Genomic DNA, 129,190 nt, shown 5'->3' on the forward strand with positions numbered 1-129,190 from the left:
TCAGTGGTCATTATCCCACAGAGCAACACAGAATTCAAGAATGGGGATCAAAGGCTTTGCAGTCTGACCCCTAAACACCCCTCCCCCGCATTTACCATACCACCTGGGTAGGTGGGAATGACCAGAAACCGAAAACTCACTAACAAAATTCACACTGAAGTTATTCCAGTCAAAAGCATTTGTCATAAAGCCTCCACTGTAATACATAACATAGGGCAAAACACCAGAAAAATACAGGATGTTAATATTAAACTCTGCCCTGATGGGAATGTTAATAATGAATTTTTCTGCAATACAATAATAAAACAACTCCAGATTTCCATATCCACATCTGGGCTCAGGTGTAAGGGACTGCAATATTGGCCAATATCGTTGATGCCATGTGATTATATTTGGCTGCAACGTGAGAAACGGTACATGAAGAAGAAGAAGAAGATGAAGAAGAGGAGGAAGAGGGGCTGCGAGCACTTTCTCCTCCTCATCCCTCTCTCCTGCCTGTTGTGTGTCCTCGAGCCGGAGAGGAAGATCTCGCCGATCCGGACAGGGAGCAGGCAGGAGAGAAGCCCCTCCCCTCAGATCATCAACACAAGGCGATGGTCCTTTCTTAACTTCATTGTTGCAGAAGAAGCGACGCCCCGCTTCGCCTCGGCCGAGGATCAAACACCCCCTCTGATCAGCTCGACCCCCAGTTCTGTTCTCATGGAAATCAGAGCCTGCCTCCCGGCCACACTTTCTGCTCAGATGCAAAGTTGAAGTGCATTCCCAGCCGGGACGGCAGATGATAATGATGTCTTGAAGGGAGCTGATCGTATCGTTTATTCCCTTTTCCGTGTTTCTGTTTTCGCCCGCGCACTTTTCTTGCCAACATGCTGGATTTGGCGCAGCGCATTGTTCTCTGCGCGCTGCTCGGCTCCGTTTACGCGTCGTGTCCTCCGCGCTGCGAGTGCTCGGAGGCGGCTCACACCGTGAAGTGCGTCTCGAGAGACCTGCGGAGTGTCCCGACCGGCATCCCCGGATACACCAGGAATCTGTTTATAACTGGGAACCAGATCAGTCGGATCGGCCCGGAGTCTTTTAAAGGGCTGGAGAATGTGACCAACCTTTCTCTGAGCAATAACAGGTAAGACTCTCCTGGGACTTACTGACATTATTGTCAATGTGATGCAAACTAATAATTCCCTTTCAGATAGTCTGAAGAACAGTTTGTCTCAAAAGTAAAGTACTGTTTTGTCATCAGTTGGTTAGCTAAGCAGATTTCAGGATTTTGGTCATGTGAATCTGGGTCATTGCAGGCTATCAAGGTTAATTCCGATGACAACCAATTTCAGTTTTATTTTAGTTTGGATCCAAATGTTCCTGCCTCACTTTCGTTTGCTCTTATTTGTGATTTGAAAGTAAAAAATGATCTGGATGGATCTCCTCAAATACAGAATCTCGGAGGTGGAATCCAACTCCTTTGCCGGACTCCGCAACCTTCGCTCTCTGGACCTGAGCAACAACCAGCTGGCGGTCATCCACCCGGAGGCCTTCACCGTGCAGAACCAGTCCCTGCGGGAGCTCAACCTGAGCCGAGCCCTCTACAACCACTCCTCGGTGATGGACTTGGCCAGCTCTCTCCGTTGGAGCTCCCTGGGGACCCTGAGGGGACTGGACCTCTCCGACAACGGTCTCATCTATTTACCCTCGCGCATCTTCTCCCACCTGACCAGCCTGCAGCGGCTCCAGCTTTCAAACAACTCCCTGGTGTCTATCCACAACTCCACCCTCTCAGGCTTGGAGCGCCTGGAGGAGCTCGACCTGACCCTCAACGCCCTCAAGACGGTGTCAGAGGAGGGCCTGCAAGAGCTGGACTCGCTACCGGACACTACACTTCTTCTTCTTGGGGAGAACCCGTTCACGTGCAAGTGTGGAATCGAGCCTTTTGCTCTGTGGCTCAACAGGTCACAGGGACGCATCAGAGACGCCGAGGACCTCATGTGCGCCTTCCCGGTCAGCATGAGGAACACGTCCATGCTCGCCGTGGGCACGTTGACTCTGGGGTGCCACCAGAGGAACGCAGGGGCCGACATTGCCTTGCAGACCTCTTACGTCTTCCTGGGCATAGTCCTGGGCTTCGTTGGCCTCATCTTCCTTTTCGTACTTTATCTCAACCGCAAGGGCATCAAGAAGCGGATCTACGACATGCGTGACGCCTGCAGGGAGGTGTGGGAGGGCTACCACTACCGCTTTGAGATCGACTCCGGCCCCAGGTTATCACAGGTCTCATCGAGCGGTGACATGTGAGCGGACAATCACCTCTGGGGTGTTTTCTAATGAAGCCGATTCTTTTCTAATGCATTTATCAGTAGAAAAAGTGTAAAAATTGTACAGATTTGTCTGTAAATATATACATATGATAGAGATAATTGTCATTCTGCCTTTGTTGATAAAAGCATGCACTGCCCATCTTACTTCATTGCGTAACTATTACTGCTCTTTTCATACAGAATCCCAATACAGTATCTCAGATTTGTGTGTTCTCTGGAGTCAAGCGGACTTGAATGTTGTAAAGTTCACTATATTCTTGCCGGCTCACAGCCAAGTGCCTAAAGTCAGTTAGGTATTATTTCATAATCAGTAGATGTCTGAGATGAACTCGCATTCCACACGGCACATTCGTTGTCCTGCTTCAGATCTTCTCAATATTTAGCTCACGAAGAAGCAACAAAATGCTGCAATAAAGTCCCGACACTACACAAACAAACCTCTGGGAATTGAAAGCACAATCACTCATTCATCTTTGAACCATTTCAAGCCCTTTGGTCCCTCCGTCAGTCAGCCCCCGGGGTGCCACAGAGGAATTAAGCCCCCAAAGCCTTTTTTTAAAGCCCTCCTAAATTCACCACTCTACTCCTCTTTGGCTGTCGGATTGGAAGGGGGGGGGGGGGGGGGACAATTCAGAGCAGACCAGCGGAAATCTCAAAGCCCCCTCTCTTTTTTTTCTTCCTGAAATGTTGCTTTGTTTCAACTCCTTGAGTTTTATTGTCAAAATGATGAGAACCAGTCGCGGGCTGAGGCCGCTGAAAGCAATCTCCCTCCCTCCTTAAAGACAACAGCCGCTCCGGAGGCTCTTTGAAGGAAAAGTCTGGCACTCCACGTTTTTCTGCTTAGGGGATTTTTTTTTTCTTCCAATGATAAGATACAGATGATTCTAAAACACCAGCTACATTGTTTCATTCAGCAGTTCGCTGTGACCAGTTGAGAGTTGACCCTTGTGGAAAAGAAAGAAAGAATACGCTTTTATCCCAAAGGTTTTTCTGCACCTTTTATCCCTTTACAATTGGATTTGTGCAAAGACAATTGTCTTTTTTTAGTGGAGGATGTTTTCGAAGAGCAATTCCTAAAAGGTCCCACGAGGAACTTTTTGCGGGGTTGATTTTGGCGCATCATACCACCAGACTACAGAGCTGCTGTAAGACTCCTCACTACACCCTCAGGACTTAATACTTTTGACCATATGACTTCATTGTCAGAATCCGACCTGGTGTTAACTATAATAACTGTTCAGAAATAGCCACTCTTCTCGCCGATGGTTTGTTTGCTTACGGAGCTCATATACAGGGATCAAAATGTCATAAACGGTTTTAAAAAAAAAACTTGTAGTATGTTAAAATAACTCTGAAATCCAGAGGTGTATCTCAGATACTGTTTTTCCTCAGTCAAGTCCCCAGCCTCACATTTCACATGCACGTTTAAATTGAATTAAATCATAACCTGCATGTATGCACACAGACAGAGAGTGGGGGGGGGGGGGTGTAGGTGGCAACCTGCCATTCCTTAAAGTGTTTATTGCCCAAATTGCTAGCTCTCTGCGTATGTGGAATGAGGGAGCGAAGGCCTGGAGTTAACACAAACAACCCATCATTGTTCGTAGCCGAAGTAGCATCTTCACTCCTATCAAGATGTTTGCCGAGCTCCTCTGATAGCGATCCAGACATGTTTATAACGGAGAGCCATTTTACTGCATGTGTTATGACAAAAATAAAGCTTTAAAGAAGTCACGATGTCTGTATGCTCATTTGGCGCAAATGCAATCTTGTGTGTCTTGAAAGAGCAGAAAAATGAATGCACTCATAACGTCGGGGAGACTGTAGATATCATTTCACCGAGCTGCAGAACCACATTAAGCGGGGCATTTACTCGCTGAGGGGAAAACAATTGAGGCTCGTACGCCGACACAAAGGCTGGCTCGGACGGCGAGACGTCTGAAATAAGCTTTGTTTTCCAGCGCAGAAAGATGCCTTGTGATACTCATCCTCTTTCTGTCTTCACAGACGCCCATTATGCCGCCGCGTAATAGGATTCACTCACGATGACAAAGTCGGGCTCTCTGATCCGGCCATTGTTAAAGTGTCATCATTCTTAATAACTGCCCGTGAAAGAAAATCTCAGGAGAAGTTTTCATCTGCCATTACACAATGTGTCACAACCCGGGCACCACGCCGGCCACGGGTTATTGGTGTCAGTTAGCGTAACGGAGAGAGGAAAGATTATCCGCCGCGTGTCATTACTTCCGTTTTCACTCATTAAAGTGTGGATTAGGAGCCGTGCCTTTTTTGTCTTTTTATGAGTCTGCCTGTTTGAAAAATATATGGTGTGTTTGCCATAGGCTGTGCAAGATTGCCTCAGCAGGAATGCGATGAAAACGAGAGGAACCCTACAAATACAGCCAGACGTTCTCCATTACTCCCGGTGCAAAAGAGAAGCTTGTTAAAAAACTGAAGAAATTGCTCCAATTACAGAGTTCTCCCAGGCTGTACACTGTATCTTTGATTAAAAGATCACATTTTTATCTCAGCTTTGCTTGCCATGTCTTGTATTCCCACAAGCCATTTGTTAGACCACTGAGGAAGCAGTTTATAAAACTTTTAACAACTTTATGTCGCAGTATGTACAGCATGTGGTTCTGGCTGTTTGAAAAGGCAAAATACATACTTGAAGTATTTCTTTTCACTTTTTGAGAGAGTTCCTCTGGAGCACAGCAGGCCTCCCTATTTTATACGCCTCCTGTCTCCGGGAACATCTTGGCGCCATTACATGGGTTTAATGGCCATGATAGGGAATATGCCTTAAAAGTGAACACCACATCTGTGAGGAATTGAACATGTTAAAAAGAGACCACAACAGTCAGCAGCATGACGACAGAGACAAAGTGGCATCTACCCCCCTCCACTGGCATGGTATGACAAACACAGCTGTCTCTCTCTCAGCCATGGACACATGTCATCATTTACATTTGCCATCACCGAGTACTACACAGTCATCTGATACATTCTGCTTAACATTTGGTTTACCCCCCTTTTAATAACCGAAGCATGCACAGGATAGTGAAACATAGTCCAGTATCCCGTATCTTCCTTTTCCTTCTTTAACAATGAACTTATTTGAGATCAATGAATCCATTCGAACAGTTTCCTGTAGGCTGCCTATACATCATGTCAAAATGGTATGGTCAGTAAAGGTGGCGACCAAACCGCAGAAGTGGTTCCAGCGGGGAAGTAGCCATTGTTCTGCTGTTCTGCTTGATCAATGTTACTGCTTGCGCTCGGCCCCGCTCACCATTAAAGCCCACTGGCCCCCATTTATCATTTTCATAAAGGCTGGAGCTGACAGGCACTTAAGCACATGTATCACACACAGTACATGCACACACTTGTACATGAATTAAAGTATCTATACTCAGAATCTTAGTTACATTGCAAATTAAAATATATTTTGCTGAGAAACCAGAAACTTTGTTGTACTAACTAGGTCCAAATTCTAATGACCAAAAAGTGAATTCAACAATTCAAGAAGATAAAGTACAATATCTGTGTGAGCGAGCACTAAAAATAACTAACTAATGTCCCTTCACTTCAAACAGATCCACAGACATCCGACCATCCGCAGGGCCAGTATTTTGGGTCGGGTCGCTGGTCAGTCCAACCTGTGATTTCAGCACTCAGTACGTCATTGGGTCACACCACACGTTACCTAATGTTGTGATTCAAATCACTAGGCTGAAATACTGTGAGGGATGGGGTTACAGGAGGACTACTCATTGCTATAAGTTTTGACAGTCTGGCCATTTTCCTTCACCACAACTGTCTGGGGGCCATGACAAAAAGAGACAACTAATGCTAGCAAGCAGCTAAGACAACACTGAGTGTGCAGAAGATGTGATGACTCAGCAGGTGAAATAACACATTGTGTCTTTGTGAAAATCAGAGCTGACATTAGCAAAGTCAGCTAACTGGCTTCCGCTTCCTGAGTGGAAGCTAGTTAGCTCAGGTTGCTAGCTTCAGGTAGAAAGAGGAATGGGCTCCACACGGTGGGATGGGTTTAGTGTAATAAAGGACAATATATTCAATTGCTAACAGTCAACAGTCTAAACAACACCATGTGGGCTTGTTAAAAATGGAGAAAGAACATTAGAATCAGAGTTTGGTTATTCATTATTATGATGTGGTCCAAGAAACAAGTCAACTATCGAGAAAAGTGCTTTAAAGGAGAACTTCGGCCATTTTAAACCAATATCCCTGTTGATCGAGGTTAACCGAGTGCTTTCATTAGGAAAAATAAAGAGAATACTTGGCACAATATTTACCGAGTATCAGAACGGCAGCTAAAGCGAACCTATGGGGGCAGACATAACCGAAAGTGAAACTTGTCTGCCCCCATAGGTTCGCTTTAGCGGCTGTCCTGATATCTGGTCAATATTGGGCAAAAAATTCACATAATTTTTCCTACTTACAGCACTCGGTAACCTCGATCAACAGGGATATGAGTTAAAAATGGCCGAAGTTCTCCTTTAAGGCATGTCTTGCCACTCGGCAGTCATCTTGGCAACATCCCTGGGTAGTCATTTCATCTAAATGAATGGGGAGAGTACCAGAACTTCACTTTCAATGGTCACCCGATCATAAAAATTGTATGCATAGAATCACAGGTTATATGTGATGGAAAGGAAAGAAAAAAAACACTTCTAAATTTTGTTGACCTGCCCCAAAATAAATGTTTTTCTTTCTACAGGTTATCCTTCTACTAAGCATGTGCACAGTTTCACGCCACCACTTTCTTTTACAGCTCAATCCAGAGTGCTGTGATGTGCTGCTGTCCGCTCATCTCACCAGAACATTTAATGTCTACTGTTTGAATTAGCTCACTTTCCCAGGTAATCCTGTGCCTTAGCGTGATATCCTCCTCATCCATGCCTATTGGATGTCCACAGCCACACTTAATTGGTTCAATCAGTTCAAACAATTGCCCATTTGGGGTATATGTTTCCTGTTTTCAGCGCCATGATAAAGAAGATGATAGGCTTTTTGGGGGAAGGGGCAGGACATGTTACACACAACCTTCATCTCAGAGGTTACAGTCTTTTTCAGTCAAAATGCTTTGTTAGTGGTTTGTCTCCTCTCTAATAATGTCAATGGCTAGAGCAGCCTTGACAGCACAGCCCCAATAACCTTCCTGTCAAAAGTGTATTGAAGGAAAGTGAAATAAGAAATGTAACCGTGTGAAACACCAACTAACTGAGCTATGTACTGCACTGAAGACAGTCAGAATTAATGCCAAACATCATGGTGTTATAAACATGGATGTGTGGTGCATCAGTAGCCCTTTTTACACAGCGTCTCCGCATTATCTCCGGAGCGGTGGTTCGCCAATTCTCCGCCGATGGTGATTCACACAGAGCGAAGCATCTCCGCCGATCCGCCGCGTAATTCACACAGAAAGTCGGCACTGCGGCTCCTAAAGAGGCGTGATGGTACACGTCATGTTGATGACGCCGGTGTTTCCCAGGTGTTCCCCCTGTCAGTCTAAACCTAGACAGTTTATAATCATATGGATGCTGTTATAATGTGTAGTGATTGAGATCCCCACCCACCAAACATCCTGGAAAGTGACAAAGTTACGTTTTTCTCGCTAAATTACATAATTACATAATCACCATCAGTAAACAGGACGCTGTCTGACTCTGTCACTCGCGGGGACGGAGGGCGTTTTCTGGGGGAAAGTTCCCTGAAGTCTCGGTCTGGAGGGCTGACGGTCGCGGTGATTTATTTTCATCACAAACACTTCATGAGTTAAAGTTTTTGCCGGTGACAGATGCTGTTTTTCGGGCAGAAATGTGAGGAAGAGTCGGTAGGACAGGTGGGAGGGCAGACGCTTCTCCACGTACAGCTGTGGTATTTTTTTTCCTCATATAAGTTGCCAAAGACAGTTACAGTTACTACGTTACTTTTGTTCGGTCCTGTAACGTTGCTTTGTGGGACATTTCTCTGTATTTAGTTGAGCGAAGGACCTGTGCAGTTATCAGACTAGTCAGACCGACACGCCCTCGCTCTGCGCCTCCGGCTTATCCGTTCACACTTGGGCGGTTCACCAATAACGCGGCCCTGATACTAACTCCAGAGGCGGATCAGCGCCGGAGCGAACTTTCCCCCCTCTCCGCATCTGAAACTTTCACACTGAGGAGGGTGCGGAGAATTGGCGCAGGATCCCTGCATGCAAATGGCAGTATGAAAGAGGCTAGTGACTATGAATTGAGCAAAACAATTCGAATCTGCAAAGTGCTTCATAATTTCCAAGTCTTTATCACACTGAAGAAGTTGACTGCACATCTGCTCACAACACCAGCCCTAAAATGACTACGGGAGTCCACCCATGACAGTGTCACTCTGCCACAGGAAATACCCACCAAGAGGGACGTTTCCACAAATGTCCTAAATCATTTTTATCTTCCTTTGAAAAATAGAGACATCTGCATTAAAGCTGCAGTATCATTATAGTTGAAACTTTGCTGTGACAAAAAGTGAGGCGAAGCTAAATTTCAATTCGACTTTAATAAAAGCCACAATACAAATGGACTTGCTTTGCGTTTAATTGCATAATCTATCAGTTCCACTTGGGAAAACACACCACAGAGTTTGTACAACATGTATATGTTCACATGTCATAATGGGATTCTTTATGCTCTTGAAATTTAAACAAAAACCTCTTGGTGCACAACCGCAGTGGATCCCCAGACTCGCTGAAAATGAGAAACAAATGCTCTGAACAAAGTCCTGCCTAGTATGAAAGACAGGCTCATGTAGGCCCTCCACCGCAACAATGCAGCTTTCCTCTGAAGTCTGCATGACCATGTCTCCATTGATCTTGAATTGACTACAACTGTAAACGGAGCAACGGCACAGCTCTGCCAGGGTTTATAGTCCCCCGCCTACACCCCCACGACTTCCCCTCCTCTGGGCCTCAGAGCCGAGAGTGTCCTGAAGCCTTGTTGTTGGCTCTGCTGTTCTCCAGCTGGCCACGAATCAGTCTGTAGATCCATGTGGCTTGTCTGAAGTTTTGTTTTGTTGTTGCTGTGGTTGTTTATAGGAGGATGAGGTTGGGGAATTTTCAATTAGAGAGACATATTTTCTTGTGCCTCAACTTGCCCAATTCTCTCAAACACTGAATGAGTCCGTGTAGCTGAGGCTCACATTTTGTCTGAAACGTAAAGAAAAGGTAAGACTTCTCTGCTTTTCACTGTCTCAATGGGAAGAAGGTTGGATGAAGATAAATGATTCACTGCTGTTCATTAAAGAGTCTCTGCTCTGGTCGTCTCAGAGAAAAGGAATAAGGCCCGTGTAGCTGGTTGATTATAAATGGCCTTGACCCGTTTTGAAGAAAGGAGGAGATACTCACAACTCCTGTGCTACTTCATCATCTACTTCATGCATCAATGACTTGGGTTGGAATTGAGCCGAGAGCTGGGCAAATACGATGGCCAACTGGAAAGTGGAGTCATTTGAAAACCCTTGGGATCAAACCCCCCTCAAGTGGACCCACAGTGGTTCATGTACAAAGACAACAACAATTTATTGCAGGCAGTGGATATTCTTCCATTTTTTAGAGAACACAGGGAACAACCCAATCACCAGAGTGACTGTATAATTCTGCAAACCATTGATAGGTTAAATTTCTTCATCTCCAATGATACATTGGTACATCTTATATGGATATGTAAAGCTTTGAATTTATTTAAAATGTCTATACATTTCAATTTCATGTTGTGACAACGTTGCGGTCAAAGTCTCATTAGGTCTTATCCCAAAAACCATTTGGTTAGGGTCAGGAAAACTTGGCTTAAAATAATGAACTAAAATACCTGTCCTGTTTGTTTTGGGTTTTTTTTTTTTTTCAGTTTTTTAATTTTATTTAACCATTTCTGCAAAAACGTGTCTATAAAGGGTCTTAACATCCTTTTAAAAGTATCCAGTTTCATTACCCTAAAGACAACTGCAAAATCTAAAGACGTCTCGTTAAATATCTGGTTTTGTTGCCACAAATTTGCCTACTGTAAGTCCCAGTTTCTTGTTAAATTTATTACGCTTTGTTGCCCCAGAGATGGCAGCAAAATAAATTCACTAAAGTCACAAAAATTACAGTTGAAGCACTCCCAAACAGTGGTCACTGGCTGATCTGGACATAATATGATCTATCTTGTAGAAATGTTGATATGACACAAATGAAATGTACAAATTTAATATATGGTGGTTTGCTAGATATTTACAATGCCAACATTATGTTCTTGCAACTGGGCTGCAGCTAATTACCAAGCAATAGTATTTTAACATGTTTCGGAGTTACTGTTTTGTCTTTCTGCCCAACAAATCAAACTTTCTTTTTCAGTCTCACCCCACGCATCAACCTTGTTTCTAGCTGCAGAGGGCAAATGTTAACAGCAAAAAGTCCCAATAAACTTACTGTGAGTTACCTGCCTAGACCCAAACCATAGATAATCACTTGGCAGTAGCTTTCAAATTTAGTGAAGCAACTAAACAACCAAATATTTTTCTCAGGAGATGGTGGAGACAAAAACAGAGCAAAAAGCAAGTGTATACTGGATTATTTTTACATATTAGGATGCCATAAACACTACTGCAAATTAATTCTAATATTGCTTCATTCGGATGTGTAAACATTCAACATGCTCACCACATTGCTGTTACAGGAGACAATTCTTTCTTTCTTTATTCATTTATTTTGGCCTGCACTTTGGTAGACATGGTTCCTATGCAACGAAGGTTTACAGCTTGAATTAAAAAAAATACTTTACCTCCAGAAAATGTGGTCTAGATAAAGTGTTGTAGTGATGACCTAAAGCTGTGTTCCTAGATCTCGGAATGATGACCAATACAACAATGAGACCGAAGTTGCACTGGAACGAGCTTCAGGACACTGTTTGTTGTAAACCAATGTGTGCAGAATGCAGCCTGTCAGATGATGAATCCTCGAGCTGCTGGTGGAATGTGTTAGGTGTGAACTCTCCATAGGTAGTTTGACCTCTCGCCTTCCTGGAGGGAGGAGACTTAAGCTCATTATTATTACCTTCATTATTTCAAATGCTGGACCAGATGCCGGAGCGGGAGGGGGCCCAGCGCGCCCAACGGGGACCTGAGGAACCTGATTGGTCGGAGAGAGAAGAGCGGTTTGGAGGCCAAAGGGTAGATTCTTCCGGAGATGAGACACCATCTGCTGACTGTCTTTCTCTGACTTTACATCATCTTGCTACATATAGGACTTTGAGGAGATGACCATTTCGCTCATTTCGGATGATGACACTGTCTTACACTTATATCCCATCATCTAGTCCCCCCAAACAAAATGTTAGTATAACAGTCTGGGAATCTGACAATGTTATTTTTCTTTTGTAAATAAATTGCTTTCAGTTAAACTGTTTATGAAACCTTGATCCCTCCTAATTCCAAGGTGAAGTCCAGCAGAGCATCCTTCCTTTGAGAGCTACTTTTTCGGACTGAGGTACCTTTATGACAGCTATTTTGCTGGCACAGCATATATGTAGCAGCTAGCAACTCCTTTAGAAGCTAATGCTAGAACAAAGCACACCCACAGCAGTAAGCATAAGCCTAACTAGCTGGCCAGTTATCATTTTTCAGACTGAGGTACGTTTATGGAGACTATATTGCTGGTACATGATATTTGTGGCAGCTAACTTGAACACAAAGCCCACCAACAGCAATGAGCATTAGCCTAACTTCCTGGCCAATTAGTGGACTTTTTTGGACTGAGGTACATACATTAGAGTTATTCTGCTGGTACACGCTTTATATAGCCGCTTAAGGAGTGTGTTAACGTCTACATACAGCGTGTACCAGCATATTAACTCTAACTATAGCAAAAAGCACACCAACAGCAGTCAGCATTAGCCTCACTGCAGGGCCAGTGAGCCTTTTATCGACTAAGGTACACTTGTGACGTGAACAAAGCACTCAGCCCCTGAGCCAAAGAACAGAGCCGTGGCGTCAGCAACAAACTCCATTCATGGCGAACAAACAAGGCACTGGTCATTTCCAACTGAGGTACATTTGGCATTGGCTAGTTCTCTCGTGGAAAATAAAACAGCTAAGAGAACGTGTGAACATAGCAAAGTAGCTGCTCACACACGTATCCCAGCTGGCCAGCAAGGCCACAGCACAGTCTGTCGGTGAAGTCAGCCGGGGCATGTTCGTATGTTTTGGGGGAGTGGCTTTGCAGTGAGGTCTGAAGAGAGGGGGTGATATATATATTTTTTTGGTCGGATACTTTCAAAATTTAGCCTGCTCTTACAAGATTTTCCAGCCTTACCAACTCTAGGTTTTAAAGAAAAAAAATGGCTTTGATGTTTTGTTCACAGCTTGCTTCCACTGCCCAAAAAGACAAGAAAGACCAAACATCGACTCTAATTGATCTTACTGGCAAGCCAAAACCTGATTCCTCCTCCATCAATACACTTGTAGTAATTTTATGTCCAGTTGAAATGAATGGGCTCAGGACCGCAGACAGGGTAGGGCAGTCAGAGACTATTGAGAGGTGAACAAACACATCATTAGATTTGGTCTTTCCACATGATACGCTGCCAAGAATTAAAATGTAAAATACATAAACTTTTGTTTAAAACATAAAAAAAAATATGAAATAACTTTACATACAGAGTTTAAATAAAAAACAGCATTTTAGAGATGTCAACAAAAGTTAGCATGCTAACCTGCTAGCCCTGGCTCGTCCTGTAACACGAGAGGCGAAAGTCTGATAGTATAGCCCTGAAAGTCTCAGCTGGGAGACGGAAAATGAAATCTTAAACAACAAAATAAACAAAACAAAAAGTCAAGAAAGGAGATATTTTACACCCATTAAACAGAAAAATACAAGTGTACACCATCTGTCTTTTACCAAGCTAAGACATAAGCTAAGGCTTAATTTCCTCTTTAACTCACTGTAAAACTCAACAAAACAGTCTTAGTTTGTCTTTCCACATCACCTCCTCTTTGTTCAAAAATTAATCTTTGATTCACGAGTGAGATGTGAATATATTCCAGGCAGCTTTCGGCAGATGTTTTGTCTTCCGTTGTGAGTACGCTCCTGTTAGCTAATAGGGCCACTCGGCTCAACGGCTAACAGTAGCTAGTCACTACAGCAAAGAGTATACTGAGCAGCGGTTAGCGGTTATGCTATGACTTTTGAGTCTTACAGAAAGTGTGGTCATATACACTCAACTTCCACTTGATCTAACAAGTCGAGTGGAGCCCGGCAACCTTGAGTTTGGAATATTTTATCTCAGATCTGTAACTGTATAGTAAAGAACTGTAGGCTTGTTGTGCACAGCAAGCTAAAATGGAGAGAAAAGGCTGTGTTTTTAGATTCAGGTGGCAAAGGTGACTGTGTTACTGACCCATCTCATGAATGCCCCCACACTCTGCATAGCTCTGCACATAAATTAGATGACAATGGTGTTTGCCTTCTCCTCCATCATACCTCTGTGCTGGTCCCTGCACAAACAGCTACACATTTATCTTAGCATGCAGAAAGCTCATGAGCAGAGTGGAACCTGACACGGGGTGACCTTTGCACCGAGCCCGGTCCCACTAAAGGCCACGCTCAAATGAGCGCTTCTTCCACTCGTCTGCAGATCGAACAGGGCAATTCCTTTGTTAAAGCAGCACAGATCAACATCATTAAGGCAGAACATGTGCACTTATGAGACATGATGCAGGCAGATTTTGAATTCAAATGAGAGAGATCATCCTCAAGGAGAAAAGCGGCGCCTGCTTTGATGAATAGATCCCGTTGTGATTTATGTCACCCTTGCATGTTTCGCGTAAGCTGTTTGAAAGCCTGCCTGTGTCATCACGAGCATTGTGGCCGATTCCGACGGAGAACTTTCGCTCGCTTTGACTTCTTGCTCATATGAATGTTGATAAGAGTAATGGAAAGAATTTAGAAAGGAGGAAACTGTTCCTAAAAAAAAATCCTCTGCGCTATTTCCTTTGACAGGAAATTGTGTCTTTGATCTAAGCCACCACACTCATCTGGTCATCGCATGCGAGGTGTCACTCCTTCCTACGACGGAGAGGAGGAAATTTGCTATTGCCGCTCTGGCACAAACACCCAAGTGTCTGAGAAATGAAAAATAAGATGGTAAATTTGAATAAATCTGGGTTTAAGAAGTTTAGCTGATGAGGGCATATGCAATAAGGGGAAAGTGGGACAGAGTGACGGATTCATTTGTCGTCCTTTTGTCTGCACTCGCATCCTGCTTCTGCTGGCACCAGGGGAGTGCCATTAATGAACACTATTGACCAAGCACAGTCTGAGACGAAGATTCACACCTGCCAGACTACCAGGGAGTGTGTCCTTAGTGTGCGTGTGTCACCTACACTGATAATGTAAGAGGTCGTTTTCACATTGAGCGTCCCACACGGTCCCAGATCAGTCAAACAGATGGAGGAGGCTGATGATATCACACAAATATGACATCATACATTTGGCTGATCGTTTCTCACAGTTGCATCTCTTATGATATAGATTGTGGTATTGGTATACGTGATTTAAACCCTGCAAGAAGGAGGTGGAAGCCTGATGATCTTGATGTGTTGTTTGTCACAGTTAGGGTCGACTGCATCATTACCGCAGCGTGCCGCCTGGGTCTATTCAGCGTCAGGGGGTATAGGAGGCGTCATTAATAATATTAACAAGGCCATCAGAACTAACATGATCTTTCTCAAGGGCAGGCTGGACGCAGGGAGGAGAAATCTCAGCGTAGCAAACTGTTTTGTACATGTGTAAGAAGCTCTTTCTAGCGAGAGGAAGCTACAGCTATTTGAGAGCGCAGTGCAGAGAAAGGTGGCAGAAGAGAAGAAAATCAACCCTTCTCTCCCAGTCACCCTGAAACCACAGCAGCACACACCTGAAGGCAACCACTTCATTAAGCACTGATTGGATGCAGGCTGCAATAAATGCAACCTCTCTGCCACACACACAGTTGCAGAGCAAGTAGCTTCAGGGCAGTTGGACTACTGTTGCTTTGACGGGGCTGCATACAGAAAAATGGCTTGTGGAGTTCATTTGGGGTATGTTTTTGCTGCTTTTCCAAGTATGTGTTGAGTTACTGCTGGCTGTCCCATTTCTTCTGACCTTGATGGTTTGTCTTCTGTGCAGGATCTTGCTGATTTGCTTAGTTCAAGCAGAGCATGTACACTGTCTGTGGGCTGAACAAGGTGAGCAGAGCACAAAGGTGTCGATGTCCCTTTAGCAACGCGATACATGAGCTGTGCGTTAATGGCCTTGTTTCTCTTGCAGCTCAAAGCTCTTGGAGACAAAACGGCAATGCATATGTTGGCTTTTCACAACAGCAGAGTGAACAAGGAAGACTTGCTAGCAACTATCCCCAGAATCAACTCAGACTGGCCTCAGCCCAGAGCAGGAGCTTCAACACAGAGCCAGCAGCTAGCAGCAGCAGTAGTCGGTTTAGCCAGGTATACTCCAGTGGCAGCGATGCAAACCCTTATTCACAACCAGCTCAACGTGGCCACTCTTCAGTCAGGTTAGTTCAGAGCAGCTCGCTGTCAAAACCTAACTGGCGACCAGCTAAGTCTAATCATGCAAATGCACAAACTGTACCAAAGAACTCTTTTGGCCTCTCTACCTCTATTGCTAGTGGAAGTTCTGTGAGTAAGTATAACAAACAGAATGACTTTACTAATGTCAGCAAGAAAAGGACATGGCCAGTTCAGCAGGGTACAGCACATGTTAGCAAGTATGTGTCCAGTAGTTCTGCAGCTGTGAAGGCTCCCAGTGCAGCCGCTTCTTTAGCCAGTTACGGGCCAAGAAGCTATGCTCCTGTCAAGTCCTCAAGCCGGTTCAGTGTGGGTGCTCCAGCCCTGCAGATGCAGACATCAGCCACTGCCCGTGCCAGAAAAGTGTCTTCTCATCGTAGCTCTAAAGCATTTAAACCTTCTCGTTTCTCACCACCTCAGAATGAGAGGAGAGTAAATGACCCCAGCCAGACTGGGGTTGGAAATCGATACCAAAGCAAACTATTTCAGCCGACTGGAGGAAATGCCCAAGGAAGCCAGTCCCTTCCAGCGTCCGAGAAACAAAATGCTCTTAACTTTCAGCCACGCAGCTACACCTCCACTAAGCTCCCTGCCTCTGAGGGCAGCGGAACAGGAACTTCTGGTCAGCGCTTCGCCCCAACTAGAACCTACAACATCCCTGACCGCTTTGGTGGCTTCGCTATCAGACGGCTGAAAGAACCTGCTGACCAGAAGGTGAGCGTCAGGAAGCCACAGCAGTCCTACACTACCTCATGGCAGAGTGCATCTCTCCAACAGCAGCAGCAGGCCCACCTGGCTCCCCCACAGAAGCAGCAGGCCCATCCGACTTTCCCGCAGCAGGCCTACAAGCCACAGGTCCAGAGTGTTCACCGTGAGGGCAAGTGGAAGAGGGTCAGGCCATCTGGGACACTAGGTGAGTATCTGATTTCTTGGTGTTATTTGCCTAAGCCTGGTCTCTAATGTCTGCTTTTCCAATAGGTGCAGCAGGCGTCGCTGGATAAAGAACTTGTCTCTTGAAATAAAAGTGCATTTTTTTTTTTTTTAAATCGACTTGAGTCAATTTGTGTACACTCTGTGCTGAAGCATGTGTGCATATTGCTGTATACTTGGTGCCATCTAGTGTGCAAAAGATGTGTTGCAAAAGGTGTTGCTGTGCACTCTTGAGTCTAATTTTTAAAAGACTGATTTTTGTGGGTTTTGACCCAAGAGGCCAACACGAGGCATAACCTGGGGATGAGACTAGCTCAACTCTCGATCAAGTGTGGTTTAAAGTTCAAGCTGAACAGCAGTTTTGCATTAGGGCTTCTGAACTTGATTGCTTTGCTTTCTCAACATGTTGCACATTGACATTTAAAGTCCATGTTTTGGGGAAAACAAATGCAGACTCTTGATCAGATACTGGGTGGTGAGCTTTAAAACGTACAGCAGAGTGACTTGACCCATAAGAACCTGGATAATTTCTCCAAGGAAAATTATGGGGGCCATAAAACGGACTAAATGGACCACATTTCTGACTTTTTTTTTTTTTTTTTTTTTTTTTTTTTTTTCTCAACACTCCCTAGTGTCAAAGATCTGTTGGGTGTTAATAGTTAGTTCATTCCTCATTTGAAAATCATCAGTTTTTTTTGGTTTTGATAACCAAGCTTTGTCTTATTTGCATCTCCACAATAACTTTACCTCTTAGGTTTGACAACAAAATTGATTTATTTCACAATACAAACACTTACAAATTGAATAAAAAGCCTGCCTCTTCATATTGGAGGTCTTAATACATTACTGCAGCTGTAGAAAACCCAGCAACAAACTTGTAAACACAAAATGTAATGCCAAAACTTTTGTATTCTCAGGACCATGTTTGAACCATTATCAACATGTGTGGCAGTTAAGCCTAGGCCAATGGAAAGATTTGAAACTTTCTTTCCTCAGTGAAGCAAAGATGCACATCGCATTTCTCACAAAGGGTGGTTGCATTGATCTTTGCAACAGCCACACTTTTCGCATTTCACAGGCCAGTGTGCAACCTGGTCCAAGCGAACATCTTGAACTGTTTCAGTGGCTTGTGGACACCAAGTAATTTACAGTCTTGGTGGTAGTTCAGCCATGCGTTAACAAGGTCTAGCATTATGGTTTGCCAGAATAGGTAGAGGTACCCCTCCCATGAATGTGTTGTACTCCTTCACAATGTATGGCCTGTTGACTTCCACAAATGCTTTTGTCTGATTTGCTCCAGCATTGAGCTTTGTCTTGAGGTTCAATAGCACAGTAGGATGAGATCAGGGTAACAGATCTGTTGTCATACTACTTGACAATGGCCATGCATTCTTCTTTCTCCACCCCTGACATCAACAGATCCTCTGCCTCTTTTGGCAAGACTTTTCTCATTTTCAAGCTGACAACCAGCCACGCAATTGCTGCGGAGTGTTCCTACAAAGTAGATCTGACGCTGAAGAAGCTTGAGCACCAGTGGTGCTGAAGAAAACAAGTTGTCTGCAAATACTTTGGTTTGATTAAACCAAAACTACAATCTTTGTGTGGGAGAGTTTCACACAGCTTGACCACAATGACCACCTTCATAGACTGCAAAATCACAGAGGATTCCAGAGGAAGTGCAGTGGGGCTTGCCCGTGACATATTTCTTTATTAGGCTGAGTCCCTCTGAAAGTGACCATTTGCTCCTCAATAGAGTTGTGCTCCTCTGGGCATTGTTTGTGAAACATCTCAAGCCACGGACGGATCTTCCAGCACTCCACCTCTTCTTGCCTGTTTGATCATTATCATTGAAGTGCAAAGATGCCAGCAGGTTCTGAAAACGGTTGCGTGACATGTTGTCAGCCACCATGGCACACCTTGTGTCATCAATTTCCCAGCACTTGGCAAAGACCCATGCACAGGTAGAAGCCAATCAATATTTCCAGTTCCTTAACAGTGGTATTAACATTGCTGTGATTTGCAGATTTGTGTACACTGTACAAATTAGTTTGCTTCTTCAGTAACTCAAGCATTTCCACTATGATGAACTTCTTAAAATACTCCAGGGGAATATGAACATGGTCTAGGGGTGTGGCACTCTCTCCTTTGAATGAGTACTCAGGGGCTTCAAAAGCTTTCTTTCTCCAAGAAAACTGTTTTGTGTCCTGGGTAGTTGTATTTTGGGTCCAGGGTTTATTTTGCTGTCAGGGTTTGGTTGAGGTACTTCATCTAAATCACCTGATTCACTGCAGTCTGAATCACTAGACTCACTTGACTCGTCATTCTCCATGTCTTTGTTGCTGGGAGTGTAATCAGGGTCTTCAAGGTCTTCAACTGAGCTACTCTCACATCCCTCAAAGTCACTGTCGTCTCCTGTGATAACTGCCCATGCATCCTGAACACTGTATCACTTCTTATCCATACTGCAGATTAAATTAAATTACAATTTCCAATTTTTATTTTTAATTTTTCTTGTTTATGTTTATTCAATTTTCTAATAATATAGGGTAGAAAAAAAGTAGAAAAAGATATAGGGTCTGTATTATTTACTGATTGGTAAAAAATGGTTTCCTTATATATTTTATTAATAATTGGATTCATATAATGTGATTTTTGTTCACATTTGTTTTAATATGCTTTGAATTGAACAATATAAAATATATTAACTAAATATCATTGAATAGTGAGTCAGTCAACTGAGTCAACTGAGCAGATCATAATATTTTTTTCTTAGTGTGACATGTGTCACAATGGGTTTTCCATGACAATTTTAAGATTTATTTACCTGACTTGTTTTATATCAACTTGTTCATGAAAAGTTATCACAACAGGTTAATTCTAATAAAGGACATGTTATGTTTGCATTACAGTTCTTAAATGGTTTGAATCTTACATTTGGACACCAAAAACAAGCTTTTTAAATTTAGCTAGCTCTGCCCCTAATGGTAACCTGGCACACAGACATCCTGGAAATGTTGTTATGGGAAGACTTAATCACATGACCTGTCACATGACCCACCAGGATGTTTAGTATGTGTCACTCTGGGACTTCATGAGTTAAAGTCAAGGATAAAGCTACTCATGGAATTTTCCACAACATTTAAAGGGTGTGTGACACCTGTGACACAGTGGGTTGTTATTTAAGCTGAAAACATTCCTGTTTTATTTGTATGTATTTACAGCTGTTATATATCACTTATAGGACCAAATATTGCAGTAACATGTAATTTGCCTCATTTGGGATGCCTTATATTGTGGCACATAGAGCTTTTCTACACTTATGCACGACTTACACAATTTTCTTCAAAAAAGGCCAAGATGAGTAGCGTCAAGGCTGCACCGATGGACACCTTCATGTCACTTAGACCTGAATTTACCCCCTCAAACTTGGGCTGCATTGAGGTAGATTTAATTGTTAAAAATGAGAGCTTATTTGACAAGGATTTGTCCTTTCTCCACATTTAAACGAGAAAATAGGATTTTCAGACCTCAGTGATAAATTCTGATTACATTTTTCTATCAGCTGTGTATCAGTTGTTTAGAAAACTGGCCCAGCATTAAATGTAAACATTTTCCCATACAACTGAACATATGCACATATTTAAACAGTCACACGTTAACCTGTTGTCAAATGGGACAATTTCCTGCATTTGTAATGGTTTGCTGTGGTTTACACTGCAATTTTTTTTTTTTCTTTTAATTAAAATTAGCTTTATTGACTTTGCATTACCTACAAACACATAGTACATATCGCACATGGAAGCTGCATGAGACTTCAGGCCTGCACATTTAGGAGCTGCTCAAATCTCAAACATGTCAAAATGTCCTGAGTTCTGCAAAGTTACAGATTGCTCTGGCATCTGGTTGAGAAGCTGTTTGGAGGTGTGACAGCCAGAACAAACACTGACACCTGCGAGCAACTCATGTTGCCCCAACATTAAGGACAGGTGGATATATAGATGGAGAAACTGAAACCTTTTGAATCTTGAGCGTCTTGATTTCTGCAGCTGCTGACAGCCTCTTCAGTGTGTGAGGGGGCACGCACTGACAGCTTCATCTGTCGCGGGTGAGTTAAGGATAAGGACGCTCTCCATCCTGCTGGCTGGGGCTGTCATCTAATTGACACTTTGGTTTGAGGTTTGGAAGCAGATTTGGTGCAGAAGACTCCTGCCCTGATGCTGACAACAGATAATAAAGTAATCCCAATAAATGAAGTCAGTAGCTTTCTTTTCTCTTATCACAGTCTGGCGTCACTAGAATTTTGTAGACTTAATAAATCACCTAGTTCCATCTTTTCCTGTCCTCAGTCGTCCTTCTGATCCGGGCGTGAGGGAGCATTTCTTCTGCGTCGTCATGGAAACTCTGGTCGTACTGTACGTTTCCTTACAAAGCCCCTACAGTAACGACATGTTACCACAGGAAGGTGCTGCAGGGGTGACTACAGAGTGGCTGCTTACTGGCAGGAGGACACTCAGCTCCTCATTTTACCTCTTGGTCGTGTTTGGGGTTGGACTGTAACAGCTGTTCGGGGAACATGCATATACAACGGAGTGAATTAATCATCAGATGAGGTAAAAAGATGTGCGTGTTAATGTTGCCATAAACTTTGTTATTAGCCCCAGCCACCTGTAAAAAAAAACCTCAAGGCAACAACAGAAAAAGTGTTTTAAATCCTCTGAACAATCCTATAAGATGTCAAGAATAGTTCTGAGTGCTCCTTTGTCAGTACCAGCCATCTGAGTGGAAACATCCCACAGAGTGAGTACGATGAGGAATCAGTGAATCTTGAGTGAGTGGGTCTTTTGAGGATGTTATGTATGATTTCAATTCCTGTGTCTCCTCGAGTCATCTTGACCTCAGTAAATAAAAATAAATAAAAGGGTGAGTAATCCAAGTGATGCTGAATAAGCAGGTACATCAAACAGTGTGTCGGTTAGCATACTTGTCTTCCGGTGATTTTATATAATACACTACCGTAGGTCATTTTCTTTACAAGTCACAGTGCTGTACGCACCTTTTTACCACAGGATGTGAATGGCAGCGGTTCGGCTGGTAGAGCAGATCCTCCATTCATTTCAGGGTTATTGTTGCTCTTGTATACCCATGAAGCTCAGTGAAGCTCAGCCAGCCGAGGTATTACAGTCAAATAGAAAAAAAGCAGCCGTAAGGATGAAATCAAGGCTGGACGATGGAGGAAATCCTGCATTTATTATAGTATTCTCACAGCACAGGTAGAACAGGGGAAGAGATTCTTTGTTCACGCACATCTCACTTTCTCTTCGTTTTTCTTTCTTTCCTTCTTCCCTCTCTTTGGCGTTTCCTGACCGGCTCATATGAGATAAAAACTCGCCTGACTGAGGGGCGAAGCTGGTCTTCACAAGGTCACAAGTTAGTTTCACATACAGTATGAATACCACTTTTTTTTTTTCTTTAATATAACATGAATCACAAAAATGTACTAGCAGTATCATCATTAAGAAGAGGAGGGGGAGATGATTTTTCATGACTGTAAACTCTGTTTCCATGATGATGTCCCAGCTGCCAACACACCAGCTGTTTGCAATGAGCCAGCGTTATATCTGATGTAGCCAACCAGTTTGATGAGCGCAAAACTGCACGCGTAATTACGCGTTGGCAAACTCTGGGGACCTTGACCAGGCCGTGCGCAACAAACGGCTGAGTTCTCCAGAATCACCACACAAACGTCTGAGCTTCTGTGAGCTCTGTAGCTGCTTATTAGCACGCAGGAGCCGGTGGCATCCTGGACTCAAGCCCCTTCTCTGAAACCATTTCAGTGATGAGGAAAGAAAAATCATGTCAAAAGTCTTAAGAGATAACAAAGTGATGGTTAAACAGCGGGTGTAGTTCTTTGTCCATTAACACTCGGACACATGTGGTGCAGTTAAGCTTCCTCCTTCGCTCAAGCTCATAACAACTCGAGTTCCTGTTCTTCTAAAGGGACATCGGACAATGTATTGATTTAATGCGTTTCATGAAAAATGGCCAAGTCACCATCCTTTTTCCCAAACTTTCCATGCCCAAAATCAACAAAATTGATGCTCTCCAAAAAAAAAAAAAACGTTTCCGAAACAGTACATTATTGTTAAAATATTCCAAGCATCTCTGAGGACTTTTGATACATTCAAACCAACTTATAACAGGTTTACACTGAGAAATCACTTATCATCAAATCTGTGTTTTTCAAACAGGCCATTAAGTATCTTACCATTTTTCCACCTTAAAGCGAAACTCTCGGCAAAAAGCAACCGAGGCTTTATTTGGGATTGAATATGAGTCAAACCTTCGTGTAAAAGCATAATTACGACAAAAGAGGCACTTTTAAGATTTACCGTAGTTTCGGTTTTGGGCACGTTAATTTTGAACGGGAGAGCTAGGGGCTAGGCAAAAAGTGTTGAACCCTGAGTGCGACCTGACAGGCACGCTTGAGGAGCGGTTCACCATTACTCTCCTGCCTGTCAGGTCGCACTCGGGGATCTACACTTTTTGCCTGCCATGACAGCGACGCGCAGGAGCTGCAGCAGCTAACGTGAGTAGTTCAAAAACCTTCTTTTTCATAAACTCTGTGTACACAAACAATGTTCTCAGTGCTCTTGTTCATGAGTAGAGACCCCGGTGATGCTACAAGCAAAGATTCATGTTGTGTCGAGCCTTCTTAGTGTTCTAAAAATAGTGATTTTGATGCTAGCATGTCGTGCCCCTAGCTCTCCCGTTCAAAATTAACGTTCCCCAAACCGAAACTACGGTAAATCTTAAAAGTGCCGCTTTCATCGTAATTATGCTTTTACACGAAGGTTTGACTCATATTCAATCCCAAATAAAGCCTCGGTTGCTTTTTGGCGAGAGTTTCGCTTTAAAATGAAACACGTATTGTTCACTTTTGCCCTGAGGAAACTCACAAAGTTGTTAGACAGGTTCATTTATAAAGTGAAGAGAAGAAAGAGTTGCGTTACCTGCATCATTATGGTCCGGCTCACCCTGGCCTGCCTCCAATCAGCAGTTGTTCTTCTCTTAGTAATGCAGTCGTTCAGCTCTCCAACAGGTTTTCCAGATTCTTTCAGCTTTCTAGATTTTGCAGGAGGTCAACTCGTGTCAACCTCAAGTGCACAACAACCTTCTGTCACTGAAAATTCATACAAACACATACACATGATAAGGTGATAGCTCCTGCACACTGAATTTGAGATGAGACGATCACCCGTCCGGGGCTCCTGTAGCACCTGATCATATGCAACATGGCTGCTGAAGTCCACATCATCTGGAGCCACAATTGCAAGTTCAAACTTAAATTCATCGATGTTAAAACGGTCAAAGTTGTAGTCTGTATGTGCAATATTTTGTGCAAGTATAAAATAATCAGGAGAAATATCTGCAGTCAGCACTGACAATGGAGATAAATTAATAAAGTATTCACTGAAACGAGAACATTACCTGTTCTCAAAATTAGCATTTTCTTTCATGAAACTGGGCCCTAGATGCAAACGTCTACATACGTCTTCTTGACCCAGAAGACTTTAAAGGTTTAAAATGGACTGAAACCAAAAAAAAAAAAACATCGAGCACAGAGCTGGTTAGCCCGCAAGATGTTTCCAGCGGTTACGTCTGCTTTTGCACGGAGAGATTCGATTTCTTAACAAAAAGCCTGTGTTTAAACCGGGGGCCTGAGGTTTGACATATGTCTGAGAAATTTCTAACAAAAGATGCATCATGGGAAATGTAGGATCCAGTGTTTTTCAAGCTTGGAGGACACCAGGGACTAAAGTCAGGAGGAAATTTGAGCTTCTGCAGACACTGCCTCCTCCATGAAGCTGTGACGTCCGCGGCTTCGTCATCTCCACGGTGCTCTGATTGCGGTAGCACCTTAAGGCACCTTGTCGAGCGTCACATCCCATCACATGGCACGCAATAATAGAACCCTACAGATAATCACTGTACTTTGCAGTTCTCACCAGATGAGGGCAGCATATCTTCAGAGTAGAAAGAGGAGCCAGCTCAAGTATGAGATGACACACATACGTAAAGTATATTGGCTACAAATCAAAGACCACACCTATGTAGATAAAAACACAATGTGATAAAAAAAACTACACTCTACTGATGCTGAGTTGATAAACACACAGAAACCTCTAAAGTCATCATAACTGGGATCTAATAGTGTGCTTAGTCAATATGGTGCATATGGATGGTTGCGGCTTTAAATACTTTGTGCTGTGATTTGAGACTCATCGCAGCGATCGCCCACTGTGACTTATGCTGTCATCAATATCTGAGCACGTGGATATCGACAGCGCTCCAGTGAATCTGTTCCACGGTTTCCTCTGACACAACGCCGTCTGTATGTTGGAAGCGAGGCGACATGAGAGAGAGTGGAGGGATGCCAGGAGGGCCCCCTGTCAGATTTCTCAGGTGCTTTGTCGATGCAATTATAACGGATCAACGGCGTCTTTAGATTCGTGGAACATTTCTTTTTTGGCCGCGTGTGTTTACCGCTGGCTGCCGCAAGTGTTTGTCATGGCTCTTGCAAAATATCCATGACAGATGTCTTCGGGCCCCCAGCCAGCTTCAGGTGCCGGCGCGAAGGAAATGTAAAGCGCAGAATCTCGTGGTTGTTTCAGTAGCACCTGTAGCTGAGACGTCTCCACTTAGTATGGACGTGGAGTACTGGACAGATGTGGCAGGTAGGTTCCTCTAATTGTTCTCGGATGCGGCCGCAGATGGACTGGACGGTCTCTCACAGCATGCCAACAGTGTAGATTAAGAATATTCATAGGCAGGCGCACAGATGTGTCTTTGTTTTTGTTGTGTTCTTCTCTCTGTGTGCTGAACAGCAGCTTACCACTGAATCAAGCTGTCAAAGAATAAAATCAGCACTTTATGCTTTCTACCTTTTTTTTTTTGTGTGTGTGTGCGTCCACTCCTACACTCCAACAAATGTTCCCTGTTTAACAATATCCAGCTAAAACTCACAATGCACAGAGCTTCATACCCTCGTGTCTTTTCGACGCTGAGGCGAGAATCATTCTTCAGCTTCCATCTCGTACCTTGATGCGCACAACAATTGGGTACATTATATCCTGAAGTAATTCACTGAGTTGCTGCAATCTAATAATCTCCCTCATATAATTCATTTCCAAATAAAGTCTATTTTCGCCCCAAAATGAGCTGCAACACTGTGCTGTTACCAACAGATGTCCTCTAGAGAGCACAGTGGGGCAGACAGTGGAAACACCACTGTTAAGAGGACCTGTGTGTGACCTCAAAATCAATATTTGGTACGCAACAATGTGTTAAAGGACACGAAAATAATAGGCCGTAAAACTTCTCCTGTGCCTCTTAATATTCAACCCGGATCAACAACACAGGTTTTTGAAGCTCCTGCTAGAAAGCATCCAGCTGACTTTTTTGTTCTGCTTTGACATGAAATCTGTCAGTGCTACTTTTATTGTGCCCACCTAAAAATGAAGATTTAGTCACTATTTACTCACCCCCATACCAATGGTAAGACAGGGGAAGTTTTGTCATCCACAAAACATTTCTGGAGTTTCTCCTAGACAAGTGAAGTGGATGGGGACTTGTTTAAAAATGTAAAAACAAACCAAAATTCCCAACTCTTCCAATAATGACTTGTAGGGATTGTAGGTCAGGTTGGCCGGCATCCCAAAGTGTTAGTTGAGAATCAACTTTTCTTACAAATTGGACCTTTAAGTTGAAATCTTCACTGCAGCTGCTGAGCTGAAACCGTTAGCACACACTCTGAAGTGCACGAGCTCAATCCTGCGTCAAGGGTGTTAATATCATCTTGTGAAATCAATTTGGGATCGGGGCCTTCAGAGACTTGGATTACGCTGAGCTGTACAGAGTGTCACATTTTATGTTTTGTTCAGTTGTTTTTTTTTTTTTTTTTGTGCCTTTTAAAAACAAGTCGCCATCTATTTCAGCTGTTTAGAAGACTGCTGCTGCACTGTTTTGCTCCAGAAATGTTTTGTGGACTACTGATCTTTACGTGAATCTCCATTAGCATGAGGTAAGTAGCTTATGATCTTATATATTATGATTATCTAGGGCTAACTTTTCCTTTATGAACTTTACCATTCTTAATTCAGACAGACAAGCAGCATGGCTCGAGTAATTCGCCAATTAAGTCCGCACTGAAAATTCGCCAAACTAGGAGATGACATTTGGTCCGTTTATAAAAACTTGTGCTGCTACAGGCAAATGTTAGCATGCTCACATGCTAAGCTCAGATGGTGAACATGGAGAATACTATACCTGCTAAATATTGGAATTTTAACATACATTTAGCTCAAAGCACTGCTGTGACTAAATACTAGACTAACAAGTTTTCAAAATGACAAATGTTTATAGTGTTTTCTGTTGACTTACTTTCAGTTTTATCGTAGTGTTTAGCTCTTCAAGCAGCATTTTCTATATTAAAGGTCAGCTTTAAAAATGTATATTTTAATATTAGGGATAGACCAATTATTGGTCTGGCTGATTATCAGGACAGATATTTAGCATTATTTGTCTGATTGCTGATAAAATAAATTATTTGAAAATGCACTGCTTTGGCCCTGATGCAGCATCCTCTCTCTGTCTGTAGTAACCACTCTGTGGCCCTGCTCAATGTCCCGCCCACAACACTATCTGATTGGTTACAAGTCAATGAGGAAACAGCATACCCTAAATAATTTGAATAAAAGTAACTAGTAACAAAAGTTAGCAAATAAGCGTAGTAGAATGGTAGTATAAAGTAGGAGAACATGGAAATACTAAAAGTTCCTCAAAAATGTCCTCAGGTGCAGTACTATAGTAAACTGTAGTTACATTTCATTACTGGTTATTCAATGTTTTCACACTATGATTTTTTTAAATGCAAATTAATATGGGTCCAAATATTAGTTATTGTTCTCCTTGATTACTTATAAGCTGTAAAATGAAAACTGTATCTGTTGTCATCTCGTTCATGAACAGACTGACAACCTTGGCAGTGCACACAGGTTTATTTCTGCAGATTCATGTGCCTCAGTGCATTTTACAAAGTCAATGTTGTCTAAAGGAAGTGAGCACTTCACTTTGGATTACTTTTCTTTCATGTCTCTATTGTGTAAGAGATCTTGATCTCAATGAGACTTCCTGAATAAATAAAGCTTAACGAAGGAAAAACCACTTCAAGAGGCAACAGCAGCCTTTGAAAATGGAGCCGTTGCCGCATTTAGCTCGTGCTGACCGTGTTCTGTTTTTACGGATGCTATTTTGTCTCGCCATTGAGGACTAGAATGGAAATAAATATTTTAAAACTTTATAATGTTGTCTATTGGGTTAAAATTAAAATGGGTGTTTTTGTTCTTTGAATGCTGGGTTTATTTAAAGTCGCACAACTTAAAATGCAGCTTCTCTCAACATTCAGAGGTACAGGTTATCTGTATGCATCACACAGAGAGCCTGTTCACAATCCCCCCCACCTGATGTAAATATATATGTAAATATCAGCATGTGTGATCCGGGGACAAGGGCAGCCGTGCAACATCTGGGCGAGATGTGAATCAACGCACGGATGGAAAACATGGCTGCGCATCTGATAAGTGGCGTACTCCACAGAGCTGGCTGTGCGTTGTGTCTCTGCATCCATGAGTAAATATCAAAAGCATCAGTAGAACACACTGTACACTGCTTTAGACTTAATGAATCGTCTCTGTGCAGGTGAGGTGTGAGCCCGCTTAAAAAAAAAAAAAACAGGACTTTATTAACTGCTGCCTCGACTATGCGTGAGGTGGGTAATAAATAAATCCACAGCAAACGTCTTACGAAGATTTAATGTACATTTATTCTTAACACGTGGAACATATAGTATAAAGATTTCATACTGAATAAATGATATTCATTAAGCCAAAAAAAGGAAAAAAGAGGAATTTACATCAAGTTTTTAGCTACATCATCTGAAATACAAATATGCAGAATCCGCATCACTGGAAAAAAAAATAAACAAAATAAACAAAATTAAAATGGTTTCTTCATCAAGGTCTAGTTTGTCATTTATGAAGGAGCTCAAATGGAACCGCAGACATGATTTTTGTTATACTCTCTACACCCAGACCGGAGACAAACTGAAACTTGAAGTTGTGTTTGTTGGGGGAGGGGGAGGGGGAGGGGAGGGGTGGTGGCATTGGACAGCAGCTAAACACCCCCTGGAGCGCGATACGAGCAGGGTGAGGCGCCTAAGTAACGGAGAGGGTGGGCGTCAAGTAATCACATGGCGTACTTGATGCAGGGAAACTTGTAATCGTCAAAGATTAAAAATGGTGAAGAGCAACAGAAGTTGAGAAAGAGAGAGAAGTGTAATGTACAACATCATATATACACTGCAGCTTGGACTGCATCTAGAGTTGAGGACCAGTCCTAAAGAGGTGACTTTTTAATATAAGGGTCAAGTCATACAATCAAGGGACAAAGAGAAGAGGTCGGGGTGTTGTAGGTTCACCATACTTTGGGGGGAAAGCCGTTTTCTCTCTCGACATTAACTAAAACTGTTTTTAAAAACTACAGTTTGCTGCCAAGCCAGCGTATCTCAGTGTGAAACAGTATTATTACAGTATGTTTACAGTTTTTAAGGTGTACAGTACAGAAAAAAGTCCTACAATCTACTGCACAGGCCTCCCATGACAGATGTCTGTTCACAGCCAATAATGTGGTTCCTGTGGGGCTGAGTATATAGCATCCAAAGTTACAGCAATTATACCACACCACAGTCCGTGAGTCTATGAAGCCTCCAAACATGAACCATAATATTGTTTAGTCCGTGCCCTCTTCCCCCTGCCGACCCCCGAGGGAGAAAGCGAGCACACGTATCCCCCAAACTCACTGTAAACGAGACAGCAACTTTGGTTACAGTTTCTTCTTTTTTCTGGAGATTTTTTCTTTTCATTAAAAAACAAGTCCTTTCCGCAGGGCAGCGCACTCTGTCCTTTGCCTGGGTCCCAATCTGCTCTTGTTTGTCAGTATCTTTCCATTTCAGACGTTTAAAATCCACAGCTACTTCATGATATTCCTTCCTTTAGTGAGAAGCAGGGGTAGAAAGACAGTGGAATCCGAGGTGATTTTGCATAAATTAAAAAAAAAAAAGGACAGTCAGTTTTGCTCTTTTCACTCACACGCAACAGACACACACACATACAAAAAAAGGGGGGGGTGGGGTGACTGGGAACGGAAAGAGGCAGAGCTGAAACCTCCCCACGGCTGTCATGACTGGCCAATCAGAAATAGTACGTCACAGATCACTTGGGACACCAGAGAGTTCATAAGTGGAGACACTGAGATGTCCAGTAGCCGCGACTCGTACAAAGTGAACTCCGAGTGGTTTTCCTCCACCTTGGCCAGGGCATGCAGGGCCCGGGCTGCCCGCCGCATCATGTCCACACTGGTGGGCTCAAACTGAGGTGCGCCCTGCATTTGAAGCAGAGAGCTCTGGCTCTGCTGGTACTGTGTGGCAGCTAGGCTGTCCTCCAGGAAGCCCAGCAGGTTACCCACGCTGCCTTTCTGTACAGCGATAGCCCGCGCTGCTAGGCTGTCACCCTGGGCCAAGTTAGCCAACAGGACGACCGCCATTTCCCGGCAAACGGCCACCTTGCGTTCACCAACCAGACGCACCAGTGAGCCGTACAGCTTCTCCAAGCGGCTGAACGGCGGCGTTGCCAGAATGAGGTCGACGTTGTTGTCCTGGATGCTGAGCTTGCTGAGGGTCTCAAGGACCAGTCTCTGGGGGGAAAGTGAGCCGTGGGGCCCCAGCGTGGGGAAGGGGTCCAGGGCCTCTGCTGAGGGGCAGACGGCCCAGTGGAGCAGGCCATCCAGCAGCGGCAGGCATATACTCTCTGGGTAGATAGAAAGGTCCAACTGGCCTGAGATGTTCGCCAGAGTGACCAGGCAGTTCTCCCTTAACACCTCGAGGCAATCCCACCACCACTCATCTCTCTCGCAGCTCACGCCTTCATCCTCCTCTTCCTCCTTCTCGTAGGTGACGGGCGCCTGTTTGCGTTCTGGGTGCCTGTGGTGAAGCAACACAAGGCGGCCCAACAGCAGCAGGAGCCCTGGGTGTTTCGACATCTCCTGGTCGTTTCCGGGAACGAAGGAGAGGCTTCGCACGATGTTGGACACGCAGATGCAGCGCCGAGCTAACGAGTCCTGCCAGTATGACAGGGTGCTGAGTGGCGTTTCGTCCTTGCTGTGAGGCTCGTCCTCCAGGATCTTGATGTTGCGTCGGCTCTGGAGGTCAGGGTTGATGCTGAACAGGTACTTGCCGTTCTCCTTCTGCTCTTCGGCACCTCCACGAACCGCTTCCTCCGTGACCGAGCCTGGGCGGGCAGATAGTACATCATCAATGGTGGCAGTGACCGGAGCACCAATGGGAAGAGGAGGAGGCGTCTTCTCCGCTGGAGACTTCTGCGGTTCAGAAGACTGGGGCTGCTGCTGCCGAGGCTTGTTCTCCCCGTTGGACTTGGCTTTCTCCGAGTTTTCCATCACCGTCTCGGTCACCTGAACTTTCTTGCCGCTCTCAGTGGCTGTTGCTGTGCGTTTCCGTTGCTTGAGAAGGTCCATTCGGCTCTCAAAGTGGGTCTGGATATGTTCGGTAGTGTCACCACCACCAATGCTCCAGTGTATCAGGCCGCTGTCAAAGCTTTGTCGCTGCCCAAGCTTGGACGAGTGGTTCACCAGGAAGGGGTTCTTCTTCCTCACCACCTTTATGGGGAGTTTATCAAACTTGCTAGCCTGCTTGGGCTTCTCCATGTGAAGGTTGGGGTCCTGGGAGGACCCTGAGGTAGAGGTATTGGGTTCCTTGATAGAAGACTCCCTTTCCTTCTCCTCTTCCTCATCCTCTGAAGACTTGTGTTTCTGTGAGCTCTCCTCCTCTTGTTTCACCTGGACCTGCGAGGAGGTGTCAGGGTTGGCCTTTGTTTCCTCCACTTCCTCATCCTCTTCGTCGTCTTCGTCCAAGTCCATGTCCTCGCCTTCAGGCATGGGCATGTCATCATCAGAGTCCTCTGCAGCGTTGGGGTCTATGAGGGTGCGCTGGCCGGGGTCTCCTACTTCGTACTCCTTTAGGATGCCAAAGATCTCGATGAGGCAGCGTCGAAAGTACTCCACAACCAGCTCCAAGAAACCAGGCAGCTAAGGAAGAAAAGAAGAAGAAATTCACCAAAACACTCCAATAAACAACAAATTAATACACGTGTGACAAGATATGTCAGATTGTGTTAATGTAAGTTGATCAGATGTGGCTTACCTGGCACAAGTTGAAAGTAGAAATGCTATTGTCGTCATACAGTAGAATGTTAATGGTGTCCAAGGCCCAGGTGCTTTCAGCTAGTAAGCCTGACTTTAGTGACATCATCACTCTCCAAGCCTCAGGAGTGCCTAAAAAGACAACAGACAGAATATGAGCAAACCCTCATATGATCAGTTGTTACCACAGAGAATGACAAGTTACATATATACCAATCCTGATGGTACAGATGGACTAATACCTATTACTTACATCACCAATTCCATACAAAACAGATTTTATCTGTTACACAATTCAATTGCCCACAGCACAGCCAGAGGAATCAAATGGCAAATTTAGGTCAGGCAGGCAGGCGGTCATTAATTAGATATTTGGGGGTGATTAGTACTGGGGCCATTCATTTTGAGAAAAGGTCAAACAGAGCACTTTAGAACTATAGTCTATGACCGTTCTCATGAGCAGTTTTTGATTCAGCAAATTTGTTTTAAATATCTTCTCATACAACCTTTTATTTAAGTCTTAACGGCACTTTGTTCCTTGAATATGCATGTCTTTTGAAAATACAGAGCAAAGAATTAAATAAAAGTTCTGTACCAATGTCCTTCATGGTGAGTCGCCTGCGGGGCTTCAGGTGGGGTTGGGAGGCCTCCACAGAGCCAGGAGGGAAGGCCACATCTCGCCTGATCATGGGTTGCTGCACAGGGGCCTGGCCAATATGTGAGGCGGGTACCGGGGGTCCAGCTTTCTGCACCTTAATGCCCGGATGCATGTAGGGTGACTTGCTGGGTGATGTCCTGCTTTCCATGGGCCGGGGCATGGGTGCTGGGCTTGACACCTGAGGAATGTGGTTCTGGGAAGTCGGGTAGGTGGATGGCAGGGGTCTGGTCATGGGAGGTCCGGAACCACCGGGGCCAAATGGCGGCTGCCGCTGGTTGACGTGGCTAGGCCACTGCCCCTCATGGTTTATGCGCTGGTCTGACGGCATCATCTCCTCTGAGCGGTTCATGCCATGGTAGCCTGGGCCCTGGCCGGGTACAGGAGGCCCCTGTCGGTTGGGATAGTTGGGGTAGCCCATCTCATTGCGACCCTGCCACATTGGGCCCTGGGGGCCGTCAGGACCTGAAGGCATAGGGGTTGCCATCATCTGGGGAGGCATTGGGGACTGGGAGTTTGGGCCTGCAGATGTCGGTCCTCGGTCCCGGCCAAAGGGAAAAGGGAATTGGTTCTGTGGACCTGGTGGTCTGCGTTCCCCTCCAGGGTACGCATTATACTGGTTATACATGTCCTGTTGGCCCTGGGGCCCAGTGGACTGGGGTCCTGGCTGCTGTTGACCACTGTAAGGTACGTTGTACATTTCTCCCTCATGACGCTTGGCTGGTGGACCATACCCTCCATCTACAGGACGCTTGTAGTTCTGTCAGAAGATAAGTTTCAGCATCATACTCGACAAGTGGTATCGCAATACAATAATTTGAGGAAGAACCAATGATTGCATCTGTTCAACGGATCCCAGCACAGATAGGAAAGTTTACTGTTAATAGATATATGCTAAAAATCTATCTTTAATTATGGGAACTTTAAAAAGAAAGAAATCAATTTGCAGCATGAGCAGGGCAAACACCGAACAAAATGTTCTTACCGGTTGCTGCTGTGGATACATTCCTGGCTGTTGATTTGGGTATGGGCCACCAGGGGGAGCTCCTTGGCCAGGGAACTGATTGGTATAGGAGTCATGCCTGAAAAATAACAAAAGTTCACACACTACATTTCACATTTCTTCTTAACAGTAAATACACAAACAGTTGTAGTAGGAAACTCCAACGCTGAAAATCCTATTGTTTTCTAAAATTATCACACTGGCCTTAAAAACAACATCTCTTTTTTCTCCCTTTATACAGACCAATCTTTGCTGTGAATGGTACTGACCGTTGCTGTGGTGGAGGGCGGCTGGGCGAGTACATCCCTGTGTCGGCTCCAGAAGGCATCATGTTTGGCTGAGGAGCTCCTGGTCCCATGGTGCCATCAGGTCCCATGCCTGGCTCCTGTCTGTAAACCCAGCAAACACTCATCAGTTTGATTTGACTTGAATGGATATTGATGTGAACTGTGAATTTAACTAGTACAGGCCTGATCTCAGTATTTCAAAGAAGTTTTTAATAGGCAAGATTTACAGATATTTATAATTATATAAGTAGAACATCATGCTGACCACTAGAAGATTAATGCAGTATGTTTACCTTCGGTCATATCCGTAAGGGTACTGTTGCCTCTGGCCCATCTGCATGTTGGCCATAGGGCCTGGAGGGCCTCTGTTATACTGTTCTCCCATTCCACTGTTGGGGCCTGGTTGCATGAACTGCTCTCCAGCTTCAAACAGAAAAACACAGGTCGTTGTTAGTTGTAGCTCTAACGGAACTCCTACAACATCTTATTGGCTGGTTTGGCTGTTGCTTACCTTTCCTCATGCCACCAAAGGGGTCCTTGTTGGATTCGTAGGGACCCATTCGGCCCATCATCTCTGGGCCACCCATGCCGGGTTGGTAGCCCTGTGAGTTAGGAGTCATGGCGTTCCTTCTGGAAAATGCTGGGTCTCCGCCATCAGCAAAGGGGTCCTGCAGATTAACGCTACTCCTATAGGACAACAAGAGGCTTCTTAGTGAAAAAGAAAACTATTTGGTTCATAGATATTTTCAATACATTATATTTTTAGTTTCCAATATATTCACAACACTTAAATGGTTGATAATTCTTCTTGTCCTGCCTCTTCAAACTGATTTCCAAAACAGTACATTGTGTGCAATGATTGCACCTACTTTATGTTATTTTCAGGAGCATTCATACTACTGTTCAGGGCCGCAAGTAACGATTGTTTTCATTGTTGATTAATCTGCTGGTTGTTTTCTCGATTTATCACTTAGTTGTTTGGTCTATAAAATGTCAGAAAATACAAAAGGAAATGTCAATCAGTTCCCAGGTTGACATTGTCAAATTACTTGTTTTGTCCAAAACCCAAAGACATTCAGTTTAGAAAGTAAAGAAACCAGACTGATCAATCAATTGTTGCAGATCTACAACTATTCTGTACATTATATATAGTAAGTAGTTAGTAGTGGTGTCATTTTTTAAACCCCAATACAATGTTTCAACAACTGTCTTTTATACTTGCATCATAATAATACTCCTCTTTCACACTCAGTTACAAGCTGGTTGGCTGTGTGTTTATCTTAACATCATCTACCATAACATAATTTAAACATATTTTCCTGTTTGTTGTATTCCAGTTCCATTTCCTGATCCAATTTCTCGACAGGGATCAGTTTCATTTCACTGTCATGACTCCTGATATTGTTAACATCACAGAAACATGATATTGTGGCTTCTAACTTGTACCTGACGCCGGGCATAGGAGGCATTTGCGTGTGTGGGGTGGAGGCTGGGGTGGGGGGCTTCAGGTCTCCCCCCTCTGCCATCGAACTACTGGTGGACTGAGGCGTCTGGGGTCCTTGCAGGGATCCAGAACCAGCTGCAAAACAAAGATAGACAAACTGAGTACTGAGAAACGACAAGAAAGTCCTCGGGTTTGTAAAAAGCATTTTTATTTTATTCTAGAGAATTCAAAGCACATCCCCTCCTCATCCCTTCACTCCAGGAATAAAGGCGAGAGTCGATAGCTGATAGTGAAGCGGGGTAGTCTTGTGGATAGGCTGAGCACTGCTGGGGGCTTTTAGGAACACATGCTGCTTTTGGCAATCCTAAATCCCATTAAGAAATTCCTGAGCGCTGCACAGAGGAACACAGTTTGTGTCAAGCTGACTGGCTTTTGAGTGCGCAGCCAGCGAAAATGTTGAATCTTCCAGCTCATCACAGCATGCCAACCCCCCCACCTCCCATCACCCTCTTCCTCAACCACCGGCGGCTCTCGGAGTCACCAGGAAACAATGATCTAAACCCTGACTCTGAGAGATTACTGCCTGACCTGTACAGACAGCAAGATGTGTGTGTGCTTGAGAGTGAGAGAGTGATTGTTTGTGTTGTGTGTCTGTGAGTGTGTGACATAGTAGCGCTCATCCTTAACTTCAGCTCAGGACTTCTCACTATTAGCACGCCAGTCTGATGACTCACAGGTTCCCATTCATTAAAGCTGGAGTGCGCACACACACACACACACACACACACACACACAGCACCAGGGTCATTGGCAGGTCACATTTATTCACATTTTCTCACATCATCCTCTCGCCTCTCTCACTCTCACACACATACACACACATTAACCGACTCCACCACCCCCTCCTCCTCCCCTCCCGCCTCCTCCCTCTGGGCAGGGATTTCCCTCTACTAAAGATGAAGGGAGGAAAGGGGAGGGGGAGGGGGAGGATCTCGTGAGGACAGAAAAAAAAAATAGCATGGTAGAAACAGAGTCAGAGAGAGAGAGAGAGAGAGAGAGAGAGAGAAGTGCGTGATTTTTACGCACACACATACACACACGTTCAAGCCTCTTCCCCCCATTCATCATTTCTGGCTCAGCACTAATCTCCAGGGAGTGTTGCCTTGCCTCTGTAGCCCTGGGCCAGGCACCAGGCAGCGAGGACACGCCACTGACGGGGCATCGCTATCGCCAAATCACCTCCCGCCCCGCGCCTCCTCCCTCCCCCTCTTCCCATCTCTTCCTTCGTACTAACTAGAGGGCTGATGCCAGCTGACAAGCACCCTGATGTCTCCTGTAACAACACCCCGGCGCTGACTCAGTGCCCCGTGTCTGACAGCCTGGGTCTCGGCCAGACTGAAGCAACACGTGGTCGCTCCTGGTGTGGTTGGCTCCTGGCAGCTAAAGCCCTCCAAAACAAACAGCTTCTAGGCGACACGTCGTCCTGAGACCACCCCACTGCATCCCCCTTAACCTCTGACTGACTGCCAGTTTACACAGTGACTTTTCCCCCCAACATTCAGAGTTCATTGAAAGGTTTGGCATTCCAGTGGCATCACTGTTCGCGCATAAACCCAACGGGAGGCAAGTGTGAAAGGACAAGTCTTTCGTCATGTCCTGTGCAAATGTCAGGGAGTAGTCCCCCATGAGATGTCTTCGTGGAACTGTCCAGAGGATGCACTGCACTTCTGTGACTTATAGCTACACCATCGCCATTTACAACTCCTACAATATATGCCAAAATAGCAGTGATTTATGGGGGATGGCAGCCTCGTACAGGAGATGACAAACGATGGTCTGAGATCGGCTTTTAACGGTGCAATTAATAGGATACAATAAAATAAGGTGGTTTATAGGGCAGATGATGTGAGGCAAATAGAGCAAGGAGGATGTGATGAATTGCATGGCAACCACAATGTGCCTCAGGGAGAAAGTTAAAAGGAAATAAGCTTTCACTCACTGGATACGAGTGCGATTTACAGACATGACGATGGGGTGCTCACCTGGGCTGGGAGGCTGGATCTTGGGCTGATTCTTTTTGGTGTCCGTGTTGAAGAAGTCCGGGGGCGGGTCCTCGCCACGCTCGATCTTGCACTCGAAGGCGTACAAACATTGGATGTACTGTTTCTTGAGCGAACTGGCCGCGCTGCTTGACGTGCCCACGTTCAGGTTGGTGGCCAGCTCCCTCCACTTCTTGTTCTTATTCACCTGGTGGGCGACAGATAAAGGAGGAGGCTCAAAGAGCAGCACACAACAGTCTTACAGGGATTATAGTGCTGACTGTTTTAACGTGGGATATTCAAATTCAGGTGGAATCCAGGCATACCTGGGTGAGGCCGCCGATCTCTTTGACGGAAATGTAGAGTCTGAAGAGATCGAGAGGCTTGCGTCCCACTGCGGGTAGGTTGTTCATGCCCATGGCCTTCTCCTCAGCAAACGCTAGGTATCGATCTACCCACATCTTCCTCTCTGGCTCTGGGCCGAGCTCGTATAGACGAGTGATCTTCTCGTTGGTAATGGTGGATGAGCTCGACTTCTATAGGATGATGAGAAAAATCATGAGTTAGACAAAAACAAAGCTCTTATGAGCAACAATAATTTCTTGGTGTGGAGCTAGAATTTTTACCTTTTTGGATTCAGGCTTGGGCGTCCCCTCCACTTTGTTGTTCATCTTCGGTGCAGGGGCCATTTTCTCCATGCCAAACTCCGTACTGGGAGCCATTCCTGGGTGTTCAGTGGTTAAAAGAAGAAGATGAAAAATAGAACATAAACACTCTATAAGACCCTTTTAATGGACAAAACCTCCAGGCCCACAATTGTCCTTCAACTGTGTAGCTTTTACTCACCAGGGGTGTTGTTGGCCATATTTGCTCCCATTGGGTACGGCCCTGGACCTGCCTGGTTCATCATACTGTGCATGCTGTTCATGCCAGGGCCGTATGGAGAGCCTGCTCCCATCATGCCCTGGGACATGTTAGGGTAGCCAGGTGGCCTAGAAGAGAGAATTCTTGTTAACAAAGAACACTTGGGAAAAGTTTTTTATTTGAAAGTCATCTTTTTCATGCCTTTCGTTTGATCCTGTAACAAATCTAAGCTTTTTTAGTGTTTTGCATTAACTGGGTTTAGCTTATTCTGTAGGAAACATCAATTTACGTCATATGATTCTAGCAATAGCCAGGCCCACGAGTGCCTCTCAGTAGGCTGAGCTGGCATCCACGCTAGGGAGGGATGTGATTCACTGATGTCAGAGACCATCTCCTGCTCTCTTTTTCTCTCCACTTCTTCCTTTTCTCTCAGAAATAAGTGTTTGGTCTACTGCCATCTACTCGCAGCACACTCCGGCACCAAAACATACAACATACTGGCTTGCATGTGGGAAGAACCAATCATTTTTCATGGTCACACAACCGCACATATGAGCAAGGACACACGCACACACACTTCAGTCTTAAGAGTCCTAATACAATGATTCAAACAGACTCTCATCATCGGCTCTCTTACGTGTCATTGAGACAGTGATGCAGCCAGCAGCTTCAAGCACCCACCTGTTGTGTATGGAGTTTGTAGGTCCGTGGTGCATGGCGGGGCCGCCGTCCTTCCTGTTCATGCCTGGAGGGGGACACATCCCAGAGGCCACCTGAGGAGGCATGCCGGCCATGTTTGCGGCCATCGCAGGACCGTAGGGACGCGCACCCATCTGCCCGGGGCCTATCCTGCCAGGTGGGATGCCTCCATACGGAGCCCCGCTGCCCTGACCAGGCATCGGGTTCATGGTACCGCCCATGCCGGGACCACTGGGAGGGTAGTTGGCATTAGGCATCCCTGTGTAGCCAGGCTGCCTGGGGTAACCTGGAAGGGTCACAGACGGACAGATACTGTAATTCTAGCCTGCTACACCAAAACATCAGATAGGGTTTCATTCCACTAAATTGTGTTTATAAACTGTGTTTCAGGCTAAAACAGAGAAATCTGCAGAACGACTTCTACTCATCTGTCCCTGCCGAGATAAAGAGTTTCAGCAGTCCGGCTCTAAATTTACCTCTTTGCAGCCTGTTCTGACAAGCAGCCTGATGAAGCGGGCTTTATCTGGCCCTCGCTGCTCGCTGCTATGACTCATACCAGAACTTCTTCAAAGCCCACAGAAACCATCTGAGACTTCAAAGTGAAGTGATAGAATTTCATAAATATATGAAGTGAGAGGAAACTTCAAAGCCTTTTTTAAAATCTGGTCTATCTATGAAACTGTGATGGTCGCAGGGCGTCAACTGTAAACTCATTCATAATATTTTTAGAATTGGAAAAACTGCGCGATATGACTGAGCAGAGAGCACCACTCAACACTGTACTCTCCTCTCTCCTTTACCACTGTAGAGGGCCTTACACTTCTGCCATGAGGCCTCACCTTGTGGACCGTACTGCCCTCCCTGAGGCCCGTAGTTTCCCATGGAGTTGTTCTGGGGATAAGGTCCCATTCCACTATGTATCTGGCCTCCTGAAGACTGGCGTGGAGATAAGGCGGAGCCAGGCTGTCCAGGGGACCCGTAGGGGGGCATCTGAGGGTTCCGCATGTACACTGGAGAGGATGAGAGGAAAAATCATTACATTTCTTCATTTGTAAAACACAAAATATTGAATCTCTGCATGTGTACAAAAACATAGCAGTAAACAGTGTCTTTCTGCTGTTACTCTCATTCAACCTGGCAAGTAGATTACAAGCACATTCTAATTTAATGATACAGCCTGGGGGAGTGTTTAGTGGAGAAAGGAATGCATACAAATGCAAACAATCACACCTAAGAGCTGCTGAGAAAGTGGCACAGTTTTCTTTCACTGTTGGCCACTGAGCGAAGGAGAAGTTAAGTGGGTTTTTTTTTCTCACTGTGTTCTTAAAAAACCTCTAAGAACATGCATCGACACTTACCCCTGTCCTGGCCCATGGCTGACTGGTTCATGGAAGAGTGCATGATGCTGTCTGACTGGACACTGGGTGGCCGGGGAGGCATCTGATTACCTGCAGGACAGCAACACAATGCTCAGAAAGGTTCGGACCTTCAGATACCTTGTTATCTTCAGTCTTTGCATGTCCTTCAACTTTTAAAATATTAACCATCAAGTGACCGATCAAATCCATAAACAGTAATACTATGACGGTGTCCTATTGGATGCCTGTTAAACTGCACACCACTAAGAGTTGTAGGTGGCATCCTAACTGCTGTTTTCTCGGGCATCTGGGTGGTTTACTAGCATCATGTTAGGGAAGAAATGTTCCCATCTGGCAAGTCACTTCATGAATTACAAATGGGGTCTGTTTGTATCTGTGAGTGAGCAAGTGTTGAATTAAAACTCAAAATCTTTCTCCTTGTTACAGGATGTTTCACACACCATGTCACCAACTTTATATGAAAAATGTATTCAGTTTATTTTCCTGGTTAATTATTTTCAGCAGGCCTAATTGCTATAATACTACGAAAATAAAAAATGCTATATGTAAGAAAATAATTCAGTAAAGAGATACAGAAGATGTGTTTGGAAATATATTTCAGTTGCATATTGTAGTTTGGATACAGCTGTGAAATTGTCTAAAACATGCAACAAACATCTATCAGACTCTGTCATACATGAGCAAAAATCACATTAACAACACTTCTTTCCAATGGCTAAAAGTGTTCTTGTTAGTCCGTTTTTACCTGGCACAGCAGCAGGGGACAATGGGCCAGTGCGGGAGGGGGTGACACTAGCAGGTGAACCCACAGGTGATGGCGAGGGCCCACGTATGCCTGGCAGGTGGGGCGAAGTGTGCGGAGAGAAGGGCGACTGGGCAGGATTGCTCTGCTCGCCCTGACTGCTGGACACCCCTGAGGTGCTGACACCTGGGCTCAGGGCGCCCTCTGTACCAGTTGGCAGGTCATCGATGGAGCCCGAAAGGTCCTGGGACAAGAGGAGGAACGCAGGTTAATGATGGGTTGTACAGGGCAAATTAAGTAAGTCTAATCTTTTGATACATTCTGGGTTTCTATCAGTCGACTGTAAAGACTGAACTGGGAGCTCTGCCCACCATACCAATTTGTTTTACTTCTGTGGGTAAAACCATGAAATATGGAAACACAGCTGATGGCTTCTCATTCTTAATACAGGGTATATACAGAAGTTGAATTCAAAACATTTTAATACATTTTAATACCTTTTTAATACCTTCACTATTTTATATTACGAACAGGACTTCAGGCTGCAATTGTAGGGGCAACCTTTCGAACTTCAGCGTTGAGGGTTACTAATTATAAAGTACCAGACTGTCATTTTAGTAATGCAGTGTAGTAATGCTTACAATTCAAGTCAAGTACCTATTATTACTGGATACTTTGTTAGTTTTTTGCCTCAATAAAAACACTGACCTATACACAATTATTTGGTATTTAATCCTAACCCAAGAAAAAATTATTTCATTGTTATGTTTAGGAAGAGCACACACACACACACACAGCACAACACTCTTTCTTTCACTATCATTCTATCTCAATGAAGACAAAATGTCAAATGAAAATCAGAAAAGGTTTAAATAGTTTAAAAACAGAAATGTTCAATTAAAGGAGAGACAGCGAGCTTCTTAAAGTATGGTGCTATTCCCAATTTTGAATAAAAATAGGTGTGTCTCATTCGTCCAGTTTACTAATACAATGTGCTGCTGGATTAGAGTCACTGGGTCACATGACATGCAAGATATCGAAAAAACTGCAATTGTTTTGTATTAATATATTTATGCTAAGTAATTTAATGACGGGGCTCTGGGAGGTGAGCTGACCGTCCTCCTGCTGCTAACACTGGGCTAACCTCTGTAAAGTCACGGCTGGACCCGAGTGAATATCCACCGAATATCCAACCTAAAACTAACTTCACCCTGGTTTGATGTTGCAGCCTTTGAATAGGATGACGAGGATTTCAGTCACTCAACTTAAACAGTGACTTGTAGAAATGATATAAATAGCAGTAATGACAATAATAATCGATTTCAAGATAACTTAGGTTGTAGTGCTTTCACTGTGGGCAACTTAAATTCGCCATTCGCCCGTGATATTAATCCTACAAAAATCATGTCCTTTTTTTTTTGCGGCAGCGCTGAAAATCCCGCAGCAGAATGCATATAGGGGAAACACTGACACATCAGATATCCTTCCGCAACGATTGCAGGCTTTTGGTGGAGCTCTGCTTTGAATGAAGTTCCATCGTGACAAATGAATGGACGACTTGCGGAGTGACATGAAGACATGAGGTACAAAAATTGTCTTCGTCATTGTCTTTTTACAGACGTGGCAATAAGCCTCTCGGCTGTTACCAACTACTGGCCTAAACCAGTCTGAGTCCTCTAACCAGAGGTCTGAAAAATTACATTTCTCCATGACTTCGTCAATAGTAGCGAACTTTTGGAAACTTTTGGCAGCAAGCCAGCCGTGTGCTATCCAGCTGGAGCATAGACTGAGGTGCTATTATTTTTACCATGCTGCACACTGTCTGATGTCACACCATCAATACCTCTCAGGTCCTACTCGCACAAATAATTTATATAAATAAATTCACGCGATTTTTAGGAGATAGGCCTGCAATTACCACAAATGGAAAAAAAAAATACCTCGTCAGATAACGTTTACTACTCTTAAATACTTTTTAATGGCCTTAATTTTTGCTAATTTCATTTACTACCATTTAATACCTTTTACAACCCCACGGACACCCTGTAATAGTTTGTGTTTCCTAAAACCAAAGTCATTCACTTTACACTTTTCATTGTGATCATTTCATTATTGCCCTTAATTTTCACAATTAATGGATTCATTGTTTGGTCTGTAAAATCTCAAAGAATAGTAAAAAGTGATGTCTTCAAATTGCTTCCTTTTTCCAACAGTCCAAAATCCAAAGACTCTTCATATACTGTCATATGTGAAAAAGAAAAGTAGCAAACCCTAACATTTAAGATGCTGGAACCAGCAAATGTTTGACAGTTTTTAACAAGAATGAATCGATTATCAAAATGACAAGGGCAATACATTTTCTTTTGATTGACTGATTGTTTCAGCTCTACTGAAACCTGATTAAAATGTTATGTTAATGCACCTTTTCAGCAGTTTATACTGGGATGGGTTAAACAGGATTATGATGTAGTAAAAGAGAAATTAAGTGGAAAACCTGAAACAAAATATCAGTGTCTGTATGTTGGTGTGTGTGTGTGTGAGCAGGGATGTAACTAAAGCCCAGTTTGGCTCAGTCTAATATGTGAAGATTTGCTGCACCTGGGGGAATGTGAATCCAATTCAGGTGTTTTCCTGCCGCACTTGACTGAGGAGGTTTTCGGAGTCATGTCAAAGTCAAGTGAAGTCAAATCAAGTGAGTGGAAATCCAAACAGCCATTGATGTGTTACAGAAATCTTTCCCTTCAGCAAGATGTGTCTGTTATTCTCTCACAACAGCACTTCCAGCTCTATTATGGCACAAACACACATTCAGGTGAAATGACTTCTTTCTCCACCTTTTTAAAAATACTCCACATCACATCTATAATGCTGATAATGATCCATCTTGGCAAGGAGAACTCCGTTTGTGTGGCTTGCAAAGAGAGTGGGGGGGGAAAGTGGGGGGGAAAAAAATATTTGAAGCAAGTCATCTACAGAGGCAGCTGAAATAATTGGTGCTGGGCACCGGCTCTGGTGCCATGTGGTGTTGTTATTGAGCCTAGCTGGCTGTGACACAAAGACAGCCAGGCGGGCAAGAAGGTAGGAATGCAGCCGGCGATGATTATGTTTGTGGGAAGGTGAATGTTTACACACTGGCCACTCACGTGGAGCCCATGTGCTCGCTCAGAAATGCAAGCTCATCTGCCAGTCACATCGGAGGAGGGAAAAAAATGGGAGGGAGGAGGAGGAGGGAAAAAAAGCACTCATTGGAAGGTGGCCAACTATTCCCATAGAAATCTCACACTCGCAGGCTGGCTGCAGCCCCGAAGCCGGTGGTTTTGCACTTGAAACAGCGCCCGTTGCTATTTTTGGGACGTGACCTGATGGAGGAACCCCAGAGGGAGTGACAGGAGCAGAACGCTGATTCAGAATCCCCCCCCCCGAACCACCCCCACCCTATTCACTCTGCCCTCCATTTCATTCCATCTCTTCCTCTTACTTCAGCGACTGAAGACACCCAGGCCTTTCTGACCCGCACAGAAGATGTGACAACCACAAAACCATTCGAAAAGCAGCAGGAGTGCTTTATGTACGAGAACCGCACTCTTAAGACTTTCATTGGCTGATACCCAATTAATGTTCACAAATGTAAAATCAGGTCAGAACAAGGCAGAGCCACGCTGTGTGAACGACAGAGCAGGGAGACCTTAAAGAGCAGGGATCAAACAGCATGACATTCTTTGCTTAAACAACCATGGCGGGATCCTTTTTCCAGCAGCCAGCATCATCAGCTGACCTACATCCCCCCCTCTTCCCAACCAGCACCACCCCACCTCCACTCAGACATCACAAGACTGGTCATCTGACAGAGGGCTCGGTCTGAAAGCCCCGGGCCAGCCGCCAAGATGACCACCTCAGCAGCTGCCACACTCAGAGCATTAGAGATCACAACAGAGTTGTGTCCCTGCCACAGAAACCCGCCTACACCAACTCCTCCACCCAAAACCGACCCAGACTACAGGGCAAAAAGGTCAGGGGTCAGTTCTTGGAGTTACGCCCAGGAGTCACCTCTCAGCGGGAGGTCACTGTGGACAGCGGCATGGGACATACTCACTTCAGTCACAAGAAAGAAAGAGACACCAAGAAGGCATTACTAAGGCAGGATCTATCCTCTCAAAAAATACAACATTAACAGTGGGATTTGAGGTACTCTGGGGTTCCTTACGTGCATATAAACAGAATGCAGATCAGTTGGGTAAACCTCCACCTGAACTGAGAGGTTTCAATGCCAAACAGTCCCAATCCTGATTCCAACACCTGAACATTGTGTATTGTCCAATAACAACCAGCGATCCAATATCAATATTTCAGGATGTAATGGCTGAGCTTGAAATTACACAACTCACTTGTCATTCATAACTACTATTATTGACCATTTGTGCCGTAACATATGTGTTAAGCTGCATTCAGGTGCACAAGTCACTGCTAGGACGTAGCAGAGTCCCGTTTAAAGAAATTATTTGGTATTAGATGGGTACAAACACTAGCAGAAAAACTCCCTAACCCTCAGGGAATAATTAATGGATCATAATGAAAAAAGATGGCGCATTTAGGTGCTGGTGTCTACAAGTTGATGCATATCCTAATAAAGGTCTATTATTTTCCGCAACATAATTGGAGATTATGGTGGTTTAAATTTAGAGTGATACAGAGCAATCAAGTTTCATATTGGATTCGACTAGATTTAATTAAATGGGACTCTTTGGCCTCTGGTGGAGGTATGCACTCTACTTAATGCCATTCAGGATTTTCGCTGCAGCAGCACAGGTCCACAGCAAAGATTTGAAAAGGGACATGATTTGGATTGGGTTTAGGAACTTGATTGAGATTTTCTTCATTTTTCTCCCCCAGATTTTCATTGTTGTACCAGACCAGTAGAACAGAATTTCTCTGGAAAAGGACAGAGCAGCCACTGGGGTGAACAGTAAAGACTGCATCCTCAATCAACTGACAGAATAGTAAAGTGACTTTTTGTATAAATTACCTAAAATGAACTGCCTCTTGTGTTACTTAACTCTTTAAGAATGCTTTGAGAAGTCTGGCTCATTTTGCTAAATGCAATAAGGGGGCTTTGCAGAAAAAATATGATAATATTAAACCATAATACTATAGGATTAACAAAAATGTATTGAATTGTGTAGCTTTTGACCAAATCTCATCAAAATGTGTATTGCCCATAATGCAAAGGTACAAAACAATTAAATGCTAAATCTATAAAAAACATTCACATATGCAACTTCTATACTGGCACGTATGCAGCATAGAGGGCGAGCTCTTCTGTAAATATCTGACAACTGACAGCTCTGATCCCTCAGCCTGGATAGGCAGAAGCATTGCGCGCACACACACACACAGACGCGCACGGACACATGCACACACACACCTACTCCCACTCTGCAGTCATTGATTTTTCCCAGCTCAATACTGCACAGCACCAGCCTGTTCTGCTGACTGCACAAGCCGGACAGCGAGAGGAGAGGAGAGGAAGGAGGAGGAGGTGGTGGTGGTGGTGGAGGAGGCGGGGGAGGGGGAGGTCGCTGATACTGATGCTGCTGTGGCTCTGCTATTCAACACACTCATTATTAGAAGGCAAATGATGAAGAAGACATGGATGAGGCATGAGGAGGAGTTGAGGGATGGTGGGGCGTTTAAGTTTGAGTGTGGAGGGTTTGTAAGCTTTGATGAATGTTACAGCAGTATCATCCCTGTCAATAATAACAGCTGATTACGTGGAAATAATCAAGTACATGCTAGTTTCCTGTATGCAGAAAAGGGGGATATATGAGCTGTGTTGTGGATAGAAGCACAGAGCTGCAGCTCTTTCTATGGAGCTTCAAGCTCCTCTCTATGGCAGCCATTTTGTGTTTTTCCCAGCACTGCCTAACATGGAACTTCAGAGCTGAGAACTGCACAACAGTGTTCACAATGTTTGAGGCAAAAACAGAGATTTATATCAAGAGAAGTGATGAAAATACACTAATAAATCCTAGAAAATAGTACAAAAATGTATTTTAATGCAATAATTGTTATTGAATGTGGAAAATGGCAGAAAGTCTTTACTGCTCCCATTATTCCCATATTCTCCACTGCTCCTCTGAGTGTGCTGTCTCTGAGTCATCTGCTCTGCTCTCCTCTCTGCCGTCCTAATGTATTCCATTTGCAGATTACTTCACTGAATCAATCAAGCCCGACCAGAGCCATTAGTCTGCCAAGCCAGCCGATTTCTTCTTTTTCTTTTTTCCCCCCTTTTTTTAGTAGGTTATGAGAAACAGAAAGTAGGTAGCGTAGCAGCCCTGAGCTAATGAAACATATCTGGATTGTGTGACCCTGGCCACTAGTGTGTAACTGGATCTGGTGGTGGTGGTAGAGGAGGTGGGGGCAGAGTTCATCCCTCAGTCACACACTCTCCCTGACCCACTCTTCTCTGTCATTCTCAGACCTCAGGCTTTTACCGACCGCCTAGTTGGCAGGCTTCCTCGTTCTCAGGCCTCCAGATGCTAAACACAATATACAGGGAGAACAAAAAAAAAAAAGAAGAGAAAATCTCACTCACTCCAGACTTGCGCGCACACACACACACACACACTCACACATCCTCTGTGGTGAGGCGATAGCTGAGGAAGAGAGAGTAAGAAGGGGGGGGTGGAGGAGTGGTACAGGGAAAAAAATGGCTGCATCTCAAGGGCTGCCATGGTTACTGTGATCCACGTGGTTGACACATTAGAGCTGACACAGTCCCTCCCCCCTGTTGCTGCCATCCCCCCCCCCTCTCTCTCTCTCAGCGGCCTCCCTGCATGCCTGGCAGGGTCACGGTGCAGTCAGCTACTACAAAAGAAGCAGCCCGTCATTGTTACAGGAAACGCAGACGCACCAAAGCCGTGTTCCTCCCCCCCTCCACCACTGCCACCGCTTTAATTACACACTCAGCCTCCAGGCCTTTCGCACTGAGGATGCCTGGGAGACACGCACATACACAGCGTGGACAAACACTAAACAGCAGAACCTTGAACTTCTTTGCTGTCTCTCCTGAGTCCCTGATGTTTATGTTTATATGCCGGCGACCTCGTCAGTGAGAACACTCCAGCGCTGCGCATTTAGCACTCATTCAGGGGCAAAGCGAGCTTTTGATATCTGAACAGGGTCATGGGAAAAGTCATCTATTCCCTTTTAAGCTTAAGATCAAGTGAACATTTCTGAGCATATTTTCTGAAGGAGTTTCTCTTCTCTTTCTCCCAGCTCAGCCCCAGAACGTGCCGACTCGTCTGAGCCCAGAAGATTATCTTCAGACCACAATCACAGCACTTCTATCGGCACACACAGATGACAGATAGACTGCAGGCGCTCAGACTAAATAAAATGTAGCCCGTCTCCTCTATCAAACCACCTGTAACGACGCCATGCTGCAGTAGCATGAAATCACAGCAGGAAATGTTCAGGTGTTGAACAAGACGACGGACAGGTGGGTGTTGCTGATGCCTCAGCCACCTGCCCAGAGGGTCCCACCTGCATCTTAGAGTTGTGCCGAGCTACGAGGAGCTTCTGGAAGCCCATGGAAGGCTTGGAGAGAGGCAGCTCCAGCCCCAGCTCCAGGTTTGCAGGGCTGAGCTCAACCATAAGGGGGCACTCCCATCCCACTATGAGGGAAGAACTGGAGAAAGGAGGAGAAGCAAGGCCCCTGCCTCATACAGCAGCAGCAGCAGCCATTACAGGGTTTCACATACAGCACAGGCTGACATGAAACTCTCTATACACGGTTGGAGCAACCTATAGGTGCACCAGGCAACTCTCAACACTCCAATTCACACGATGATATAGACGAGAGCTGTTGAGCGGGTGGTTTAGACCAATCTGTGGATGAAATTAACATGCATCACTTCTGTTATTTAATTTATCTTACATGTAGGCAAACAACAAACAGGGATGGTGAACACGATGCTTGGAGCCTGGGAGCACCCTGCTGGGGTTAGATATCTCGTCTGGAGTATCAGTGCCACAGACACATTGTCTACTACCTCCATCTCCCCAGAGATCACCATTACACTTTATCACCAGCAGCCACGTGGGAAGGATAATAACACAGACAGAACAAGTACAAGATGAAAGAGTGAAGCAGCACAATTCAGTAGAAAAGTCTTGTACTGCTAAGGCGTAAAAAATACAGTTCATTTGACACTGATCAATACTGCTTTAACATTCCTGTGATACAGGCTTGCAGTCAAAAAAAAAGAAAAAGAAAATAAAGGCCAACTATGAATCTTAATCAATGAGTAGGGAGTTCTTTTTTAAACGCTCCACATTTGCCTAATTGAGCTTCTCTGTGGGGGTAACAAAAAAGGGGGTGTGCAAGGCACACAAACACTGCAGCAGCCTGTGTGTAGCTAACACAGAGTAGATGAAGGGAGGTGGTGGAGGGGAGGAGGAGGGTCTGATTGCTGTGAATAATGGGGAGATGGTGTGTGCGTGGGGGGCCTTTTGTAGAGATCACAATAGTAGCAGGGAGTCCCAGGGCAGTGCACAGATGCCCAAGTGAGACAGGCAGCTGCCCAGCCCGAGGTGAGGGGTGCCGGGATACGGAGGGCAAGGGGGCTGGAGGGGCCTCAGGGTGAGCTGGTTGGGGGGGGGGGGGGGGGGGCTCCAGACCCCTACAGCCAGTCTGCCTGCTCTCCAGAGCACCAATGCCCCTCCCCTCCTACTGTCACACACACACACACACACACACACACACACACACACACACACACACACACAGAGCGTGTCTAGGGGGCACTACCAAAGCAACCAGCGGTGAATTAACTGAGGGAGAGGGGGAAAAATAATACAGACGGTATTTCATATAGAGAGAGAGAGAGTTAATTTCATTGTGAGGCTGGTTTCATCCATCCAGGCTCAGCAGCTTGTTCCAGCGAGAGCAGGAGCGAGCAGAGCACAGACAGTGCTGCAGTCAGCCACAGTCTTTGTGCTGCAAAACTAGCTCAGCCCAGCAGAAATGGAGGCAGAGGGGAGGGGCATGGGAGAGTGTGTGTGTGAGTGTGAGAGTGTGTGAGTGAGCAGAGAGAGCAAAAAAGGGAGAGGGAGAGTGCTCTGCCAGTGTGTGTGTGTGTGTGTGTGTGTGTGTGTGTGTGTGTGTGTGTGCGCGCTCACAAGAGCAAAACAGAGCTTGGGGTTTTAGCAAGCAGGCTGAGAAACAATCCAGTGAGGCAAATGCAAAACAACACACTTTGTCAGCAGATTGAATTTTCTCAAGTACATTAATTAAAAATCACATAGACGAAAGAAAGGGGTGAGACAGAGAGGGAGCAGGGGAGAGAAACAGACGAGCTAGAAGGAGGGAGGGCGGGTGAGAGCAGCGCGAGTGAACGGCACCCTGGAATCTGAATAAGACATGTCTGCACAGGAAGCAAGGGCCCCAGAATAGCAACAGGAAACTGGCCCCGGACTCTGAATACTGTCAGCGTCAGAGCCTCGCAAAACAAGGCTGCGCTGCACAGCGTTATGAAAGCTGATTTACTGAGAGAAGAGAGAGAACGAGGAAGGGGAGAGTAGGAGGTGGTGGGGGAGGGCGCAGGCGAGGGAAAGAGAAAACGAGAATTTAGATAGAAAGAGGAACGGCAGAGAGTGAAATATATATTTATATATATATCTATATATTCAAAAACAGAAAGAAAGGGAAAAATGCAGCAAAAACAGAGTGTAATAGTGAAAGGCAGGGAGGGGGGTTGGGCTGGGTAGGAGAGGAGAGGAGAGGAAAAAAGTGGGCCGGCCTTGTCAGGCTGATTGCTCCAGAGCTATGTCGCAAAAACAAGCTTAGCTGCAGGAGGAGAGCAGAGCTGGGCTGGGCTGAGCGGGGAAGGAGGATTGCAGGAGGGGGACTGAGTTGATCAAGACTGGAAGATCCCTCAGTTCCAGATCAGGAGGCTCGGCACATAACATTAAAGGTCATTAAGGAGGGGGGGGGGGGGGGGGGGGGGGGCTGATGTGGGTGGTCCTTGAGCTTTGCAAATGCAGTGCATAAGACAGAATTCATTCAAGGGTGGGGTCGTAATAAGCACTGATGTAGTGATCAATTTAAAGGTGTGAAAAGTAGGACCTCCAGTTGAGCTAGAAAAGACCTCCACTGAATTAAAAAAATAAAATAATGTCAAGTCATGTATGGGTTTCATCACTTAAAAATATATACTCCTCATCTTCCATATATAATAATACAAGTAGGGATTTTAAGTCGGACTGAATAATGACACCAATTCAACCGCAGATAATAAGAAAATATACACCCCTGACGCACGTTAGAGAATGTAAAGCCCCTTGGCCCTTTCTTCAAGATAAAACCACTCCACTCCACATGAATGCTCTTATTTGGAAAGGCAAGAGCAGCAGGAAGATGAAGGGGAAAAAAAAAACAAACTCAAGCGCGAGTGTGTGACCAACATGTGACCTTCCTCTCAAGTCTGGAGCACATTCAAACACATCAGAAAAGAGGAGCATCACGACCAGTGGGCGGTCCTGAGTGGGATTAGTCCCACAGAGGAGAAAGAGTGTACAAAAGACATGGGAGAGGACAAGGAGATTTACAACAAAAAAAAAGAAGGAGCAAGGTGGGAGGGAGAGACGTTGGTGGTGGTCTGGTAGTTATTCTCATTCCCATGGGTTGACTTAGAGAGGAAGTGTCACTTCCAGGGAAAGTTACAGCACAGATCTGGCCTGCTTCACTTCTGCTGAAGTCTTGATCTTGAGCAGGTGGGCTTTTGTATTAGCAAGGAGCTTTCATAACATGAAGGGTACTAGAAAACGCTTTCCTAAATAAAGACACTGGAACCTATTCTTGCACAGAATATTTCTTCAGAACATGACTCAGAATGTCGGCACCAAATGCCTGAGTAGTTTGGAATGTGAGCAGCTATTGTGGTCAACAAAGGACGACTTTGGTGATTAAAGTTTGCGACTTAGGATGGATGATTACTAAAAAAAAGATTAAAGCAGCATATTCTTCGATATCATGAAGTTTAGCCCTTGGCATGAGTCAAGGTCAACCAACACATTTCCCATAATGCAACTGAATAGAGAGGTGAAGTCCCTACCCTTCCAGTGGACCATAATGGGACCTTATTTTAGAAACAGTATTGATAGTAGTTCATTGTGAATGAGTAATTTTTTGATCCTGTTTGAATTGCGCCATGAATTACAAATATATTTGTCAATTTAAAAGATACATTTTCAAGTTTTATGGAGTTGCAGTTAGTCATCAAATTGTTTTAAAAGACAATGAAAATACCAATTTAGAAAGACCACACTCCTAACAATTTCTGAAATGATGTTTCAACACTCACTGTATCCTTGTACAGTAGCTAGCCCACAAAACTGTATCATTATCTTTTTACATTACTGCATCTGTAAATAAGTACAGACTTGTGTGATTTTCACCTTTTTTTGTACTTTTCCTGTCCCAAGGTAACAGCCATGTTGGAGTAGGTGACATTTTGGAGACGATTTAATTCACTGAGGGGTTTTATACAAAACTAAATAGTATTTTACTATCTTAATAACAAACTGCAACTTTCATGATTTGAAAAATGTTCTTTTAAATTGAAAAACATCACTGCACAATTCAAATGGGCTAAAAAAAATAAAATTGTTGGACTCTTACACATATTTTTCTGAAATAAGGTTCCGTCAGGGAAACTAACAATAAGGGCCTTCGCCTCTCCTTTAGACCTTCCATGCTTCCCAAGTGCCCACATCTTTCAAGCTCCACACCTCCAGTTTCACCACAGACTTTATGATGCTGAAAATTTCCAGTCCCAACCTCAAACTAATGACATCACCATGATGACATGATGGTGACCGACAGAAGACACAATACAACTGTTTTCATAAGCTGTACAAAACTGTTTTTGAAGAGCAAAATCGTTAATGTGTAAAATTGGTAGGGTGCCCCTCTAATCTGCAAATATGGTGTTTCATTATCGACAATAATGTGGCGCATTTGATAAAGAAAAAAGAAAAGAAAAACTGCTCCTCTTGCCTCCTCTTACCTCTTAATTCATTTAGGAAATTACTTTATTTTTATCAGGTCACAGGAACATTTTAACTTTCCACTTTAATGCCTGTTATTCAGTACTCACTGCGAGTTGTTTTTAGATTCACATGAACTACACTGTAAAAATGCAGTGTAGTGCAGTGTTCACTGTAGACGCTAGTTCCAGGGATCCGACAGCGTGGTAAATACTCAACAGTTAAACTGTGCTAGTGTGTCCTGGAGCCAGGAACCAGCTCGACCTGCTCAGCTAGTTCCTCTATGACTGCCTGTTTGCACCCCCTCCTTCTTCCTCCACCTCTTATCCACAACCCTTTTCTCTAACTGACTGTTGCTTTCCTACCTGCGCCTTCCAGCAGGCGCTGAGCCTCCTGTACTCCTTTATTCCCACCTCAACGGCGGCCTAACAGACGCTGGGTTTTTAGCACCTGGCTCAAACAGACCCATCTGTGCTCTGGATGAGGTGATGTCTGGCTGGCTCTGTGAGAAAGCTACTAAAGTAGCTAAATGGTGCTTACCCCTCAGCCGCTGTCAGATTGGGATTCAAACATGTTCTGAGGCAGAATAAAACAAATGCGTCTGTACAAATCACTGCAGATTCTTACAAAATAAACACCTTTCACAATCAAGTTAAACCCGTTGATCTGTAATCTGTACCCAACATATTTTAAATTATAGGAAAATACTCTTTTGTTTAAAATGATACAAATTGGTTCAAGATTAGACCACACCTAATCTCAGTCAATCACTGGAACAACTGCATCTTCTGTGTGTGGTGATGCACCAATGATTGTTTATTATTTATTTGTCATTTAACAAAGTATGATACTTGATGTACTACACAGTAAAGTTGTTTTTTTTGATGCACTTTTTATTTACAAAGACAATTAGCATTCTGGTGAGCGAAAAAACTACTAATCATGGCTGGGTTTAACACTGCTAATATGGTATATGTGGTACTTTTTAAATTTTTTTTTTACAATACCTACCAATTCCCTTAAAAAAAAAAGTGTCCTTTTCTTTAACAAAAGAAAATGCATTAGTATTTCATTTAGTTTTAAAACAAAAAAGTCATATAAGAACTCTCATAAAGTCTCATAAAATAGGCTAAAATGGCCCAAACTTTTTTTTTTTTATTTACGCTGAAGAATACATAAACATGACATAAGCTATCCAATCAGACACATTTTTTAAAGCATTTCTGGAGCGTTTTTTTGACTCCATGGTGGCACAGAACTGCTGCCACACTAACAAACATAAAATTCCACATTGATCTCCAAGACACACCTGTGTGGCTTCAAATTCAGGTGCTACACTTTATGTCTCGTTGCTCTCAGAGTCTATTTTTCTGACCATTAAGAGAGGCAGAGTGATGTGGACAGTGGATTCACTATGGGCTGACTTTGGTTAGAAAACAACTGGTTTATATGGTTAATTGTCTGTCCATGTTAAAACCGTTCCAAACAGCCACTTGGAAGGCAGAGTGAAATGTCATCCATCACATGAGCTTTAAAAAAGTTGCAGAAATTATTAGACATGTCCTCTCCAACAACAGTGTTACAAATGAGTAGAGCAGCTGTGGTTTCTGAACCTCTCTGACAGTCCAACAAGCAGCTCTGATGGAGAGTACGGGCACCTTACAGCCAAAGTGGGACAGAAAATGTTAATAAATTAATCAAATAAACTATTTTGGTCCATAAAATTTCTGTCATGCCTTTATTTAGAAGCTGTGATGTTTATATTAGAAGTCAGAGTCCAAGTGTGTTTTGAACAAAAAGATGCTTCAGTCGGGCAGCTGTCTTGTTATTTTAAAACTGCATTGTTACTTTAGGGTAAGCATGTGGACAAGAATTTGATGCCAATTTTTTATGTGTGACAGTCAAATTTCACGTGGTCCCATTAAAGGTACTGGGCTGCGACACTGAGACCTACTGCTAATTCAGAGTACATTGACAGGGTAAGGCTTGCTGAAGCTTAAATAGAGAAGGATCCTCTTCAAATTGTATTTCCACAAAAAAATTTCAGGAAATCATAAACATTTTGTGCAAGTCTGGTTTTTATAAAACAACTTCATTTCCAGGTACGACAGATACCCTGGTGCATATCTACTCATAACACCTGTAGGAGTCTATTCAGCTGTTTTGACACAGGCTGTCACACTTACACTCTCATGCTCTAATCTGCACAGTGTCATGTGCACTCCACAGGGGTGCAGAGAAGGCAGACGAAGAGAAAGGGGATCAGTTCATTTCTAACTTAGCTGGATTAAAGTCTCCCACAGCCAATCACAATGCACCGATAGGGAATCCCCGAGAAGTCGGAGAGAAATAAATAAAAATAGCCCTGGCCTGCCCGGCCCAGCCCGGCCAATGGCTGAGCCCGCAGAGAGATGTATAAATAAATAAGAGAAATAAATAAAAGAGGAGGGAAACACATCCTGAGGGCATCCCCTACTGGCATAGACAGCGCTGCCTCTCATCCCTCCCTCCCCTCTCAGCATCTCCCTCTCCAACCAATCACTCACACTATTTGAAGTTATTTGCTTGCACTCCCTCAATCCACCCCCCCATCCTCCTCCACTCGCCGCCGACTCCGCTCGCTCACTTTCATTCTCTCTCATTAATGATCTCATTTCTCACTCTCCTTCCCTGAGGCCCAGAATGAGGTTAGCTCCGCAGTCTGACCTATAAACACTGCCATGGAAACTGCAACGTGTTACAGCGAGACACCTCCTTAACGGGGAAGATATTGGGGGGGGGGGGGGGGTTCTCTCACCTTTATCTTAGCCAGAGGGCTATCAGGCGCCAGATTTGCTGCACTTTCAACAATCCTTTTCCTGGCAGAAATGTTTTTATGCCCTCTCAGAATTTGGTGTCATACAACCTACACTGCTAGAACACACTTTACTCACTCTAGGCACCTGCTTGTTGTTGTGTGCTTTGTGAATATTGAAGTCAGAGGCAGCCGAAAAGGGATCTAAATTCAAAGGATGGCAGTAGGAATGCTGGAGCTGTTTTTGATATTTAAGCTCAGTTACACTCCAAGTTTCTATCATTACTGTAAATAATATTCAGATAATGGGTAAAACTGTTTTTTTTTTTTTTTTTTTAAGCATATATACCAAATAGGAAAACAGTTCGTGTTGGCTAAAGTTGGAACTTTACAGACTTTAGTATCTGAATGTCAGTAATTTAGCAGACATGTCAACAGAAAGCAGTCAACAAACCTAGGAATCTACCGGCGTCAGCAGTCCAAAGTACTGAATATTGTCCTAGTCCAGTAAAGCATGCAATACCCACCATAGTTATAGCTCTGAAAAAACACAAAATGGCCATTACATTGCTCTGAAAAGATGGAGCAGCTAAATTTAAGAGTTTCCCCAGAAGTCTGATATTCGTCCCACATTTCTGTGCATTTTCCTTACTCAGTGAGACCAGTGCTGTTGTCGAACTAAAAGAATGTGTGTAACTATAACTTTTGTTAACTGTCTTTGCTGCAGGGTGATAATTGCTGGTGTTGGTTATGCGACAGTGAAATTGCAAAAATTAACTGCACAATGTTATTTTTTTAAGCTTTAAATCAAGCTATGTTTAATAGTTTGGGATATCGAAAAGGGTTATAGGCGGACAGCAGGTGCTAATTGTTCAGGGTGAAGGGAAGGAATCAATTCGCAGTTAACATTTAACCAGTGATATTGAAAGTCGCTGGTAGGTTTCAGACAACCAAAACTTAACTACTGAGTGGCTGGCAACTTTTGAGCATTTGCCTGTTAGTGGCTGGTATATGTTCACATCTTAAAAACATATTTCTACATCATTCTCATAAAGGGAGATATTTATAAGATGTTCCAAATTTATGAGGTCATAATGTTTGCATACAGTTATTCTGTGACCAACCATATAGCTTAAGTGCCAGATATGTTTCATATTGCTTTTTAGTGGACAAACATCGTAAAAATGTCTTCCTTTATCAATATTCAATTGAGAATCAGTTTGGAATCAAGATCATCATCACACATAACACCAGCAGTTCAATCCAAATCCATTGGCACTTTTCCTCCATACATGGCAAAATCAACTATTTTAATGAATCTAGGTGCAGCTCAAGAAATCCAGTATACAATCTATGTATTACTCAAACAGTATTACCATCAGTGTGTAGAGGAGGGGCAGAGAAGCTGGCTGTAATGATACTTGACGTTGGATGACTTTCAAGGGTACTTTTATCCCATGCTGGGTATCAAAATTTTGACAAATGAATGGGTCTACGAATTCAGAATCTGAGTCAAGTGCCGTATTCACTTTAATATCAAAAAGCTATTTGCAGTGCAACATTACTTGTCACTAGTCTTTTTCGGCCACTGCTGCAGGACAACATTGGACTTCAGTTATATAAAAAGATGGAGGACTCACCGGCAGACTAGATGGCCGGCCCTGCATGCTGTCTTCCTGACTGCTCTTGTTGGAGGCCATGGGCTGGTTGGAAGGAGGAGCACTGGACTGTGAGCTGAAGGAATCCTGGGAGAGTTCCTGAAGAAGAAGATCACACTATGGATTCCACACATGCAGAAAAATATACCAAAATCCAGCTTCTTGTTATTGCTCATCAACTCTTTGTTTGGCAGTTCATCCACTAACACACCAATACAAATAACAGATCTCCACAGGGGAGTGCTGTGCCAGGTGCAACTGTGATTGAATACTTACTGTATGACATGTCTGTGACACCACATGACACAGAAAATAATTTCTTACTGCACAGCTCTTTGCCATCCTTAATTCATCAAAGCAGTGTTTTTTTTTTTTTTTACACCAACAACCTAAATTGAACAGCAGAGCTTTGCTCCTGTGTAATGTTGGAGCTGTTGTGTTGTGTTATAAATCCTCCTGTCCTTACAATTCATTGAACAGACAAGAGCCTCTTTAATTAAGTAAATAATTAAACTTTAATTAAGCAACAAGTTAGCCCTTGATGGCTTACATCAAAGGTTCATTCAAACCCCCAGATAGCTACTCACAGAGTCTCACACATATTCACACCATTTTTGCACCAGGTATGTTAAGGAAAGCTAAGGACATATCATTCTATTAATTTTAACTGTCTGTTAAACAACTTCTGCCACTACAGTTCATCGTTTTATTGATTACTCAATTGAAAGAAAATGACTTGCCAATTATTCTGATAAGCGATTTTTTGTTTCAGTCATTTTGCAAGCTAAAATGTCAAAGATTTGCTAGTTCTAGCTTCTTAAATGTAAGGATTTGCTGCATTTCTTTGTCATAGTAAATGAGTCTTTCAGTTTTGGACTGGTGGTTGGACAAAAGAAAGCAATTGGAAGATGCCACTTTCGGCTCTGAAATATTGTAATAAGCACTTTTCACTTTCCTTTCTTGTTTTACATTTTACAGACTTAACGTTGAATCGATAATGAAAATTACCTTTAGTTGCAGCCCTATCCAGAAAAAAGTCAAATTTGACCAAAAGTCATAAACAAGTTGTGGACAGGAAGGTGTTTACTGTGAAGGAGCTGCAGACAGTTTATAAGGGCAGCTTGGACTGCATCTATACAGCACGCATAAAGAGCATGTGTCAGCTCAGCAATCTCCTGCTGCAAACAGTAATGGAAACACAAACAGGCCCGACACAGCACATCACAGTATAAATAAAGTGTGTTAACAGAGTTCTGTGTAGTGTTATTACCTGTGGAGGAGGTGGGAACCTCTGATATGGTGACTGCTGTTGCTGCTGCGGTGGCTGCTGCTGTTGCAAAGGGGGTGTCTGGGAGTAAGGTGATGGTTGACCCTGCTGGCCATGACCTGGAGGTTGCTGGGTTTGAGGAGGTGGACCTCCTGGTTGTTGTTGTTGTTGTTGTTGTTGTTGTTGTTGTTGTTGTTGTTGTTGTTGTTGCTGCTGCTGCTGTTGTTGCTGCTGTTGTTGCGGGGGCCCTTGCTGCTGCTGCGGTTGCTGCTGCTGAGGGGTTTGCTGCTGTGGTGGCTGCCCTGATCCTGTGGGTTGTGGGTAGCCTGGCTGGCCCTGCGGGCCCTGCTGACTTTGAGGACCTGGTCCCTGCTGCTGCTGCTGCTGCTGCTGCTGCTGCTGCTGTGGAGGGACGTAGGGTGGCTGTCCTGGCTGAGACTGTGGGGGCTGGTTATAGGGAGGCTGACCTGGAGTAGGGCCATGGGGACCTTGGGATTGTTGGTAGGGCGGTCCTGACTGCCCGTGTTGGCCAGGAGGCTGTGAAGGGTGGCCCTGCTGGGGATAGGGGGTTCCAGAGGTGCCCTGGGGTTGGCCCGCGTATGGAGGCTGCTGCTGCTGCTGCTGCTGCGGCTGCTGCGGCTGCTGCTGTGGCTGCTGCTGCGGCTGCTGCTGCTGCGGCTGCTGCTGTGGCTGCTGCGGCTGCTGCTGTGGCTGCTGCTGCTGGCCAGGGTGAGGAGGGGGGCCGTGTTGACCATAGTAACTCTGGCTCTGCTGGCTGTAGCCACCTGGCCCCTGTTGTCCATAGGCTGACATCTAGACAGAAAGACAATGATTGGTTAGGTCTACAATAGCTTTAAGTGGGGGGAAACTCTCAGATATGCGATTAAATACAATTGAGCACATCTGAACTATTTGTGAACATAAACAGCTTTATTCAATTGAACTTAATTTTTTTACACAGGTTTACTATTCAGAGCCTCTCTGTGGAATATAAATCACCAACCGAATAATGCCGATGCACTGACAGAATCCTTTCTAAAGCTGTAGAAATATATAAAAATAACCAAATATTCACAGTCAACTCTTTGATTTTTTTTTTTTTTTATCATTCATTCTCAGCAGAGTAATCAGAGCATCTCTTCATCTTTCCCACAGATTAAAAGGGAAAGACAACTGTGTGTCTGTGAGAGAGAGGAGTGTGTTCCTTGCAATAAACTGATCAGCCAAAGCACATAAGAAAAACCATCTAAGTGCTCAGCCGTGTATCGCTTTAAATTACAGCCGTGAAAATAAAAATTGAGTTTTGACTTCATCTCCTTGAACTTCAATATGAGGCTTTTTTCATATTCTACCCGATCCTGCGTGCAGAGAGCCTTTCAATACAGCATTTTCGTTTCATTACCCTCAAGGAGCATGGAAGGAGAAAACCCTGACCTTGTGAGGAAGCACAGTAATAAAAACGAGAGGAGAAGAATAAAGGCCATGTATTGTTTTGGGAGGCTTCTCAGCTACTTGAGAATTCAAAGAAAATAAGAGATAGTAAAGAATTGCCACATTTAAAACAACATGAAGTGGCTATATTGTATCTGTCTGACAAAGGGAGGGAAGCCGTTTTCTTCTCTGCAGGGCACTTATCGAGTCCATGGTCAGCCACCAGGCAGGACTGTATGAGATAATCGCACCACACAATGGGCACAAGACCACAGACAGCGGACGTGGAAGAAAAGGCTTCACTCTACGGGATTTCCCTGCATGCATTTCTCTGTTAAGACCGACTGCCTGAGTGGGAGAGTTCAAGAAGAGTCTTATTCCTCGCTATGTGTAAGTAGCTATGACAAACTGGATGTTTGCTGTTTTCAATTGGACGACACTGTCAGAAAACGCTGCCCACTGTGCGCATACACACAACTTGAATTTTCCTCAATTTTTGCTTTCAAGCATGAAAATAAACCAGACAGTGAAAAAATTATGGATTGCCCTCTGAGTCTGTTCCTGTCAGAGCTTTTCTCTTTGGTGCAGCTTTGGACAAGAATTGGTTTCTTTCCATTAACTTTTGTTGGGCAGATCATTTATGATCATCATCATCATCATTTATAGCTGCAATGATGAATCGATCAAATCAAATGCCAGCTATTTGGATTATCAATTAATCGCTTCAGGAAAAGTTAAGACGCGCTCTGTTGGAAAGTAACAAAACAGATTTTTAAAAATTAATCTATACATAACATTTAAAAAAGTGTGGTTGTCTTAAGGATTTTTTGTGGGACTATTTCTTGGCCAGGAGCAACACCTTTGGATAGAGGCAGGTTAGCCACACGCCCCTGCTTTTAATGCATTGCAAAACTAGGGCCATGAGTGGTTAAGTGCAGCAACATACAGTTTTACTTCTTTTAAGTATCAGCCCTACCTGTTCAGATTGGACAGATATTACATATCCGATTCATGATTATTCACTATGAACCGAAATGTCCCTGCATCTGACCTCAAACGAGTCCTCCTCATAGGGTAAGATTATCTTCAGTATGCTTCCTTTTCCACCATTGCTGTAACAGACCAAACAAACGCTCCTCTACATCTCATGAAAGGTATGTAAAATGTACAAGTCCTCTATGTAAAATGATTAACTTGTGGTCCAGACATCAAACCACATGCTGCTTAATGGTTAAGGACCACAAATACTCAAAATGGCACTATTATATGTTCACTCCTTAGACAGAAGGCGTTTCATCTTTAATCATTTATTGGTTTTGACGATTCACTAACAGATATGTGGCTTGGGCCTCTGCCCATCATTTTCTCAGCCAAGCCAGCAGCACCACAGGTTGTGGTCGTGGTTTGGAGTTTCTTTTCAAAAAACACAATGCTACCCTCTCTGACGTTTACTGTTTATATGCGCCAACCTCCCATTCCCAACAGCAGCTTTTTCTCTGAGTTCACATCCATGAGACAGTGACTTAATGTTTGGTGATTTCAACACTCATGTTGATGATTGCTCAGATAGGTTTGACTTTAACTTTGAACTGTGGTCTACATGTCTCTGGACCCAGACAAAGTCCCAGTCACATGCTGCACTTTAACCTTGCTCCATTTTGAAGATTCCCACATCTCTCATTGTAATTGCATTGTCCTAAATACAGATTAGGAAAAAAAGAGTTTGTTGTCAATCTTTATTTAAAGGAAACCTAAAAAAGGAAAAGGAAAGTTGAAAAAAACCTACACCAGCTTCTGATCACAACACTGTTCCAGGTGGTGCAACTAAATTCACTGGATTTAAGCTTTTATTGAATACTATGGGTAGAAATTCCTTTAATCAAAAATCACATATGGCCTCAATTGTAACTTCAGAGACATTCAAAGTCACAATGAAGAGTCAATAACGACTGACCTGCTGTCCGTACTGCATGCTGCCCATAGTGCCTGGTGTTCTGCTCTGCATCCCCATAGGATACCTCTGAGGGCCTGGAGGTCCGTAGCCCTGCCCTGGGTAAGAACCTCCATGCTGGGGTCCAGGCCCTGTGGGAGGCCCTTGCTGCTGCTGAGAGTAGGGGTTGGGTCCTCCATATGGCTGGCTACGCATCTTCCCTACCTGGTCCATTGGGCTTGGAGGCTGGAGGACACACAGAGAGAATGTTTCAATTAGATGACATAGTGGATGGATGGATGGATGGCGTGGTAGTTCTGGCATCAAAATTCTCTGGAAAAGGTTTGACTTACGAAATAATTGCCTGTCATTCACTCATGGGTTTGGGGTTGATGGTTATGGTGTGTCTACCGTGCAGTCACACACCCTAACAAGCTATAACAAGCATAATGATGCAACTGATTGTTCAAAATCCAGTGATGTGACAGTTCAAATATAGTCTGAGCTATTTTGGAACCTTTCAGTGGGTTTTCTTGACAAAGCATTACTCAGCAATGAGCACAAATGATAACTCCACCATTGCAATGCATCATCTCATAAACCAGTCACAGTATAATCAAGCAGATATAGAACAAAAAGCAGGAGGGGGAGGGAAAAACAGTAGTGGATTTACTTTCCTACTAGAAAGGGAAAAATTGGCCATGAATGAATGAATGAGCCCACTATATCCGCCAGGAGCGTTTCCCTGCCCAGGAGATCATTGTGCCAGTGGGTGGATACTGTTACGGCGGAGACGTCGGGGAGGGTTTCTATGAAAATAAGCTTAAGGAAGTGGAAGTGTCTGCGGTGGCTGGAGCTGGGCCCACCCCTCAGCTGGAGCCACGTCAGGACGGAGGCCGGGGTGGCGGCGGTGGTGGCGGGGGCTGACCTTGGCCGGCTTGGACGCGGGGAGATCCACATGGCCCAGGCAGGCAATGTTACTAGGCCAGACAGCCTTTTCTGGCTGGAGATCCAGGGAGGGAAACGGAGGAAGAGAAGGGGGGGCTTGTAATGAGGTAGCCTCGCCTGTCAACAGCTGGAGCCAAGGTCATAAAGTGTCTGATGCTGTGTTTGTGTACATAAGAGATGAGCCTGGTGGAATCCCCCCAAACACAACACACCTCCAGTGCAACGAAAAATAAATACAATTTAAAAAATGGAATTCCAGTGAACTATAAATGAGCTGGTCATCCCCTAAATATCTGAAAAACTACATTCACACCAGGGCCTGTGTGAGTAGCCGCCTGGTTGGCTCAATCCAGTGCCATCAACTCATCATACCGCTGGCAGCCCCTGTGTGTTCCCATCAAACCCACTGCAGCAGCGTCTGAAAGTACGAGCCACAATGGGGGCTTTGAAGTAGCAACACCTCCTGGCCTGCTGACCTCAGGCAGCAGACACAAAGCTTTCATTGCTTCCCACGGTTATTAATCTGTGTGTGTGTGTTTTTCCTCCCCCAAAAACCTCTTTTCCTTGGTTAAGGGAGACAACCACCGAGGCTATTTATAGCCAGCGAGACGGAGAGGGCAGTCTGCCGAAAATGTAACAGGTCCCAGCTGCACTGCTGTTTGAACCTGGGCCAGGCCTTGCTCTTCCTGGGTTTTAATAAAGCAGCAGGCTTTGGCACTCTATGAATGACAGAGCTGCAATGAGAAAGACGAGGTCAGGTGGGGGGTGCCTCAGCAGGAGACTGGTGTGTGTGTGATAATATGTGTATGTGTGTGTGTGTGTTGGGGGGATTCTGTAGGTGTAGCGTGGGTGGGTGGGTGGGTGGGTGTGTTGGGGGGGAATCAACAGGCTGTCAGGATGGTCAACCAACATTACCCAAGATAACATATTCCATTCCAGGTTTTCCCTCTAGCCTCCCCCAGGCCACACTCTCCTGAGCTCTTCCAGGTTCAGGAGAGTTTGTATGTGTGTTATGTTTTGTGTGTGTGTGGAGGAAGGGAGGGGAGGAGGAGGCGGGGAGGGTGTTACTACGCTCCCCAGGGTCATTACCGACTGCACCATGGGGGGAAGAGGCAACAGGTCCTGGTAGGCGCTCTCCTATGACCTCTAATGCACTTTTAACCCCAGTCTGGTCTGCCAGGACGGACAGCATACCTCCCCCACCCCCCACCTGACGCTATGATGATGCGCAGCACACACTGCTCAGACTAAAGATGACTAGCGGAAAATACTGAAGCTAGCACCACCTTCGATCCACTGCAGACAAGTGGGTTTGTCCAATTATGGCAAATAATAAAAAATCTTCACATTTCCACTAACAAAGCTGGAGAGACTTCTTACACGAGACAGAAATATGCTGTAGCTCTTTCCTAATGAGCTGCTTAAGCAGTTAGACAGAGGCTCCTGTATCATTCGTAAAGTGTGCCACCGAGGCCTGAATCACCTGCTAACGTCCTCCAATCCACAAGAAAAATGACTAGTATGCTAACAAACTACAGAGCAGCAACACTAAAGGTAAAATCTATTTCTCATTTAGACAAAATCTCCCAGCAATGACCAAGGCCATAAAACAATCAACCTTCTTCCTCACCGATTTCGGTCGATATTCTGCTGGCGGTGAGAATATTTCTACACCAGCTTGTGTACCCGCTTTTCCATTAAGGACGCTGACAGCTCAGGCCACGGCTCAGCAGGGAGAGAGAGCTGGAAAAGTACAGCTCAACTACAATCAGGGTTTCCAGCTCCCTGAGCCACGTGGAGCATCAGTGCTGACGTCCTCAAAACAAAACATGTGTTGGTCTCTCTTCCTCTCTCATGTTTCATTTAACAGCCACTTTGAAGATGGAGATAGTGGTCATTTAACCAGGTGATCAGGTAGCAGAGATAAGTGTTCACAAGTGTTAGACCAACATGTACCTTATAGAAATCTAAACTGTATTTTAAATGGAGCAGCTGACAATTCTGTGTAAACATATAATCACAAAATAATGTGATGTAGCAATATGAACATATTTTGCTAATTTCCATGCAAAAACATTAAAACAAACTGTAATAATTCAGCGTTTCCTCTGGGAGAACATAATGAAAAGCCAATGGGGAACAAAACTAGTTTAAATAAAACTATTAAAGGAGAACTTCGGCCGTTTTTAACCCATATCCCTGTTGATCGAGGTTAGGTTGTTACCGAGTGCTGTCATTAGGAAAAATAACGTGAACATTTGACACAATATTTATCAGTATCAGAACGGCAGCTAAAGCGAACCTATGGGGGCAGACATAACCGAAAGTGAAACTTAAGGATGTCTGCCACAATAGGTTCGCTTTAGCTGCATTCCTAAAATCTGGTCAATAATGTGCAAAAACTTCACATTATTTTTCCTATTGACAGCACTCGGTAATCTCGATCAACAGGGATATGGGTTAAAAACGGCCAAAGCTCTCTTTTAAGATCATGATGATGTGACATTTGTTGGCATTTCTACCAAACAGACATGTTTTCTTACATCTAGAGAATAAGATTTGTAGGCCAGGGCATCTCTGCAGCAGTACAGTACTTCACTGTAACGCTGTTTTGTCACACATTTTACCTTTATTTAAACACTGCAATCGCAATATATCCAAACTGTATACTGTATTGCCGTATTGAGATTTGCACAGTTCAAGATATGTTAAAAAGATGTATTATTTTGGATAGTAGTGTCTTGAGCTGCACATTTCATTTAGTTGGTTTAACAGATCCTTTGAGATGACCCTAGCGTAATAAAATATGGGTCTTCTTTAATATAATGCTGGAACAATTCGCCAACATGTGAAACCTATATAATAAATTTAGATAATGAATACTTGAGGACAAACTTATCAACTACGAGCTTGCTTCTTGTCTTGTTTTATATCAATGTAACTTGAATATGTTTGCGATCTGAAGACGTCACACTGGGTTCTAGAAAAATCAAGCATTCTTTTTCGGGCCAATTATTTCAATGATTAATCAATTAGTCAAAAAATGTCAGCGAATTGTTAAAAAGTGTCCTCACAATTTCCCCGAAGTGACGCCCTTAGATTGCTTCTTTTCCTCAGCTAATAGTCCTAAAACCAGAGACTCTCAGTTGACTGTAATAAATGACAAAGAAAAGCAGCAAATCCTTACATTTAAGAAACTGGAAACTGTTGCTTGAAAAATTACTCAAACAATTAATCAAGTAATTGGTTCGATTATATTGGTTAATAGTTTTAATCAAGAAGAACTAGAGCTGACCATTATGGCCTTGAATGAATATTTATTATTACTATTAATATTACTAATTTTAGATAGATACACACTATAAATCACAGACTTTTTGATTCTCACCAAAAACACTCCATTAATGCTAGGGCTGGGCACCAAATATCATGATGTTTGTAACCTTTTATTGCAATACTGACATTGAAAGAATATTCTAATATTCTACAAATATTAACACAATGAGATTTTTGCTCAATAATCATCAGTAATGTCAATATAATGACTAAGCCGTTAAAGGCAAATATTAGAAAATGTAGAACTGTCTGGTAAGTAAAATGACATCACTTTACTGTACTGAGACTTTTAAACCAGGAAAACACAACATTTATGCCACTTCATAGTATACAATGTACAGCTCAGCCCAAAGAGGAATAATCCTTAAAGTTATGGGCACACCTACTTTTTTTTGCAAGCTTCATCAATGAAACTACAATTTTCAAACCGGAGCTGTGGTAAATAAATCTGCAAAACCATGCTGATTCATGCACAACAAATGGCTTTGACTTCTGCCTAAACCACACATCATGCAATTACATTCAGTACATGTCATAATGGCTTAAAGTATGTGTCTGCAGCCTGGTATGTATCTGGGGAATCCACGATGTTAAACCTGCTGGAGATGTCTTGTTTTTTTTGTTTTTTTTTACTCCTCCACCTCATTCGATCATGTTAACACATCTGTGTGCTGCACACTGGAAGAGAGCTGTGGCCAGTCTGCTGCTCGGCCCTTCATTGATCTGTTTACCAGCATTTTCCTCCTCGCATTGCTTAAGTTGTTCACATCTGACACACTATTATACATCCTCCAAGATCCCAGAGAGCTTTGGCTGAGGCCTTTGTGAGTGTATGTGTGAGTGTGCGTGCTTTAACCACACTACACAGCCTCTACTGCATCTTTGTGTATAGAGGTCAGTGCCAGCCATAAAAGGCTCTGTTCCTCTTTCTCTTAGTTATAGAATGAGTGGCTCTTTAGACGCCGACACCAAGGCTCGAGCACTGCTGCTGTTGAGTAAAGACCTTGAGCATCTGAATTTATTTTCCCACGTTTTAGAGTCTGAGTTGAGAATTTCATCATAGCCAAACTATGATTAAGACTAGTATTACTTTAAATATTACATGCACAAGGCTGAGAAAAAATGCCAGAGGGAACAACGTGCGTAGGCACTTAAAATTTGATCTTTTTAAATCGAGTACGTATTTCAAGGTAAAATAACATGCAAGCCAAAATGTTACATTAAATATGAAGACTCTGTAGATTTTCCCACATTGATAAAACTAAAATGGTCAAACTTTTTAAAAAGGTTGTTCACTGTTCAGGGTCTGACACTAAAGGTGAGTGTTGTTTGTTTCTGATGTGCCAGAGGAAAACATTGTGGTTTGGAGGGTGGGAGGGCAAGCTAGACACGGTGGAAAGACGAACAGGTATGCAACACTACTGAGTAGATACTAAGTTTGAGTCCTGGTACTTTGAAACACAAATTACTACAATAACTGACCTGCCAACTGCCACATGCTGGTTAAGTTTGATCCAATATGTAGAGTTAAGGTTATGGGCTAAAAATCTGCAGGACGTCATTTAACATCCCCATCCCCACATACATGTTTAAGTCGTCTCAGTCCCAAGCATTGTATTACACTTATGTCGGGCCATCATGGTACCCTGTGTTAGCCCAATAGTCCCATTTAATTCAATCAAGCTTTATCCAATATTAAACTCCATAACACTATATCACTCTTTATTCTAAATCACATGTAACTGCTTAATGATAATTTAAGCACATCGGTCTAGGATCTAGGATTGTTCTCACTCATATATACCAGCCATTTAAATACACCAGATTTTCTTATTAAGATCCATAAATTATTCCCCAAGACAATAATAAAAATAAACGTTGAAAAATGCTCCATCTTGCCATTTAACAGAAAGTTGGAATAAATTCCTGGAACCGCACCAAAAGTTAATGGGGTCTTTTCTGGGCCCAGAGTCATTCAGCCCTAAACAAGAAAACAAGTATATCTAGGATATGGATTACCTTTTTTGTATATGAAATTTCTGTGACTGCAAACATTACAAGTAGGGAGACTCCCTAAAACACACAGATCTCAAGGCAGATAAAAAAGCTTTGCAGCAGCAACCCACTCGTTTGTCTCTGAAAATGTCTAAAGGGCTCATTTTCATTCCAACATGTCAATTGTATATTTTGATAGAAAAGATACATTTGATTTCTTATTTTGGCTATGGCTAAAAACAAATGCTAATTATAAACCTAAAATGGTGTGAGTTTTCAGTTACAAAACAGATTTTTACAGCAGATAACTGAACTCTCATTGAAACCAAGGTTATAACAATCAACTGACTAATCATTATCTATTAAAACCTCTATCAGACCTCACTCAGGGCTAAACAGCCTTTTACTAAAATGTGCTTTTCTCTGAAAGACCAGAGTATTGCTGACATGTCTTCACTGCTCCACACAGCTCAAAAAATTTGAGCAAACATCCCACAAACAGCAGCTATGTCTCAAACATGCACATTGGATGGCAACTTAACTCACAGCACGGCACTGTCTCTTTTTTCTGCTCAGTCATCTAATCAATTTCTGGAGGAATCTCTTCCCCTCCCTCTTCCATAAAATAAATAAATAAATAAATAAATAAGCACAATTAGCACATGGCTAATCTGCATAGAGGAAAGCCAGAGCACTCTTGGCAGAAGAGGTTGCACTGAGTATATTGTGTCATGACTGGGCTGCTGGTGGATATTGCAACTATTCAAAGCTGTGTGTGTGTGTCTGTGTGTATACGACATGGGGATGGGGATGGGGATAGGGATAGGGATTTGTAAGGGGTTGGGGAGGGTGGGATGGAGGGTGGGGGTGGGGACTCTGGAGCAGTGCCTGAGAGCAGAGCTGGAGTCTACGGGGCAGAGTGGAGCAGATGGACCGGGGGGGACAGACGATAAACAACTGCTGCTAATTTAATCCGCCACACGGCCACATGGCCTCGGCTCGGCACACACACCATTGTTCTGCGTTAAAGCCCTTCGACACGCAACACAACAGCGCTAGCACACGCCGGCTAAGGCCGCCTTCGTATGGTGGCTCAAACATCCCATGTCAAAGAAGAGCAGCATAACCTACCCTCCAACAGCAATGTCAACTTTTAGGCTCAGTTTTGTTCCTAAGAGCAAGTCCAGTGAACTTTGCTTACTCCACATTAATGCCGTGATCCACTATCACATTGGAGCAGTCTTTAAGCACTGAGCACTGCAGAAGTGAAGGGTTAAGTACTTTGGTCCAGGCCAGGCGACAGTGTTCCCTCATCCACTTTCTCCACTGACAATACTTCAGGACTGTAGTGTATCTAACTCTACATTCATTTTAAGATTAATGAAGTGATGAACTTCTAGAGCTGCTTACCGTCTATGTCTCTTATCAGTTGAACTCTTTGAAACAGCAGAACAGAACAGTTTCTTGATCAATTGATTGGACTAACGTCAGTATAATACTAACCAGAAAAATTTTAATTAATATGAGCCAAAGGTGACAATAAAATTTTTTGTTTGTCCATCCAATAGTCTAAAACACCAACATTTTCAGAGCACAACATTTTAAAACAACAAAGGGTTTATCAAATTCACACAACTGAAATGCTTGAACCGTAAGACATTTTACATTTTTACCTGAAAATGAGTTAAAACTGACTTAAATGTTTTTTTATTATTAAAACACCAATGGATTGACTTCAACGTTCCTGATTTCGGTCACTTTGGTCAGTTTTTCACTTTTGAGGAAAGGTTCTTGTATAGCTGTTTGAGATAACCTGAGGCAACATATTACTGCGCACATTACTTTTTTGACAAAGTAAAAACATTGCGATTCCTCAAAATTAAGTATGGTCTTGGTACCAAAAAAAGGTATCACAGTGGCAGCACTAACACTGAATTCTTTTAAACGTTAACCATCCCTTACAGGAAGTGTGTGCAAAACTTATTGACTGCCGATACTGACCGACTTTAATCAGCAGCTTTACTCTCTAGACGCTGATGGCATCAAAGTATGATATTCACATTTTAACACTGAAAAACTCTTTTATAAAATCCCTATAAGTTTTAAAATTCATATAGGGAGCTACACATTGTGTGAATATTTCCCTTGTTCATAAATACACAGAATACACAAGGCAAACAAACAGCTGGTCTCAGCACCAACAGCAGTCAGGTACTCCTTCAGCAGCCGTAAAGCTATAAAACAATCTAGACTACTTAAAATTAACTTTTAAGGAAAGCTGGATCACAGCCAACTGGTGTGCGTAAATAGCTGAGAAGAGAGTAAACAAGAAGCCAAGAAACTAGTGGGGGAAAAACTTAAAGGCAATGTTCTCAATTAAGCAATTAGTCTGCCTTGCCACTGCATCACCCTGAGAAGTCCTAACTTTGAACTGACCGCTGCATGACTCTGGATGAAAGCAAGAAGGACTTGGGTTTGGCAGAGGGGGGGCGGCAGCCTGTGCCTGCTGGTGCTATCATCCACGCCGAGCAAAGGCAGCGGCACCCCACTCACCCAGGTGTTCATCCAGCTGTTCCGAGGAATTCAAAAGATGTTCAGGGAGGAGAGAAAGAAGGGAACTTGCACGCTTGACACAAGACAAAGTCGGCTTTCACATCTCTGAGAGATGAGCGGGAAAACAAAGCCTTTCCAGGCCTATTTGAGGTTCATAGGAATAACAGAAACAACAACACATAGACGGGAGTTATAAAACAAAACCACTCTGCACCTGCATGATTTAAAGGTGGAAAACACTGCTGCAGAAATAGGCCCCTGTATTTCTGAGCATCTAAAAGTTAAATATAATAGATTTTCCTAGGTTTGTTCAAATGTAGTTTGATAGAGGAATTTTGATACGCTTGATTTCACACTTACTTCAGCAATCAGACCGTCAATTCAGTTAATGGCAATGTAGATTGACAAAAAAAATTAAGTCTCCACGGTCCACGGTATCCTCAAGGTTTACTCGTACCATTTGCTCTCCTGTGATTAAAGTTGAACACTTTGTTAATTGTCATTATGTGAGCTATTTCCAGGAGAACTAGGCAAATTCCATTAGAAACAAACATCTAGTAAGTGGACCTTGAGTCTGGGCCATAGATTCAGGGGAACATTTTCATCAAATCTATGTTGAAGATGTTTTTTAAACTATGTGTTATACAAGTTCTGAACTCCTTTCAGGAATAACTGAAGCAGAGGTTGTCTGTGGAACGTTAACCAGTGTGCTTTTGAGAAAGCGAGGACGGTGTGACAGTGTGCAAGTTAGCAGTAACATAATAGATGTGAACAGGAAAAGAAGATTTAGCATTTGTGCAGTCTGACCACTTTAAATTAAAAGTTAAAATCCTGGAATATATTCAACTTCACCGAGTGATGGTGTAAGAATTCAAAAGTTGAAGTTATCCATTTAGCAGACACAGTTAACAGCAATCAAGTTGAAAAATGTAATAGACTTGTTCATCTTCAGGTTGCAAAAACATCTTTACTATTAGCTCAGTGACCCACTTCAACCGAAAAATAAAAAAAATATATTGAAAAATGCCTACTTCCAAATATTCAAACATGGATGTGTAGTGGCATGCCATTACAAGATGAAAGAAATGTCTATAAAATGTATTTATATGTAATGTATTTTAAACCAGTACATCGGTATGCATTTTAATTCATCCTTGAGAAGAAACTCAATTGAGTAGTCATATTGAGTAAATGATGACTGGTAAATAAATAACAGCAGTTACTTGGTGTTAAATGGTTCCCAGTGCTGTACTAATGGGCCCAGTGTGCTCTGTTAGGTGGATCAGAGCAGCTTGCTGAGAACTGTTCAGTTATTGCCTGATAATAGAAAAAAAAGGAAACAAAGAGGGCTGCCTGCTGCTGCCTGGCCTGTCAGTGTGATGTTGAGGTCGGAGCTACAAGAGAGTGAACATTCGCCCTGACTGCCGCCTGTCAACCTGTCAGGCCAAACTTATATTTCCAGGTGACAGCGGCTGATTCTCAGGAGCGAAACGAGGTGAGGGGGTGTTTGAACTGGGAGCTCAGAGAGGCTGAGCGCAGGGCCAGTGGGCACAGTTCACATTGCGGTGGGAAACAGTTGAGGCCAAACCAGATGTTTAACGTTTAGCAGTGGAGTAAAAGTAAACTCCAAGTGATGAATACTGCACCTGAAAACAGTTTTATCTGCTCCACTGTTAGTGAAGAAGGTGATGAATATTCAAAATTTAGAAGGAAAAAAAACTGTTGGAGAGATAGATAAGATGCTAAATTTGATCCAACTGGAACAAGCAAATGTTGACATGACATTTTTGCTTAAAAAATGATTAAACCCATTAATTATTATAACATATCGATCAATTCAATGGTCAGTGGCCCCTAACTGAAAATTTTAGGAGCACAATCGCACACTGTAAATCAATTATATTGACTATATAATTTTATAATTATTATTTATAATTTTATCCCTTAGACTAGCACCGTGTTTGACCAATGTGTTATGTTTTAACTGTGTAGTGCCAGAATTACCTGCAAATTTAGTGTTCCCCACATGTTGCGGGTATCGACTGCAAAATTTGCAGTTCATGGAATTCGTCTCTCTGCGATACCTTAACCAGTCAAATTTGCGCAGCCATTCTTCACGAAAACAGTATTTTCTGCCCTTTTCCGTCACACTTGTGTCTTCAGACTCAGACTCATCCTCCGAGTTAGGATCTGACTCTGGCACACTACTAGGATTATTGGGGAGAAAGATTCCACCAGATACGTGTCCAGTGCATTACGGCTCCGATCTGGTTATGCTCTCCCATACGCAATCCAGCAACCCCCACATGTTGTGTTTTAAGTCTGCCACAGCGCAGTAATGTCGACAACTGGCATCACAAGATCAAGGAGTTCCCACGATAATCACATAATCACTCGCGACTGAAGGTGATCAACATGAAGTGATCCTGACCGAAGGATTAGTAGAAGAGCTTGTATTTGTCTTTTTTAGATATGTGTGCTGGCGTCAACACGTAACGTTTAATTTTGAAAAGTAACCGGATGTTATATTGTTGTTTCAGCGCATGACTTCCTGTCTGCGCTGTGCTAAATTCAGCTGAATTGCTGCATCGTGCTCCAGCATCCGCCAAAATAGAGGTCCTGCGTATCTATTCCAGAGAGTTTCTGACTGCTGGGGCGGAGCAGATACGCAGCACAGCGGACCTGGTGGAAGTTAACACATGGACTAGAGTGAAACCTATAAGCTTGTGGCAGAGCCGTAACGCAGCCGACAAGTTCGTTTCACCATTGTTCGCTGAAAGTCTAACCCTCGCCTTCCGTGCTCAGAACAACTTTAGGACCCTCCCCGTCCACACATTAGCCACTTACAGCACCATTCCCTATTCCCTGCCCCTTTCACACGCATTGGCCTGCCACCTTGTAATTCCAGATTCTTTGATTCACCACTTCCACGTACCAGTAAAAAAAAAAACTGGCAAATTCAATGGTCGCACATGTCTCAAATTTTGGTCGCAAAATGCGGCCATTTGGTCGCAGTCTGGATCCCTGTTGGTCCAGCTGTAATAGCTCACAGAATTAAAAATAGCCAACACATGAAAGCTGGCACTAAATGTTGTACATTCGTATTTGCATCAACTTATCATTGGATAAGCCCAAACCAGATTCATCATCATTTTTGGAGGTACATTTCTGCGTGTTTCACTTTAGACAGCCGTGTGTGTGTGTGTGCGTGTTTTTAACTGGACAACAATACTGAACTTTTGGTGGGTAATACATAGGATTTGATAGTTATTGTGACATGAGTCTACATACCGTCTTCGAGTCTAAATACTTTTATATGTGATACAGTATAAGTGTTGTCTTTTCCTGGTTTTTAAGGCTGCATTACAGTTAAGTGACGTAATTTTCTAAACTTACCAAACCATGCTTTTGAGGAGGTTTCACTATGTAGAGATATATATTGAGTATCGCTATGAAGCTTTTAAAAAAAAAAAAAAAAAGGTTTAATTCAATTTCTCAAAAAGCTATAGAAAAAAAGTGTTGTTTTGGGACTGATATCAAACTCAGGAGTAATACTAAAACATCTCAAATGATATCCAGGCTTATGAATGACTGTTTATTTCTGTTTGATATCCTTTTCAATATGACTAAAACTAAACTATCAAACCTAAATATGAAATATCTAACGGTTACACAGTAATGCTCAACAAATCCCTATTTAAATGTCTTACCTTTGCTGTGAGTGTTTACAGTTACGGTCGACTGACATTCCATAATAGACAGCAGCGTGGCTTATTTAAGGCCACAACGCGAGTACAGTGTAAGAATGGCAGTCTGCTCAGGTTACATGAGCACTCAGGTTAGAAACAGCGGTCTCTGCCCTCCACTCCTGCTCACAGATAACACACCTGATGCATTAGCGGACAGCGGCTTCTCCGTCAGCATCGAGTCAAGACAGCGATCGGTTACATCACCTTGCCGAGGCTCGATTCGGCTGCCGAGAAGGATGCTTATTCAGGCTGACCATTGGCACCCTCGACGACCCATTACGATAAGTGTGTCACTCACTACTATGCCAAAAATACCCTGGCTACTGAATGAGGCGAAGCCACTTAAAGACCTGGCTGGGTCACTGCCTGCCTCATGGTCAGAGTCACAACTCTGACACTGACGTCACACATGCACACACACTCTCAGCAGAGGAAAACATGATCTGTCATAATCTGAATCACAGACTAGTAATCTAATAGCAATATTGAGTTTGTGCACTGCAGCAGAGCTGTCCACTTTTAAATAATAGCCTGCAAGTAGCAGTGAACGACTGTGTCCAACATGGTTCAGGCCTTGCTTAAAAACAAGTGGACGAGAGAGACTGTTAGGATTGTTAATTTGCACTCTCCTCTTGACAAAACAGAACAGGTACGGCCATGCAAATCTTCAGGTCGGGAGCGGAGCATGCCAACAACAGCTGCTCGACCACACTTTCAAGTATCACAATCGGGGCCCAAACTTGGCATGAGCCAGGCACCAAACACTGTTCAAATGTGTCTTTGGTGCATAAATCACAGTCACCTGCCACACAAGCCACAAACAATGACACCAAACAGCCTTCTGCTGTCGCTTTTGTCTGTATAACTGTGTCCCTGCTGACCACTAGCTGCTCTTTATTTTACCCACGAGCCGATCAAATCAAAACAAAACAATGGCTCTGTATCAAACAGGCTGCCTGCTGCACTACTGTACAGAGAGAGGTGGCATTTAAACTTGTGTAAACATTGGCCTCTTTCTATTAAAAATGTACATTAATTATTGAGGCCAGTTAAAAATAAGAAGTGGCACATATACAGTACTTTAAGGAGCCGAAAAGTTTATTTTGGAGTCCAAGACAGACTGTCCATGCCCAAGGCTATACAAATTAGTCCAAATTCTTTATATTATAATTTTGTTTTGTACATCCCAATGTGTCGAGCTATGACTATGGCCACAACTGATCATCATGTTCTTTGCAACTTTTGTCTAATGTGTCTAAATTGATTGTTGTTAAGGGTCAGAAAATAGTGAATAGTGAATTGCCTTGTGCCTCAGACAATTGGCAACTATTTTTATGATCGATCACTCGTTTTATACATTTTTCCAAGCAAAAATGTCAAACATTTGCTTGTCCTGGCTTCTTAAATGTAAGGATTAGCTGCTTCTCTATGTCATTTCAGATAGTAAATTAAGGTTATTTGGGTTATTGGTTGTTTGATGAACAGGACCATTTTCTGTTTTTTGACTTTTCAAAAACTAAACACTAAATGGATTAATCAAGAGACTGACCAATAATGACCAAAATAACTGTTAGTTGCAGCCCTGGAAAATTTCTTTAAAATTGCCAGAGGCTGACCATCAAATTTTATATGTCTAACAATCCAAATGTTTGATCAGCCAACAGCCCAAATCACAATGATGCTTAGTTTAATTTCGTTTAAGACTATGAGAAACAGTCAATATTTACATTTGAAATGCTGAAACCAAAGGCTGAGCATTTTAGTTAAAAAAAATGTTTTTAATGGAGTAATAATCAAAACTGTTTTATTATTTCATCAATCAACTAATCCATTCATTTAATTATTTCAGGTTTGTAAAAGAATCAACGTCTCACATTTGAGAAGCCAGAAGCAGCAAAAACTTGTATAACTGTAATTTTGTTTCATAGAACATCCTTAACAATTACAAAACATTGTTATTGTTTCATTTTCTATCAAACCATTAACTGACTTGTCACTCAGGCACTCTGTTGCTGCTTGCCTATTCCTCAAAGATCTAGTGTGTGAGGCTTGCACTGGATTCAAGATTTGTGTATTGATCCATCACTGGTTTTGTAAGATTACTTCAGTCTGCACAGGCTTTTTACCAGCTCCTGCTTTACTTAAGTGCCCTGCACAGCTTTGGTTTTATTAGCCTCAAAAAAGGCTGAAACAGTACATACCACATTAGGCAAAACAGAAAGCAAGGATTTGACCAGGGGACACAATCCACAAAAACAGACGTTAGGATTGAGCTCAAGAAAAGACATAAAAAAAGGAAAACCAACTGTTCCCTGTGTGCTTATGTTGCCTTATCCATCTTTATATACAACATACAGTATATGAGCCTTTGGCTTCTTTCCTGCAGAGAGCAAAGGTGAGGGCTGCCTGAAAGCTGGGAGGAAGTATCATTCTCTACCTTCAAGCATCAACAACTGCACCAATTTAAAGGTTAACCACTTTATTCCATAAAAACACACACACACACACACCATACGTCATGTAAATGAAGTCTGTAGTCTCACACAGGCTCGGAGAAGGATATTACTATGCTAATATGGAGCATTTTAGAAGCTAAATGTCAAAAGGAATGAATTACCTTTACATTCCAGCATGCCCTGATGCTACAGCCCAAGTTTGACATTTGTCCATGGAGAAACTACTTTTTCAGTTTATTTTCAATGTGTAACTCTGGGCATACAATTATTCCGATTAATTATTTTCCCATGGTACCTTTCCATAGCTTGTGGAAGTCAATAAACATGGCAATATTCAGTCAAATCTATGAGCATCTGCATGATAGTCAGCTTTGCACCCTGTTGTTTTGTCTTTTTTTTTTTCCTGAAGTGCTTTGTATCAAAGACTCATAGGGTCTTATGGATGATGCAACCAGAAAAAAAACCAAAAGGCTGAGTTGGAAAATGTAACAATGTCTGATGCCGTCAGCGGGATGAAAAGGGCGATGTTACAGAAGAACGACGGATGGCTGGTGACACGTGGATTAAGACCAGGTCAGAGAGGATCCTGAGGCAGCGGCAAACAAACACACAACACGAGCACACACACTCCCAATGACCACCAAGTAACTGCCGCACTTTAGACACAAATACACACAGCTGTCAGGGGCAGACGAAGATCATTCACAAAACACCCACCCCCCCTCCCCTGGGTGTCACTGACACCGTTTCTCCCTCATGCACACACACACGGATGGAGTTGCCGGGAGGCAGCATGCTGTCCATGTGGCCTGTGGAGAATCATTACTCAGCAGTGCAGACTAAAGAGCCGAGAGTGAACTTCCTTTTTGAATGCTCAGGCTTCCTCTTCTCCATGGCACCAACCCCCACAGAAAGGAGTCCCAACAGTAGCTGGAAGTTGTTCTGTATGTTTTCTTAGAAACGCGTATTGTGCTGTGTGAACAGGAACAATTCAGAAAGTGTTGAGCATGCTGTCACAGAACTGTATATCACCTTCTAGTAATTGTGTACAGGTTGATACTCCGTGGACTTTCCAGTGAGGCAACACACATCCATCTAAAAAGGTATAGTTTAATCAATAATTGTTATGCATCGTGTCAAATACAAAAAAATAAGTCACATATCGGAAGGGATTCAGTTTACTTTTATATGTCTGACATAGAAAAACAACAAATCCTCACATCAGAGAAAGAGGAGGCCGCAAGAATTTTGGCATTTCGCCTTAATATTCTGCATTTCAATTCATCAAGTTATCTATTGATCCATTTATCGTTGAAGCACTAAACTTGGCTATACTTACTTAAACTAGCGTTTGAATATATTTTTTTATAATCCATTAGTCTACAGATGAATTTCTAAATAATTTGATCCATAGAATGACATTTGTGATGACATCATCATCATCATCTTGAAACATTTTTCACAACTACTCGATTATTCGGGAACATAATACACAGATGAATCAACAGAGCATTATTATTTACCATCATTAGTAAACTGATAGAACTGCAGCAAATAGCATTATATGCCCATTACAACTTCCCCGACCCACATGACACCTTAAAATGGCTTGCACTCAAACCTTTAGATGTTTGCCTAGTTTATTATCACATACATCAAGCGAAAGCATTAAACCTACATAACTGACAAGCTAAAACCAGCAGATGTTTGATACCTTTGCCCAAAAATATTAAAAATGCTCTTGTCAATCTTGATTGACTTGAATAATCACGCAATAGTTTCTGCTCAAGTCACAACCTTCTTCACCTTAAACTCAACAGTAAATGGTTAATAGTTCTTTCTGTATCGTTTCAAATACAGAAAAGTGAGTAAAGTCTCCTTTTTCGTCATAATTACAGCTGCAAATATTATCAATTACTAATCTGCCAATTGTTTTCCTGAATAATTGATTAACTGCTAAACGTATCAAATGTCCACAGACAGCTGGGACTGGCCTAAGATTTTAGATACGGTTTACGCTCAGAGAAAATTAAAGAAAAATGGCAATGTTTTTTTTTTTCTGGAACACTTTTGGCATTTTGCTTAAACAATTACTTATATTGCAAGCACATAAACACAATATATGGCATTAGAGCTGAAACAGTCAATTAGTAATTTTCAGGCAAAAAATGCTTCAAAAATGTGGTAATTTCCTGCTTTTCTTTCATTTATCGTAAACTAAATGTCTTTGGGTTTGGGACTGTTGGCAGACAAACAAGGCTTCGCAATGTGCTTTAGGGAACTGTGATTAAGAGAGTTTTTTTTGACAGTTGAAGACCTCCTGATCAACCAACAATAACAAATTATCATCAGATGCTTTTTGCTTGGAGATCACTTCAAATATCATGTCAGAAAAACACATTTAATGACTTTGAAAGTGTCACCATGTGCAGAACCTTTGTGTTATCAAATGTCCAGGATGATCTTGGTAAGATTGAGTCTATCCTCAAACAAATGACACACTTAACACAGCTCTAGTTTGCTAAATAAGAGCAAACGGGCCTGTTTAATGCTTTAATTAGATTTACTTTGGAAAACAATGCAGAGCCAGGCAAGACATTTGCTCTGTTAAATATTAAATATGTTCCATCTTCATTTCTTGAGAGTTTTTGACACAGTAAAGCTGCCATGAAACTGTTTATTTGTACGCCACTTTCCAATTTGCAGCGGGGCTTCCCTTGTACATCAGCAGCAGAACTGTGCATCTATTAGCAGCAGTCAATTTAACACCCTGGCTTTGAAGTTCTTTCATTATGTTTTCAACTGTGGGACTTTCTCAAAGAAATATTTACAAAGTGTATTCGATTATGATTTAATTCCAACTCAATATGGGAAGTCAGCCTCGCAGAGCCGAGGGCATCCCCAATGGCTCGCTCCCATGTGTTAGACTGAGGGAAACACCTGGCGTTGTACCATCCAAAACAACCCCACTACAATCCACTTCACACAATTTGTTTATGTGTGAGCTATAATGAAAACCCATAATATTAGCCTTCACCCACCACTCAATTAACGCATTAATTCATCTTCTGCAGGTGGCCAAAGGCAGGCGGAGTGGCCCCATAAAAGAAATAAATAAATAAATCACCCAGCCAATCATTACCGGCGATATCCGCAAATTAAAAACCCAATTGTGGCTCTGTTAATGAATGGAGAGTGAAAGCATTTCATAAACTCTGTTATAGCCTACAGCACTTATCATGGACAGCTCTACTGCAGAGGATGGACTCCTTACCTGAACTTAAATTCTACTGGCCGCCACATCAAACACACAAGTTCTCCAAGTGAACATGATGTGGCCTCATGTGAATTCTCCATGCCGTCATTTGACAACAGTTCATGTTCCAAAAACAGAAACCATCATTTAATCTTTCATTTCTGCCCTTGTGAGAGGTGTTGTCCTCCAGGTACCATACCTGAGATTAAATGTATTAAGATAATGTGTTCTGTGCACCTACACCTATGACAAAAAAACTCCTGCAAAGGTTTGAAGTTATTCCAATTCTTCCAAATGTACTGATACTAATGAGAGTTTGACACAGTCTGTTAGCCTTCTGCATAAATACAGTTTCTGCTGCCTTTAACTCTGATTAACAACCAAAATGGTCAATTACCATCCTAGACACTCTACCTCCACTTGCACAGTTAGAAAGAGCTTGGGCTTATTTAGCAAAGAGCTGCTCTGAAAACACATGAAAAAACCTTCATGGAAGTCAATCTAGTGATCAAAAAGTATTAAGACTGTTTGGACAGGTGTCAGAGTTTTTGCTTAAGATACTGAGAGGATATGAGCACAAACAAATTTCATTTCAAAGCACTAACAATATTTGATATATACCTTTACTTGTGTGCATGCTTTAATGGTAATACAGTGCTGTCACTAACATAATGTAACTGTCAACTACAGCAAGTATTATAATCATGAATTCAAGAAAAGTGGCAGCTGGTTTATTTGCTCTTCGAGACATTAAGATGTAACAGCAAAGATAAGACACATATTCTGAGTTCATAACTCTAATTTGACACTTTCAGTCTTTGTGTTGCCCACAACACAACTAGAAATACAGATTCCAACTAGACAGAGCTGATGCATGAAGTCATTGAGATGAATGTTGCCGAGTCTGGCCCAATCCCAGTTGAGATATTACAGGAACTAAAGATTACATGTGCAATTTAGAAGCAGTTCTTCTCTTAACTACTGTTTAGACCTGCAGCGATTAATCAGTTAGTTGTCATTCAATTAATCACCAACTACTCTGACATTCAATTCAAAAGTATGTTTTGGGGAGAAACTGGTCAAAATTCCAGCTTCTTAAATGTGAATATTTTCTGATTTCTTTACTCTTCTGTCACAGTAAACTGAGTATCTTTGGATAATGGACAAGACACTAATCTAGTAATTGAGAAAGTAATTAGAGCCAATCCGATATATTAGTTGGCTGATTAAATTGGCTAATATTGGTCTATCACAGATATATACATGGTGCCACCGTTGTAGTCGCACATGCGCCAAAAAATCATTCAAGTGTGACTTGACATTTTTTTGTTGGTCGCACCAGTGCTCCTGAAATTTAGAGATTTGTTTCTTAAACTATTGTTATCGTTAAAACGGTTAACGTTATTTCTGGTTGCAGGTGCTGTGATTTCAATGAAGAAAAACATGTATATTTTACCTCTACTCCTGTTTACAATCACTTACATTCAGTCTTAAGAAAATAAATAAAAATGTATTATTGGGTGCACCTCTAACACATAGGTGCATCTAAATTATAAAATTCAGCGCACCAGTTCAACCGGTGTAAAAAGTTAGTCTGGAGTCCTGTGTATCGGTATCTGCATTTATGTTGCCCAACAAGCCAAGATTTGAAAACTCTTCTTGATCCAGATTATAATGCAGAAAGGAAGCTTTGATTTTATAACTAAATACCCATGAAGTTTAATGCTCTTATGTCACTTTAGATGATAACGTTTATGGCAAAAAAACAGCCTGTATATCAATAAGAGACATTTTTTGCTTCCTAGCATCAACCCCAAAAACCACATATTGGTCGGGCTCTAAAAATGATCAACAATGAAAAAAAGCATTAGCTGCAGCCCCCTAATGCCTATTACAAGTTACCTGACTGAATATCTTTGGGTTGTAAACTAATTCAAATAATTAATTGTAGATTTTGCTATTCACTAGATGGCAATTGCAATAAAAAAGAACATAAGCCTCTGGTCATCTCATTAGTTGTTCTTAAATCATGGCTTGAGAGAGGTGCAATCTTGTCAGTGATGGAAAAAAAGGCATCTCTAAATACATGTTTACAGCTTGATTTAACACTCATTGATGACCAAAAAGGAGGAAAATCAGCTCATCCACACTAACTGAGATGCTGTCAATTCACTGCTGGCCTTGGGTAAGGCCACTTCTCTGCATGCAGGAAGTGACAAACCGAAACAAAAAAGGGAAATCCAAAATTTCCCTCAAACAACAGTATGTTATACTACAGAAACAGACTAATCAGCATGCCATTTCCCAGCGCTTTAGGTAATTTTTTATAAAGAATCAGAGATCATCCTATTTAATGAACATAACTACCAACGTCTGCAAAACATTTTGAACAGAACCATTTTGCTGACATTTAGACAGAGGTACGAATGTACAAAGTTGTACTGTGCCGATGTAAATGTCCACAACTGACCCTGTTGTCATGCAGCAGAGGGGCAATCCAAATGTGTGAAGAGCTTGCACCTTAAAGGTTCAAGCAACAAGTGGTGCCATCACTCCACCAGATGAGCAGCCTGTCCCTAATGACCACTATTTTGCTTGAAATAAAATAGTAAAACACAGCACACCTTCTTGAAGACATTAACCAATATACCAACACAGATGGAGCATGACCTCTGCCATTACATATCCATAATATTTGATTAGTAGTCGCCTTATGTTAAAAAAATAAATAAAGGTGCAGTTCTCAATCTATTTGAATTTTTGGAGAAAATGCATTCAAAATATTGTCATTTGCAGGTTTCATGCTACATGAATGAAAAGCAAAGATAAAAATTCAAACTTTGTTGTAAAGGTACACTCTTCAAGTGTGATGCCTTTGACAGGTATAACACCAACTGTCAAGTAAAAACATGACACATGTGGCTGTTATCACTGGAGACAGAGATGTAGATAAGCATTGTTGACACGGTTGCACTCTTGTGCATGTGGAAGTTAATTAGACAATTGTAAACCTGCTGAAAAAAAAAAAAAGGAAAAAAAAAAAACAGGCTGTGACACTGGGCGGACACCTCGTCTCACTTGTAAACACAACTGCAGCCAGTACGACTCTCTCACGTGGCCACGAGATCTGCTGGCACACAAGCCACCTCAACTCCTGATCTGGAAACAGTGGAGAACCGTTGTACAACGGGGCTACATGACCACACCTACTCTATCTGCTGTACCAGAGTCAGCCCACTTGAACAGGCAGTGCACACAGTGTACCCAAGAGCTAAGGGAAAAAAAGAAAAGAAAAGGGAAAAAAAACTTCAGGTGCACATCTGAGGTCAGCAGCTAAAAATGACAGTGGAACCGTGACTCAGCACATGTGAGCTCCTTAAGGTTTGATGAAACAAATCAAAACAATGCTGGAGCTACAGGAGTACAGTCATCATGCAAATTACTGCAGCGGGAGGAAGTGAACAAACTGTGTTCTTAAAATGCTTTCAATAAATAAAAACAATGAGAAAGATAGGATTATTAACATAACATTATGTTTTCTGGTGTATTTCTGTTCATATGAGAGAGGATTAAGAGAATTTTTTTTTTTTTTTTAATATTCACATTTTAAGACAACTTGAAAAATTGTTAAAATTGAATAAAAGACCCAAAAAAAGACATTAGGAATACCATGTCTTGACACGATGGAGGATAGAAGCGGGCAGAGGGGGCTGTTTTTCTGCAGCCTTCCATTAGATGCAATTATAAATGGCCGAGAGCAGAGGGATGGGGAGCCAATCAGATCTCGGCTCGCATGTCAACCTAAGACCAACTGTCTCCTGGCTCTGACAGCAGGATTTTACCTCCATAATTCAAATCCCAAAGCAAAGGCAATCTGCACTTTGCCAACTCCAACCAGCGGGGCCGTGTTTACAAGGCGGCACATGGAGGGGAAGCGCAGACCGAAAAAAAGAGGCGAACGGAGTCGAACCGAACCCACAATGAATGAAACCCTCCGTCAACATGAATCAATCGCGGTCACAATCACACTTTGATCCGAGCAAACACTTAGCGGATGTAATTGTTGCCATTCACTGGACTGTGAGACACATCTCCACTTGACTGTGCAAAGCGGCTTTTTAAACCGACAGCGGGCTCTTTTCTTAATGATTATGCAAATTTTATTTAACGGCTATCGCTGTCATTTGCATCTTGTTTATTGCCCTGACAGCCTCTGACACAACTTTGATAGCACCGGTGGGAGCACGACACCGAAAAGGAGCTCTCTGTCCGCGGATTCTCGCACAGATAACACAGGTTACAGCTCTTAAATCTACAATGAGGCTGAAGGAGCACTGCGAAGAAATATCACCTTATCTCCCTGTGCACGCACACACACTTTCTCCTGACAAACTCTTGCTCTACTTAGTCAAACTCTTGCCCTGTACCCAGCAGGGACACACACTAATACCCACCACTCAGAAAGTTGTTTCTAACGGAATATGCGGCTTCTTTCTCTGTCTAAACACTATTGCAGGGGGTGGTATTGGGAGAAAGAGAGAGGCAGCCATTTTAGAGCTCTTGCTACATAGACAATGGCTGGTCCAATGCAATATACAACTCTACAGTGCTTTCTCTGAGCTGGTGACTGACTTTAACTATGTCAAAGTGTGTCAGAGCAGTAAGTGGAGTTTACCTGATTTCTGTTTGGAGGCTGTCCAGTGTTTCCCGGGCTCATGGGAGGCGGATGGTGGGTCCTTTGTTGCCAACCCGGATGGACCCCACCATACTGACTGCTGCCCATATCTCCTGGTCCCTTATTGGCCCCTTCCTGATTGTTATAGTCTCCTTGGGGGTAACTCGGGTAGCTCCTGGCAGAGCTCGGGGATGTCAAAAGCTGATTTAAAGTTGGCGTAGACGTAGGTTGTTGGTTTCCCATGTTATACCTCTGATTATTATAAGAGGCAGCCATAGCTGTGGTTCCTCCTGCTGGCTGTTGCTTGCCTGGCTGCCCCCCAGCCGCCGGAGGCTGGTTGTTACGCGGGGAATTCATGGCCCCGTATCCTTGGCCCTGATAAGAAGTCCTGTTCTGGAACGGGCTGTAGTTGTTATAATGGTTAGGGTAGCCGTGTTCGTGTGAATTAGGGGGGTAAGGGTCCATCATGCCCGGCCCCGATGCAGCTGCCATGCCAGGGCTTTGTTGTCCGCCATGTTGATGAAAAGGGGCCCGGCTGTAGTGCTGGTTGTAACCGTAAGGAGGTGGAGGAAAGGGGCCCGGGTGGTGGTGTCCCATCCCGGGATGGTTATTCCCTTCGGGCCCGCCTGAATCATTCTGATTACTGCTATTATTATTTACCCTGGGCAAATTCCCGTTGCCGTTCTTCATGTCAGGATCCCCTCCTCCCCCAGCATTTCCAGCATCGGTCCCGTCCTGCAGCTCCTTCTGCCCAGGAGATCCGCCGTCAGGTCCCGGTTCCTTATTTTCATGCTGTTTCTCTCCCGGTACCGACTCCTCCTGTGGGTCCCGATCCGGCTTTTTGAGTTCGGATGGCGGGCTAGTGTTGAGAGTGGCGACGCTGGCAACCTGAGCGGCCATGATATCCCTCTCTCTCTCTCCCCCACTCTTTCTCTACCTCTCTCTCTCAGCACGGCGACTCACTCACAATCAAACTCCGAATAACCATTGAATATAAATACAATTATATTTATAACAACGTACCCGTCGTCCCGGTTCATTCCCCCCTTTGCCCTCCGCCCGGACCGGTATCCGGTAATCCACCGCGACTCCGTTTAAAGTTAAAACAGAGAGGGGAAAGTTTGTGAAAGAAAAAATATATAAATACAGAGCCAGGGAAATGAATTTCACCGACACTAGTGAGTGTGTGTGTGTTGGAGGGGGGGCTTCTGTTACAGAACGAGAGCGCGAGCTAGAAATCAACCAAACCAGCACGAGGCTCCGCGAGACACAGCCATCTTACCAAGCTGTCGCGAGAAATTGAAAACCCGGAGCGGAATCCGCAGAGAAAACTGGATCTGGACTGCGCCGACTGTCTAATAACAACATTGTTTATACCCAAGAAGAGCCGTTATTGTGGGTCTAATGCGCTTTAAACTGAGCTCATACATAAAAATGTCGACGGGTTCGAGGAGCACTGTTTGTTAGCATAAAACACTGGTCATTCTGAGACTAATTAAGTGTTGCATATAGGTGAAAAGCTTATGCTAATGGAGATTCACAGCAGTGGGCTGTCTGACATAGTAAGTAAAGGGGAGCTTTAGATTCGAAGGTATACATTTTATTTTATTTATTGAATTTACAAAAAGTGCTCTTTATCAGTTACATTATTGTATTTGGAACACCTACACAGCTACACAGTGCTAGTGTCTATATGCTAGTACATCCTATTTGATATTCTATAAGCTAAAAATGTTCAATAGCTAAAATGCTGTCCTAATAAGTAGACTGGACAGTATTTCAGTAGCTTCACATCCCTTTCCTTTACAGTGACCAGTCTGGCATATTTAACTTAAGCACAAATATGAATTAAATGGCTCTTCCAGTATTAAACAATTAAGATGCCCTTTCCTTTACCATATTGCTCTGCCTTGAAGTCAACTATTCAACCATTCTGATTAGAAAAATTGCTTCATGCATGAGCTGTGTGTTGCTCTTTGTTACGTTCATTCCGTGCACTTTATCTTATTAGCTCGTTAAAGGAGTAGAACAAAATAGGCTTCTTCTGTTTGAGTGGCCTAATGGGTCGAGGTGACTGCCTCCATACTGCTTCCATGTGTCGAAGGCGGCAAATGAGAGAAGTGGGTACAGCGGAGGAAAGTAGAGGAAAGCATGAAATCACAACCTGTGCGTGTGCGTGCAGTGTGCGTGTCTGCATGTGTGTGTGTGTGTGTGTGAGCGAGCGAGAGAGAGAGATCGAAAGAGAGAGAGAGAGAGAGGATAGAAAAAGGAAGAAGGATGGGGGATGGAGGGAGCCAGTCACAGAGCAGGAAGTGAAGATACAAAAAGAGAAACAGTGGTGGTGGAAAAGTGACAGTGAATAGGCCAGCGAAATACAGCACATCACATGTTATCTGTTATTTATTTATTTTTTTAAAGAAGTCAAATCTCACACCAGCACACACGAGAACGAGAAGAGATTTGGTGAAAATCATACAGTCGCCCTATACAATTAATAAGAACAGACACCCTATGTCTCTCCACCACTCTCTCTCTCTCCCCACCCCCTTTCTTCGTGCTCTCTGCCTGCCTGCCTCGCGCTCTCCTAGCAGCAGCAGCCTTCATGATGCCTTCCAGTGCTGTCGGAATTTCCGGAATCACGCCTTAAGAGCGAAACGAACTACTCGTACAGTGTGGAATTAAAGGACTGAATGTCGAAGGAAAGTCTGAAGTGTCCTACCACGGCCTCTCTTATTGCCCCCACATTCGTTACACAGTGTGAAAAGCATTCTTACACATACACAAAACGCATAAATCACACCAGACATATTGGTCAACAGAGGCATTATCTACTTTAACAGGAAACTATCATGGAATAACGATGATTATAAAGAATATAGATAACTATATGGATGCAGGGTAGTAAAATAGTGTCACGGTCACAAGTGACATGTTTCAAATAAGATCATGTGAAAATATGGACTACAAAAGTATCAAATATCTTCTCTTTTAATGAATTAACACCATAGTCACTCAATTCCTGACTAATAAGAGGAAATAACATTACCTGGGCTCTTAAGGTATTGTGTGTGGGGGCTCATATGGAAAGATAGTGTGCTATTTTTTCTTATGTGTGTTTGATTTACAATTTTCTTATGTAGGGCAATGTAATACACATATTTTCTCTGCTTTTAATTTCGTAAAATGACTCTTAGATTCACAAAAAAAATAGTAGCAAGCTGAGAAAACCTATTACCACTTATGTAACGGTGTAAAGTGTATTCTTTCTAAGCAGAGTGCTGCGACATTGTGCGTTCACGAGCCTCGGGTGGAGCACGTGAACGCAGCATCGCCGCTTGCAAAAGCAGCAGAACTTTGCTATGTGAATGTGGGGGATGGGAAGCAGCAGCTCTGCTCTGCTCAGCCCTTTCTCTCTACAATGCGGGGCTTTCTGCTCACATTGCTCACTCTGTCCATGGAAAAAGAGATCCTCTTTTACTTGAACTTTTACTCAGAAACCAACAAAAATATCCACATGTATTTTAGAGCTGCAAATACAGCTTTTGTATGTTTAATAAAGAGAGAGTATGCAGGGTGGAGGGGGTCAGCTCAGCTGCTGTCTGCTTATATAGGCTAAGGGAGGTGTGTGTGCGCCCGCGTGCGCGCGCGCTTGTATGTGAGTGTGTTAGCAGAAAGCGCAGAGACTAGGCTGTGAGGGAGGAGGGGGTTGGGAGCTTCTTTTTCTTTTTAGCATAAACTTGCTGTTTATTATCAGGGGGTGCAGTCTTTCTTCTTCCCTGTTTCATATGTATAAAAAGAGCACTATAATCTGTTTTCTATGCTCTGCTTCCCCGGTCTTATTTTAGAGGTGGCTTCAAAAATGTGCTGTATTTTCAGCACTCACCTTGAAAAATATTTATCTGTTGTTCAAGCCTGTCTGTGTGGCTCCGTGAAGCTGCAAAGTGACTTAAAAGCTCTAAGATCATATGGTATGTTAAATCTCTGTGGGAGAGCAACAACATGATGCTAAAGACCTCCAGTGCAGCTAAGTGTCATGCATTTATTTATGTGATTCTTGTTTTACAAGGATATGGTGTTCTCTAAAATGCAATGTTGCCTGTCCAGACAAGCTCCACAGCAGGCACGAGGACCTCCTTAACACAGAATAATTAGGGACACTATGGTGGTTGAAATTGATATGACTTGGAAAATAGTCTTTATTCTGAAATGCGGAAGCTGAATCAGTAAGACGCTTCTAGTTTAAGTGAAGTCACTGTACTATAACCGTTACCACCCACAGACAAATAATGACTTGACGAAAAGGTGTCAACACCAAAACCCCTGGCTGCCTGTGCATAGTCCTGTGTGGCTCATTTAGAGTAAGATTCACACTTCCCACATGGTCTCTAAATGTTATGCCCCATGTCTTGTCTTTTGTCAACTGAGAGTCAACTAGCTGTAAAGCAAGGAACCTGCCTGCCTGTTTGTATATTATTTGCATATCTTGAGAACCACTAATCCAATCTACCTCATACCTGGCAAGTTTGTTGCTGATGGCCCAAGGAAGTGCAGTGCTAAATTGTGGTGGTGCAATTTGGACATGAGACATGATTAATAGTAATACCCTACACTTTGAATAAACAGTGAACACTGCTCTATGCAGCAGCGGAGCGCAACTTCAGCGCTCTGGTTTCGTATGCATGCAGACCGTAGTTGGGCTCAAACGTGATCTCTCTCACGTGATCTCATGGGGAAGCAGACATAAACCAAATTCGAGATTAGCATGGTGCAACAACTTGCTGCAGAAACGTGATGCAGTGAGAAAAAAAAAAAAAAAAAAAAAACGAAAGCAGAATGTTAAACTAGTCTGTGTGAGTGGGGAGGCGCGGTCAACAAATGTTTTCTATTCTGTGGCGAGAACCTGAGGTGAGATTTTATGTTTCTGTCAACAGTAGTATGCTAGCTAATGTTAGCCTCGAGAGCTCAAATTATTTACTGTTGCTAGAAAGCAGCTGCTCTAGGATTCAATCCACTCCCAGACTGTAAATCATAAATATCAAACATGTCTGTGAAGGGTTCAGGAGACTAAAAGGGCCAATTGCTAGTTTTGGAGAAGAAATTACCAGAAGAATTAGATTTTTTTTTAATAATAATACAAACTCAGAAATATATATATATATTTTCCATTACTTAATAAACAAGCTGTTCTCAGTGTAAAATAAGGTCCCCAGAACAGTGTTTGAAGCTAAAAAGTTGGCAGGGTCTGACAAATAAAATTTTATTGTCCTTTAAGGTCAGTTTGTTTATTCAGTCATGAAAGCAAAGAGAGTTTGTTCATTTAATTTGTTTTGGCATAAAATTCAGTCTCTTCTGATTAAAATGTATTTCCCAAAAACACACAGTGCACCTTTAAGACTGGATCTGTGAACCCTTTACATTACCAGATAATCTGTGCTGTTCAATCTGCTTAAATAAAAGAAGGAAATCAGAATTTAGTTTTAAATGCCGCCTGGCCTCTGTCACATTTGTCCTTTTGCTCTGACTGTTGATAGTGTGTGTAGAGTGACAGGCAGAGGGGGTGGTGGGGGGGGTGGTGGTGGGGGGGGGGGTCATGTGACACCCCCCATCTGTCCCAGGATGATGATTTAAGAGTGTTTACTTGTGCCCCACCACAGCCTCCCTGCGAGGGTGACCGTGATGCATCACCTTCGGCCTGACGCCACGGCTTCCCCGGCTGTCACTGAGGCAGCAGCTTGGACCTCATCCATTGGGCCTTTTCACTTGTAATCTTTATTAAATTGATATCAGGGGCTGATTAGAGGGAGAGAAAAGCGAGTAACAATGAAAGCTGTGGGGAAAATCCACGATTAAAGATGAGAGTTAGAGGAAGTTCATTATTCATCTCATCAAATCTAGTTATAAAGGCAAAAACAGAAATTTCGGTGGACAGGCTAGGGTCATAAATATTTTACCAACTTATCTCAGCTAAGAGATTCTATTTTTGTTAATTCATGTAAGCCTTTGATATTCTTAAATATGCATTTTTAATGTAGCAACTTCCTTCAATTAATCTCAGCTTTGAACAGTAAAAGTGTCACTCTTGTTGAGCGAGTTAACTGATGACTGATCATTCAGGAGTTTTTCTTTTACTTTAATCCCTTGGGATCCAGTCTGGGAATAGAGCCATACAATCACCAAGACAACCCAATAATGTGGCGTGGAATTTCCTAACAAGAGTGGAGTTGTATTCAGAGACACACACACACACACACACACACACACACACACACACACACGGATGAACTGCACACACCCACGTGTGCAACAGCCAAACACAGCTCACACCTGACAATAATGTACACACCGAGAATTTATGGCCGCCAAGAGTCCGTCATTAATGCATACCTGCGGCAAACATCGGTGGTAATCCCGCGGTGACGTTGTCCCGGCCCTATGCACACTAAAACAACACACACACACACAATCACAACACTTGGGCCCTGTCCAGATGGTTGCCAGGCAGCAGTTCAACGCATAGTCTGGAGTGTGTAGAGGAAGGAAGTGCCACTTTGCGAAGTGCAATGGGCATCCGGCTCGTTCCCAGACGCTGTGTGTGTGGAACCTGCCGCTTAAACTTACACCTGACAAACACACACCCACCACTTTGTAAACAGCGCAGGGATAAGGAATGTGCACTATAAAGCATGGCATGGTTTCCTCCGGGGTTCCTTAATAGATGTGGACAATCAGTTTCATATTAGCTTTAAATGACCACAGTCTCTCTTCGGGGCCTCAGTATACATTTAATCCAAACATACAGCTCTGATAGATGAAAAGATATTAAAAAGCACTTGTGGAATTATTCCGCTGCCTTATAAGGTCATACTTCAGATTAATCTTTCAGCCATTGTTCTTACCTGATTTGATCAAATGGGATCAAACTTTTCAGGAGCCACAGCTCACCCTGAACTGCTTAGCAGACATTCAATCAGTTGCTCTTCTCTCCTTGTATTATTCTCTCCCAAGCACTGAAATCCTCTCTGTTCCTCAGGTGAAAATAGACTGGGGGACCTCAATGACCCACGACAGGCTTTCAAATCAAAGCTGATAGGACTTATTCAGGTTACACTGGGGTACTTTTATCTACCATTTTTGTGTGGGGGGTGATAATTTGCTAGGGGGCATTTTTTTGGAGGGGAAAATCTCTGAATTCATGAGATCCACACAGGCACACAGGCGCCGACGCTGAATTCTAAACACTCCAATTTCTCGCGGTGTGTTCGAGCGAAGTGAAGGAAGGACCCCTGATCTCAACAAAGCCAGGCAAGGTTAAGAGCACTCAAAATTACGGTGTCCACCCTGCAAGGACAGAGAAGTGCTCGCTCTCTTTTCAGGCGGGATGAAAGGAAACCGTGCGAGGAATCATCTCCAGTAAAGGAACTCATCACTATGAGCATACTGGGAACAGCTCCATTGAGGGTCACAGAGCCCAGTATGTGAGCTTCTACTCGACTGACAAACAGTCCCATCCCTATAAATCACACAGAGCATTTTGTCAGCGTTTCAGCTGCCAGGTAGGGCCAAAATAGAGAGGAGAAAAATACTTTGCAGTGGTCTTACATGGAAAAACATAAACAGAGCTAGTCAAAAACACACTCCGCTTTACAACCAGGAATCGTCTATGAACCTATATTCTTGTCATTTCTGTAGAAGTCTTAAGGGTCAGTCACACCAGAGACAAGCCGAAATCCTCCATATGTCCGCAAAGCAGATTGCCGCTTGCAAGCTAACACGCTAACACGCTAGCAAGCTGGGAACATGCTAGCGTTAGTCAGCCAGCAGCTGTCTAAGCTTCTTTCTCTTTGTTTTTTTCCCTGCTGTTTATTTACCCTTGGTATTTTCTTCTCAGGGTAAAAAAAGAGCTCCCTCAGCTACCTAGCCACTGTGAACTAGCTCGCTCGGTCGCCAGTGAGACAATAAGTTCAGAGTTATCCAGAAAATGTATTAGGTGCACAGTTGTACAGAAATCTGTCTCAAAGCCTAAGCGACAATAACTTTCGTCATTTTGGACTCTCTGTTCCCTTATTTGCCGCAGAATCCTAAATCCTGGATATAGGCAACCAGTTTGGTAATTCATGTTCCCTCAGCTATTTCCTAAACTAGTCCATCTTTACAGGCGGACTACAGTTATTACAGCAAACTATTCTAACTCCACTACTTTAACTTTGCAACTTACTAAGTGGATTGATTGGTTTGTAAAGTGTTCATACTATAGCATTGTTAGATGTTTATCGTTGGTGATGAAGTCATGCAACCGACAGGCTATAAAGTTCATTTATAGCCTAATGTCAGCTTTGAATTGAATTGAATTAGATTAATTTAAACATGTTAGTATCATAAACGTGTGTTTGCCACAGATCTTCAGGGTTAGCCTACAAAAATAGGCCTTCGTCATCTCTGCAGCACTCTATAGCTCAGTTGAGACAGACGGCAGTTGCTCATCAGTACAATCTAACATGAGTTGGTCAAAGTTGACCAAAGTGGATTTTGTCACAAATTATTTGGATTTACTTACTTTAATCATAATTCTCATTGATTATCCAGCTAAATATAGCTGATTTAAATGGTGGTGTTACAGAGGCTTCACTCAGAGTTTTACAAAAGTATCTCTTGGCATAAGGCAAACAAAATTAACTGAGAAATCATAAAATAACAAATAGCATGAGTAAATAGAGATTACATTTATAATATAATCATTCATCATCAATGAATCTTGAATCTTTCTAAAGATGGCACAACTACTTTATTTTTCATGACACCAGTTTTCCTTGCAAAGTCTTATTAATGAAGACAAATAGGGCAGCCAATGGTATAACTTGCCTAGCCCTATAAAACAGAGAGAGAGAGTGAAATAAAACTGGGAAAAGGACACGTTGAAATAATAATAATGCAATGGTTTATCGTTCAAATACAACAGTCCAAATAAGACGCATTTTATTTCTTCAAAATGCTTTCAAAAATAACTTGAGTTGCTGTGCATCACTAGTTAATAAAGAATATATCCATCCAAGGGGAAAATAAAACGTGATATTCTGTTGTCTATGGTACTGCCCTCCTTTTTATGTGTGGATGATAGACCGGGCCCCTGCTCACGCAGTACACCCAAGATAGAACGATAGACGAGGCTATGAATATTTAAAACTATAATTGAACCAAATATGCATGTTTGAATTTGTGATTCAGAAGCCATAGGGTTGCAATCAATGGTGGCAGTCAGGGGACCTGCGTTTGTTTTGAGGTGAAATAGCTAACTGTAATGTAGACATGATGAACAGCAGAGTGGGCCGGCAGAGAGATGGACGAAATTGACATGTTGAAGATGGAGTGATTAAGTTACCTGTTACAGAACAGCCCCTGAGCATATATCAATATGAACTGTGGCAGGCTGAGAAGATGAATTGGACGCGAATGAATGGATGTGAAAAAAAAAGAATTGCAAGCAGCTGTACTTATCCAGGACAGAAAATAGAGTCTGTGTAGAAACCAAAGGAACATTTTATGGAGAAACCATTTTCTATGCGTAATATCAGTGTGTTGGTACAATGCATTATATTGAAAAACGGCTGATGTAATTCACTTCCTGGGCCTCTGAGATGCTCAAGAGACCAATCTTCTCATGTATTGAAATTGGATGTATTTCAGCTGTTACCAGCTGAATCATTTTCTTGTCCCACTCTTTTAGCCTATTGTTTACAGATGCGCCTTTTGTTGTGCCTGAACTCTTCCCTCTTATGGGGGCTGATGTTTGCGCTGTTTCAAGCATGAGTGCCTTAACTTACAAAGGGCAACGATGAAGCGAAATTGGAAAAAAAAGGGGGAATATATTAGCATAGCAGTTTGATATGAGATGAGGTGGTGCAGTCGATGTTGAAACAGCTAGAGAATTCTTTTTGAAGGGGGATAAACTCAAACGAGATGTGGCAAAATGAGGACTTTGGCATGTAAACACAATCTTAATCATGTGACAGCATCAACTCAGAATGGGTCTGGTGGTAAGGCAGCTATCAAGGGAGACGTGGCCTCCGTGTGAATGCACCTCTACAGGCGTGATGACGATATAAGGGCCCCTCCGTTGTGATGGGAATTGTCTCCATGTGGGGCGGCACACTTCAAGAATGACCTTTTGCATCCACACTAGGACAGCGGGTGGGGGCGGAGGGGCTCCAGCACCACCCACCAGTCAACTGAGAAAACAAAACTTTATCTTGACTCCGTGGGGAGGCTGTGAGATAGGGGACTACAAGGCTTTTGAGGGCAGAAACCATTCTTTGGGGCTGATTATCAGCCTGAGGCTGTGGGGTAAGGTTGAAAACAGGGGTGGCATCGGCTGGGGGTCGGATCTCCAAATCTTTGCATTGAAATGCTGATGAAAGAGAGGACGTTCAGCTGTAATTGCTCTTTTGCTGTGGATCTGAGTGACACACCTCCAAGAAAACAAACCATGAACACTGATGTGCTGCAGCTGCCACCTTTTTCTCCACGCGTGGAGAGAGGGAGGAGGATGCTGAGATTAACGAACAAAATCTACTATAATGTGTGACAATAAAGAAGAACGACGCTGTGCATATGACTTTCCAGTTTTTCTCCATCTGTTGCCAGTCGAGTTGATAAAACATAATCCACGGTTTCCTCTGAATATGATATGAGAGCTTACAATTTGGAACGCATCATTTGGATCGTTTAGGATTTGGATCAGGTTCACATTTGAAGAGGGTATTTGAACCAGAACCTTAAGAGACACTGCTGGGCACAGCTCTTGCCAAATAGGGCATTTATAAAAGGTTGGCACAGGCCCTACAGAGTGAAGGCTGGCAAAGGCATGATGCCCACATCATAGTGCCAACCAAGGGTTTTGTTTGGCATGTGTCTCTGTAGTATGGCTTGTCTCCTCCAGACAACTGGCCCAAACACAACTTAGCATTAGGTTACAGAAGCATTACAAACTGAAAGTGATTCATTAAAAAGCTCTCGGTCTCTCCGTGAGATGAGACGCGCAAGAAAGAGGATCAATTCAAGACATGTAGAAAAGGTGCAAAATATTGCGGACATATGTGTCACAGTCACCTTTAGCCTCTGCTGTCTGTTTGTATTGGATTCTCATAAGAAAAATCAATAAGTAATAACAGCTTTAATCATATGGGTTCAAAGCATCGGTGAATGGGCGAATAAGTATAACCTATATTTATTGTTGATTCACTTTTATACTCGCTATTGCACATAAAACTACATTAACTACACATTATTGCTACAGTGTCTTCACCATCAGACTTCTTACTGAAGGACTTGGCTGAATGCCTCCGATATCCCTCGTTTGATAGCAGGCGCCACATACGCAATCCTCATTGAGACTGTTACAATAAAAAGGGCTCTAGGAACATAGTCGGGGACAACAGCAAGGTTTAATTTCAGGCACCGAGGAGAGCAATTTCTATCCTGCAACTGTACAAATCAGGACAGTAGGGAAAGAAGGGTAAAATATAGCTAAAGTAATTTATTCTGCCTCATTTTAACCTGCCAGAGAGGCCTGTTTTAAGAGAAAATATAAAAAGAGGGAGGAGGTGCTGAAGACAATGCATTTTAAAAGAGGCTCTTCCCCCAGCGAGCCTTTATCTGTCAGTCAAACCCGGCAACGTAAACACATACTAAGGGGGAAGACAGAGGGGTTTCCATAGCCACAGTTTTAAATGGCACTGTCGTGCTGTACACAGCCCCCCCCCACCCCCACACCAAACACACACACACACAAACACACACACACACACACACCCTTTCCCTTTTGCAACACTGTTTATTTGCTGTTGTGCTGGAAGAATTCAGGTTGTGCAGAAAAGCGCCGGTAGGGAGGCACTGCGAGGCTTGGCTTGCGCTAGTTCCACTGCAAGGCAAAGAGGGAGAGAGGCAGAAGAGACCGAGAGAGAGAAAAAAAACATACAAGGCCGGTTATGCAGAAACACAGATTTAATGTAAGGCTTGGCTCTGTTATAAGCAGCGGAGAGAGGAAAAAGCTGGTCTGGACTGGCAGGAAGAGGGTGACGGGAGAGGAGAAGAGGGGGAGGCAGCGTCTCATCAAGCGGCCTGACGGATGACGGTTCACCCGCTGACGGAGCAGTTACAGGAGGATTCGGTCCGGGAGAAATCACCGGTCCTGGGTCTTCTTTCTGACTGACTTCTCAGAGTGGATGGTGCCCCTTTTAACGCGGCTCCTGCCCCCTCTTTGGATAAACACTGCCATAATACACTGAATTAACAACACAGACCCTGGGGAAATCAGGTCTCTCTACAATAAATTGGCAACTCTCCCGAATACCCCCACCCACTAACCATGATTTTTATGGTTTCAAGCTCAATAACACATTTATTATTAAATCATGTTTACTGGAATCACGTGCGTGTCCTTGTCGTGGCCGCACGGCTATTGAGTTTGGATTTCAAATGTGTTTTTCTTTTTTTTTTTTCCCCTTTTGGTTGAATTCATTACATTACATGATATTTCATAAGCAGTTATTGATTGTGGCTGTGGGCAAAAGAAATTCAGCACGGCCTTCGGTTTTGGAATCTGTGCAATGGAGCTTTAAATCCATGTAAAAATAGCATTTGGGTAATGTCATTTGTTTAAATATGTCACTCCTAGATGCTCAGTTCTAGATGCCCGTGCAGCTGAGCTTCTCCCTTGCAGGTCTTCTCTTAGGCAATGCATAAAACATCAAGCATGTAAGCAAGCGGCACTGTTCATCAACACAATGTGTGCTGTGAAAAAGGGATACGATTCTTGCTGAGCCACATTAAAGCGCTCTCCAAAACCTCTGATTCTGTTTGTTCTGTCGTCTCTGCTGGAGACCAGGTAGGAACCCCTTAACTGTGGCTTCTCACCCGCCGCTTAATCTTACCCACAATCACATTCAGTGACAGGCGCACAAAGCAGTCCGGCGAGCCCAACAAGGCTCTGCTATTATGTAACCACTGACAGCTGGGCTTTCAAGGGATGGGTGAACCCCCATCCGTGTGGCAGCACTTTGTGTCAACCAAGACGTGACAGTCAAGAAAGGGCCTGGGTAGAGAAAGGGTATTATCAGGCCAGGCAGAGGCATACAGCCCCCAAAACAAACGCACTGAGTGATGGAGTCCGAATCAAAACAGCACTAACATATCCTCCAGATCCTTTATCAAATGTCACGTAACATGCTGTATCAGTGTGACACTTGATAGCAAGCGCCGGGCCATTGGGAGCATTAAATGTGATCTAGAAAATAATGTAACCAAAATAGTATATTTTCTCAGCTTGGCATCGCAATTCCTCCCGAGGGTAACAGTAATTATTGCCTCCTATGATGCAGAAATGGATGAGAGGATTTCGTTCCTTTTAAGCGCACCCAACAATGTCCTTGGTTGCATTTCAACCAAATGCATCTCAATGTAGATTCCTGTGCCTTAAAAAAAAAAAGAGAGAAGAAAGTTGGAACAGGCACATGTTCATAGATTTCAAGTCTCCTTGCGCCAAAGGGGGTGATTTCTCCCCATTGTTTTTCTTAATATGTCATTTCTTTGAGACGGTGGCACATGACACTGAACACAGAGGCACCCAAATGTTTGATTAAACTGTGCATCGCCTCCCTTTAGGCCGACATCTCTGACGGGCCTTTGATGCTCTGAACACACAGTGGAGCCAAAGGACCCAGAATAGCAGGGGGATAATCGACAGACGGTGTGTTGATTTTGCCACCCTTTCCAAATAATTCCCTGTTGTTCCAGGGAAGAATCGCTGTCAGTGGCGGCATTCCAGGGCAGACCGACTGGAGAGATTGTACAGGATGAGGGCCGGCGTCTAGATACAGTAGATCTAAACTGGCCTTGAACGTGCTCTTTCCCCAAACTGGCTATGATTTTGTTTAATGTCTGCCAGAGCAGCGCAGCATCCATATAAACTTGTTTATACCATGCAAAATTAATGACCATCACTTCTGTTTGCCCGTAAAATACTTTTTATGAAAGTAGATTGCTGCAGCAGCATAATGTAGCAAAAAGAATATGATTCAATTGAAGGGCAAAGGCCTTAAAAATCAATAGCAAGGGATATTATATCATTAGAAATAACTATATGTCTTAGATGAAGGACTATACCAATATTTTAGAAGGTTTCTTAACACAGAATAAAGAAAATTATGTTAACTTTAAATTCACACTTTTTCCAGTGCTGTTTGGTATGGAAACATTTGAAGCACCACATGAAGTTAGAGGAGTAAATGGTAATTATAGGCTATTTATTTTTTTTTTATCATGATTTTTTGTACCCTAACCCTGGCTTACAGGCAGCCCAGATATCTGTTGTTAGGACTATTCATCACATAACGTATTTTCAAGAAGAACCTAGCCGAAACATTTGTAGACTGCATGGAGGCTAACGTCTTGCTAACTTTCCCACATCATTTCAACATGTCTGCCCTGGTGCAGAGGCTTCAGGGCTGCATCGAATGCTGAATCCAGACAAGAAAAAACCTCCCCATTTTTTTATTTATTTATTTTTTATTTATTTCTAAGGACATTTTGTGGACCGCTTTCGGACCTTTCTTGACACAAGGATGTCCCCGTTTGCTGGCCACCAGTATAGCCAGTCTCCCTCCCTGTGTAGCTGGTGTCTGGCGCTCTCACAGTTGAGCCACAGATAGTCAAGTCTAGATAGAGGTCATAGTACAGCAACCGCTCCCTCCACTGCACAGCCACTTCATTAGCAAACAGGAGCTAAAACGCAGTCAAATGTGTTGAAATATGACGGATTTAACAGTCACACTTTGGTATAATATATTTGTTACGCGATGTAAAGCGCTATCATACCTTCCTCTCCTGTTTTTCCACTTTTAAAACGTGTTTTTGCCTCAGATTAAAATCAAACTCCAGTCCGGGTTTTCCACGAAGCCGGAGCCTCAATTTACTGTGTGTGCTTTCAGTGCCGCAGCACTCACTGGCAACCTTAAGGATTCCTCCGCGGCTCACTTGTGTGTGCGTGTATGTGACTCTTGTTTTACAGCATGAAACGACACGTAGCGTGCCGCATAACGCCACGCAAAACAACGTGTAATACTTCATTTTGATTGTCCTTTCACGGGTTAGTAAATACAACGCGTTTTCACACGCACAGGCCAGGTTTGGGGAACTTGGTGCACTATTTCGCCCCAGCTGTCCTGTCTTTCTAACGCATACAATACATTCCTGTGTCGTTCCGCGGTGTGACAAGGCCCTGCCTGCCTGCTGTTCCTGTAAACTCCCGCCTTGACTCAATGAGCGAGCGAGGCAGAGTGACACGGAGGGAGAGCGGAGAGAGCGAGTGGAAAAGCCCTATAAAACAACCAGTCCCACAGCAGCCACACTGGAGTTCATATTCCATTATAGAGCTCACACCAAGTTTGCCGGGTATAATGAACACAGTAATCACATAATAACATAATAAAATAATGACTCACACATATGAGAGTGGAGAAATATCCATTTACTCAACAAAACTGCCAGCAAAACAAATTGATGCGGTGCTCACAGTCCACTACGGGCTACGTTAAGTGCTAACAGACAACAAATGAGTAGCTACTTCATATTGAGGTATGACTAACCTCCTCCCCCCTTTATTAACAGAGATATGTGGCTTTTCATAGCTTTATAATGATAAAACATGATGTAATCTCGTGGAAATCTAATAGGATATATTCAAATTTCTAATTTTTCCCAAAGTACACATGTCTCACAACTGACATTTAAACTTAAATTGTAGCTATTTGGTGTTTAAATTATAGTAGCATTAGTCATCATCAATACTGGTAACTAAACCCTAGATATATAAAATAGGGCTATCCGATTAAAAGGCCCTCTATAATATTCTATCATATTCCTGTAGGGACTTTAAAGTGCATCTGTGCCACTGAAATGTGGGTCTACAGTGCCTTTATCTGATATTTTATCACCTATCGTGTCACTTAAATATTCCCATAACACAGGGTTTATAGCTAGTTGTGCTGCAATGTGACTTTAGCGTTTTTTTTTTTTCTTCTTCTCGAGAGCTGCCCTCGAAAGGAGCATCTCCTTATCGGCCCTGCATCTTAACCATCAATTAATTTCCGTCCAGGTTCTGAGTAGTGTGATGTGGTTGTATGATGACTGATGCTTTCGCAGTAAGATTGCGTGCAAAACCAGATTCCACTGCCCCCTAAGTGACAGTTTATGGTCTTTGATTTGGTTTGGCTGGAGATTGCCAGGCAACAAAACTACCCTGAGTCCTGAACGAAACAGCCATCTGTTCCATAGCCCCGGTAAAACTGAATTAATTTGACACAGGGCCTAATCCTGGAATTCGGTTGTAGATTCTTTTTTTTTTTTTTTTTTTTTAGACCAGAACAGCCCAAAAAAGTAGGTTATATCAAAGAACACGGTGACTATGGTGAGACTTGACCTGAAAGCACGCGGGGCACTGCTTGGTCACACATAACCTTAAAAGGTGATGCGTGCAACTTTGAGATGATGAACGAAAAACAAAAGAGAGGCTATTGTTTGTGCTGACTGTAAAGCAGGTCATGGCATACTAATCCCCTCATCTGCGCTGTGACCCATTGAATTCTGGACATTCCTTGCTATAAAGAGTGCTGTAGGAGTGAATCCCTAAACCTGGAATAAAAAGCGTGGTTGCACTTCCGGCCACCCGATCGTCTGGAAGTTATTGGGTTTTTTGAAATGGGTTTCCAGTTAAGTGCTTGAAATAAAGGCAGTGGTTAATGCAGGCTTAATTGATCTTTACGTTTTGTTTACACAACATAAAATATGTCAGTGTATACCCCACGTTGCAAACAACTGGCTAAATGAGACTGCTCAAGTTGGCATTAGCCTGAAAGTCATCACGCCGAACACGGACTTTTGTTGTAAAATATTCAAACTCTAACTTCTCAGCGTGTAAACTGATCAATTCATAGTAAAGTGTCTGTAGCGTGGTGTAGTAAGGCGCTCAGTTTTGCTCACGCTGAAGTGTAGCCTCGTTTGCGCCGAGCTAATGTTAGCATCTGACTCCTGCGTTTGCACTTCAAAAATCATGAAAGTGGTGTTCCTTTTTGAAGATTATATTCCAAAAATGATGAAGGGCCATAATGTTTTGTGTTTTCACAGAGTTTATTTTCTGCTATAATCCAAAATCCAGCTGAAAAATCCTGTAGGCTTTTTGTCGAAAATAACCAAGGGCGACGCTAACATCAATGTTAGCCAAAAACAATACACCATTCCCTGTAGCACTTGATGGACATGGCTATTGAGGAAGAGAAAAACTTTGTAAAACTGAGATGGACACGAACACGTTAGACAGCACATTTAAAGAACAGGAAGAAGGTGCACATTTAATCGTACTTGGTTCAGGTGAGTGGGCCTCAGCCAGCTCCTGTCGACATGTCACTGACCTTTTCCCCCTGCAGATTACCCTACTGCCCTTGACCCACGCCACACTGAGGGCAAGGCCCTTTGGTTCGGATGACAACCTTTCCTTCCAGTGTCTCCCAGCTTTATCCGCCCTGCTTCATGCCTGTTAAACCTATATGGATTGTTTTACCCTCCGATCCACGGGGCCACACAATGCCCATTGAGAGGAGGAGGTCAGAGGCTCGCCACTGCGACCCGAGCGCCGGGGCTTTTGTATGGAGCCGAGCTTGTATCCCATTCTCCACCCCGGCTCAAATCATGTAGCCGAGCACAAGACACACTTCTGGGGCTCACACTAAATCAGCTTCATAAAGGGTGCAGCAACAATGGAAACAGAGCTGATCACCCGGCTGCTGTTGTTTCCCTTCCCACACAGTTGTAGGGTGAACTCGGATGGATCACACACTTTTTTTCCTTGGTGATATTAAACCAATGCTGAGGGAGCGCGGCTGACACTGACAAATCTACTAATACTGCCACGGTGTCAGACACACTTCCAGGCTATCTCTCTGTCACAGCTGGTGAAAGTGCCTGATAACCTGCGTGCTCCCTTTTTCGTCTCAGATGTTGTCTGGTGCTCATGCAGGTCAGAGGGTGTAGCAGCAGCGCTGTGATTATGACACCTCTGGTTTACCTGCAAAATTAACAATAACGGCTCAGGTGCTGTCCTTGCCTTTGTGAGAGCTTAATCGAGAGCCGTCGCATTCAAATGGGAACCGCAGCGGAGATGTGTTTGATTTCCTCGTTTTTCTTTCAGTCTTCATTATAAGAGCTCTTTGAATGGAATGATAATTGGCAAAGAAGGTCAGGAGGGAAGGGGCAGCTGCTATTTTCAGTGTTGATTTACCGCAGAAAAGCTCCATTTTTGAATTATTTAGGCGGGCTATTCTTGATCCGCAAACTGCTTTGACAGCAAAACAAGGGTGTCTGTCTCTCAGTCAGAGGAAAGATGATGGTCTGTGAGGAGAGAACAGAACAAACAGCTCCCTCTTTTATGCCAGTAATTAAGCCAGCAGTGGGTGGAAGAGTGTGGGAAAGAAGCAGAGAGGGCGTGAAGAGGGCTGGTTCAGGATTGCCACCTTGTGGTGTGACGAGGATAATGCAGGACGATGCGCTCAAAGTGCTTTGTTTTTTCGGTCTTTCTCTGTAGTTACAGCGTGCGTTGACAGTGCAATGATATTGTGGAGACAGAGATCCTGGTCACCTCTCCTGAACTCGTTCTTCACCAGCATGTGAAAGCAGCGACTGGCAGGATCTCCAGGATCTATCATCTCCTCACACTATGAATGGCAAAAATAATTGAATAGGGTGACCCATACTTGGCAGCTGAAGTGCAGGATGGATTCTGATCCCTGTAATAAGTAGGGCTCAATAAGCGCTGCAGGAAGCCCCAGCTCGGCTCCGGCAGGAGAATGACTGGGTCAGATTAAGGTTGAGGAGTTTAATTATGAACAAGGAAATGAAGTTCTCCAAATCTCTGGCTCATGGGATAATTTTAGCCGAGAGACGGCAGCGGGTGTCTAGGTCCATCTTCTCTCCGTCTGCGTGCTATAGCTGAAGCATCTTCTGCCACTTCACAATCAGAAGCCTCCTGAGGGATGAGGATGTGGGGGGGGGGGGGTGAGACGAGGGGAGGGGGGTTGGGGGGTAGAAGAAGGAGACAGGGATGAAGTGCCACTTAGGATATTGCTTCAAGGACTGCTCTCCTTGTTAAACTCATTGCTGTGGGCATAAATATAGCCGGGCGTCAGATGATTTATTGACACGCGCTCCCTCTCCTCCTTCTTCCTGCCTAACAAGCCTGTGGACAAATGAATTGTCGAACTGAAGGAATTTTGCCTTGATTTACACTCAGCTCCCAGTGCCTGTGGGAAATCGTAGGGGAAGGGGCCGAGTGTGAGAGAAAGAGAGACGCAGAACTTGGAGTGAGAGTGATGCAAGTTGGAGGATAAAGCATACTGTAGACGTTTTGTTCACCAGAAACCCTGAAACACACAATTTCTTACATTGTCAAGTGTTTCTTTTTGGGAAGAAGTCTTAAAGGAGAATTACACTGACTTCACACATAAAGGTCATTTTTAACTTTCTCTCTTTATGATAAGTGGTTTGCAGCCCATGAGCACAGTTGTATAATGTCTGCTGTGGCTCTGCGGGAGCTCTGACAAGTCTGCGAAAATAACCCCTGATAATGTCACCAGGAGCGCTGAGTTTAAAAGACATTCGCATTTACAAGGCAGTGAGGTGTCTAAGAAGAAGATGCTACTGGTTGCATTGTGGGAAATGTAGGATACAGTGTGTTTGAAGCTTGACCCTGGAGATCAGGGTGTATTGGCCACTTTTTAAAAATTCCACTTTAAAAAGTCCCCCAAATCTATGGAAGAAAAATGCAACTCACATGGACAGTCTGAAGGAGAATTCTCACCCAAATCTGCATTTCCCCTGAGCTACAACTTGTATAAACCCACATTGGCGACACCCATTGATTTGACTGCCATTTTGTTAGCCCAAGTTTGACATTACAGCTATCGCCATCGTGGTTTATTGGAGCCATAAGTGACCGTAGTTGGACAAAATGTTGCCAAACAACCTGATTGGATCTGACTGAGAACCCAACATCACGCTGTTGTGGCGACTTGACAATCACAATGGAGCCATACATTGTTTTTCCCCTAAATGGGACCTTAATTTATATAATGAACATCATGCTGTAGTAAAGACCTGAAGCTAACAATTGAGACTATAGGGCGGCTGTAGCTCAGCTGGTAGAGCAGGTCGACTAGTGACTTCCAGGTCGACGGAAGGTCACTGGTTCAAATCCCACCTCTGGGCTGAGCAGAGCTGTATGTCGAAGTGTCGTTGAGCAAGATACTGAACCCCAAATTGCTCCTGATGACTGCTCTTGTCGACACCTTGCGTGGCGGCTTCTGCCATCAGTGAAGGCCCTGCGATGAGCTGGTGACTTGTCCAGGGAGTGCCCTGCCCTCGCCCAGAGACAGCTTGGATTGGCTCCAGCATAAAGTGGTTACAGACAACGGATGGATGGAATTGAGACCATAAACTCATTGGAAAACTGTTTGCCGAGGTAATTAATCAAGTGACAAATAGGGAAATTTTCCCATAAGCTTACATACAGTTTGACTTCTCTTTGAAACCAATGGTTCAACCCTTGCTTGCCATTTGAATAACATGCAGGTTTAAAGCACTTCCACATCGGCATCACCCCGAAGCTCCATCCTTTTTAAACAGCCAGCGAGCTATATGAAGTTGTTTTAGCCTCTTTTGGCTTATTATTTTGGTGGTCTGGTTGAGAAAACTGCACTCTCATCGACTCAGTCTGTTCATTCAGCTCTTATTGACCTACTGTATTCTATATGCCCAAAGTGTAACATTCAGCACAATATTTCTTCGGCATCTCCTAATAATCTAATTGTTGGAATAGGTCGATTGCCAGCGACTTCCGAAAAACAACATTGCGACAAAACGACCTTTGTCGTTTGGTTGCAGTTTGGTTAGGTCTAGGCAACAAAAGGTCTTGTCTAGTGTTTTTGTTGTTTTGCTTAATTTCACTACATTTCGTGTGTAACTTAAATGACATAATGTACATGCTATAACTAACTTACAGCTCACTTTTGGTTTCCTACTGGAGGTGAACAGTGGTCTTCTTGGTCAACATTCTATCCTTGTTTATCCCCCCATCCCCTCCCTGTGTGGACTGGCTACACTTCTTTATCTGTCGCACCGCTATCACTGCTGTAATAATATAGTGCCCACTAGAGGTCGCCACCCACAAACGTAAATGGACCACAATAAGCTGCTGTCACAGTCGACCTGTGTGGAGTGATTGTTGGACTTCAGTTTGTTGAGTGGTCAGAAACGTGACTCTTAATGATTAATAATTCATTAAGAAGTCACTTCACATGAGTAGGCTACTCTTTGCTAACATGCTCGCCACAACATCGACAGTATCTATGGCAAAATGGGAGCAACAGAAAAAACTTGCTGCTATTCCTACTTAGGACTGTTCATGTTTTCTCACATATGGGTTTTATTTCCTTCTGTGTGATTAATCGTGTGATGAAATCGCTTTTTGAGGTGCTGGGAAAGCTTTACTCATACAATGCCTAAATGGTTTAAAAGTCCGTTGCAGCTGGAGGTCTCCTGTCAGCAGTTTTCCAAGCATCTCTTTTATAATGGCGGTCTGTGGGGAAAATGCTTTTTGGACCACAGGCAGGCGCAGCTCATGTGGCCTCGCTCAGTTCTACTGAAGGAACAGTTCACACGAAAATGAAAACGGAGTCGATATCTTCTCACCCCCTTGCTGATGGCAAGTCAGGTGAAGTTCTGTAGCCCGCAAAAAAATGTCTGGAGCTTCACAGCAAGACTGCTTTGCAGCAAACAACTGAAGTGGATGAGGAACAGTTTTGAAAAAACGAGATTAATATGGCTCTAAGCAGCTCGTTGACTTGCGTGCTAAGATGTCTACGGCTACAGTGACTGATTGCTGCTGTAAAATGAGTGTAATTAACATCTCTTCAAATCAATTAGGGATCACTGTGCTTCTGGAGACTTGCACTACACTGGAAAAGCTGTTTGGAGCAATTTTGGGATTGTTTTTAAGTTGAATTATTATCATTTTTTTTTCACTTCATGCTGCGACTCTGTTTTGCTGTGAAGCTCCAGACATCCTTGGGTCAGTCCAGATGAATAGACTATGTTAGCTACTTTTTCTGTATTCAAGGCGATTTATTTGTCACCATACAAATATAATGGAGCTGTTTGTTTACTAATGAGACCATGACATGAGATGTCTCTTTAAATGAGATGAATTGGCCGCATCAAGGTTAATATGAGAATTTATTTAGATGCAACTGATGTGGCTCCGCAGTCTGCTGTTGCCTCTGTAGTCCTTTTCAGCAATTGAGAGATATCATGGCTGCCAGAAACCTTGGGCTGGGCCAGCTTGTAAACAAACATTTTAGACAATATGTGAGCAAAGGTGTAGTTATTGTAACATTTTTGGGGTTTTTATACTTCGAATGCTTCTGTCTTGTCTCAAAAACAAAAGTGAGAGAATGAGACAAAGCTATTGAAAAGCTTGTAGCCAAAATGCAGAATCACTACTTGAATTAGCTTATTTAAGTGAATCACACATACATCATCGTGCCAACCATGCATGAAAGATCTATATGGGCTGCAGTGAGAGAGGAGAGAGTCCCTCTTTTACTCATGTTTGCATTGTAATTTGTGAGGTGGGATGGCGTGTTTGGTTAAATCCCTCTGTGGGAAACAAAGAGAGTCCTTGAAGAGAAGAGACTAATGTTGAGCAAATATTGGGGAACTGCACTTAAAAAGCCCTCTTCAACGACTTCCTTCCAGTTCCTTCCCTCCAGTCGGTGCTGCTGTGAAGGCCCGCAGCTGGCAGCAGACGCCGCCGCCGCCTAAACGAACACAAGAGCGGATGAAGAGAAATTATTGTCGACTGTTCTTTGCCACAACGCTGCGCCTCACCAATTGAAGATAATAATTGTACATCTCATAAGCTGTCAGCGCCATGTGCTCACATGTAATTTCTTTGTCTCCCTTACTCCTCCCCTCCTCTCTCTCTCTCTCTCTCTCTCTCTCTCCATCCCTTCATCCTCCCGTCCTCGGCGTGTCAGTCCCCGCCGCGGGTTGGAGGGTGGCACGTTAGGACTGATTCGCTCTGACAATGAGCCACTCGCACTAATTTACTCATTTATTCTAATATGATTGACATTTCATTTCAGCACACTCCCCTCCCCTGCCACTGATAGGGTTGGTCGAGGCAGCCAGTAATCACTGACAGGCCCATTAAAGGGAGATTGCATGCAATTATCTCGCTAATTCAGAGGGTTCTTTTAATTTGGCAGCATAAAATTGTCAATCTTGGAAGTGTAATCGGCCTCATTCCCATTTGAGGCCCGGACTAAAAATAAATAAGAGCGGAGTCTGTTTCCCTTCTCAGTGCTCTAATGACAAAAGAGATGCAGAGGCAGCAAATGAAAAGGATGGAGGCCCTCATCTGTTGTCCGTCCATGCTGACAGGCATCAGGATGATACATGGAGTGCAGGAAATTAATATTGTTCTTACTGTCACATCACTTTCATTGCTGTGAAGCCATCAAGATAAAAGGTTGCATTAATTTCAGCTTGCTCTTTTGTACTCACATCCATATGCTGTAAATGACCCCCACGGAACACGTCTGCAAATAAAGGAAATGTAACGATCACTTCGGCTGCTGGATGGTGCGAAGAAGTGTGTATCGACGAGGAAGACAGTTAATGGGAGTCAAACCAAATACCCAAAAGTATGTGGACACCTGAACTGCGCAAAGCAATGAGCATTAACCTCCCGCTGTAACAGCCTGCTGGGAAGCTTTCCATAAGACTTTGGAAGCTGGCTGCAGGTCTGGCTCACAGCTGATGCTCCAGCTCATCCCAAAGGAGTCGGATCGGGATGAAGTCAGGATGTGTATTTTTCAAGCTGCTAAAAGTGAAATAAATCCTCACATTGGTTACAGCTCCACTGCTCTTGTGATTAAGAGTAGGTCCTGGATGGATGTAGTACAGAGACTGGGGTGAGCACTCACCTGCTGAAATATGTTACTGTGTTATGGGTCATGTTTTATATTGTACCATTTGCATTTGTTGAACTTTTTCTTTTCTTTTCTTTTCTTTTTCCTCGGGCACCAAAGCAACAGGAATGAAACATTATATGACTTTAAATGATGTCACAATAATTTCAGGCTGTAACGTGATACATGATATATTCCCTGATATTTTGCCAGGACCGTGTGCGAATTCAAAATAGCAGGATTTTTTTAACATTGCCATAACACTGTAGGGATGACTATTGGTACTTAAATGAACATAATGAGATTTATGATCAATAATCATCAGTAATGTTGCAGGGGGAGGTTTTGGCACTTTAGTTTTGAAGTTGGAAATACCAACTATTTTGTTTCTACTTCGTAACTGTTTTTTTTTCTAGAGAATTTCCGACTATTTCAGCCCTATCTATACATTTAACACGTTATTAAGGTATGTAGGTATTGCTTGTTCCTGCGGTGGCCTTTCATGTGAATAACCTCATGATCACTTCAAAGTTGATTAATGTCTCTCAGAGCATGATTACTTAGAGAGTGACTGTTTTCAGCATTCTTAAGAGTAATTCTTAAAGAGTTGCTATAGCAGTAAGAGTTCTTTTCATAGGAACCAGTAACCTAAACTAGGGATTATACAGAATCCGATATTCACTTGTGGCCAGTGGCGTAGGTAAGAATCTGCGGCGCAACCGGGGCCCAGATGCCGTCAGGGGCCCATGAAGGAAGAAAAAAAAAAAAAATAACAGCTGTCCAGAATTGCCACGGGACCCTGTTTTTGTGAATGAAACAGCTGGGGGCAGGTCGGTAAGGTAGCTCTTAGTGGCTGGTATAGGAGGAGGCCAGGTATTCTTTAGACAGACAAGCCACTGGGCCAATCGTCACCTCTTTGCTGTGTCTGCAGCTGAGCACTGTGGGGCTAGCCGATGCATGTCACTCTCCCCGGGCTGGGTGGGTTATCATAGTTACCAAGGCAAGGCGAACCAGAAAAAAAAGAAAAGAAAAGAAAAATAGAATAAAAAACAGCCGTCCATTGGCCCATTATTGATCAGCTCACCAGGAAAAATCCCTGTACTCCCGATGGCCAGTCCACCCCTGCAATAGCAGATCTTTCGAGTGGCTGTATGTGTGTGTGTCCAAGCGTGTGTGTGCGCATGTGTGCAGTGCACACGAGCATGCGCTTGTGTTTAGGTCGGGGGTGGGGGGCACAAAAAAAAATTTGCCCCGGGGCCTATCACCGTGATGTTACGCTACTGCTTGTGGCCAAAATAATTCACTGTAAAGATATTATGATATCTACCCGCACTGCAGATGGAGTGTCTCGCTCTCATCGGTCACCTCCACCAACGCGATTTTGTGCAGCGGTGGTAGCCACACACTGTGGTGGTAGCTAGCTATTTAATGCGTGTTGTTCCTCTTCTTTTTCCTGTTTCATGGAGGGTGGTAACCACCATCTTCTCACATTGCATGTTTGATTGGCTGGTCATATTAGAAGGAAAGGGGGTGAGGGAAGAGATGGCACAGTTACGGGCAAGAAGGCTGTGAGTGCAGTACAAGACAATGTTTCTACATTTGTAAGCGTGACACTGCGGATATTTTTACAAAGACCTCTATACAATTTCCAGCTGTGTTTGGCTGGTACTTGGCCTTTCCATGGCTTTATTCATAGGACAGCTTGAGAGATGACAGGCAATGGGAGAGCGAGAGGGGGATGACATGCAGCAGATGGCCACAGGTCGGACTCTAACCCCGGGCTGCTGCAGCGAGGACAAAGCCTCTGTACATGAGTCACACACTCTACCAACTGAGCTACTTTTAGCCCCCTAAAAATGGATATATTTGATGGTATGTCAAGAAATCTGCAGCCAACAAAGCTGGTATTTCCAGCCAAAACATGATCTTTTCCTAAGCTTAACCGAGTGGTTTCTTTGCCTGCACCTCACTAGAACAATAGGCACAGCATTGCCACAAGAACAATCTGAAAATGTACTCAAAATAACACAAAGCTGCGACACAAAGAAAGTCAGCGTTTCAACATGTTTGCAGTTTGCATAAATGTACAATGCAAACATTTACCGTGGCATTTGGGTCCGGCGGGTATGGGTGTCCGCAGGATTTTAGCCCCGCAGCAGATGCAAAACATGCTTCGTAAAATGGTTGAATCAAGTCTGCGACAAGCACCATGAGAGTATTGTTTACTCTTGTTGTGATATGAGGCCAAGACGGAGGGCTAGAGAACGTGCAAATGAGCAAAAAATATGAAATACTGCAGCAAAAGTGGGATATTCAGCGTATCAAAATGTCAATCCAGAAAACACATTAAATGCAGCATATGGGGACTTCTACATAAAAGTGTGTTATATTCATATTTACAGGTAATACCAATGCCCACGGGCCCTGGGTGTGTGAATGCGTGTGTGTGTGTGTGTGTGTGTGTGGCCATTATTCACCTCATCAGTACATTCAGTTTGCACATGTTGATAACATATGACATTTACATCACACCGCTGTCCCAATGCATTTCTCAGCCCCGCTTTACACAATTCGTACAGCAGTAGTTCATCTTATCCCACATTCCCACACACCGCCGTCTCTCCCCCCTCTCTTTTCCGTGACTGTTCTCAGGATTTCCAGATGAGGGAGTGATTGGTCATTTCCCCATAAGTGCGTGGGCCCCCCCCCCCCTCCCCCCCCGAACGCAACCCCATTCAGCAGCCGTCAAGCGGCCCCGGAGAAACACTGGAGTGGATGGGAACGGCTGGGAGAAGTGGACTCTACGTGAATGAGAGCGCAAACCCTTGGCATTCAGCGCTTGGAAATGGCTTTTCATGCCACACTCTCAGAGAAGCCAATTGGGCTGTGATGCGTGGCACGTCTCCTCGCTCCCTCACTGCAGGCGATTCAATTACCTCCCATGCAAATTGGCCGGGGCTTTCATTTCTAGGAGGCAACCCTGGTAACTCATAAGGCATCTCATTGGTAATCTCGGCAATTAGGGAGCTAATGCATCTGTTTGTCATGGTTTGGAAGGGGGTGAAAGACACTGGCGCAAAATGGAAAAAAAAAAGTGTCCAATTCAAAGAGGTCCAACATGAATGCAAACTCACTTATATAAATTCCATAAAGTCTGATGAGATGTGTTCAAAAGTGTCTCTCTCTGAAGTCCAAATCTTCAAAGCAGAGAAGAGACGGGTGATTCTGCTCCCGCCGACACCAGAATTCAAATTACGCTCGGGCCGGGGAAATGTATACGTTTTGGAGCGATAGCGCTAAGAGTGAACGATTATACAAAAGTCTAATGTGTTTGCCACTCTCATGAATCCATTGTTCTGTGGGTGTTCATGTTTTCAGCCAAGATTTTTATTGTTTATCTAACCCCTCATGAATAAAACATGCCGGAGTCATTTCTACTGCATGCTCTTGCATTATATCAATCATTCACAAAGCCCGGGCCTGTAATTTGATTCCCAGTGTAATATTCACGGCGACAAAAGCAGGCCAGGGAAAAGTGAAACTGTGGAGACGCGTGCATTCTCGACGCCTCTCTGTATGATTTGTGGCTCGTTCGTCATCAATCTTGCACATGCTTTTCGGAAAAAAAACAAAAAAAAACCAAACTCCATTGTACATCGTTTGGGATTCACGTTGAGAGAAGATGAAATTATGATATCAACGTAATGCACGGCGACATGTAAGGCTGGTGCATGAGGGTACACAGTGGCAGTGGTTACTGTCATGGCCACCAGAGGGTGACCATGCATTGTTTAAAGACTGGCCGGTGTGTGTGGGACAGGCAAAACCTCAACAGGAGGACCAATTGCAAAAGAGCATGTCGCCCAACCAGTGTATCACTAGACACCCTATTCAAAAGTTCAACTCCCTTTAGGTTTTTACACATTTCCACCCCCCCCCCAACACATCAAGAGAGCAGTATCTGAGCTCTAAGCGGACTTTTCCTACATTTGTACAGATGTTTTCCCCTCCATCCTCCTCTGTAATAAACACCAGGGGGCCATTTAGCCCGCGATCACTGCCAGGATCAATGAAAATGTCACCAAACGTCGAAAGTGTGTGTTCGGCAGCTGTGTCTCTTAAAAGCCGCCGAGGAGTGACAGGAGGGTTAGAGGAGAGACCGTGTTCACATTTATAAGGGGCCTTCAGATCAATATTAATCAACCGGTTCATCTGAATGGCTTCACCTATCCTGTGTCGGTGCAATTGGTCACCCGTGTGTTTCTGTTTTTTGGGCCGACTTCACATGTTTGCAGTTAAAATGCAGCTCTGCAAGTCTGAAATATTTCCATTTGATATGTTAGTGCAGGAGTCCTGAATTGGATTGTTTCATTTAGTGTAAACATCATCAACCTTCAGTAAGGTGTTGGAAGAAACCAACTAACTTAAAACCTGCTTGAGGTTTTTCCTTGTAATTCCTTGTAATGCTATCATTCTATTGAATGACTCATTAATAGGCATGAAACTTCTTTCTTGAACTTGGTAAAAATTGTTTCACAAAAACTGGAGACTGCTACCACACCTGGATTTAATTCAGGGAGGTGTCGTGGCATAAATGGCTGTGATCACGTGTCTCAGTTAAAAAAAAAAGAATGTTTTTCTTGGGTTGATGGTTTCGCAGAAAGGTAGTCAGTGGAAGTTGATCTTATTTGCAAAATTGTACTTGCCGTTATGGCAATAGCGCAGTGATGTCTGAGCCAGGTAAAAAGGACCTGTTCATGCAGGGCACCCTCCTGCAGCAGCACATAACCAGAAGGTCTCCCAACTCAGTTTGGCGTCACAGCTCTGGAAAGCCATCACAGCAATACTCATCACAGAATCAGGCTTTGCGGGTAGTTTAACGAAATGAGTTGTGCAGCAGCAATAACCACGCAGGGGTATGTGAATTTAATCATTGTCGTGGTGTCACCATCTGAGACACTGGAACTTTGGTTTTGTTTGGAATTGCTGAATTATCAGCCAAACATTGGGACATTTATATTATCGGCTGTATGTATTGGTATCAATGAAATTCTGAAAGCCGATAATTAGAGGTGATAACAAGAGGCCAAAAATGTGTGTCTGTGATAAACATAGAGGAGAGTCCCAAGGGAAACACTTGGCATCATAGTCAACAATATTTTGATCCTCCAAACTGTTGATTCGTTTCTGTTCAGAATAACTGATCGATCACTTCTGACGGCTTCAGACTTTTGGAAAATCACAGAATTATTCAATTCATATTTCATTTCACTATATTTACGATATGTGTCAACATTTACATTGTCACTGACTGTGTGGAACTTTGCCTGAGGTCATTACTGACTCAGTTTTCGATGAATTACCAATAGCCAATAAAAGTAAACTGAATCAAAACAATATATCAGTCAATAATAAATGAATATAGATAATAGACAGATACACTTATTAATTAATTGGGGGTTGTGTCAACATAATGTAGGCTGCTGGAATATAGGAATGCAAGGAATTATAAAATACATTTGAAGGCAGATTTCTCATAAATGCTATTATTAACTTGATCAATCATGAGTAGATTACTGAAACAGAACTGTGTGCTTCATATGTAATTAGAACTGCGATCTCTCAGTTATAGAAATGGCTCCATGTAATGAAATGAAAGTCTGTGGAGCATGTTGGGAGTGTGTATGTATGTGTGTGTGTGTGTCTTCCCCACACTGCTCTGTTGACAACCGTCACCGGTTGGTCAGCTGGTAAAAAACGATTACAGCGCAATATATCATCCCGGGAACTTGCTACCTTCACTGTCACCTGGGATAAAACAATCTCCAAAGCAAATAAACAGGAGGCCTGCTGTGGTGATGGGAGCAGCGGCTGAGCCCGCAGCCTGCTCCCAGCCTCGGTGGCTCCCCCTGACACAAAAGAGCAGACGGTGATTCCGACGTGGCTCTTTTGTCGGGGTCCACATGGGGCCATGATTAAAACAGTTCAAGTCACAGAGGGGGTCCCGCGGCCCTCCCCTTCCCTTGACAGCAGCTCTACCTGCAGCCTTCCCATGGAGAGCCTCAGGAAACGGAGGAGACAGGCTCAAGCGTGTTCTTATCAAGGTGGAGGAGCATCTCGAGCCACTGACACCAACACAAATCATACATGATCCATGTATAACCCTCCATATACAACATTAACCTTTGAGATTAAGAGGTGTTCAAGGAGTGCTCTCTGCTGTGCTGGGATCAGCGGGGTCCAGGTGTCCTACCAAGTGTGTGTGTGAAACAACATGTTTGACTGTGGTTGTTTGCATGTATCCACACGGCTGCTGCTGCTGCTGCGGATTACTGACGCTCCGAGGCCGCTGGTCGTTCTCTCCGCATAGATTCATTCTGTTGTCGCTGCATTCACCTCTTGTCACCTCAGAAGTTCAAAGTGAGGTGAGGACGGCCTGCGATGGGGCACAGTGTGAAAGTGCGAGAGTGTGTGTATCCTCCTCTCCAGCCTCGTTTCTCAAGTGTTGATTCCACTGTACTGATCTCCAAATCCATGGGAATGTCCTGTAACGGGCACGCTTTTTGCCATGCCTCCTACTTCTTCCATACATTTTCTCACATATTTCATATTTTGATTGATTACTTCATGAATGCAACCGCCTTAAACGTCCTTTAAGCACATTTGCTGAACACATCAGTTTGTTTCATTCGTTATCCGTCGTCTGTTTTTTCTTAGTTTGAACTGTTGGCAGCAATGATCCAGTGTCCCCGCAGGAACCGCGAATGTTTCCCCATATTTTATAATGAACTAGACAAATAACAATGTACCATGCAGTCTGCACACAGCTGTGTACAGATGGATGCTGAAGTCTTAAAATCATTAACTGGAGAGCACTCCCATGAAATGAATTATTTATGCATTCCCTTTACAGACAAAACTACACAGAGAAAAATACATTTTTTTTTTTTTTTATCTGTGGAAGTGCAATAAATGAATAAATAAATAGAAATGGAAAAATCATGCACATTTTTCAAACACTCAAAGTGATCAAGTTTTCCTTAATGGTCTGAGGAAATTCCCTGACTTTTAAAGCGAAATAAACCGTTTTAAAACACAATGTTTAGGGGTTTTCAAATGAGTTCGTTCTGCTTTCTGGCAGCTCTGCAATTTGTCAGTTTCTGGTTATTTCACATTGGAGTGATGACACACATGGACATGGATCAGTTGCAGTCAGTGTGTGTGATAAAGACACTGGAGACACCCAGCCAACAATGTATTTGCGCTTTCTTACACAGCGTTTCATCTTAGGCCATGGGAAATTCTGCAAAACCGACACCACAGTGGGCCAATTTGTATTCCTCAGTCAGGCAGACATTATGACGTATCGGTCGATGATTGTCTTGACATCTATCAATTAGTGCAGAACCGCCGTATTGTGGTTTTTTTAGTAATTGTGGGAAAGATATCGCCGGAGTAGCTCTGTGGTCCCCTCCCCTAATCGAGTGTGAGTTCCGGCAGTATCACAGCTATGAATCATATGAGAGCACAATGAATACAGAATGTGTAAAATACATGAAAAAAACAACAAAAGCAAAACCGTGGTCAACATGAATAAGTAGTGAAATTAACATATAATGACACAGAATGTACAATGTATTACTGTGAAAAGCATCTAAAATTGAACTGTTGAACTTGGCATTTCGTCGTCCTGTGGTAACCCAGGGAGACGGAGATTCTCTGCACTGTCCTCCATCTGAGGTCAGGTCAAAGGTCAGGAGAGTCACGGGGCCTCCAGCTTTGGACCTTTTGGGTCCTCATGGAAGGTATCATGACACTAAGAATGTTACTGCCTGTAGGAGTGATGCATTAACACAATTTTCTCTTATAACGTTTTAAGCGTGCGCAGTTGTTGAGTTTCTTTGCCTGGGCCATCACAAGCCAACGCTTTGAGTTGGCATTCAGCCCAGCCTACCGAACCCCAAAAGCGTCAGTATCTGAACGCCTTGGAATGAGGCTCAGTAATCAGCTATCTGTCTCCAGAATCGCACACTGCACCTTTAAAACAGAGGAAAGAGCGGTCACAAAAATAACAGCTCGCTAAGATAATCTCCATACAATCCACGCTTTTAGGTTATAAAATGTCAAACCAAGTGAAGTATTATCCAGCCAGTTTTGTATGAACTTCTCAGAGAGGGACATATAGGTAGAATAGGATTTAGGAGGAGAAGAAGGAAGGGGGGTAAAAAAGAAAAAAAAAGAAAAAAAAAAAACAGAAAAAGAGGAGACACTCCAAGATGAAGGGGCTGCAGAAGAAAAGGGGCAATTACTGTTCCTTTCTTATGGAAATGGTAATGAAGTGGGACATGGGGCTCAGGACAATAGAGGGCCACAGGCAGGTTGAGCGTCACCGTGTAAACTGCTTCCTGTTAGGGAGCCATTTAGCCCTCACTTTTACTGACTAACAAGCCATCTCCAGGCCAACTACAAAGAGGCTTCCCCATCAAAGCTGGAGGCTGCTGCTGTCTGTGGAGTCCAGATAGGCTGTTCCCAGGCCAGCTCACATCTAACGGCGCAGCGCAGGGCCTTTAGGGTTCTGCTTTAAAAATGTGTGTGTCTGTGTGTGGGTGTGTGCGTGTGTGTGTTTATCCTTCTGCAGGGATGAGTGACGACGTCTGCCTGCCTCTCACGCCTTCTCACTGATGCAGAAATGCTTGCGCGAGCAATCCCGAGAGTTTCACCCGGTGACTATAGTGACCCAGTTTCTAATTCAAAGTTGACATCAGAGAACGCAGCCGCGCAGTGATGTTGAGATGATGAGGAGGAAGGGGAAGTGTGACCAGATGAAGCACTGCCTTCGATTTTGCATCGACTTTGAAGTTGTTTTCCTCTAACGATCACTGACTGCTCTGAGAGGAAATCTAATAATAACTTATTTCTTAAAGGTGCTAACTTCCTGTATCATCATCATCAACTGCACATCTGTCACATCTGCACTGACAGCTGGGAGAGATACTCAGCTCATTGAAGGTAATGATAAGAAGGTGATGATAAGGAATAAAATGAAAGGATGGAGCTCTACATTCGGCATGCTGTTTCTATATGTTTATCCTATATACAACCAGGTAGTTTCGCCGTGAACAACGTCTATGTTTCAGAGACTGGTGAAGAAAACCCATCAAGGAACAGAAGGTTACCAGTAAATCTGAGTAAATAAACAGGAAATGCGTGATCAAAATCAACTACATCAACGCTGACAAATATAAGGGGCCATTGCTTTAAAATCAAGGAGGCGGAGAAGAAATTGGTCATTTAACACCAAAAATTCTCCCAAAAATAAACGAGAAACATTAAAAGCTGGCACTGAAAATGAAATAAATGAAAGACAGTTAAAGCACAATGAAAAATGAATCAATCAAAACCTCATGTTCCATATTTGATAGACCATCCTTGCAAACAAAATTTATTTTTTCTCTTAACTTTAGTGCAGGCTTGATATTCACTGCTAACTGACCTTCATATTGTAAACTGATGAATGCCGTGAATGCTCAACAAGGTCATTAAACTGATAAGTACTTAAGTTTAGGTTGGAAAATTATACAGTGAGCTCTGGTTTAAAGTAAAGTACCAAATGGGTTAACACATATAAAAAGCCTTTTCAAAGCCTTTTTAAGGACATGTAGCCCAGACCCATGGGAAACTTTCAACATTTATTCCAGCTCCTGCAACTGTGTCCTGTGTCCCAAGCCCATTTATTTTCCTGTTGAAGACAGTTCACAAACATATTCAAGCATTTTCTTAAAAAAACGAAGAGTGAGACATTTCATCAAATGTGATTCAAGCACATTTGGTCAGGTTTTGATATTCTGATATTTCAAGATATTTGTCAACAATAAGAAAATTACAGAATACGACCCGTTTTCCCACTTTAACCACACAGTTGTGGAACCCGAATTAAAAATTTTACCCACAATGACCTTGGTCCCATTATAACTGGACTGAGGTGTTCCATAACTGTTGATGAGGGGAACTTAACAGTCCTTAAAAAACATCACACGATGTACTTGGAGGCACTGGATCCTGGATGACACTGTGATCGTCCCCTCTCGCCCCCCACACCGGACAGGAGGGGGCAGCGTTCTGGTCTCAGGGGGAGTGTTGGGGTAGAAGCCCTGGCAGGACTTGAGTGGAGGCAGGGCAGATGAGGAGGAGGGCAGCATCTATTGTCTTTTAATGAGAGCCTTTGATGTGGCCCCTCTGTTTGCTGTTTGTACACCTGGGTCACTGCGCCTGCATTCACATTGGCTGTCTGCTGGTGGAGGAGGAGGAGGAGGGGGGGGGGGAGCACTCGGCATATTCCAGGTAACACTTTCCAGTCAGCTGCTGCTGCTGCCTGGCGTGGGAAGGCAGTAAAAGCAGCCCGGCCCCTTTGTTTACCCCCCTACGGTTTACGGTGCAGCAGCCCCCCTCCATCCTATAGTCCTGCCTGGCCTCCAGACTCTGCAGGCAGACGCTGGCTGCCTCTCTGGGGCCCCTGGACACCAAGCAGAGGTGCAGCCGCCTGCCGGGGCTCACGGGCAGCGCTGCTTGATCCAGTGGAGCAGGAAATGAGTGTTAACTTACAACTGCTGCTCAACAGGACTGACATGTCTTAAAGAGGCATCAGTACAGATGCAGAAACAGACGGAAAAGTAGATGTGTAAAAGAGAGAAGGCAGCAGTTTGCAGCATCATGGGAGTTATGGCCACAGCTTCAAATACAGTGGGGTTGATTTGGAAACTTCACCTCTGCTCCTCAGGGAATGGTAAAAAAAAAAAAAAAACCCTTGACAAATGTTCCAGTTACTCCAAACAACCCACAGGTTGGAACTCCAGTTCCATTCAAAACCATAGGAAGCTGTGGATGATTCCGAAAATCTAAACAGTGGTGGCAGAATTTATCCTAGAGGAACATCTCGACACCTCTGCAGATCAGACCTGCAACTCAGAAAGAAAGCAGCTGTGTGGTTTGGGTGAACTTGCCCTTCAAAATGCTGTGACACTGAGGAAAGTCACTAGAATGGGTTTCAAGGGAGACATTTACAGTCAGATTATGCTCTAAATGTTGTGGCAGGGTATCTTTTCCAGACTGGATATTTACATCTGTTTATTAGGTTAAAATGCACATATGCTCTATATGGGATCACAATGAAACCCAGAGAAATGTACTTACACATTAGACTGTAGTTCTATATTAAAGTCCCCCTCCACTGATAAATGCGTGTTATACCTCTTTGTGACTTGACTCGGATGGCAAGGCTTCAGTGTGCACACTAATGTGTGAACAGAGCTTGTTTTCTATTCATTCTGCTGGAGGGCGAACGTTTCTCGATGCTCACCTTAAGTCTGAGTTCAAAGGGGCGCACATACAAGCAGGATTTAGTGACATCTCAACAATATGGAGCCCACATAATTGTATGGAATTCCACCTAAATGTCCCGCAGTGTATATGAAAGGCCTAAAGATTCAACACATCGTATCCAGAAATGTAAATTATATTAAGTCAGATCACAAAAAAATGAATTAAGGACATTTAAATTCAGTATGAATGGAAAAAGCAACTACGGTCCAACCAAGACGACGATGAGGGACTTGAGAGACCATGAACTTTGACATCAGCCTGTCTGATCGTACCCGCGTTCAATCTAGCATTTTTCTCTCTCTCTGCTGCTCTTTAATTGAGCTGTTTTTGTCTTTGTTCATTGTTGTCTTTTATGGGACAGACCACTGAGCCCAACAATAGAAAGCATCCTGACTGGAGACATTTCCAAACTGGCACGGTTCGTGCACAGCCCAGGACAGAACAGCTGTGCAGCGGGTGATCAAACCCACCTGGAGCATCACTGGCAGCATCACAGTGAGACGTCTGCACAGAGCCCACAGACAACACCCGCCCAGCCACAGTCTGCTCACCCTGCTGCTGTACAGAAGTGTCCACTGCCGTACCACCAGACTACAGAACAGCTTCTTTCCTCAGGCTGTGAGACTCCTGAAGTCATCCTCAACACTCCACCAAAAGAATAGTTTTCCATGTGTAGTGTAGAGGGACGACAACTTGTATTTCTGTCTCGAATGACAATTGAATAAAAATTCAATTGAACCTTGAATATATCCATAGTATTATCATTATTCTTTGCCCACTATAACCTGTGAAACCGAATGACCATGATGCTTTTTGAAATGCTCAAGGTTGAAGGAAGTAGTCGGTGTATAATATATTACTGTGGATCTGAAAAAGCTGGACTGTAAAGTTTTAAAGTCTTCAACAAAAGTAGAGAATTCATGCTCTTTAGAGCGTTTTTCTCCACCCTTGGATTGTTACAAACTTTTTTTTCCTGCTCAGTCTGAGCATGCAGTTCAGCTTATATAAAAAGTCCCACGATGTTCATTGTTTCACTTTAATTTTTTTGTATTAAAGTTACATGGCCTAACCATTTTTATTCAGTATCTCACAAGGAAACAAAAAGGCGAAATTGGAGGACTCCAGAATAAATGCTATTTTTTTGATCAAGGTCTTTTTATTTTGCTTTTACAGTTTACAATAAACACAGGTCCGACAGGGCAGGACAAGAAGAAAAAAAATAAATTTGCCCCATTTCCAGCCCATCCCCTCCTCCCCCCGACACCAGAGTTGCAGTATTAACAGCATAAAATACAGAATTCAAGACATTGAGTTCCCATAGCGAGACATGAAGAAGAAAAATCAAATAAATAAATCAGATAAATGAAATAAACTACCTAAATGACTGAGGGCAGCATCAGGGGTTTACAGTGTTAAGTTATCGGCCTCCATATCTTCAACAAACATTAGGAAAGGCTGCCAGATCTTATAAAATGTTCTGGTAGACCCCCTGATTGTGTACCTGATCTTCTCCAACTTGATATGGTGCATAGTTTCCCTGATCCAATGACTGTATGTTGGAGGTGCTGGGCCTTTCCATTTCAATAATATCAGTCTCCTAGCTAGCAGAGAGCAGAAAGCCAGCATAGTTCTTTCCCACACCTCAAGAGGGGGGCCCGTCTGAGCTACACCAAAAAGGGCAATGAATGGAGACGGCGCAAGCGCTTTCCCAAAAATCTTAGAAAAGGTCTCAGATATGGACTGCAGAATAAATGCAATTTTGTGAATACATTTGTGGGAAACGTTCCTTTTCCTTCGTTCTGTTGCGGCCGGATTATTCAGGTTCAGATGGAGACTTTGTGGATTGTGACTGCGACAACAACACAGAGAGCGCTTTCTAACATCTAACAGACCCCTGAAGAAAACGGAAAAGCCCTTTTTCCTTCATTACCATTAGTTTTGCAGCAGTTCGCTCCTTTCTCACTCACAGTTCCGGTGGCTCTCGTACTGTATGGGAGATGCTTTTATCAGTCATCCGTATTATTGTTGTTGTATGATGTGACACGCCGGCAGGGAGCTGGAGGCTCGTTGGTCATGCATCAGACGGTGACAGCGTGCTGTGTGAACATCTCATTTTAATTGTGCATTTATAGAGAGAGGAAGTGCCGCCAGAGGAAGAGGGTGATGAGCTCTCAAGTCACACGTCCTCTCTCTCTGGGTAAATAATGTTCCTGGCTGCACCTATCATTAATCCTCTGTTTTTAACACTTACTGTTTGTCAGTGGAAACTGGCCTTGCTCCTTTTGATCTCCCCCCCCTCTCCTGCCCATTCAAGACTCCCACTAAAAAAAAAAACCCTCACCCACCCAGGTCAGGGCAGAGGGAGAGGTGGTTATAAAAAGTCTTGACGAGCGAGCAGACAGCGGGGCCCGGGTTATGATGATCCAGCCCAAACGTCATGATTAATATCTGCTAATATTTGCTAATGTCCTTCGCAGCTTCCAAGTCGATCCCTCTTCGCGTCGGGAGGAGATGGGCTGGAGTGTGATCTCACTCCACAGGCTCTGCTGCTCGTCTGTGTGTGTGTGTGTGTGTGTGTGTGTGTGTGTGTGTGGTAGGGTGCATGTGCACACAGCTGGGGGGCTGCTGCAGGCAGATTTTACTGTGTTTTCTCACACACTGGTGTCTGCTGACCTCAGCTGCTCATATTTACATCAGGCAACACCGATCACTGTGGAGGAAAAGAGGAAATGGGCAAAAACAAACCAGCGAGGAGGGAAATGTGTATGAGCAGAGCGTCACTGTCTGCCCAAGAGGAAAAGCCTAAATGAATGAGAATTGATGATTGATCCATATAATTGTTGTAATTGTTGCATGCTCATTATTAAAACAAGTAAGGACAACTAGCACACACTAATGTAGCTTCACTGAAACAGAGCCACAACACTGGATGGAGGAAACTGTGTACCATTAAATACTCAAGCTGGTGCTGTAAAGTCAAAGAAGTTTTCCTCCCAGAAAATATCAATCAAGAAAAGCTGTTACGACATCACAGCACATAAGAAGATTTACAACATCTTTTGTGCAACACAGATCACGAAGCGCGCATGTATAATGAGCATTTACAGTCAATTATCATCCATATAGTACTTACGTAAGCATTCATTGTAACCATCTTACCTTTAAAGGCGTAGTTTGTCGCAAGTCTCTTTCTGTGTTTATGTTTAAGTTTACTCTCAACTGAGGCTGCAAGATATGGTGAAAAAATGTCATACTGCAATCACTCTGACGGATATTTTTCCAGGTGGTTTGCGATGAGTTCGCATCAAAATCAAATCCTGACAATGTGAAATGTTTTGGGGTCAGTGCTCAACAAACAGAGACTCGATCAAGACATACAGGCCATGACATCTCTGCAGCACTTTTGCACGTTGATCCTTTACTGAAAAACAGCAGCTTCATCGGTTTGGATCGGCACCATGTTAGCCACATTGCGATTTTGAAAATGTGATCTGTTTTTCTTTTCTTTTAACTGCTGCTTCAGGACAACACCATCTGGCTTGTGAGTGCTGGAAAGCACATTTACTTATGATAAACTCAAATACAACTTTATGGTACTTTTTTTGAGTATTTTCAGTTCACAGGGTTAGGGTTAGGCTGCGCCATATTTCGAATCCACAATAATGTCAGCAGCAAATTTTTTTGCTTTTTACAGCACTTAAATGTATCTCAGCAGCTTTAGGAGGCAATTGACTGAATCAAAGTTCGTAAACCAAACAGATGATTACCTTGTCAATGATGATGCATTTGTTCCTGCAAAAATCACTTTAGTCTATGATTTAACTTTCCCACAGTGATAAAATGTTTAGTTTCAGGTTCTTTCGAGCTCAAAGAAGAATTTTTCATGATTCTACTACAGCAACCTGCCCTCTACTTTCTTGTTTTAAAGATCAGGTCAACATTAAAATTTTTTGAAAAATCCACTCTAATCATGTGGAAAATGTAAATGTTGGTCAGCATAAAGTCAACACAACAACAAAGGCTGCTGTGCTTATGACAAAAGTCAATTATAAGATACAAAAGGCGTCTCTTCTCTTTCCCTCGGCTACCATCAAATAAAGGAATTACTTTTGTCAAATCTGTTCGAATCTGATCAAATCCAACATAATTTTTTTTTCGTCACTTGGAAGAAGAAATAAAGAGATCTAGACACACCGGGGCTGAACTACACTGAGAGATACCTAAGGACAGAGGTTTAGATGGTGGATTGCAGAAGGAGTTTTATTGGGGACATATTTTAAAGATCTCTCATTATTCATCATTTCCTAAATGTCTTCGAGTTGCATGTTTTCACCTTTAGTCATTCTTATCACCAAGAGCAGTCACAGTTGAGGAGTCCCACAATGACGCTGTGTTTTCATTTTTTTTAACTTTTATCTTATGCAAGGACACATGTTGTTGTCGACCGAACAGCCTGTCCTCCTCAGCTCTCCTTCTCTGCCCTCCCCGTAGTGTCAAAGCTGAGCCTCCTGTCATTAGCATGCCAAAGGTCTCAAGGTCTACTGTAGGGCACCTAGATGAGGGCCGGCGGGGGGGGGACGAGGGGGGTGAAGGGGGGTGAAGGGGGGGCAATTACTGTCCCCACTAATTCTTTTTATCCCTTTCAAAGGGACGGGTGATTAGAAGAGGAAAGTTTAGATTTCCTGAACTTGAAGTGGAAACGCAAAAGTGACAGACGAAGCTCAGGGCTCAATCCACATCGGGGAGGGTGTGTGTGTTAGTGTGTGTGTGTGGGTGTGTGTGTGTGTGCGTGTGTGTGTGTGTGTTGGGAACTCCTTAGTCTTTACTGGTCTGCTCACTACGGGATGTGAGGAAGTAGTACTCTTCTTTCTTTCTTTCTTTCTTTCTTTCTGTCTTTCTTTCTTTCTTTCTTTCTTCCTCTGAGTCAACGCTCAGAGACATAACAAAACTCCCTCTGTGATCAACCGTATATTTACTCAAGTCCTGTACTTAAGTACAACTATACAATGTTTGTACTTTACTTGAGTATTTACAGTTTATTCTACTTTCTTCTTCATCTCGATGACTTTTCAGAGGAAATGATTGCACTTTTTACTCAGCTATACTTCTGTACAGATTCAGATTTCACATGCTACACATATGATGACTAAATAGATGATGAGATTTTATTATACACAGAAATGCTCAAGGGTATGTATTAGCTTCTCTAGCTACAACATTAAAATGCAACAATAATTTGATAACAGCCATAATAGTGCGTTAAATAACATTCAAATGGAGCAATGTGCATAATGAGTACTTTTACTTTTATTTTGATAAATGAGATTTTGAATGCAGAATTTTAAACAGGCACATTATTAGGATACTTTTTTCTTAAAGCAACAGAAGAAGTTACATACTCTCACTTTAAGTAAATAATCAGAGTACTTCTTCCATAACTGTCTACAATGTAATAATGATCATATATGACCTGAAACTGAAGTAAATAATCGATGAGGAGACGGAAAATGCTTTATTTCACAGAAAGAAAACAAGGATACAGTTAGGGTGGAGCTTTTATTTTGAAATTTATATTACGATAATTTGTACTCCATCCTAATATTTCTTTTTTTATTGAAACATTATTTAATCACAAATTACTAACTGACATCAAACATCCTGGCTAAGATGAACAAAGAATTCAATATCTATTTGCTATAATTTATTTTATTTTCTTTCTTTATTAGTTTATTTGACAGGGACATGTAGACATTGTTACGTCTACATACAATTAGGACTTTCAGCCATGGCTTATTTGCAGCCCTTGTCCCTAGTTTAAAGAAAAATAGTACAAAAGAGGTTAACATTGACCATGGATATTATCCAAATGACAACAACGACAGTAAGTTACAGACTAATAATGTTTAAAAAAAAAAGTATGAGGAAAATAGCCAATCAGATCCACATAAGAGATTGTTTATCTGACATCTTGTAAATATGATCCATTACTGATCTTTAATATCACAGTCATTATTAGATTACATCCGTTTAAGCTTTTTTTTTAGGTCCATAACACTAAAGATGGAACTCGACGGACTCTGTTGTTTTGTACAGGAACCAACTTATGTCATAAGTCATGAGAGAAATGACTGTGTTTGTACCTGTGTGTGTGTGTGTGTGTGTGTGCAGTCGAGTGTTTTTTCTTCCCAGGGCTGACTCATCCGCCTCCCTTGTGTTTACTTATTTAGGCCAGCGAAGTCCTCTGGAAAATATGCATCGTTATAACTGTCCCTTTGTGAAGCACCAGACCTCTGTAATATTTCTCACCTAGGTGAGTGTGTGCCGATGCCAGAGCAGGGCCCGCGTTTGGTTAACCCTCAGCTCGCCGGGGCGGCAGCGGCAATGTGTGTGTGTGTGCGTGGGGAAGGAGAAGAGGTGTGGGAAGCCTCTGCTGGCTCTTCAAGCAAACTTCATATTTCAGAGCAGACGTTCGCTCACCGTGCGGGACCGAGAGGCTCCTCCTTCACCTTCACCTGCGATTCTCCTGACAGCCACAACAACAGAGCGTTTGGTTCCGCCGCTACGGGCGACTTGTCCCCGATTTATCAAACAGGCACGACGGCTGAATTGAACCTTAATTTGGAGGGATGAGGGCAGCTTCCTGTGAGTGAGTGTGAGTGTGTATCGGGGGTTAACGGGGGCCCCTGCAGGCCTGGTCTGTGGGGGTGAGGTCCTGTATGCAGCCACTTTTTAACACTCTCTGTCTCTCAGCCGCCGATATTAAAAAACACACTCACACACCCGGGGGGGAGGAAGAGGCTGCTGAATGATACGGGATGGAAAGGTGTGAGAGAACCCCTTTACATTTACGGCCTCTGTAGAAGTGGAGGAAGTGGTGCAGTAAAGTGGAGTCACGCTCCAAAGAACTCACTCAATTCCAAGTACATGACAGACAGCGGAGTCAGAGGCGACGGGAAAAGAAACAAAAAAAAAAAAACACACACGAAGGGAAACAGACCGGCGGGGACAATGCGAGCACTGTAAGGAATACTGTAGTCAGGTGACGGCTCGGTAGCAGGGAGATCCGCTTTAATACACACTGTAGTGTCCTGAAGTGGAGGGAGGAGGACTTGACATGTTCTCCTGAAACTAAAGCAGCACCACTCCATTACAACACTGTACATATCCTACGTAAACCTTGTTTTCTACGCCCAGAAACCTCCAGGACATCCAGGACCAGTCTACTGGTGGCCCCAACGAAACATGGCAAATCATCATTTTGTCATCAGGCAACCCGGGCCGGGAACAACCTCCCTGTTCACGTCAGACAAGGCTCGACTCTCGAACTCTTTTAAATCACAGCTAAAAAACGTCTTTCTGCATTACAGTGACCAGTAACGGCAAAAAAAAAAATGTAAATCCCCTTGGCATGGCTTTGAAATTGCCTTATATTAATTTTTGTAGAATCACTTATTACCTTTTGAATTGATTTGAATTAGATCCATCAGAGCAACAAAACACAGGAGCTTTTACGGTATTCTTTTCCCTTGATTTATACGGCACAAGATTTCATTTTGAACTCTGTGGTCCTATATTTCTTCCCAGTACACCTCCACTTCTGAATTGTAAATGTTTCCTCTCTGTCGATGTGTTCCTATTCCATACAGAACACTGAGTTGCTTTCATTTACTTTAATTCTAATGTTAAAGCAGGCCGATTTGATCTCCGTCACACGGTCAGATAGTTCAATCTGTAACAACTTACCATCATTTATTATCTCATCACAGGCCTTGTTTAAGAAAGCTGATCTGACCGGTGTCTTTCAATGCTCCTGCATTATGTGTCTTCTTAGGTGTATTTTTTCATCTTTTTTAAAGCCCACTGCGTCCTTTTGTATATGAATGAAATGTTCATCATCATTATTTACTGTAATTGTCAAATTATTGCAGTTATTTCTACATTTACGTTTACATTTACCACAACATAACACCGTCGATAAAGCGAAAAAAGAAACAAATAGAAACAATTTCATGCCCTCATCTGAGGATTGTAGCTGCTACTTATTTCTAGAAAAAAAAAAATCCGAAATTTCTTTTTGCTTATTCGCAGTGATTCTGTTACCTACTTATATACAGTAGGTGCACGTGTTTGTCAGGGGGCTTGGGGGCTACTGGCTAGCAAAGACAATTTTAGCTTTTCAATAATTAACTTTACATAACTTGAAAACATTAATATTACCACATCTGTGTACAAGAAAATTGGAACAGCTATTACAGATAATAAATACAAAAAAAAGAAGGATTTAAGACGAATAATTCCTCATGGGATCTACTAAGAGAATTATATCAGTCATTTATTTTTAATGCTCTCCTCTTTGACTTTACATTTACT

The 129,190-nt window shown here is 43.2% G+C and overlaps 3 protein-coding genes across 3 annotated transcripts; 2 read left to right on the plus strand and 1 right to left on the minus strand.

The window, feature by feature from the left end:
• Positions 1–431: 431 nt before the first annotated feature.
• On the plus strand, positions 432–4,040 carry LOC115578921 (trophoblast glycoprotein-like). The gene is made up of 2 exons (XM_030412275.1): positions 432–1,120; positions 1,431–4,040. Exons 1-2 carry the CDS (start codon positions 867–869, stop codon positions 2,281–2,283), a joined length of 1,107 nt encoding a protein of 368 aa, XP_030268135.1. The 5' UTR covers positions 432–866; the 3' UTR covers positions 2,284–4,040.
• An 11,228-nt stretch (positions 4,041–15,268) lies between these two features.
• LOC115578360 (uncharacterized) lies at positions 15,269–16,942 on the plus strand. The gene is made up of 4 exons (XM_030411277.1): positions 15,269–15,416; positions 15,505–15,563; positions 15,646–16,815; positions 16,881–16,942. The coding sequence occupies exons 1-4, from the start codon at positions 15,394–15,396 to the stop codon at positions 16,901–16,903; spliced, it is 1,275 nt and encodes a 424-aa protein (XP_030267137.1). The 5' UTR covers positions 15,269–15,393; the 3' UTR covers positions 16,904–16,942.
• Positions 16,943–28,684: 11,742 nt separating this feature from the next.
• Positions 28,685–86,665, minus strand: arid1ab (AT-rich interactive domain 1Ab). Its single transcript, XM_030411723.1, has 20 exons — positions 85,371–86,665; positions 62,427–62,648; positions 59,045–59,854; positions 57,757–57,873; positions 41,278–41,518; positions 40,512–40,601; positions 39,993–40,163; positions 39,136–39,439; positions 38,437–38,582; positions 38,217–38,314; positions 37,917–38,126; positions 37,594–37,798; positions 35,554–35,686; positions 34,619–34,794; positions 34,401–34,530; positions 34,090–34,209; positions 33,803–33,899; positions 32,758–33,577; positions 32,164–32,294; positions 28,685–32,048 (listed from the first exon to the last, which is right to left on the minus strand). Exons 1-20 carry the CDS (start codon positions 86,268–86,270, stop codon positions 30,126–30,128), a joined length of 7,044 nt encoding a protein of 2,347 aa, XP_030267583.1. The 5' UTR covers positions 86,271–86,665; the 3' UTR covers positions 28,685–30,125.
• Between the last annotated feature and the right edge of the window lie 42,525 nt (positions 86,666–129,190).

The sequence above is a fragment of the Sparus aurata genome, chromosome 3, assembly GCF_900880675.1.
Source record: "Sparus aurata chromosome 3, fSpaAur1.1, whole genome shotgun sequence".
Taxonomy (NCBI): Eukaryota; Metazoa; Chordata; class Actinopteri; order Spariformes; family Sparidae; genus Sparus; species Sparus aurata.

Coding starts and splice junctions, on each gene's coding strand:
- LOC115578921 (XM_030412275.1), top strand. CDS start 867: ATGCTGGATTTGGCGCAGCGCATTGTTCTCTGCGCGCTGCTCGGCTCC. Junction 1,121..1,430: donor CTTTCTCTGAGCAATAACAG/GTAAGACTCTCC, acceptor CCTCAAATACAG/AATCTCGGAGGTGGAATCCA.
- LOC115578360 (XM_030411277.1), top strand. CDS start 15,394: ATGGCTTGTGGAGTTCATTTGGG. Junction 15,564..15,645: donor CTGTCTGTGGGCTGAACAAG/GTGAGCAGAGCA, acceptor TTTCTCTTGCAG/CTCAAAGCTCTTGGAGACAA. Junction 16,816..16,880: donor CAGGCCATCTGGGACACTAG/GTGAGTATCTGA, acceptor CTTTTCCAATAG/GTGCAGCAGGCGTCGCTGGA.
- arid1ab (XM_030411723.1), bottom strand. CDS start 86,270: ATGGCCGCTCAGGTTGCCAGCGTCGCCACTCTCAACACTAGCCCGCCA. Junction 39,440..39,992: donor AGGGCAGTACGGTCCACAAG/GTGAGGCCTCAT, acceptor TGACCCTTCCAG/GTTACCCCAGGCAGCCTGGC. Junction 38,315..38,436: donor TATGGCCAACAACACCCCTG/GTGAGTAAAAGC, acceptor CTGAACACCCAG/GAATGGCTCCCAGTACGGAG.